We start from the raw sequence: 137,724 nt of genomic DNA, 5'->3' as shown, positions 1-137,724 counted from the left end.
TCCGAAATCACTTCTGCGACAGACGTTAGGCTTGGCAGATGGTCACTGCACCATCTATTAGCAAATGTCAAAATTCATCCCAAACATAACCCATATTGAAAAATATGATTTTTTTTCAGTTAAAGGTTGGAACGACCAAGATTTGGTCAACCTCAATTTGATGATCTAAGTTCCCCAAAAATAATAAGTTTTGCTGAAAAAGCGGAATTTAACTCACCACTAGACTATCGACCAGGACATACACGTCAAGGAATGTATGGAGAATCGTCTGCTGCCTTTCCTAAACAAACCCGTTTTGTTTTGGCCAGATTTGGCATCCTTCCATTATGGACAGTAAATGAAGATAAGCTATGCCGAGAATACCGAGAGTAAACAAGATGATTGGTAAAATGGTTTTTTATTTTCTTTACCAAGCAAGGTACACGCATTTTTCTTCGACCAAATGAAATTTATTTAACTTTTCGTTAAAAACTATCAAACAAATTGAAAAACAAAATTTATTGAAATAAAATAATTTTGGAAATACAATATTTTTTTATTAAAAGCATGTTTTTTTTATATTCTGATTAAAAATTATATGAATAGCCCGCACAATTACCAACAAGTTACTCATATATCGGAAGACGGACACTACTACAAGGGAAAAGTTTTCCTAGAAACAAATTTTTCACGTTTTCTTTGAAAAATTACTAGTAATTTTTAGCTCGTAACATTGTTATGTGTGAATTATCGCGAATCTTCTTTCTATTTAGAAAGGACATGACAACGCGAGAATTTACATACACAGATGCTAAGAGTAAAACATTATTTTGAATAAAATTAGGATTAGTTGTTGTTTTCAAAAAAAAACATGAAAAAGTTATTGTTAGAAAAACCTTTTCCTTTGTAAAAGTGCCCATCTTCCGATGTATGGGTGACTAATTGGAAATTCAACACATTTTTTTTGAGAGTTAAATAAAAAGTTTTCGAGAAAAAAATTTTTAAAATGTTTGGTATTTTTTTTATGAAAATGTAAATGATTTCTTACACTTTGTTCTTTGCCCAGAAAGTATTAAATATTATAATTTTTGAGTTATGATTTTTTGTAAAAAATAAAGAAAAAAATGTTGGCTTTATTAAACAAATAGTCTATTTTTCGAAAATTTCAAGTATGCAAAGTTGCTTAACACTCCTATACTGCCGTTCTACGCATATTTGTCCCATGTTACTTTTTGACAACTTTCACTTTTCTCCAGAAAACTATGTTTTTATGCCTAGTCTTACGAAAAAACACAAAAAAGTTATAGTTTGTTCCCAGCTTTTAAAAAAACAACATCAAGCTCAATTGTCCCATGTTGATATTCTATTCATAACTGTCCCACCATTTATTTTTTGTAGATCCATATCATATAAATCGGTTTGAATATAAGAATTTTATGTCACGCTTTCAGCCGGGCTAATGTACTCATTTTTGGTTTGGAAAAACAAACTGATTCTCAAACAAATAAAAGAAAGTTTAACATAACACGTGTACACCTTCTAAGCGAATACCTAATAACAACGAGATTTATATTCTGCAAAGTATTGCAGATCACTCCTTTCTTCAAAAAACGATGTTTTCATGCATAATCTTTGGGAAAACACAAAAAAAACTTTTTGTTTGTTCTCAGTATTTCAAAAAACAACATCAACTTCAATTGTCCCATGTTGATATTCTACGCATAACTGTCCCATCATGAATTTTTAAGCCTGTAACCAAGATTGATCGATTCAAATGAGAGGATCCTTTCAAAGTTCATTAAACAATAGTTCTCTGCTTATAAAAACCCACTGTATCGCTAAACCGGAATGCTTAAAGCTTCTGGTAGACAAATATGCTCGAAAACTTTGAGTGCGTTTTTCTCAGTTGCTGATTTTGGAACATGGGACAACTATGCGTAGAACGGCAGTATACTCGCGCGCGAGTATAGGAAGGTTAAATGGCCAATGTCTTTACTCCCACAACGTTTCACTGCTATCTGAGCTGGTGCTGCCAACTCCTAAGACAAATTGACATGAAATCCGTCTATTGCGTTACTCCGAAAGAAGGATGACTCCACTGAGTCTTCATCTTCCAAACTTACAGTTCATTTACTTGAATTACTTTGTGTTTTATTAATGAAAAAAACATAAAATACAAAATGAAACAAATATAAAACGGAATATGGGCGCAATACAATTATTTGCTTGTTTTTTTTAATAAAAAATAAATAAATAATAAATAAAAAAAATAGAAGAATGTCCACGTGGTTAACAGGGGGAAGGGTACAGCAGTTGTCCACGCTTCTCCATTGAGGGGGAAGGAGAATCGAAACCGTGCTTTTTTGTCCACGTGGAATATGGACAGCCCCGGAGAGCGCAGAATCAATGGAAAATGTATGAAATACATTACGTAGCTGTCGAATAGAAAGTGTTCAAACAGGAAATGTAACTTCCCTGGATTTCGGGTGACGAACTTATACAATAGCTTAAGATCATATAATAAACGATATATAAACACGTTAAGCCCCGACCGACCTAGGGGATAATGTACTCGTACTTTCTGTCTGACCCACGTCGGTTCCTGTGGCAGGTTTATCATATCTACAGAATAATCTGTATTTCTACAGGTTTTTCGGACTTTTTAGAACCAAGATTTGTAGATACAGATTACAGATATTTTTTGGGTTTCATACAGAATTTGCGGATTTTTCAAAATAACGTTCCAATATTACTTATGGCTTAAGGTCAATGATATTTTCCTCCGTCTCTCCTGTTTCATTCATATAGCATTTTGATTTGATCAGCCGTAATGGGAGTCATCTGTTTTTTGCATTCATATGTAACGTGCCCTTTTTTGCAGTCCTTCGGTAAGATTTTGAGGGTATCACTAAAATTGTACAATTTTAGCTATTTGTTCAGTTGGCTGGATTTACGAGGTTTTTGCTCCAACCGATTTAGATAATCTCTAACAATTTATTGCAATATTTTTTTTTATTGGTAATATTTGTAAGCAACTTTGTAACGTGTAACTGTGCTACATGCATACATCAACATGCTCGTGATAAAGCTAAAATGCTTCAAAATTGAACTAAAAAATTAATACAGATATCTATACGGATTTCCTGAGCAAAAACTAAGATGAGAACATTTTTTCAGACCAAAATACAGATTTTACTATGGCAACCCTGCCCCGTGGATTGATAGTGAACTTTAAAAAAAATCATTTTCTAACTTTGTCGCTGGAAAGCTGTTGTTCCCAGTTCCGATACTCTTCAAAGTAAAAGTCCACCGTCGATCCAGTGAGACCGGGCGAAGAATGCGCTCGATATAAAATATTTAAACAATCATCTTATTTTCTCTCATTTCTTCATACATTCCTTGAGGTATATGTTGTTCTGGATGATGGTTCCGATGGTGATGAAAATATCGCTTCTCAAGTCACACCGGGTATTTTTGAGCTATTAGGATAGTTTCATGGTTTTGGCGATTTTTTAATTTTTAAATTGACCAAATTTTGATCGTTCCACCCATTAACTCAAACAATTGATATGTTCCATTATGTACATTGTACATTTTCCGACAAGAGTTGACCATAACGTCTCTTGTAGGAGTGACTATGGAAACTCTCGTCCAAATTCAGCTTCACGGCTGACAGGGTCGCTTATATTTTACGAAAATTATGTTGCAAAATCATAGGACAATTTTTTTTAGCAATGATGCTCTACAAGTATGGATTGTGGTTCTTGAAGTAAATAAAAAAAAAGATACTGGCATCTAGTAGGGCATCGATTCTAGAAAATACCGCACAACGTTACGTGATTTTGTAAACATTCTATACCTAGAGATCGTTAAAGATAAGATACTTTATACAGAAAATTGAACACATAATCGTCGACAGAAAATTATTCGGCGATGAATCATTACAACTCAGCAAAAAGAAAACGCTAAAATCCCTCCTCAAAATTACGATCATCGCTTACACCTCCGACTAAAACCTGCAACTAAACTCTAACGGAAAGCAAACATCCTCTGTTTGTTTGCGACAGGCCACATTAAACGTCAGCTTCACGCATCCGATACAGCTGCGCAACCTGACGCAATGCGAGAGCTCGGTCATCTTCGAGAAAAAAAATAACAATGTCGGCACGCGATATGACCAATCCGCGCAGTTTCCGATCATGCAGAGGATCTGAGAGTCAATCATCTACTGCGAAAGCGATTTCGACGATTTCAATGTCAGAACGGAGCGCACCTTGAGTTTTGAGTAGTCTGCGAGGGGATATTTCAACAACAGTTCGGTCGCAACAAAGAAGCTCAAACCGGAGAAGATGAATGAGAGAGACCGATTAGATTCACTTGCTCGCGGTGGCATTATCTCACATTACGGTTTGTTTAGTGTTTTGGTGTTTCTTTTCTTCGATTTGCTAACAACATGACGGATGAGTCGATTAACGGTTTCTTCTTCACAGAAAAACGGTTTGGAATGAATCAAAAAGGTGCGAGTTCTATTGGCAAGGTCGCCGCGACAGCGGAGTTTTTGGAGATGATGCATATGGCTGATAAAGTGAGCGTTAGATGGCATTTATATCAATCTGTTCGAGGTTAAGGTGAGCTGGTAGAAACATTTTTCCCTCTTATTGGGTAGTATTGAAGATTTCAAAAACACATATTCAATATACCTTTTAGATCCTAGAGATTGTGAATCTGTCGAGATGCTCAGGATAACGTTGTTTGAACCAAAATAATGCAATTACTTTAGGGTATGCCAAAGTCATTGGATTTATCATCTTTTTCGATCATCATATAAACACCCAAAACCATAGAATACTAAGTACTGTAGTTTGTAGCTTATTGTTGCATTTGAAAAGATCTCGAGCGGTTGCACTGGATACGAGATCTTAAGAAAATTTGGTCTTGTGAACTCGTACATAATGTTCCATACGAATTCGTAAGCAGGGGTGAAACTCCTTTAAGTTCTGCAAGAAGTTAGCTCAGACAAAACAAACGGTCAAAGGCTTTTTGAATTCACTTGCACGAGGTCGTCGTCGTAATCTGTGGGATACAAGTTTACCTTACAGTATATTAGCCCTTACTGGATTACCGGAGAGCCAGTGGATCGTTATTTTCCCAGCGACCGTGGGATGTCAATGAGTATAAAAAACAATAAATATCTAAAGACAACATTTCGCCGAAGAAAAGAGATGGATTCGACCCATGCAAGAATGCGTAGAGATCCGTTTTTCGGGAACACCTTCCTGGTTATAGAGGCTAGAAATGGTGGAAGATTTCCTCAGAACTCCCTTGTTCTAGGTAAGTCACTTCACAGGTTCCTCCAGCCGACCAGTGCGCTATATGCAAACGTTTCCTTTGCAAAAGCAACGAAATTCGAGTCAGTTAAAACAAAGGCAACGTCGTATGCGTCTGTCTTACAGTTCAAAAATTCTATTGCCACACATACATCCACCAGTAATTCTCCCGATAAGGCCAAACATTTAGGGGACCTCAGAAAAAGAATCTCATAGCTGGAGAAGTTCGTTAACGAACTTACCAGCAAACTGTCAGAGGATAGATTTCCTCCAACAAAGGACTATTAAGCCACATGTAAAGACACACCTACCAAGGTACCCGCTGCAAAGAAGGGGGCTACTACAAGGACAGCAGCCAGGAAACCCTCTCCAAGCGTAACATCCGCCACTAAAGTAGGGGTCCCAACGACTTACGACTCCCCACTCGAAGGTTCTCCCCGATAATGGTCCTGCTACAAGAGACACTTATTCCGAATGCTACCTTTCTTTAGAAAAGCATCCTAGAATATAGTTGGATCTATAAAGAGGGACATCCTACCCCTAGTAGAGATTTTATCGCCATTGGTACCCGTAAGCCTTTTTCTTGAGCTCCTCTGGGAATCAAACAGTTCAAACGGTAGAAGTTTGGCGATGATTGAGCTAGTCAATAATATTGATCTACTCTGGTGTGTCTTTACCATCATTTAATAACCTTCTTAAATGATGGTACACCAGAGTAGATCATATGACAGGCTAAACCATTGCGATTGCCGTGACCCCGAGTCCCCCCTACATAAAGCGGCACGCTTAAATGGTCTACTTCTGATGATCCCTCTCGGCAGTGACCATTTACCTATAATTATTACCCTTGATAGGTACAAACCAGCTTGACCCGCTAAATGAACTTATGTTCAATGTTGCTTTAAACATTCCCCCCATAAGCGGGTTGTCCGGCAGATAGAGCACTTTAGAGCACTTAAACGGTTGAAAGACAACGATCCTAAGAAGAGGGAAGCTTTAACATCCGTCCTTGCGGCTTAGCATGTTGCTGTGTATAAAAGGCAAAGAAAGATAGCTAGTGAAATTTGGCTGATAATTTTACTGAAATGTCTACCACGAATGTTATATGTTGTTGTTATGATTCCTCAAGTGTGGAGAACTTGCATCGTCATGCCCATTCCTAAATCCGGAGAGAAAACATAAAGTGTCAGTGGCTAAAGGCCCATAAGGCCATTCACGATCTCTTGAGAGAAATCAACTATTCTTTCGTTCGATTAGCGGACGAACATCTTCATTCCTGATGGGACCTGATCGATAAGAAATTCGAAACTGGTCAAGAGAATGTTAATGGATCACTTGAACGGAAAAAAGGAAAAAAAGTAAGGCTCAAAGAATTCCTCTGGACAACCTTTTGTGTTTTAAAAGTTGGATAGTCCCTAGGCTTATAAAAGGCATACCCCAACCATTTTTATGTTTACCTTGTTTTAATGAAATCTATTTTGAAAAGAAAAATCCAATTTTTACCGTCATTATCATATTTTATACTGCCAGCCACCGGCGATCTGAACGAAAAGCTCGGTGTTAGTCACTGGTGACTGATGTGTTCAGACTTTTACCCGAAATATGTGTGCTTCCGTGTGAGATGGTGTACTTGCAGAGGAAGGTTCTTGCACTGATTGAATAGCAGAAAAGCCCAGTTAATCGTTCGCTTGATACCCCTCTCAGGGTATGGTCTAAGCAGTGCCAACAAACCTTCACTGGCGACGCGATACCTTGTCCGTTGTGCTTGAGCCATTGCTCTTCTAGGGCTCGATATACCATACCTTCAAGTATTGCTTGGAGAATTAAATGGTAAAGTAGGCCTGGGGATAACCCTCTGGAAGACAAGGTGGTGGTGAATAAGGTCATACGTTCGGACTTTACTAAGAAGCGCGTTGTCTATACAGATGGGTTCTCAGCTATTGAGGGTACCGGTGATGTTAAAACTAGCATCTGAGGAACTTACAGATGTAATTTGTTTTAGTTCGCAAAGAGTTCTCTCAGCTGTAGAGGGTGGTTGAATCAAACAAAAAATTGAAGAGTACATTATGGATTCAAGAACACACCGGTATCTTAGTGAATAAGGGACTTGCCAATAAAGAACGGAGAAATGCCATTACCAGTATGGGTATACCTGGTAAGTACCCATTAGAAGGATAAACCATTTCATTTCATTCGCTGGAGCTGAGTGGAATAGAGAAAGGAATATGTAGCTTCGAAGAATCGAAGCCTCAACCTTTAAATGGAATGACAAAGCCCACATCCATGGACAAAGAATATTCTCCCGTCTCCATTTTGGACACACGATGCTGACCCATAACATCCTCGTGAAAAAACTGGAACTGTTGTGATACTTGCTTGATATTGGATGCTTGCGATCTGCAGACCTTCGTGTATATGCCTTACGGCTTACGGATAATTCATCCCCAAATATAATTCTCACTATATTTGGTTGAAAAAAATAAATACATATCACATCCACCATCATGTAGTGATTCTAATAAACTGCCGTGTCGAAAACAACATACAGTGACCGGCACAAATAAAATTAAACCATCGCTGAACAAACAAATTCGAGGGGCTGTATCCGAGACACGACCGCAAAGGATGTAGGACTACGGATTTTTTTTTAATTTGTTGGTTTATCATTTCGGATATTATTTGCGAATACGTCGAAATTTCATAAATAACTCTTTAGTAAAAAGTTCCAGGGATCCTGAAAAGGTTCAATGGATTGCGTGGTTTCACGCAACGAAAACAAGAAACACACACAAAGCCAAACACTGATGGCTAGAAGCGGCCTATAATCATTTGCACTCTTCTCTTTTTTCGCCTACATTGCCATGGCTTGGATGTTTGTGTTAATTGCAATGCCAGATGCACTTCAAGTGAAATATTCGCTTTCACAGCGCGAGGGGAAACATAAAACACAAAACGAACAGAATAAGCGACCTTTGTTGTTTCGGGTACAGAAAGATCCTGAGAATTTTCCTCAGAGGAGATGCAATACTTATACGCTAGCGACAGCTTACTTACTACGCAAGGGTGGAGTTAGATTCGCAAATATTCTCTTTCCGCTATCCCCCTTCTTTGTTTCTATTCTAGCGGCTGTATAAGTTGCCTGTTATTGACAGCTCTATTCGGGAAAGCACACAAATGGTCAGAACAAATGTATGGGGAAATGGGAATGCTTCCAATTTTCATTAATTTAAACCATATACGGACTATAGGATTATAATGTATAGCATATCAAACAAATCTTAGAAAATTTCCGATTCGATTGGTATGCAAATCGATAAAAACCGTTCACAGAAAAAATAGTTATTATCGTTAACTTTATTTCATCAAAACATCACCTGCTTTTTGATTTGGCACCCTTAATGTGAGACGTAGTCCTACGTCAAAAAAAGTTTTCAAGTTGGGAACTTGACTTAAATCTATGGCATAATTACTGCAGATAAGTAAGTATGAAGTGGACTCTTTCATGATATACCAGCCAAACTATATTCTAGCTTGATAGCTGAAACCAATTTTTTTTTAAATTGAATACATATCATATTCTCCATTATGTAGTAATCCTAATAAACAGGCTATATCCAAGCTTATTCGGACCCGATATTTCACCTTTATGTTTGTTCATTGGTTCAGCTTATGTAGGGTTAGTATAAATTATTTGATTCAGTGACGTTAATTTTGTTTTGTTTCACTCTAGACAGCGATCAACCTGCACCATATGCTGAGATTGAGACTGAGACTGATTATCAAGATCTGTTTCTGAAAGTCACGATAATGTTGTTGTAATAACATCATAACAACATCTGGACCGCCGCAAAATTCTATTGAATAGCTATTACTACATTTCATTCCTTCCTAATATAATATCCAAAGTGATAAACAGACGAATTGAATGCAATAACTACGTAGTCCTACGTTAATTATGTGGTCTTGTCTTGGACACCACCTGCCTAATTTTGTTGGCCTTGCTGATGAATGGTAACTTTCGAGTCTTCTGAACCGAGTCTTATTTCTTATTTTTCAACTAGTCTGCGTTCAAATTCGTTTATTTGAAGATCAAGCACGGTGATGTTTCGGATCCTAATGAAAAATACCGTTCCAAATGTTATGTACGCACCAAAAATGTGGAACTAAAGTATTTTTTTTTAATACTTGAGTATGAAATCTGACAAATAGTACTAGCGAAAACTTAAATGATATATTAGAAATTGATTTGGTATGATGTCTGGATATTTGTAGGTATTAAACATGAGCATGAATCTTTTTATTTTGTACAAATTATAAAAAATATCAACTAATACAAATGTTTAATACATTTGGGATGTGTTTTCCGATATCGATATCTCTATGACGTAATAATAAAGACGATACAAGAATGAATTATACGCATACCTTTTGGAGGAATGAATTTTGGGGATTGCAAGAACTCCTAAAAGTCTCCTCTCATATTAAAAAGTTATCTGATTGAATAGACAAAATATAAAAGAAAGTATTTCCACTCACTCATTTTATTGGCACTCTCATCTTATAGACAAACACAAATTCACACAGAAGCACATAAAGCTCACATTGTTCACGAATTATACGCTTACCCTAATCAATATACACACGATGAGTCCATCAAGAAGATTAACACTTTTAAGCCGTTAATCTCGTCAATTGTGGTAATAAACTCATCGTTATTCTTTTTCGGTAAACTGAGCAATTGGTTCCTTAACTTATCGCGTCTATTTTGACACCTTAAATGATATAGGACAATATACAATTGTTTTTTTTTTTGTTGTTGCTATCACAGAGGAATCCCCTTAACATTTCTAATAGTCTCATCCTGCGCTGGGAACAACAGGGTCAACGGATCCACAGCTACCGCCGCCCCTTCAAGGTCTAGCCGTGGTAGTTACGTTGGTAGCGTTCCTTGGTGGGAAGGCGGAATTCTGCAGTTCTCGTTTGTAGAAGTCAACATTGTATCTGGTTTGCTGTGAATCCGCGAGAAAGAAAACACAAGAGGAAAAATACGTTAATGGTGGCGCCTGATCGGCAATGGGCACGACCTACATTCCACGCATCATTCCACTCCAACCGGAACAGTTTCTGAAGTCCCCGATAGTTTCGGTTCAGGATTCGACCCAACTCGGCTCGGGAGATCCGGTACTTGGCCGTAGTACTCGATGTGGGTCCGGGTGTTGTGGTGGAGGTCAGGGGCTGCAATCAAAAGAGACAAACTAACTTCTAACGATCAAGGAAGGTTACATTTTTCGTCAGGTCCCTTTAGATACTATCGCATGTTTTTTTTGGTTTCATATCATGGGGAACCTCGTGTGATACCCATTATTTACATTGGGAGTTGTGGTAGTGAACGTATCGGTGAACTCGTTGCTCAGGACGTCGTAAACGTTCTTCAGCGTCCAGGTGGTATCGTTGTACTGCTGGTAGATTAGTCGGCCCATGGTAGCGATCTTCTGGAAGAAGCCAAGCGCACGTGTGTGCCGAACATGCTGGACAGAGGATAGCGTAGCAGGGAAAGGAACGAAAACAACGAAAGGAGAAGGAGAAAGAGAGAAAGAGAAAAAACACAGCACAACACACGAGCAAATATTAGTACCGATTCTCCACGTTACGTTGGGTTGTTCAGCGATTTGGATATACATAATGTGCATGGCGATATCGAGGACTGAGAGGGAAATTGTGGTCTCATTCTGGGAACTAAGTATGTAATGACTCTTATTCATAATTAGGACAGGAGTTATCAATACCCCTTCAGCTCTCGATGTTTGTGGTGGAGTGATAAATATCTCAAACAAATTCGCACACGAAATCGTCAATTCAGTAGCTTACCGGTTTTTGTGATGCTTCGGAGACGGTACGATCTACGTTGGCTTGCGTGCAGGTGGCCACCAGTAGGAAAACCACCAGTGCGATCTTCCACGGCGTGTCTATTAGTGGTAACATCCTAATCTGTGGAATTGAGAAGGGAAGATCACAATATCTTGAGAACGTTGAACAAAAGTTCCAATTGAATGTCATGCGTTTGAATGATCAAGTTTATCAGAAAGTTATTCTATCCAGGATTGTTTTGGGAACCACATGTCAATCGCTCATTATTATCTGATATTTTTCTCAACTGTATTGACAGTTTCTTGTATTCCCCATATTGTACAAAGACTTATAGACTGTTAACACAAACGCGAATCGACACCGAATATGGTTAAGATGGTAATTCCGACTCTTATATTACTAAAGTTAGCATAACTAGCTCGTGATGCATAGATTATAACATAGAGCGATCAAGATAAAAATACGATGTGTTTAATGGAGTTCATGGAGTATCATGTTCCTCGAAATCCGGAAGTTTTTCTGAGATTCTTAAAATTATATTATAATTACTAGCTGACCCGGCAAACGTTGTTCTGCCATAAACATTGTTTGGTTAAAAATTATGTTTGCCGTTTTTAAGATAGACAGCCAAATTTATAACTTCATAAATTGAAAAATCGAAGATACACCAGACAACTTCAGTGGAGCTGATGCACCGACCAATTTGGCAGCAAATTATTCCGTCGTTGTCATTCAATTAAGGAGTATTCATGTTGGTAATCTGAATTTGAAAAAAATAACCATATTGATTCATTCATTTACGGACTTGCAATTGTATTAATTGCTCTTCGTCGATCTGCAGAGCCCAACATTAATATGAGCATGGAATGTTTCGCTCAGCCGAGGTATTATGGTATGGAATATGGTTTTACTCAACGGTTTTCAATGTCAGTGTCTACATTGTTGATATTTGTGAATGGTTGTCCGCCATTATCAGTATTTCTTCGTTGATATATTGGACATCCGCATACGCTTGCGATCGTGACTTGGTGAAATCTTTACTCGATGTACACACTATAGAGATATAGTCCTGGCCCTAACTCAATCATTTCTCTATAAACCTTCTTTTATTTCGGCCAAAACTCTATACTTAATTTAAAACGTGATGGCAATAGCAAAGGCTGTGTCAGCATTGCTCATGATAGACTCTCGCAAGAGAATGCATTCTTCCTCACGCCGCTTCTGTTGATTGTATCGTAGGAATAGCAGTCGTTCGCTCTCTACCCCTCTCTACCGTTCGCAAGTAATTCTACGTTCAGACGGCGAACGTTAGGAACTTTAGGAACGTTAGTATCATTGAAGAAGTAGATGTGTGTCAACGATGAACTCCAGATTATTTTTACTTCTTCGAATCACAATTTTTCCAGTCGCCATGATTCCATGCAATGTCTTCAACAACATGCGCATCCACACACGTGTGCTCCAGTTGTTCCATCAGAATTGATGATTGCTTGTTTGAATCCGAGCATGCATGATATGAAAAATTTCAATAATTTATTGTGACTTTATTGACTTTGCCGGCGATGCACCCGGTTTTAGTCGAATTGAGGTTACTGGTGCACGTGTGGATAAATGTTCTAAGAAGCGAATGTAGTGCAATCTGTCATTTAACAACGTGAATAAATTTATTCGATGGGTCAATTGTTTGGATATTATTTTTACCAAGATATTAAAATCACGATTTAATATAGATTATAGCAGTGCAAAATTGAGGATTACGTGTTGTTTTATGCCAAATTTAGGGAAAAAAATACAAAAAAAAATTCAGAAACATTTTTTTTTCCTGCATAGGACCACCCTAATCGGTATTAAACATACGGTAATCGGAATCCTAGTGATATCGTATATAGTTTACGACATATTCTCATACCTACCAAGTTTTTTTTAGCATAATTTCATAAATGTCGGTCGAGCCGTTTCGGAGGAGTTCGATCACGAACATCGTGACACGAGATTTTTATATATATACTAGCTGACCCGGCAAACTGTGCGGGACGAACAAAATTTATTTTTCTTTATCACATCAACATTTTCTTACTAAGCGCAGTTCATGGGTCCAATCGCAGATTTGTTCATTGATTGATCTTCTAATCTACCCTTTAAAATTACCTTTTACTACAACATTCCTAGTACTTCTATCAAAACTCGACATTATAATATCAGATTATTTTCAGACACAATTCTCGTTCAAGATGTTTCAACCACTTGCAAATAACATGTTTCTCCGTTACATGGAATAAATGTTTGATACAGAAAATATGATAGAATAAATACAGCCCTAAATCGGAAAATTCCTCTCTCGAATTTTACTTTTATCAACACATTCGGCGATCCATTTTTATTTATATAGATAGAAGACGATATGGGAGTGCGTTTTATCAAATTAAAATCCATTTCCATTTTCGAGCAAAGATCAATTTCGTTAGCACAAATATCAAATGGACTATATTCGCTTGTCAATATGTAATTGTAGAACATATTCGAATTGAATTTTCCGAATTTTCCGAAAATTTTCAATTGTCATGTTTGGTTGAAATATGTGTATTAGTTTCATGGGACCCCCGCTCCATCCCAAAGGAGGGAGGGGTGTCATACTAAAATTTCTCGTACATAAGAACCCTCACATCCGAAATTTGGCTCCATTTGCTTGATCGGTTCTCGAGTTATGCAGAAGTTTGTGTTTCATTTGTATGGCAACTCCCCCTAGAGAGGGGGGGGGGGGTGGAGTGTCTAACCACCGTAAAAAACATCTATTGCACTTTAAACCTCCACCTGCCAAATTTGGTTTCATTTGCTCGATTAATTCTCAAGTAATGCAGAAATTTGTGTTTCATTTGTATGGTAGCTCCCCCCCTTAGAGAGGGGGAGGGGTCTCAAACTATCATAAGGACCCTCCCCGGCCCCAAAAACCCCTACATACCAATTCTCACGTCGATCGATTCAGTAGTTTCCGAGTCCATAAGAATCAGACAGACAGATAGACAGCAATCCATTTTTATAGATATAGATAGAGAAGAGAAGAGATAGTTTCACAGAATGACAGAGGATGCGGTGTATGGAGATATCCGATATTGAAGGCGGGTGACTTCCCATTTTGTATGAAAAAATGAACAGGGGAAGCATTCAAACGCGACCCTACACTGGAAGAAGTTTCTTCCGGGGACGGGTCAATTCATCCTACAAAGCCCTTTTCGAAAAAACCGAAAGCCTCCACTGCAACGCTCCAATACTCCCACTCTCTCTCTCCCGCCCTCAAAGACAAGTCCCATCGGTGATGTTAGCTTACCTCAAATTGTCTCCTGTAAGCTTGCCTAATAGATCGAGTGCAGCAGACGAGCTAAATTAAATTACTCCTGATTTCCGTGGGAATAGTTCACCTTTGAAGGACCCAGAACTTCGAAAACCTACTAAGTTCGCAGTCCGGTTTCAGTTAGTATCGCCCATCGCTACCGAAAAATTGGAAAAATTTCACCTTGCAAAAAGTCTAGTTCAGATACTTGGGTTCCACAGAGGCTAGGAGACGAATGATTGTCTTGCGCTGCTTTCTTCAGAAATTCATATGATTTACTCCCGAAAGAAGCAAAGAAGCTTCAGTCTTGTTGGACATATAGGACTTTTGATTCAGTGTGAATAGATGTCTCTTGAGATTTGCCACCTTTATTAAGTAACATGTTGTATAACTAATCTAGTGAGAATCTTTTGAATTATTTCTATGAATATTCGTCGAATATAGGGTCCTCACAAGTTATTTTATACAATTTTTCAACCTGGTCCTGGCTATGGAGAATCTTGGCCGAAATGTTCTATGCAAACGGATGACAATTTGACAACATTTCCAGTCTCAAGGCAGTAATTCAGGAGTGTTGGGCTATAATCAATATGGCAACACTTTAAAAGCTGTCTGACTCGATGCCAAATCGAGTTTTCAAAGTGATCCGAAATGGAGGTGGACATACTAAATATTAGCTACCGATTGGACTCGAAATTTGCCGCACAATTTTTCTTTTATTGAAATTTTAGGATGCGGCTAAACGAATGTCCACCCTGATTCCACATATTTGAATTACTTAGAAAACAAAAAGTGAATTTATACTTTTTTTTAGAATGAATTCGATGAAAATAAACAATAATCGTCTTTTATGAGCAAAACTGTACAAAGAATTGACTTATTTTTAAAAATATTGAGGAAAAATTGGGTGCGGCTAAACGAATGTCTACCACTGTATTGAGAATTTTCCTTAAGTGATTTGGGTTCAATAGAAACTAGAGTCGTTTGCAATTTTGGCAGCATACACAAAAACACACTGGGGTCTATTAACACTGCAATTTTGATTTAGCCTTTTTTTTCTCAGCATGTGCATATTTTTTTAATCCGACAAATCACAAATACAACAAAAATACTACAACCATTTAGTATATTTATATTCCACTTATAATCCTCATTGCGTTCACAACAGGCTCAATTTCCGCACAAAAAAATGATCTCGTTTCATCCAAATTATATCATTATCATGCAAAAAAGCAAATAATGTTTTAATGCTTCATCAATATTAGCACTCAATGATATCCATCTATTCAAGGATTTCGCTTCGCTTTAGTTCACAATTTTCGCAGCCACCGTTCACGGTCAGTTTCAGGAAGTACTGGAAACCGGTTACCTTCGAGAACCAGAACAAGTCTAAACTCATCACCGCACTTTTTTCGTCTGTCGAACCAACTCCAAGGAGGTCGACTAAAGTATGCACATTCCACTCTAGAAAAATAAGCAATCGACACTTGTTCACCACTATCCATCCGACAGCTCGTATCCTTGCTCAATATCACTTTGTCGCTAACTGGTGCCGGTGGCAATTTCCTGAACGCCTTCTTTTTATGGCTATAATCTTGTTTCCATCATCCGCTTGTGCGTAAAATACAGCATTAATTTAACCACTTCACAAAACCATGTTTTTTGTTCGGTTTGCTCACCAACCGCGTCTCTGCACAATTAAATCTGTGTCGCTAGTCACCTTGAATTTCGGTTTTTGTGTTTTCGCGGATCACCAACCTTTGCGCTGACCACACGACGAAACGAAACCACTCGGGAACTTGTTATGGGTCACTGGTTGTTCCGAAATAAAAACCAAAGATATAGCACTGGAAACACAGAGACAAACAATCCAAAAAGGCATTCGCATGCCATTCAAAATAACGATCACGTTTTGGTTTGTTTGTTTGCATCATTCTCATTTCAAAACAAGAAACACCCCTAAATTAAGCTTCCACATCCTTCCTGTGGTACGCTCTGGTGCCACTACCTGCAATTTTTGGAACCGCTCGGTCGAATGCGCTGCAGATCGGTCAACGGTCCGGATTGTGACTAAAATTCAGCGCGCGAGATGGATCCCCCTTCACCGCAACTGCTCGACGAGTGCGTGCCTTCGATTGTGGGGTTCGATGTCAGCAGCAGCGCCAATCTGAGCGGGCGGGCGCGTGCTTGCAAGCCATAGCAATCGCTCTTAGAAGCATAATGTTGCTTGTACACACATACTTGGGACACAGAGAGTGGAATGCGGCGGTGGTGGTCCGTCAGGAAGCGAATAACAATCGGAGGCGGTGGGTTTGAGTGGCTGATCAATCTACACACAATCGATCGGTATCACGGTTGCGAAGCTTTGAATTGGCGGTGGTATTTTGTGTGAGACACGAAACGACGGGTCCGCCGATGCTGCCTCAACGATGACTGTAGCTAATTTTATTAGGCGTACCGGTAAGTTTCTTCGATTTTACAACAGATGGCGTAACATGATTATTAGTGAATCATTTTTCCAGACATTCGTTGGAAAGCACCTGTCATTGCACGTCTTTTTCAGTATATGTCAAAAAGTTGAAGCGTAAACAACATAGTTTTGTGTCACTTCGAATATGTCGAATTTCGTACCAACGATAGTGTTTTTGCGGGGAGTGTTACTTCATTACATCAATATTGAGAAAACAGTTGCGGACAATCATCGCATTTTGGTGGAAATTTATGGTGACCATACTCCAACTGAGCGAACGTGTCAGACATGGTTTGCAAGGTTTAATAGTGGTAATTTTGACTTGGAAGACGAAGAACGTTCCGGACCGCCAAAAAAGTTTGAAGATGAAGAATTGGAGGCCTTACTCGAAGTTCCGTCGCAAACGCAACAAGAACTTGCAGATACACTTGGAGTAGCTCAGCAAACCATATCCGATTGTTTAAAAGCAATGAGAATGATCCGAAAGATAGGACATTGGGTGCCGTATGTATTGAAGCCACGAGACGTCGAACGCCGTTTTTTCACGTGCGAACAACTGCTCCAACGGCATAAAAAACTGTCATTTGCATCGTTACTGGCGATGAAAAGTGGGTCCATCACGACAATCCTAAACGCCGGGCAACGTATGGATACCCCGTTCATGTATTAACATCGACGACCGCGCGGAATATTCGTGGCCAGAAGGTTATGGAACCAGCTGTGTGTGGTGTACTGCTAAAACCGAATGAAACCATTACGGGGGACCTCTACCGACGACAATTGATGCGTTCGAGCCCGTACACTGAAGGAAAAACGGCCACAATACGAGCAAAGACCCGATAAAGTTATTTTACAGCACGACAATGCTCGACCGCATGTCGCGAAATCGGTCAAAACATAATTGAAAACGCTGAAATGGGAGGTCCTATCCCACCAGCCGTATTCTCCAGACATTGCTCCGTCCGATTAACACATTTTTCAATCGATGCAACGTGGCCAGGTTGACCAGCACTTCTTCAATTTTGTAAAGTCAAAAATTCGATCGATTCGTGGTTAGCCGACAAACCGGCCGATTATTTCCGCAAAAGGATCCGTGAATTGCCAGAAAGATGGGAAAAAGTTGTGACTAGCGATGGGCAATACTTTGAATATTGAATTTGTAATCTCATGTCTCATGTCTTTAACAAGTTCGATGAGGGTTGGCAACAGGATCAGAATGAAGCTAGTTAATATTCGTTGTGTAACATTGAGGTCGATCTTTCAAAAAATTCAAGATATTCGGTAGTGTCCTCTAGACTGTCAAGCACGAATATATGTGGGAATTTTACGCGTTAGTTCACTAATATCTCATGGATAAAACAACCCTTATATTCGCATATCGGAAGAATTTCAGGTATACACGTTCCATATTTATAGCAAGAGTTGTTTGATATGGCGGAAACTGCGGACCAATAAACAGAGGAGCGCTTTCAGAGTATAGACCACATTATAGCTGGATATTAGTCGCCGGATGAACGCGACTACATAAAAGCAGAAGGCATGGATTGAAACTTGATGTAGGACTTTGATTATTGGGAATAATTGCTTTGGGCCTTGTAAAACGCGTTAATTGTATGAAATGAACTGAACATCAAACAGATTGTAAGAGTTGTAGCTTGAGTTTGAGCTTGAGCTTGGGTAGACTGTACAATTCGTAGTTGCTCTCCGTGATTGACCTGAACCAACCAAATTGCACAAAGAACACACAAAATGACGCTTGTTACTAGCAAATCATGCAAATTATGCAATTTTCGGTGATTCGAGCTTTAAATGGTCAACAACGACGCCGGCCACGTCCTTACAGTCACCAGGGAAAGGGACGGAATGTTAGTATGATATTCGCCACTCGAAGGCCAGAAGGGTCGCCTCTATAGCCTGGTTCCCTAGTTCCGTTTATCATGGAAGGGATAGTTGTTAGTGGGAATGGTTAAGAAAAATCTGGATTCACTGAGGTAAGTGATGTGATTCTAAAAACGTGAGCTCTCAACTATTCGGCGAAATAAGTTTTGAATGAAATATACATTCTTATCGGACCGGTCATGCATTTTGTTATTTATCGTGCGTGAGATCAAGAATTTTTTTTCCTGATCTGAGAAGGTCATAATAAAATCCTTTAAAAACTCTCGATCTATATATTTTTATTCAATCGCGGAGACCAAGGTTATTTTTGGCAACCTAAGAAGGTCTCTAAGAAACCCTTTTAGTATTCCTCTAATCGACGATATATTCTTAACCTGAGAAGGTCACCGAGGAAATTCTTTTAACTCGCTAAAACTGACTATGTATTTCGATGTTCGTCACTTGTATTATCTTTCAAAAAAAGAAAAATGAAAAATGAGAGAATTGAAGAATTGAAGAATTTATGAATTTATTAAGGGGGTATTCTAATGTAGAGACACGAATTTCGGACATTTCTCTGAGCTCCGTAAAAATAAAAGAAAGAATATTTTTACTATCCATTATATCATTATTTGTTCATCTATCTTTTAACAAAAAAAACAAAAATTGTACGGAGAAAAAATACTCATAACGAGAACAGTTATGAGCTGATGAAGTGAGAGGGTCAGTTATGAGTTGTGCCATGGCGTACATGATTCCAGCCTTTCTGAAATTATCTGAAACGAAAGAATCGAAGAGATTCTGAATCAGTGAAGATGCCGCTCTCGCATGTACCTCGGACAAGTCAAAAACATATTTTTTTGATAAAATGGCGGCCGTTTGAAAAACAAAATGCAGTTTAAAACGTTTTTTCTTACGTTTCCAAATTTTTAAAAAAATAGTCATATTTAAAAAATTTCTAAACTACAGAAATATGAAGAAAAAAAAATGATTTTTTTCAAATTTCTAGGCTAGAATACTCTCTTAAATTATGATTTTTTAGAATTTATGATTTTATGAATCTATGAATCAAAGAATCCATGAATCCATGAATCCACAAATCCATGAATCCACGAACCCACGAACCCACGAATCCACAAACCACGAATTTATGGATTTATTTTATTTCTTTATTTTTATCTAACTTTTTCACGTTTTTCGTTTATATATTAGGCTGTCAAAAAAGTCCTGCGGTATTTCCGCGAGGTGTCGTTGTAAGCGCGTAGTTCAAGTTGTATTCATTGTATCGAGTCATACTATAGCTTGTTGGAAAGGTATTTTTGCGCGCTAGAATATACATATCCTTGACAGTGTTTTGTTTGGTTAAGTCGTTCGTGAGTTATAGTGTCCCAAATATGGAGCAAAATAAAGAGAAAATCCGACATATTTTACAGTACTACTATGACAAAGGCAAAAATGCATCTCAAGCTTTTATTTGTACAGTTTATGGACCCGATACAGTTTCCATTTCCACCGCACAACGATGGTTTCAACGTTTTCGTTCTGGTGTAGAGGTCGTCGAAGATGTGCCACGCTCCGGAAGGCCTATCGTCGCAAATTTCGACAAAATCGCTGAATTAGCCGAGAAAGACCGGCATAGTAGCAGCCGTAGCATCGGCCAAGAGCTGGGGATAAGTCATCAAACCGTTATTAACCATTTGAAGAAGCTTGGATTCACAAAGAAGCTCGATGTATGGGTGCCACACACGTTGACGCAAAAAAAAAACATCTTTGACCGTATCGACGCATGTGAATCGCTGCTGAATCGCAACAAAATCGACCCGTTTCTGAAGCGGATGGTGACTGGCGATGAAAAGTGGGTCACTTACGACAACGTGAAGCGCAAACGATCGTGGTCGAAGCCCGCTGAAGCGGCCCAGACGGTGGCCTAGGCCTCATTAACGGCCAGGAAGGTTCTGCTGTGTGTTTGGTGGGATTGTCAAGGAATAATCTATTATGAGCTGCTTCCCTATGGTCAAACGCTCATATCGGACCTGTACTGCCAACAACTGGACCGCTTGAAGGTAGCACTCATGAAGAAGAGGCCATCTTTGATAAACAGAGGCCGCATTGTCTTCCATCAGGACAACGCCAGGCCACACACTTCTTCGGTGACGCGCCAGAAGCTCCGGAAGCTCGGATGGGAGGTTCTTTTGCATCCGCCGTATAGTCCGGACCTTGCACCAAGTGACTACCACCTGTTTTTGTCCATGGCGAACGAGCTAGGTAGTCAGAAGTTAGCCACAAAAGAGGCCTGTGAAAATTGGCTATCCGAGTTTTTTGCCAATAAGGAAGCGAGCTTCTATAACAGGTGTATTATGAAGTTGGCATCTCGTTGGGAACAAGTCACCGAACAAAACGGCGCATATTTGACTTAAAACAGATGATTGTAACTAATTTTATGCAAAATGAAAATTCAAAAAAAATACCGCAGGACTTTTTTGACAGCCTAATATTTGCACAAATTATGCTTTTTGTGTTATCACTATGGAACGTATTGACTTAAGCTATGCTTCATGTATTATAAATTTTAAACAAGAACATTCACACGTAATTCAAATCGAACATGATTAAAAATGACGCCATTTTGTAATAACGGAGGAAATTTTCACACAAACTCTTCACTAGATCAAAAACGTTTCGCGACATCACTTTTCCTCTTTTTTCACCAGCTTCAGCGAGTTTCGCGATTTTTGGCCCAATAGAAAATTCTAACAAATTGTGTCCATCGATTATCAGATTGAACCAAAACACGTTTAGACATGTATGACGACGGATAATGAACCAAACGAGAAGCGAATGAAAACACCTCCTCACCCGACGACTGCTCGATCGAAACTCCTCAAACAGATTGTAAGAGTTGCAGTGATAGAAACTCCGGAACTTTCTATTATTAATTTTCGATGGTGAACTGTTCGAAGAAATTAATATAGATATTCCAAAATCAACATTGCGTTCGATGTCAAATGATGTCAACGGCGATCAAACCAAATATTTTTTAAGAGTTAAAAGGAGAGCATAAATGTAAATTTATTACTTTCTCGATCTGGGCTGTGTATGTGGCAAAGTATGCGAAAAGAGCTTATGCGTGCTTATTTGCAATGTGTCTTTTGTTTCGCTCGCTCATATTGCTCTTATAGTGGAATGGGGGAATAGTGCATTTCCTGTTATTTTTAGGCTCATTTAATGTAATAAATCGGGATGCCTAAACATGTGCTAACATTAATTTTGGGCGTAGTAAACCTATGAACAAACCATTGCATCAGAACACCCCTCGTCCATTAATATTCCGAAGTCCAATCATATGGCATGAGAGTTATTTTTTTTTCTCTCTTCTTCTCATCACGTTCGTTCACCATCCAGCCAACGACCTTTCAGAACCGATCAGCGCACCTGAGTTTATGATGGAGTGCTACGAAGGCGACGGAGGGATCGAAACAAATACCCACGATTATGATTTCAAAACTGACACGGAGCACCTCCCGACCAGTTATTTTTTTTTTGTCGTATGTTGTCCACTGAAAAAGGTGTGAAGATTAATACAATAATGATTGATATTTATGAGTCTGTTTGTAGACTAATCAACCGTTCTCCGTGTTGAATGGCAGCCACTTTTGCAAACGAGATTTCGTGTTTTACCCCTTCATCCTATAGGTGAATAAAGGCTTTTGTTGATTTTCTGAAGGAAAACCAGTTGCAACATAAACCCGAGTCTTGTTAAAATAACCTTATCTGCTTAGCTTAGCCCGTGTTTGCAGATCTCGAAACCACTTTCAATCGCTGCCCGAGAGCTACTGGGAAAGTTGCTGCAGAAAAGGATTCCTTACTATCGGTGCAAATTTAGTTCGCTCACTGTTCTTGTGAAACCTGATTTGCACAATCCACATGGTGATGATTGTGATGCAAAACACTCAAGGAGATCAAGTATCTCGCACACATGGCTGAGCTGTCGTTGATGACATTGCTCATTGACTGCAGGGCGGTGGAAACCTGTTCACGGACAGCGAAGCCTCAGCGAACCCAAAATCCGTTCGCAGCACGTTTCCCACCGGAAATGGAATGTAGGAATGTAAAGAAGCTTTTTAATGTGGGGGCTCACAGGTGTGATTCACAACACGCGGCACGTAGCATCGATGCGTTGCGCTGATGATTGTGGCGTGGGCTTGCTATCGCAGAATGTCTAATTGCTGAGTGATTAGGTTCCCACCGCTCGACGTCTAATCATATGATTAGTATCACTGCAAAACAGAGAGTGCTTTCAGTGTAGACCAGCGGCGACTAACGGGACGCCGGATTGAACGCCGGATTGACGTACGCATCGCCGTCATCGCGACGCGCTTCTCGTGGATTGGCAGGGCGCTGTTATAATTATGATCGATCGGAACCGCGAGGGGAAGTCAAGTCCAACATGTACTTCGGAGCGATCTGATCGTCGAAAGCGGCAAAGTCAGAGTCATGGCGAACGACTTGTTTGGTTCGCCGGCACCTGCTCGATGTTTCTAATTAACACGCGAGAATTGCGTAAGTGTTATTGTACAGCATGAATTATAGTTATCGGTGTGTCGTTGGTGTTCAGCAAAATTGAGATTGACTGGTTTGGCAAATACTTTGCTAACTGATATCGAATGAATCAGTAGCTTATTCTTACACTAATGAATCGGTGATCGTTGTGTAATCGTTGGAGAGATTACTCTGTAGAACAAATCACGAAGTGGTATTGAATAATGCAGGTAATGAAAGTTCGTGATAATGCTTGAGAATGAAATTGAGTGATTGTTTGTGTGATGTACGCGATAGCAATGTCAGATTGCTGGGTTTATTGGGGCTATTTAAAGACACGTGTCACATACAGAAATAGTAACGAATAATCTTCGAAAATAAGAGATATTGTCTACCCCAATCCACTCATTGATCGCGTCATAGTATAAAAAGTATAATAGTAATACTATTTCGTTTATATTCTCTCAATCCTCAAAATTTTATTTGTTCAAAAAATGTTTTCGTGTTATTTTTGAATATACAAGTACGTGAACGTTTCACTTACGTTCAATATGTCACATAAAATCTGTTTATCAAGTCTATAAACCGATATAAAACAATCTAGGATCTTTTTTAAATATACGTTACACTCAGGTACATGCGAGACATTTTACCGCTCTTTGGTACTGCTTGGTTCAGTTGCAAATAGTGTTGCTTCATGGATGGGGGACGGAACTTTGAATATCTCTAAATGCAGTCCTCTTTGCAGGTTTCTCCTCCGAATTCCGTAGGTTTGTTACGGCTGGTGGATACTTGAGAGTCGTTTTATTTTTTTGGGAACGTCCCTGTCAATAAAGTAGCTTGAACAACGGCATTGACGTCGTTCTTGTCCAAAATGGCGCTCCATTCATTTTCCGAGAACGTATCATTTATGTTAATTAAATCGCTAGGTTAAATAGTTTAAAATCATTGTACACGCAAAAAACTGTTCCCAGAGATTTACGGTGTAAAATAGCGTGGAACACGATGAGGCACTAACCTCACCTGAGGTCCACTCACAAAGTAAAGGTCGAGGATGCGGCCGTTTTTCATAACTAGCCAAAATAATTTGCAGGAGAACAGTGGGAAAATTGCATCCGTTAAGTAAGGAGTCTGCAACCGGCTTGGAATGTCGACAGGTTGGATTGGCGAACGAACATTTTCCGTTTCTTGCGTTTTTAACAATCTATATCTTCAGACGTTTTTCAGACGGCGATGAAAAGCAAAATCATTTTTTTCTCTTTTTTTCCAACAGGACTTTTTAAAAAAATTCATAACGTTTTAAGCACCGGACCAATTCAGATGATCAATATAACGAATTAAAACCAATGTAGATGCCAGGAGATTAAATAAAAAATCTAACTTAAATAACTAAATCTAACTATCTCTATAGATAGAGGTAAACATAGTTCGACAATGTTGTAGTTCCAGTTATTTAAAACATCTTTGTATAACAAGGTTTATTTCTATCTCTCGATATAACCGATATAGCGCCTTTTTCCTAATTTGCGTTGGGGTCACCATTGAAAAAACAGTTTTTCTGCTCTAACTTTTATATTTCAAATTTACATACAATCTGTCTTCGAAAAACTTTTAGATCATACTGATACAAACATTTTGCGATGCAGAACTTGTCAATATCTCAATTTCACTCAAAGCTATTGATATTTCTTCCCAATAAATACGCTCTCTTCAATTGCTTGCCATTTTTCTCTGGGGCAAACATAAAAAATGTTTGTTGACGGAATTTGAAAGAACAAATTTCACTCTATATAATATGCGATTTTTAAAGATATGTAATTTTGTGTATTTGAGTAGATTAAAATTGAAATCATGACTTTTTGAGTGAAAACCCATCAATAATTTTGAGCGGATTAAGATATTGACGAATTCTGCATCGCAAAATATTGGTATTGATAAGCTCTAAAAGTCGTACGAAGACAACTTTGATGTAGAATTTTAAATATAAAAGTTAGAGTGAAATAGCTGGTTTTTTCATGGTTATCCTTATGCAACTTAGTTAAAAAACAACTTTGTGGGAGATATTTATTCTTTAGACAAAAACTGTTGTTACATATGATAGAGCGCTCATTTTTATGTTATCGAAAATAGGGTGACCAAAATTGTCGATGAATGTCTCTATCTTATCTTTATAGATAGAGATAAACATAGTTCGACAATATTGTAGCCCCAATTATTTTAATTAACTTTGTAGGACAAAACTTTTTTCTATCTTTTAATATAATCGATTTAGCCCTTTTTCCCAAGTTGCATTACGGTGACCATGAAAAAGCAGCTTTTTTTTTGCTCTAACTTTTATATTTCGTATTCTACTTCAAAACTGTCTTCGTACCCCTTTCAAAGCATATCAAGACCAACATTTTGCGGTGCAGAACTTGTCAATATCTTAATCCTACTCAAAGTTATTGATGATTTCAATGTTAATTTACTCAAACACGAAAAATAACAAAGTTTTCAAAATCACACATTATGTAGAATGTACTCTGTTCTCTCAAATGCCGCCAATCAACTTTGTTTATGTTTGCCCCAGAAAAAATGGCAAGTAATTCAAGAGAGCGTATTTTTTGGGAAGAAATATCAATAACTTTGAGTCAAATTGAGATATTGACAAGTTCTGCATCGCAAAATGTTCGTATCAGTATGTTCTTAAAGTCTTTCGAAGACAGTTTGTATGTAGAATTTGAAAAATAAAAGTTAGAGCAAAAAATAGTTTTTTTAATGATGACCCCAATACAATTTAGAAAAAATGCGCTGTATCGGTTATTTCAAGCGATACAAAAAAACCTTGTTCTACAAAAATGTTTTAAATAATTGGGACTACAACATTGTCGAACTATGTTTACCTCTATCTATAGAGATAAGAAAGTTAAATTTTTTTATTTAATCGAAAATGTTGGTCACCCTATTTTTGGCATCATTAAAATGAGCGCTCTATCATGCGTAATAACTTTGTCGAAGACGGCGCCAGTGGTTGTGTGGTTAGCGTAACAACCTCACAATCCGATCGGCCTGGGTTCAAACCCAGCTGGCGTCGTTGGTTTTTTTTGAGGCGAAAAATCTCTGGTTACGTCTTCCTTCGGAGGGGAAGTAAAAGGAGTTGGCCTGGCTTATGAGTTGTTGAGTCTGATAGGTAGGAACAGGTGGAGTCGCCTCCCTGATGTCGGTGATTGGCACTGAAGTGGCGGAAATAGGCCGACGAAAAATAAGCGAAGATAAAAATAAAAAACTTTGTCGAAGACAGTTTTTGTCTAGAGAAAAACTGTCGAGCTCTAAATGCTAATTTCCACTTAAATGCATCTCCTGGACCATTGTGCAATGCACTAGTATTCTTTGAAGTTAAATTTGTAAAAAATGGATTTTGTTCTCGTAATTATTAATCGTATTTGATTTTAATCGTTTACATGGAGTCGAGACCAAGGGTGCTATATTTTCTATATTTTTTTTCTTGAAAGCTGAGGTTTTTTCGCATAACGTATCCGAAAATCAGAGAGATTTTTGTTTTCGTGTTCAACCGATGGTCCGAAAAATAAATTTATCCAAAATTAACATTTTTCAAAAATTCATAACATTTGAACTACTTGATCAAAAATGATCCAAATTGAAAACTTATGAGCTATTGAAAACTTATGAGCTATTCTTCTTCAGAAATAATATTACGCTTCCAAAACAATTGGATTTTCGTTGTCTTCGTAAATATTTGATTGTATTTGTTTCTAGTTTACATGGGTTCGGGACCAAGGGCACTATGCTTTTTAATATTTTTTTCTTGAAAGCTGAAGTTTTTTAACATAACATATCAAAAAATCAGAGAGGTGTTTTTTTCGCTTTTGAATTATGATTTTCAAAGTTAACATGTATTCAGTCTTCGTTCTATATTCCTATGCGACGGGAATCCGATTTTTTCGCAAGTGTAATCTTTTTCAAGAAAGCTCATTGGCTTCGATTTAATATATTGATCACATGTATCGGTTCAGTAATTCAATAGTTATGATTTTTTACAAAAAAAATCATTTTTGGAAAAAAAGGAAAAATGATGTTTTGGCTCGAGCGAGAACGAAGACTGCCTTTCTTAAGAGTAGAGACGAATGCGCTATACAATTTAAGTCTCTATAATACAAAAACCGAGACCGAACACAATTTGAATATGTGTATAATTTTTTTTACAAAAAAAAGTAAATTGCAATACAGGATGTACTCGATCATATGCAGTTTCATTCACTGTATATAATCGAATCAAAGAGAAAAAAATAATTGTGGTTACACGTTTATCATTTGTTTTTTTTTTTTCAATATAAAAAAAGAATTTAATTTTAAATTTCTTAAAGTCAAAAAACATCTTCCTCACATAAAAAATCAGATATCCGGAATCCTTCAGGAGGTGATAGAAGATCATATTTGATGAAAAAAGTCTTTCTACGTATATGGTCGGGTTACAACAATGACGGAGTTATTGAACTTTTTGACGTAGGACTACGTCTTTCATTTCTATACCGGGGTGTAAAATCAAAGTTTCGAAAACGAAAGCGTTACGCCGGAGACCGAGATTTTAAGTGTTAATAGCTCCTACACAACTGAACGATATGGTATGATAAACACTTCATTCGAAAGATAAAATGTCTACGCGTTCTATACTTGTTACTTTCTGATCCAAAAACTTGTTTCAATAGTCTTAAATTTGCTTTCAAAATAGGCTATTGAAATCACCAATCGGTATATAAGCGAGCGCCCCTCGGAAATCCACTCAGTTCTAATTGAACAGCGATTGGAGCATGTTGTCGCTGTTGTGGTGAAGCTCTTCATTTATCATGAAAGCGCGGATGAACGGTGTCACCAAGAGCCTGTTTGTGCACCTTAGGCCAGAAGGGAATCCATCAGGAGGAGAGTGATGCTACAAACGGTTCCCCGGGAAGATCTCGAAGCAGCCACTACACACACACATACACGCACGGAATTCTTTCCGTTTGGATCGAGAAAGATCCGGAAAATAATCTGCCAGTTCCTCTAGGAATTTAAAAATACATTCATGTGAAAGAGTTTATTTTAATGTTTTCTATCCATGTAACACTGTGACCAAATACATTAGGTTTTGTGATTTTTCAATCAATCGCAATCAACAGGATAGCTTCTGAAGATTATTCTTCCCCATCAGTAGGATATTTCCGTATCCAATATTGGATGCATAAAACCTTGTGCCTCCAACGTAACGCTCTCGTTTTCGAAGTTCTCCAAGTTCTCATTCATTCAGAATGAATTCAGATTCAACTTCATACAAATGATCTCTAAATCAACGATAGTCCTACGTCACCCTTGCGGTTATACCATAGATATAACCCACTTCCTGTTTTTTTGTTGTTTCGGGTTCTGTTTGTCTTAAACTGTTTCTAATTACTGTCCTGGGCTGCGTAAGACGATGCTGTTGCTTGCATTTGAAAGATGAGAAAATTCAATACAGAATACAGTTGTCAAACATCTAAATAAGTGAATTTGAGGAAAAGTAAGTGTTTTTTGTGTTATTTTTGATTTTATCTAAAAAAAAAATGCATAATAAACTTGATTGTTTCTGTTACCAAATTAAAGTTTGTAACCGTTCGAAGACCCGACACACGAGTTTAGTTAAATCAGGTAGCTTAAGAGCTACTCCCAGAAGGGAGACCACCTGTCGTGTTAATTTGCCCAACTAAATATTCGAATTCCTCTCAGGGTCAAGCTAGCCTCGAACGTGGTCGATTTAGGGAAAAGGTCACAAAACCTACGTTAATTTCTTTGCAGAAAAACGTTGTTCCTCGATACTCGATTTCCGCAAATGTCTGAGTTTTCAGGAAACTTTCCAGTTCGGCAATTGCTTTAGGAGAAGGGATCAACAAGAAAAAATCCCGAACAAAAGTTAATCGAAACGAAACATTATTTCCTTGAAAGAAAAAAAAATCTTTTTTATAATCCTATTTACAATTTATTCTCCTTTTTCCTCTCCCTCTACTTCATCTTTTTTCGTATTTCAAATTCTATGCTCTCTATAAAAGCACTCTCTTCCCAACACTGTTCGTGATACGCGAAATAGGTGTTACGTAACGTTTCCTACACGTTTCCTACATTTTTTTATCCTATTTTTTATTTATTTAGGCTCATTAGCATTTCATCTGTAACAGAGCCGGATTTTTAATGGTGTACATTTTTGATGTAAAGCCAGTTTGAGGCAACAGAGTCCGAAACAAAAAAAAAGTTCTATAACTCTGTCATTGTTGAAATTCAAACATATGTGTGGAAAGATTTGTTCATCAAATATGATCGTCTATCACCTCCCGAAAGATTTTGGATAAAAATAATTTTGTTTTTTAATGTGAGAAGGGTGTTTTCCGACTTCGAGGGGATGAATCGAAACTCAAATTCGTCTTTTATTTATTAAATCCGAGACTGTTTATAATCAAGTCCGCCCTGTATTTGAAACAGTTGTTGTGTTTTAATTCTACTTGTTAGTGTTTTGATTGCGCAACACGAGAAATAGTTGAAAGGTTGTATGAAGGATAAATAAATAAAAAAGTAAATTCCGCTACGATTCGTGTAAATCCACATATCTTGAAATGGTTTTCATTGAAACTGCTCAACATAGATTTTTACCATAATGGTGTATTTGTAAAAGTTATTGGAAATTATATACAATTTAATTAAATTTTATGGACGCGATGGTATAATACCACAAACTTATGAAAAGGTATATTAGTTAATTCACCAGTCCAGTCCAGCCATCAACGGACCACCCGCGAAGGGATAATTTATTATCAACAAATTTCGGGCCACTCAGCCATCACACATCAAACGATCCAGAATCTAAACAATCCCACGATCCGAGATGAGAATAAACTTTCCATTCATTTATTGCCCACATGCAGAATTGAGCTATAGGGATAGAATCAGCAAGATTATATATAGACGTATTTTATAATTCGATCTTTAGTTATTAACCTTCTACAGCCCAAGCCCGCCTTTAGACGGGCTTCGCGGATTCTCTTTTCAAATTATTCAAACATTATTTTCAATGTTCGCCCCCACTAGAACGACTTTAGAATATTTTCATCTATCACACATACACATTGTTTCTATGTTGGCAGCTTTCTGCTAGGAGTATTTTATGTTGAAAGTCGAAAATTCGAGTTAAAAGTGGAGTAGGTTTTTTTAGATAAATAAAAAATTTGGGCGGTAGAGGGTTAAGCAAGAGTGAATAAAGACTCATTGGTGTCCAAAATTATTTTTTTAGGTAAAAAAAAAAAAAAAAAAAAAAAAAAAAAAAAAAAAAAAGTTGGTTCTCAAATGGGGATCAACATAGGGTAGGAGCCTGCCTGTTGGTCTCAAATGTTCCTATCTCACGCCTCCACGAAGATCATATGACGACATTTTTAGATCGGGCGTGAACTGGAAACACACACCTGGTCTTGGCTCCGAGAACGGGTGTCGAAAGTGGCTAAGTGAGGGGGTGCGAGCGAGTCAGAGCGCTATATCTCTCCCGGGGAAGGCCTCCCGGGTCATGGAGGCCTTGCCAACCCGCTGTCTCCCGGGCAAAGGAGATACACCCAATAAAATGGAGCTACGATCACGAAGAATAATTAGAATGCGATCACCCGAGGAGGGTCCCCGAACTGGAGCTGGTCCTGGAACGGGCGTAAGAGCGAGCGGCCAGCGGCTGGAGGGCGATGTGCAAGAGCGGGCCACCAGCCGGGTTCAACCCGAAGAGCTACCGCCACACGGAAACAGCAGCCATCGACATCACCCAAGAAACGCTGCGCCTACGAGGCGTGTTGTGACTGCCAGACGGCAGTCGTCCACACTCGTGGGTACCACTAGGCGCCGGATCATGTGGACACACGAAATGAATGAATTCGTGATCCGCGCCTATTACATCTGCACTGCTTTGGAGACGGACATGAGTGGTCGCCCTCGAATACTAACAATGTTCGAGGAAGCGTATCCAGAGTTCGTTGGGAGGCTTGATCAGAACGCGATGAACGCGAGGCGTAGAGCGATAGTACGCAACAACATGCTCTCCCAAACGCAAATCGACGAGATCAAGCAGCAGGTGCAGAGAGAAATAAGCTCCAGGAACAACAGAGCAAGCGATGTGTCGAGACGAAGTTCAGTACGGCTGAGCAATTCATTCGCGAGTGGGGCACGCGAATCAGCACCAGTGGAGGCCACAGTACAACAACCCCCTGAGCCGGAAGACCCACAGCCAGATCAACAACTACTACGCGATCTGGTCTTCCACTACGACGAGGCGATCTCACAGTTCCGCGACACAGACCCATTGTCGCGCCCCAGGATCCCGAAGTTGCAGCATTCCCGCAGGCTGACAAGTGCAGTAAAGCTCATGAACGAGCACGTTCTTCCGCTGCACTTGGTTGATGCTGAGAACATGGAGGAGCTGCAACTGAAAGTTTACTGCGCTGCTGTGGCGACCGCCAAAAGTTTAGGATACCGTATTAGGCCAAGAGGCGGACTGCTCCAACATCTCCGTGAAAGGCGTGAGCCTCCATGGCGAAGGAGATTGGAGCAACGGATCCTAAACAAGCGCGCCGCAATTGGAAGACTGATGGCGTACAAAAGAGGCAGCAGATCGGTGAAATTATGTCGCCAAGTTGCTGTGATCGTGCGGCCTACTGAACTTCGCCAGCTGGGAGCTCACCAGCTGACGGAAAAACTCGACACACTGGTACAGCAATTGAGCGTCCTTACAAAACGGCTGAAACGTTACTCTGACTCTGCAAAGCGCCAGGAACAAAATCGGATGTTCAGAGATAACGAGAAAGCGTTCTACGACCACATTAGCGACGAGAAGCCCGACTACCGCGAAGGTTTGCCAGATATTAGCGATGTGACGAACTTCTGGGCTGGTATTTGGGAGACCCCAGTAGAACATCGCGACGGGCAAATGTGGTTAAGACGGGAGGAGGAGAGTTGTGGTGAAATTGGAGAGATGCCAGCTATCATCGTCGGAGAGAACGATGTCCGCGAAGCCTCGCGGTACCTGAGGAACTGGGCAGCACCGGGCCCCGATGGTGTTCAGAACTTCTGGCACAAGAAGCTGACCGTCGCACATCCAAAGATAGCTGAGTGCTTCAACAAGGTGCTACGTGACCCACACAACCTTCCTGAATTCGCCACCCGTGGCGTCACCTTCCTCCTCCCGAAAGACAGCAACACATTGAACCCATCAAAGTACAGACCGATAACGTGCCTATCGAGTCTGTACAAAATACTGAGCAGCATAATTACCGCCAAAGTTTCTGCACACTGCGAACAGCATCACATCATCGCAGAAGAGCAGAAAGGATGCAGGAAAAATACGCATGGCTGCAAAGACCAGGCCATCATCGACGCAGCCATAGTCGGCCAGGCGGTTTATAACCAGCGGAACCTAAGCATGGCCTATATCGATTACAGGAAGGCTTATGACTCCATACCTCACTCGTTTCTCGTCCGGGTATTGGAGCTCTACAAAATTGATCCCTTCGTCGTTAGGTTCCTGCAGCATGCGATGAGGCAGTGGAGTACGTCTCTGCACCTCAGTGATGGGGAAAATGTGTTGCAGTCTAGAACGCTGCAGATAAAGAGGGGGATATTCCAAGGCGACTCTTTCAGCCCGCTTTGGTTTTGTCTGGCACTGAACCCCCTCAGTAGGACGCTCAATAGAAACGGTCATGGCTATAAAATAAGGTATGGCGACGGCGCCCACGAAGAAGTGACCCATACCTTCTACATGGATGATCTCAAGGTCTACGCTGATTCACGTCAGCGTCTAGGTGTAGCTATCCGGGTTGTCGAAGACATAAGCAGGGACATTTGCATGGAGTTCGGCCTCGACAAGTGCCGCTGTGTCCATCTGCTGAAAGGGCAGCTTACCGAATCCGGAGGTTACGAGGTCTATGACGGCGAGTTCATAAGAGACATGGTTCGTGGCGAATCCTATAAATATCTTGGATTCCGACAGCTCACCGGGATTCGCCACTCCGACATCAAGACGGAGCTGCGAGACAAGTTCTTGAGTCGAGTGAACTGTGTCCTGAGGACTTTCCTCAACGCGGGGAACAAGGTACGCGCGATCAACACATTCGCGGTTCCCCTGCTGACCTTCAGTTTTGGTGTAGTCAAATGGAGCAAAACTGACCTAGAGGACCTTGAGAGGAGGATGAGGAAAGCATTTAAAGAGGCCGGAATGCACCATCCTCAATCGGCACTGGAGAGAGTTTCACTGCCACGCAAAGAAGGGGGACTTGGAATAGTCGACATATCTGCACTGTGTGTTGCCCAGGTACGACAACTGCGCGAGTACTTCGCAGAACGCGCCAACCAAAACGCGCTATACCGGGCTGTCTGCGCCGCCGACAGAGGATACAGCGCTCTGCACTTGGCGCAAGCGGAGTACCAACTCAACTGCAATCTGCAGACAGTGGAGGAGAAGATTGCAGCTTGGAAGCAGAAGGCAGTGCATGGTGCCCACCCCCATCAACTGGACCGGCCACACGTCGACAAGGCCGCATCTAATCTGTGGCTAACGCGTGGTGAACTCTCTTCAGTAGTAGAAGCCGACATGATAGCCATCCAGGACAGGATAATGCCGACGAGAAACTGCAGGCGGTACGTCTGGCATCAAGACGTTGATGACATTTGCCGGATGTGTCATCAACCAGGTGAAAACATAGAGCACATTATGGGAGGCTGTCCCGTTTTGGCCAACGCAGCCTACACCGAGCGCCACAACAACGTGGCCCGTATTGTTCATCGACAACTGGCGCTCCAATGTGCTCTACTGGAAGACAACGTACCAAACTACCGGTACCTGCCTGCACCTGTCCTGGAAAATGACCGTTTCAAGCTGTACTGGGATCGCACTGTTCTGACCGACCTCTCGATCCACCACAACCGGCCAGATATAATGGTTTACGACAAGAGCGACCGCAAAGTCACCATCATCGATGTCGCTATTCCACTGAACCAGAATCTGGAGGAGACCCACGGTCGCAAAATCTGCAAGTACCGACCATTGGCCGTGGAGCTCAAGGAACTGTGGGGGCTAAGGGAGGTCCCAAGAATTGTTCCAGTCGTTCTCTCTGGAACTGGAATTGTCCCGAAGACACTTCTGGAAGCGCTAAAGGTGTTGAATATGGAGAAGGAATTGGCCGGCATCCAAAAGTCGGTCATCCTTAGCACCTGCGCGATTGTCCGACAATTTCTCGGTCAGGACTGAAACAGCACGAGCATGCAGATACGTGCATTCCGCAGAGCCTAGTCCCCCTTTGGCATTCAGAAGCCCGGGGGCAGGTGAAAATTCTGGCTAGGTTCGCCTAGTTAAGAAGTGAGATAAGTCTGCCAAAGATTGGTTCTCAAATGGGGATCAACACTAGGGTAGGAGCCTACCTGTTGGTCTCAAATGTTCCTATCTCACGCCTCCACGAAGATCATATGACGACATTTTTAGATCGGGCGTGAACTGGAAACACACACCTGGTCTTGGCTCCGAGAACGGGTGTCGAAAGTGGCTAAGTGAGGGGGTGCGAGCGAGTCAGAGCGCTATATCTCTCCCGGGGAAGGCCTCCCGGGTCATGGAGGCCTTGCCAACCCGCTGTCTCCCGGGCAAAGGAGATACACCCAGACAATGGAGCTAAGGTCAAGACGAATACTACGAATGCGATCACCCGAGGAGGGTCCCCGAACTGGAGCTGGTCCTGGAACGGGCGTAAGAGCGAGCGGCCAGCGGCTGGAGGGCGATGTGCAAGAGCGGGCCACCAGCCGGGTTCAACCCGAAGAGCTACCGCCACACGGAAACAGCAGCCATCGACATCACCAACGAAACGCTGCGCCTACGAGGCGTGTTGCGACTGTCAGACGACAGTCGTCCACACTTGTGGGTACTACTAGGCGACGGATCATGTGGACACACGAAATGAATGAATTCGTGATCCGCGCCTATTACATCTGCACTGCTTTGGAGACGGACATGAGCGGTCGCCCTCGAATACTCGCAATGTTCGAGGAAGCGTATCCAGAGTTCGTCGGGAGGCTTGACCAAAACGCGATGAACGCGAGGCGTAGAGCGATTGTACGCAACAATATGCTCTCCCAAACGCAAGTCGACGAGATCAAGCAGCAGGTGCAGAGAGAACTAAGCTCCAGAACAAGCAGAGCAAGCGATGTGTCGAGACGAAGTTCAGTACGGCTGAGCAATTCATTCGCGAGTGGGGCACGCGAATCAGCACCAGTGGAGGCCACAGTACAACAACCCTCTGAGCCGGAAGATCCACAGCCAGATCAACAACTACTACGCGATCTGGTCTTCCATTACGACGAGGCGATCTCACAGTTCCGCGACACGGACCCTTTGTCGCGCTCCAGGATCCCGAAGTTGCAGCATTCCCGCAGGCTGACAAGTGCAGTAAAGCTCATGAACGAGCACGTTCTTCCGCTGCACTTGGTTGATGCTGAGAACATGGAGGAGCTGCAACTGAAAGTTTACTGTGCTGCTGTGGCGACCGCCAAAAGTTTAGGATACCGTATTAGGCCAAGAGGCGGACTGCTCCAACATCTCCGTGAAAGGCGTGAGCCTCCATGGCGAAGGAGATTGGAGCAACGGATCCTAAACAAGCGCGCCGCAATTGGAAGACTGATGGCGTACAAAAGAGGCAGCAGATCGGTGAAATTATGTCGCCAAGTTGCTGTGATCGTGCGGCCTACTGAACTTCGCCAGCTGGGAGCTCACCAGCTGACGGAAAAACTCGACACACTGGTACAGCAATTGAGCGTCCTAACTAAACGGCTGAAACGTTACTCTGACTCTGCAAAGCGCCAGGAACAAAATCGGATGTTCAGAGATAACGAGAAAGCGTTCTACGACCACATTAGCGACGAGAAGCCCGACTACCGCGAAGGTTTGCCAGATATTAGCGATGTGACGAACTTCTGGGCTGGTATTTGGGAGACCCCAGTAGAACATCGCGACGGGCAAATGTGGTTAAGACGGGAGGAGGAGAGTTGTGGTGAAATTGGAGAGATGCCAGCTATCATCGTCGGAGAGAACGATGTCCGCGAAGCCTCGCGGTACCTGAGGAACTGGGCAGCACCGGGCCCCGATGGTGTCCAGAACTTTTGGCACAAGAAGCTGACCGTCGCACATCCAAAGATAGCTGAGTGCTTCAACAAGGTGCTACGTGACCCACACAACCTTCCTGAATTCGCCACCCGTGGCGTCACCTTCCTCCTCCCGAAAGACAGCAACACATTGAACCCATCAAAGTACAGACCGATAACGTGCCTATCGAGTCTGTACAAAATACTGAGCAGCATAATTACCGCCAAAGTTTCTGCTCACTGCGAACAGCATCACATCATCGCAGAAGAGCAGAAAGGATGCAGGAAAAATACGCATGGCTGCAAAGACCAGGCCATCATCGACGCAGCCATAGTCGGCCAGGCGGTATATAACCAGCGGAACCTAAGTATGGCCTACATCGATTACAGGAAGGCTTATGACTCCATACCTCACTCGTTTCTCGTCCGGGTATTGGAGCTCTACAAAATTGATCCCGTCGTCGTTAGGTTCCTGCAGCATGTGATGAGGCAGTGGAGTACGTCTCTGCACCTCAGTGATGGGGAAAATGTGTTGCAGTCTAGAACGCTGCAGATAAAGAGGGGGATATTCCAAGGCGACTCTTTCAGCCCGCTTTGGTTTTGTCTGGCACTGAACCCCCTCAGTAGGACGCTCAATAGAAACGGTCATGGCTATAAAATAAGGTATGGCGACGGCGCCCACGAAGAAGTGACCCATACCTTTTACATGGACGATCTCAAGGTCTACGCTGATTCACGTCAGCGTCTAGGTGTAGCTATCCGGGTTGTCGAAGACATAAGCAGGGACATCTGTATGGAGTTCGGCCTCGACAAGTGTCGCTGTGTCCACCTGCTGAAAGGACAACTTACCGAATCCGGAGGCTACGAGGTCTATGACGGCGAGTTTATAAGAGACATGGTTCGTGGCGAATCCTATAAATATCTTGGATTCCGACAGCTCACCGGGATTCGCCACTCCGACATCAAGACGGAGCTGCGAGACAAGTTCTTGAGTCGAGTGAACTGTGTCCTGAGGACTTTCCTCAACGCGGGGAACAAGGTACGCGCGATCAACACATTCGCGGTTCCCCTGCTGACCTTCAGTTTTGGTGTAGTCAAATGGAGCAAAACTAACCTAGAGGACCTTGAGAGGAGGATGAGGAAAGCATTCAAAGAGGCCGGAATGCACCATCCTCAATCGGCACTGGAGAGAGTTTCACTACCACGCAAAGAAGGGGGACTTGGAATCGTCGACATTTCTGCACTGTGTGTTGCCCAGGTACGACAACTGCGCGAATACTTCGCAGAACGCGCCAACCAAAACGCGCTATACCGGGCTGTCTGCGCCGCCGACAGAGGATACAGCGCTCTGCACTTGGCGCAAGCGGAGTACCAACTCAACTGCAATCTGCAGACAGTGGAGGAGAAGATTGCAGCTTGGAAGCAGAAGGCAGTGCATGGTGCCCACCCCCATCAACTGGACCGGCCACACGTCGACAAGGCCGCATCTAATCTGTGGCTAACGCGTGGTGAACTCTCTTCAGTAGTAGAAGCCGACATGATAGCCATCCAGGACAGGATAATGCCGACGAGAAACTGCAGGCGGTACGTCTGGCATCAAGACGTTGATGACATTTGCCGGATGTGCCATCAACCAGGTGAAAACATAGAGCACATTATGGGAGGCTGTCCCGTTTTGGCCAACGCAGCCTACACCGAGCGCCACAACAACGTGGCCCGTATTGTTCATCGACAACTGGCGCTCCAATGTGCTCTACTGGAAGACAACGTACCAAACTACCGGTACCTGCCTGCACCTGTCCTGGAAAATGACCGTTTCAAGCTGTACTGGGATCGCACTGTTCTGACCGACCTCTCGATCCACCACAACCGCCCAGATATAATGGTTTACGACAAGAGCGACCGCAAAGTCACCATCATCGATGTCGCTATTCCACTGAACCAGAATCTGGAGGAGACCCACGGTCGCAAAATCTGCAAGTACCGACCATTGGCCGTGGAGCTCAAGGAACTGTGGGGGCTAAGGGAGGTCCCAAGAATTGTTCCAGTCGTTCTCTCTGGAACTGGAATTATCCCGAAGACACTTCTGGAAGCGCTAAAGGTGTTGAACATCGAGAAGGAATTGGCCGGCATCCAAAAGTCGGTCATCCTTAGCACCTGCGCGATTGTCCGACAATTCCTCGGTCAGGACTAAAACAGCACGAGCATGCAGATACGTGCATTCCGCAGAGCCTAGTCCCCCTTTGGCATTCAGAAGCCCGGGGGCAGGTGAAAATTCTGGCTAGGTTCGCCTAGTTAAGAAGTGAGATAAGTCTGCCAAAGAAAAAAGTCTTAACTTATTTACTACAAAAAAGACAATAAATTAGTAACATTTTTTTTAATATCTCGAGAATGACTGCGTTTAGAAGGATGTTGACCATGAGCATTTTTGTTTTAAATTACATCAGAAATTATGATTTGTGACCAAAACGCATTCTATGTTTAAAAAGTTCATTAAAATTCGTTCCACTGTTGGAGTAATACAAAGTTCATCAACAGTGATTTTACCATGCTACATTATTTCAATACTTCCTAAATGACTTCTAATTTTCAGGGATTTTTTTTTCGAAGAAATTGAAAACTATGTGTTTGAGTAATTGCATTTTTTTCGTGAATACAATTACTATTAACTATTTTTTTCTCAGTATATATTTTCACCACATTTCAACATCGATTTTCTACAACTTTATCTAAGACACCATTTCGGTACGACTCATAGTTTTTGAGATAGAATTGTTCGATACACCCTTCTGAAAAGTTCTTGAGTCAAAATGGTCTCAATTCCTGTGGAAAACTCATATTTCCCCTAGTCTGAAGCAAATACAAACTATCATTCAACTCAAAAAGACTCTTTGTTGTTTGTCATTTGTCGATTTGATTTGGATGTGTTCTATAATGAAAAAAAAATCTTTATAGTGAGTTCGCTGCAGACGATCCAAGAATGTACTAATTTTTAAATGCTATCGCTCAACCTTCCAAATTATCGACCACGAAAGCCAAAATATTACAAATACAAAAATTCCTCATTTTTTGACAAACACGACGACCTTGCGGAGAACCCTTGCCGCTTCCAGTCACTGGCCGGAGACGATGAAAGCCAACCACAAGCACAAACAAAAAAAAACATCCTCTCGCGTGGACGAACAATCACATGGCGCCGCGGCCTTGACTCTCTTTTCGCTCTCACTCTCACACCTGTGTCCACCGGGCGGGGGGAGAAAGAAAGCAAAAGCGATATCTTGAAAAGTTCAACCGAAGTATTACAACATATTGTTTTTCGTCACCTCCTGCTTCCCTTTGCAAGAGACCGCCGCGTTGATCGCGTTGAGCTTCCTTAACCGGTTCGGCTAGTTTTCGTCTCATTCATCCAGTGGCTGCCTTTATTTACATTCACTTCTTCGATCTCTGAAGGTCGTCCTGAGGTGGTGAGGCGGACGGGCGGATTGGTTGGCTCGAAGCTCCGGTGCGCGATGAGATGTAATGTGTGAGAAACAAAACAAATGTGGCAATAAAAAAAAGTTCATTTATCGCGCTCTCCGGTATTTTATCGCTTCATATTCCGAGGTTGAATTAAAACGGTATGGTTCTTTTTTTCTGACTAATTCGTTGTATTCGTCATTCGAAAGGTGTCTGTGAGGTTTTTAGGATCGATTTGAGTTGTACTGGAAGCGGATATTTGTTTTAAATTATCTCAATTACGGCTGTTGAAAAATTGGATGAGTCATCAAAGATGATTTAGAACAGCCATACTCTACTGGCTGCCCCAAGAAAACTTAAGAAATCATCATGATATGAGATGAGAATAATTAAGTTTGACACATTACACATTATTGCTCATTACACAATTACACAATAGTTAATTGTCTAGTTTACTGGTGTTAGTAGATCAAATATCTATCAACTATATTGATTCCGAGCAATAAGGCTAATCCTGTTTATGTTAGTGAATAAAAATGAAAATATGAATATTACCTATTTTTAAACAGTTTTATGACATAAGACTTCATCGTTCAGTAATAGTATCAAATCGGATACGTTAATTAATTAACGTCAACGTTAATTTTAACTCTGAATTGCATTCTCTATTTTTTTTTTTTTTTTTTTTGATGCGTAATATTTTACGGTTCTATCCCTATCCCACAAATTATTTAAATCAACGAAAATTGGAAGAATACAAATTTTCCAATCGTGTTGCCGTGGCCGAGTGTGTATCAACGAGGTACCGAGGGTATTTAAATATCACTTCAAATCAGACTAGCTTAAATTGGTCGCTTGGAAAGCGGATTGCTATCTAAGCTCCGCCGTATTATATTCACTGAATGTAAACAAGCAATTCATAATTTCAAAAAACATTATTACCAATCACAATCACATCAGTCATCATCATCAATCTCATCTGTCTAGTTTAGCACCTAGACCGGAAGGGCGAGTGTTTAGTTTAGCTTTCCAAATTGATCTTTTTCAAGGCAAGAGCGAATGAACCGATGAATTTTAAAGCCTCTATAATCCAGAACATCACCATTATCATCATCATCATAATCCTAATTTTGTTTAAAGTCAAAATAGCGATATAGTGTATTCGACAAAATTTTAGATCTTATTAAAATATGAACTTTTGTCGAAGACGTCAACATTCTTTTTTTTTTATCTTCGCTTATTTTTCGTCGGCCTATTTCCGCCACTTTAGTGCCAATCACCGACATCAGGGAGGCGACTCCACCTGTTCCTACCTATCAGACTCAACAACTCATGAGCCGGGCCAACTTCTTTTACTTCCGCTTCAACATTCTATCTGTTATAGTTTTTCAGAATATAAGTCATTTTTGTATGAAGACTCCTGACAAAAATAATGTTTTGCTCGTAACATTTTTGTGTGTAAATTCTCACGTTTGACATGTTCTTGACATGTTTCTAAGTAGAGAAAAATTAGCAGATCATGCAAATTGCGATAATTTATACATAAAAATGTAACGAATAGAACATTAATAGCACTTTTTCAAAGAAAAACATGAAAAAGATGTTGTTCAAAAAAAAAATTCCATTTAAATGTGACCATCGTACAATGTATGGAAAGCTTGTTGGAAATTGTATGGGCTATTTATATCTATTTTTTTCAGAATTTTAAAAGCATATTTTTTTGAGAAAAATGAATTTCAATTTCCAAAAATGCTTTTTTCAATGAAATTTTTTTCCAAAAAATTCTTCGATAATTTTTAATGAAAACCTAAGTAATTTCCTAGATTGCATTTTCTGACAAACTTTTTGTAGATCTTATAGTTTTTAAATTAAGATTTTTCGAAAAAAGTTGGAAAAACTCAAAATTTAAAAAGAAATCTACAAAAAAAAAATTATCAGACCTACAAAATTTTAGTCAAAGAATGGAATGTAGGAAATTATTTTGGTTTTCATTAAAAATTACGAAAGAATTTTTTGGAAAAAAATTTCATTGCAAAAAAAATATTTTGAAAATTAATATTCATTTTTCTCGAAAACATAAGCGTTTCAAATTCTGAAAAAAAAGTTGATATAAATAGCCCTTAAAATTTACAACAAGATTTCCATACATCGGACGATGGGCACATTTACATGGACAAAGTTTTTCGAACAACAACTTTTTTCAAGTTTTTATATCAGAGATGGTGCTGCCATCTCCTAAGACGAGTTGGCATGAAATTCGTCAAGTCTTACTGACGTCCGGACGCTAGCTGGATGACTGCTAAATCGTAGATTACTTATTTGTGATTTTTTCGTGATTTCAATTAATGTTTCCGGATTGACAGTGACGCTAGGTTTTTTTTTGTATTTTTCGGTGGAAAACTGAAGGTAAAAATTTGTTTCGATGCTATTGCTTTCGCCTCCGCCGCCATTCCACAATACATTCGGTTCGGGTTTTTTGTTGCCATTTTACTTCTTCTGAGAAGTTTAGTTCTGCGTTGGAAATGCAATTTTGCTAAGAGATATCGAAAAACTACATAGATATTCACGAAGTTCAGTATTTCAGTGATAGTCGCTGTGTAGAGCGAGCAATCAACAGTACATGTTAATGCTTATAATTAATTCAGCAATTGCTTTGCGAAACGTTCACGCTCCTCACTCAGTGAAAACATACAATTTATCGGCCCTTCTAATTGCTATCAAATATCTGTATCAAAGAGTTTTATCATCAAATTTCTTTGATCTTTGATCTCGCATTTTCGTGGTTCTATGTTGTATGGGAAAGTCACCCATATTCATGTCTATTTTTTCCGAAAAAAAAATATTTTCATAAAAATGAATTTTAATTTTTAAAAGATTTTTTCTCAATGAAATCTAAAAAAAATGTTTAAACTTTTTAATGAGAACTTAAATAATTTCCTACATTTTATTCACTGACTATCATTTTGTAGGTCTTATCGTTTTCGAGTGAAAATTTAAGTTTGATGTTTTGAGTTTTTTCACCTTTTTTCCAAAAATTTGAACTCAAAAAACTCTAAGATCAACAAAATATTGGTTAGAGAATGAAATGTAGGAAATTATTTATGTTTTCATTTAAAGATATCAAACAAAATTTCAAACAATATTTTTAAAATTAAAATTCATTTTTATTGAAAATATGTTTTTTTTTTTAACTCATAGAAGATATGATATAAATGAAAAGAATAGATATGAATAGCCTTACATTTTCCAACAAGTCACCCATATATCGCAAGATGGACACTCTTACAGGGAAAGAGTTTTTCCAACAACGACTTTTTCATGTTTCGCTTAAAAAAATACAAATATTTCATCCTTTTGGTTATCCTAAACAAAAAATAAATCGAACAGATTGCTTTTTTGCTGGTTTTTTTCATGACTTATATTTTTTTTCGAAAATAGTGAAATTGAAAAATAGTAGTTTTTCATTGGTTCATGTCATAGAGAAATGTGTAAAAATTAAAGCTCACTAAAATGGCTGTGACTCTGTAAATAATTCGAAAAGTCGTTTCTAGAGTATGTTCTTGAATGTATAAACTTCAGAAATAAGAAAAACATGTTTTTTTTTTCATTTTTCTAGAATACCCCCGTAAGAGGATAAAGATCCATTACCTGTCAGTCTTAACAATCTGTATGAATAAACATTTGTTTTGAAAATGTTGTCAATGAAAACAAAATTTCAATATAAGGTAAAAGATTTTGGTTTGTCCAGTCGAAAATATGGTCATGGTTTGTCCACTTTTTTGGAATGCTCTTATTCAGCGCACCTGTGTCAAATCAGGTATTCGAATGTTTCAAAATGTATAAATAAAATTGTCTTTTTCATGATTTACAGTAGTTTTATAGTATATTACGGATTCACATGTTTAAAAGGCTTAAAATATCCACCTTCTATTGATGCCCATGCCCCCTCATTTGAGCTAACTTTAAATCAATCACCAGATGATTATTTGGCATGTATTCAGACCTTCTCTGGATTATAACATTTACAAATATTGTAAAAATCATGCTTGCAACCCATTTTTATTCGATTTCCATAGCTAAACCATGTAATTGACACATTTTGATGACCTCAATTCTGATCATGAGTTGTCCAATTCACTAATGTTGTTTTGTCTACATGATTTCTATGGCAACCGCTTGGCGCGCTGCAGTTTGTTTTGAAATGCCCAAGAAAAGGCAATATTCTGAAGAAAGCCTAAAGGATGCATGGATCAATATGATGACAGTAAACTCAAGCAATAAAAAAATGCAACATCTACTTGAAAATTCGAATTTTTTCATTTTAAAAATGGTGATTTCTAAAACCGGACAAACCATGATCATTTTTTGGACAAACCATGATCAGAGATGAACAAACCTTGATCATAATTTCTCTCTGAGGAAAATCGTTAAAAAACATTCAACGCTTTGAGGTAGTATTAGCAACTAGAGTCTTGGGGCTTTTCAACAAACCCAAATTCGTATTGATTATATGTGATTTTCATGAAGAACAATCGATTTGCATTAACTAGTTGCGTGAAAACATCCTAAATCGGACAAACCAAGATCATTTACCGTAATATAAATTAATTTACCAATCAATAACAACTGAATGTATTTCAAACTTCTTGGAATTGAGTTCAGATAAAAATGTCAGAAAAGAGTTATCGATCGGATTCAATAATAAAAGCAAATTAAATTTAAAAATAACCTTGTATCGATTGCACTTATCTATTGTTACATAAAATAGGATCTTCATATTCCAAACACCTCCGGTTTAAATTCAAATTTCTAAAATTTTTGCTTACTCAACCAACAAATGAATTTCACGTCCAACAGTGTCATAATCGTACACAACATTTTGACAACGCGATCACGTTGCTATTGTGTATCGAAAATTCCTTCCCGAAAACCTGCAAAAAATACAACGTATTCAGGTCACGCACTAGTCGCATATGTGACAGTCGTGTGATCGAGCAAATGGTAAATAATTATACGTTTCATTACTACTGGGAGTCGCCATACTGTTCGCTTTGGTGGCCATAGCACGAGCCATCTTAACTCCATCTCCCCTTGTTTGCTATCTATGATCAAGTGAAAATACCACTTGAATGAGACATTTATTTTCCCGCCTCTTGACGTGGGGCGAAGGACTCCATCAATATTCACCAACCCGCTTTACTTCTCGCCAAAACGGGTTCTGTTTACGCGCTCCTTATTAATCGGCATGCAGTGTACCAGATACTCTCGAGCTGAGCCGAGAGATACCGGTACTGGCGGACACTTGTCCTTTCCTCCGATTGCTAGTGGGGACATGACTTTCGATATCAGACTCACTCTCTCGGGTTGACCCGAGGGTCGAACAAAACCGACCCATTCGGCTAGAACTGATTGCAGTACCAGCAGAGACTCGAGTTAGTACAGTTGTTTACAATGTGTTCAAAGTGGGTGTTGTTGTTTGGTGCGGTGGCGATCCTGATAGGGACGCTCGTGGTCACCAGTGAAGGCGCTGTCCGGAAGGAAAAATCTACCACCACACCTAGCGGTGCAGTTGCCAACGTTGATTCTACCAGCAGTAGTACCACCGCCAGACCTACAAAATTCAGACTTCGACTCAAGGAGCGCGCAGGAGGAGTAGTCGAGAAGGTGAAAACCAAATCCCGCGAACTGCGGATGGAGAGTGAGAAGAAGCGAGTGGATCGGAAACTGATTAGGGACCAGAAGAAACTCGAGAAGGAGCTGGCCAAAATGGAACCGAAAAATCCGCACAATCTAAAAATGCCTGACTGCAGCACGGAAGGAATGGTTTACAACGGCAGGCGATGCGTTCCGCCCAGCAAGATGAGGGCGTGAAAGGTGTTCCGCGCGATTCGTTATTCATCAGCTAGTTATGCTAGTGCCTAAGATTGATCGATAAGTCAGTTAGTGTCTAAGGAAGCAGTCAGTTTTATTATATGTTATTGAACTTTACATGAATAAAAATACACTTGTTTACCATTAACATTTGGTTCACTATGGCACACATTGAGCAGTGTGTAAGCAAGGAGAATCCGTCTGTTGTGTGTTGCAGTTGGAGTCGAGTCGAACCAGGTGTTTGCGTATTCAATCAGGTTGGGTGTATGTCCATAAATACGAGGAATTCATTTTAACTACTGATCAACGCTAGATGAATGATATTATTCAATCCAATAAACATGTGTTCAATGTCCGAAGTTGTATTTTACACAGAGGAATTATAGGGCAACTATAACTGCTTTTATGTGTAGAACAGATTTACAAAAAGAAAGCCTTGGGGATTCCCAACGATGTTTCACGTCCAGACCTGTTCCATCACATTTTATATTATTCACGCTATTCATGTTATATTTATATATTTGTATTAGGTATACCGGTAAATTTCTTCGGTTTTTCAACAGATTAACATGATTATTATTCCAGTGATTCAAATTTCCAGACATTCGTTGGGAAGCTATTGTCATTGCGCGTCTTTTTCAGTATATGGCATAAAAGAAAAGGTTTTTTGCATCGAATAGTTACTGGCGATGAGAAATGGGTCCATTACGACGATCCTAAAAGTCGGTCAACGGCCATGCATCAACATCGACGCAGCGCGGAATATTCACGGCCAGAAGGTTATGCTGTCTATTTGGTGGGACCAGCTGGGTGTGGTGTACTATGAGCTACTAAAACCGAATGAAACATTACGGGAGACCTCTACCGACGACAATTGATGCGTTTGAGCCGTGCACTGAAGGAAAAACGGCCATAATACGAGCAAAGACACGATAAAGTTATTTTGCAGCACGACAATGCTCGACCGCATGCCACGAAACCGGTCAAAACATACTTGGAAACGTTGAAATGGGAGGTCCTATCCCATACGCCGTATTCTCCAGACATGGCTCCGTCCGATTACTACCTTTTTCGATCGATGCAACATGGTTGACCAGCACTTCTCCAATTTTGATGAAGTCAAAAATTGGATCGATTCGTGGTTAGCCGACAAACCGGTCGATTATTTTCGCAAAGGGATCCGTGAATTGCCAGAAAGATGAGAAAAAGTTGTGACCAACGATGGGCAATACTTTGAATATTAATTTTGTAACCATTTTTGCAGAATAAAGCAATAATTTTTGGAAAACACGAAGAAACTTACCGGTACTCCTTTTAGTTTGGCATTGCGTTGACCCCAAAACATTTTACCAATCATCAACTCAAATCCGTTTTGCTTGGAAAACTTAGGGCGTCTCATTTACCATAAACCGAGGATGCGTTTCCATTAACCTGTTGAATCAAAGACCAGCAAGGTCGAATAGTGCTGTATTTACTGCAAGATTGTTAATTTATAGATAGAAGTGGATTCTGGGAGCTTCTGAGAATAACTAGATATACTTTCGAATTTCATTGGGATATTTATACATATGGAAGGTTTCTTATCATCGTTTTTCCTTTCTATTTCATTTTCACCCAACGAGAATTTCATCCTGCTATAAACTTGTCTCGTTGTGTGATTTATGTTCAGTGACAAAAAAAACTTTTTAAGCTAAACGGTTCATTGTGATTAACCATAATAATACAGATAATGTATAAAAACTGAAAATAATTAGGCAAGTAGCAGTTGGTAGTTATCACATCCCTTCCTTCAACAATCTAGGGCATTGATGAGACTAAAATATAATCGTGGGGCATATGATGAAACAACTAAAGGGTGTGTCACATCAAATTGCATCACGGAAAAAACGCTGTAGAAATTCGCCCAGTAGACCGATCCTTTTGAAAATTTTAGACAGTAAAATAAAAACTATTAAAAAACTTTTGGCATTTTCTTTTTAATCATACTTCGAGCCCAAGCCCGTATGCTCGCACCTTCCTCTTTACCCCGTCCATAAGGTTCTGTACAACGTCAGGTTGTAGTTTTTTTTTGAACAGAAATCCATTTTCTCTTGAAGTCCGCCTCCGATTTGACAACTTTTGGGTTCTTCCGGAGGGCCTGCTTCATAATCGCCCAATATTTCTCTATTGGGTGAAGCTCCGGCGCGTTGGGCGGGTTCATTTCCTTTAGCACGAAGGTGACCCCGTTGGCTTCGTACCACTCCAACACGTCCTTTGAACAGTGGCACGAAGCGAGATCCGGCTAGAAGATGGTCGGGCCCTCGTACTGCTTCAATAGTGGTAGTAAGCGCTTCTGTAGGCACTCCTTAAGGTAAACCTGCCCGTTTACCGTGCCGGTCATCACGAAGAGGGCGCTCCGCTTTCCGCAAGAGCAGATCGCTTACCACACCATGTACTTTTTGGCAAACTTGGATAGTTTCTGCTTGCGAATCTCCTCCGGAACGCTGAATTTGTCCTCTGCGGAGAAGAACAACAGGCCCGGCAGCTGACGAAAGTCCACTTTGACGTAGGTTTCGTCGTCCATTACCAGGCAATGCGGCTTCGTCAGCATTTCGGTGTACAGATTCCGGGCTCGCGTCTTCCCCACCATGTTTTGCCTTTCGTCGCGGTTAGGAGCCTTCTGAACCTTGTATGTACGCAGGCCCTCCCGCTGCTTGGTCCGCTGGACGAATGAACTTGACAAATTCAGCTTATTGGCGACATCCCGGACCGAACTTCTCGGATCACGTCTAAACTGCTTAACTACGCGCTTGTAATCTTTTTCACTGACGGAGCATCCATTTTTGCCGTTCTTCACCTTCCGGTCGATGGTTAGGTTCTCGAAGTATCGTTTTAGTACTCTGCTGACCGTGGATTGGACGATTCCCAGCATCTTACCGATGTCCCGATGTGACAACTCCGGATTCTCGAAATGAGTGTACAAGATTAACGACGACGCTCTTTTTCGTTCGACGACATTTTTCCAAATTTACGAAAAATTGACAGTGAAGCATGGCCAACGTGATCTATACACTCTTATCTGATTATAAAACCAAAGCTGAAGATATAATTACTAAAAATTAAATTTCTACAGCGTTTTTTCCGTGATGCAATTTGATGTGACACACCCTTTAATTGTGGATGATGGAATTCCGACGTGGCCTGTGAGGTTTTCATTGATTGAAACCGATTCATAGACGATAGTTGTAGGTCTAATTCATTGAGTTGAGTGCTAAGTGGATAGTGTTACGCGAAACTTTCGCAAATGCTTCCACTCGAAAACCCACTGAAAACCCACATTGAGAAAAAAAAATGATTTTTTGAAATATTCATCTAACATACCCTAAGAACAGACCAGCATATGTCCTCAAAGCTTAGAAACACGATTATTCCATATTTGGGGGTGTATCAATTATCTAGTATTCAAACCAAAACCAGACTTCATGAGTGACCGTTTTCAACTGATTTTATTGTTCAATTTATTTCTTCGCGCACCCATGGTTAGCGATCGTTGCTTATCTTAGTAAGCTAAACAAAAGATAGCATGCTAACGCGGATTCCGCATTTGTTATTGTTACAGATCGTATTTCGATCTCGGTCTGACCGTTCTATTGCGGATGTTTGTAATGCTTTTATGTTAGCTACCGTAGGGTGGCGTTATATTGATATTCGGTACATTATAATTTGTAAATACAAATCTAAAGATGTATGTGTGTGATATACAGTGTAGGGATTCATATGTATGTGTAATCTATAGGTGTGTGGGTGTGTGTTCTAACTTATCGTCAACACCCGATGACGGAGGATAATTCAACTGAAAGAAACAGTATGCATCAATTGGATATGATGATGGATTTTTAGACATTTTCAGAATAAATGTCAAAATAATATTCGGGTATAAAATTGACATTGATAGAATTAGCAAGGACCTAAGGAGAGCGTTTTCTGCAGATGGTAAAAACCCGAGAGAGAGGAGCCAGCTGAATGACAGATAGTTTGTTTTCTTCTTATTCTTTTTACGCATTCTCATCAAGAAAATTCCAATCTGACAATTTCAATCAAGCAAGTTGTTGTCATTCATTTATGAGAAAAGTGTTCAAACTTGACGTGAACCTTTGTTTGTGAGTACATTGGGGCGTTTTTATCTCCGATTTGATTTTTCACGTAGAACTGCACCTAACAGGAATATATGGGGGAGGGCTGAAAAAATTGAACACTGATCATGTAGGAAATAATAAAAGATGTACCAGGTCAGCCCACATCATGACTTCCAGCAGCATCGGCCTAATCAAAAAATTTTTTTTCACTTTTGATAATTTCGATACAGTTGTCCTAAAGCATTCTTTCGATGATTTCTAAAACAATATCTGAAATAAGAAGCAAACTGACTTTTATGATTTGTTTGTCGGTGGAGATCTTGTGTGAATTTATGGGTGTTTTGGGCTCATTTGTGACATTTTCCGATCGTTCATTCAGTTTTCGCGAATTCTTTCATTCTTTCATTCATCCTCTCACTGGTTCCAGGTTGATCCATTGCTGCAAGCTCAGTGAATCGATTTTTGCAATGTGGGCGATGATTGTATATCCTCCGATGCAATTTGAATATGCAGCGTATGTGGAATATATAAAATAAGTGCTTATCTTCCAATGAAAAGAGCCAACATTGATTTCTCTCAGGTGCATTTTTAGGGGATTTTGTTTGTGTCCAATGGAAATAATACTAGGTTGACTAAAAAGATGCTGTGTCTGCATTTTTAACAGGCAGTGATCACGATTCGGATGAAGATGTAAATTTTCCTACCAGTCTCTCGCCATCTTTACCATGATATTCCTGCCCATCACTGATGGCCCATTCATATGCAAATTTTAAATTTGACATGCAGGTTTAAGTAAGGCAATAGTATCACTGAAGATCCAATCGAATTGACCGATAGTGAAAGTGAACCAATTAGTGTTGTCCACAAAACTAAAAGGGTCAAGATTCTTTCCCCCCTTTATGTGTGATATAATTTGTATACCATTTCCCATAGACAACATATCTGTCGCTTCCAATCAGTCTACATAATTGTTGCGCTCACTCTGCCTTCCCTCACAACACCCACTTTTCGTTTGTGACATTGATGAATGAACATTTTTTGTGCGAGTGTCGAGCAGGAATGAATTGTCATTCTCAAGATTCATTGTACCCCTAATAAGTGCTCGAAAGATGTAATCTTACGTTGATCACACTTGATCGCAGAAGTTACAAAAAGAATGTATTTGACCGCAGTATTTGATAAACTCTTTCTGAAAAGAACTGGATTTGATTTGCTGAAAACACTATCTTGTTTTCTCTCGTGTTGTGCGTTATGTGTAGCGATGGTAGTTTTTTTTTTCGAAGCTGCTGCTGATTTCTATGGGTTCGGCGTTTTTGCTGGTCGCCTTCTTCACAGCAGTAAATTTACAGTTTTCAGTAACTGTTCCAAAATGATCCAACCGCTGTACAATTATAATTGAGGGTATTTCCGAGCAGGCACCTGCTTATATACAGATTTTATTGATTTCAAGAGCTTGCTTTCAAAGCAATTTTTGAGCTATTGAAAGAAGTTTTTGGATCAATAAGTAACACACATATAACGCGTAGACATTTTATCTTTCGAATGAAGCGGTTATCATACCATTTCTTTCAACCGGCGAAGAGGTTTTATTGCACAAAATCCTGTTTCTCCAATGTAACACTCTCGTTCTCGAAGCATTGAACTTACACACCAGTAGAGAAATGAAAGACGTAGTCCGATGTCAACATAATTTTCACATAAAATGTCTTGCAAAAAAAAATCTTTTTCCGAATATTTCTTTCTCATTCGGGATTTTTTATAGTCGGATAAATGTTCTAACATTTGCATTAAAAGATAACACTTAGATAGATAATTGAGTTTGATAAATTTCCCACGTAAGGTAGTTATATTAGTTTACTTGCAGAAAAATTCTACACCCTTGCGAGCGGCCCTCCGGCAGTTAACCGGAGCATTCGCCATGGCGGACGAAAACATGCGTGTGGGCATATTTTTGAGTTATTTCTTCGTTTTATTTATCAATTCCTTCTCAGTTTTCGCGACAAAATTGTTGGAGTAGATCTTACGCTTAAGGTTTGCCCAGAAAATTTCGATAGGACTCAGCTGGGGGACGTTGGGCGGGTTCGCCGACTTGGGTACCACATCGATATGGCAAAAATCAAAGCAATTATTTGTGTTTCACATACCCATGTCCGGAATAATAAGCACATTCATAAGATGATTTTAAATCCGGACGACGGATCAAAGTAAACAATAAAATTTCTTTTTGAAGGTGTTGCCAGGTGAGTGTCCAGAATTAAAAAAGCAAAAGTGTCCAGAATTGAAATCATGAATAGAAAAGTGTTCGGATTTAAAATCACGGCACAATGAAGAATTTCACAAATTTTGAACAACTACAACATTATTTTGCGGAATTCTGCTGTTCATAACTTACATGAAAGCCTTCTAATTCTATAGAAACGGTAATTTTTCATGCTATGATATGGCAATATTTTTCTAGTAGTTGAAGTTATCATCGTAAGCGCTTACGTGTCCATATTTCGACGCACTACGATAAAGTGAATGTAAAATAACGTGGCAGGTTACTGTAGGCTGGACATTTAGCCAGATTGTCTGTCGAAAGAGTTACCAAAATTATTTCCAGCAGAGAATCAGGAACAGAACGTCAAATCAGGGTACGTTCATGACAAGGTAACCTGGACTCGAAGTGTGTAGGACACGATTCACTTATACACTCAACTATGACATCTTAGCTTTGACGAAAAATAGCGACCGCAAAGCAATTCTCAACAAGTGTTTTTTTTTTGTTGCGACTATTACGTGTTTTGCTACTTTTTTTTTTAATTCTTCAACAATACGTGAGAAAGAGTAGTTAGTGAACCATTAACGCGAAAGGCTTTTCGGAATTCGTACCCTGGATGTGTTGTCTCTGTGCTGCTTTTTGAAACTGGTCTTATACGGTGGTTCGACTGCGAAAGAATATATTTATATATAAAATATTTCCATTTTCAGACAACTCTACAACTCTACAACTCGATGTGTGGCACCCGGATGCGTTTGTGTTCGGTCATTATTGCCCGGGCTCGAGTCCAACTCGAATTATGAAAACATATCCCACAAATTATCATTTCTTCGATTCCCGAGGGATGTGTCCATTCGGATGAAATGGTTTTGACCTAAACAGCAATACTAAAAACATGTACATTTGCTCGCTTCACTTCAACTTCAATATCGTCGAAAACTGATACCAACAGGTAAATTTAAACGTATCCAGTTTATTTGAAGCTGTTCCTACTATCAGAAAGGCCAACGATTCTCATGCCTCTGGAAATCAAAACCGGACGGCTCGCTGAAAGGTCTTTATTGACATCAAGCAAGAGTTGAATTCAGTAAAAGCATCCGTAAGATCCACGGAATCGGTCCAGCTTCCTCATGGGACTAAACACGACTATCCCGAGAGAGATATTCCATCAAAGGAAATTGGGAGCAGCATCATCAACACCTCTAATGAAAAACCTATCGATTCGGGTGGTTCTGATGGCTTAATTCAAGCACTGTGGAAGGAGGTATCGAAGAGCTACAGAGAGCTTCAGAAAGCTAAAATCCGAATTACCGAACCACAATTTCCCTTATGTTTTGATTCGGTTTTGAATCTAAATAGACTATCTTTACGCTACAATAAATAAATATATACATTATGCTAAAATACAATAGATATTTTTTATAGAACTTATTTAGACAAATTTATTATACCGCTCCATGATACTTGCAAAGCTAACACGTCACAGGCTCACTACTATTGATGCACTATTCAGTCCAGACTACCTTTCCATATACGTTCCCTGGCGTCAAATATATTCGAATAAAATCAGTTGTCATTCTGGCAGACAATGTTCAAAATCGAAATCGATATTTCTCGCGTAACTTTTGAAAAGGTCCAATGTAACATTTTCGCCAACTCGAGAAAAACGTAGTTGAAGACCCGAACATTATTTCGCGAATTGTCTTAAAAGCTATCAATCTTTATCACTGTTTTCACCACTAGCTGTCAAGAATAACTTCGTAAAACCAATCGTAACTATTGTTCCGTGATTTGAGATTAAGGTTGAAGCGAAAAATGTTACATTGGACGTTTTGACTGCCCGCGTTTGCACATTGGACATATTACGTTGCACTATAAAAATTTGAAACTAACTAATAAACAACAATCCAAATATCAGCATTTCGTTCTAAAGACTGATTATTATTTGTTATCACTCGTTGAATTGCACTGAAATCGATAACAACATCTGTAAGAAACAAATTCCAAAACGACCGAAGTACGACTGCGAGTTGTTTTGACTGCTTTGTTACTTCGGACGTTTCGGCCGTCGGAGGAAAGTGGCGTCCGAAGTAACAGCCGGGTGCTTAAAATTCGAATCTGTACATTGGATATTTTTTGTATCGGCGACAAAAAGATGAAGAAGATAGATACGTGAACGATTGTTTTTGTAATACATTCAATGATTGAAAACTAATAGCGTGCATCCATTAACTCGATTTGTTTACATTTGTTACATAGGACCTTTTCAAAAGTTACGCGAGATTTATTTTTCTCAATAGTATAGAAAAGATCGATTTTCGATAGCCTCATTGTTTAACCTCATTGTCATAATGAGTTCACTTTGAAGAGCAGAATCAACGAAGGATAGGTTAGAATTATGACTCGCCACATAGATCAAGAAAACAGAGTTCATTGAACGTTTGAGCAGAAGTTTTACTTTACCAGTACAAATAAGCTGACTATGCATGCACAGAAACCGTGTTCGATGTCGATGTCTTTTCTCATATTCATCCATTATTTGCATGCTTATTATCCGCGGTAATTAACCTATGGCGCTATTTAATGCCAAAAGTTTCACACCTCTTGGCAGGTTGTATCAATTAGCATGAACCATGCATTGAATGCTTGATAAACGACGAAAATAGTGGGTAGGCGCGGGCATGTTTTTCGAATTATAATGAAGAATTTTCCGCGCGGCACCATTTTGTTCAGTACATTGGGCGGCCCAATGCCGCAGACAATGGTTCTTAGGTTTATAACCACGAACAAGTGTACTCATCGATGTTTGAAATGTAAATAATGTTTGGTTAGGAAAACATAAATGTTTGTTTTTTGCCGCATGGTTTTTTTAGCCCTTTTGATTGGGTTTAACGGTGAACGTATGTTTTGCCGAAGGTTTGTTATCAAATCGCTTCGTTTCAGAAGTGCGTAATCGACGAATGTTTGCATTGCAAAACCTACAATATTTTGCTTGGTACGCAAATACTAGATAAACGACCTTACCAAGAGCGCCACGAAGTTCATTGCGATCGAATTTGCTGCTCGAAACAAGTAGACACATTGTTAATCAGTCATATCAATAGAATTCAAGATCTTTCATCTTTCACACATCAAGAGCTAACCCGCAGAATTTTGCAACCGTAACCTTTCAATCCTCAAGTGCATCTTGAAATTGACTTTCATCACAGCGCGTGTTTTGTGTGATTGCCGCATGCGAATAGGCCTTCTTGATTAAGAGCTGCGAGATCGCGAGATCATTGACCTACAAAGATCGACCCACCGCAGGCAGTGGCTGTCGGGTCCCCACAAGACCAACTCTTCTGCTCCTCGTCGATATTGGTTGAATGGATTCGCAAAATAGGTGCCCTGAGTGGTAGTAGCAGCAGCATGAATCTTTTTTTGCCACAAGAGGCTTCTGCAGGAATCTTTGATTAGCGTTTCCCAACTGCTTGGCGCGAATCGCAAAGGCGAACGAGGACAAAAAAAACACTAAACACCACTGCCATTGCATTCATTCACGCGGTTCCATCCCCGACACGCCGGTAGGATTACATCAGCAGTGTTTATGTTTTTGAAATAAACATAAACGCTATACTAAATGGTTTCGTTGGTGGAGCGGCATTCTCATAGACATCGGTGTCAGAATAGGATCATAGTTGAAGTGCAATCATCACACGTGTGGTCATTCAGTGTTTTTTTTTTGCTGGGCAACATGTTAACTGTTTAGATGGAGGTACTTCACAACTGGGTTAAGCAGGTTATTTAGATCATACAGTTGGGAAATTAACTGCTCAAATGTGTGTAGAGTTTTTACTTAGTTCGGTTCAAACCCTTGCTGCTCCAAATCCTACGTGTAATGAAATATACATAGCATAGATTATTTTCCGATGAAATATGTTCTTTCAACTTCGTTCTTTTCAACATGCAGTTCTTCTGTTGCTAACCGAATGCTTTGCATGGGTGATAACAGCGAACGTTCCGATTTAATTTTCAAAAGAGCAGGACGTAGAGTAGTATGGAAGTATCAAAAACTCAGAGAATATGCTTTTATTTGTTTACCATCATCGACCGCCTCGTACAGATTCATAAAAGCGAAATTGGTCTAAATTTCTAATTCTAACATTGAGCTCACTTCTGGATAAGGTAAAATCAAGTTTCACGCTCACACTTACCCTTTCTTTTTGGAAGGATTTCTTCATATCATTTTACTCACTTTACTTTTTTGCATTTTTCGAGAATGGTTGTTTGACAGTTACATTCCATTATCGTTTGAACTTATTCTCGTCGCTTGCAGTTCCACCCTTCTTAACACTTTTCGGACCGCTCACGAGATTTCTCGTTTTAGCGTTCCTTCTTTACGGACTTGTGTGAAATTAGCCGATGAAAGTTTTGTTGTGTGCAAGTTTCTGTTCAACGTCTTGCTGGATTTAATGAATAATGAATTATTTCAGTTGAAATAAATTGATTGTTTATCAAGTAACAACTTTCAAAATCATGCTCATTAGATAGAGAATTGAATCATTCATCTTTCCACATAATTCATTTATTTCTTGATCGTGACAGAGGAAAGTTATAGACTGAAACATGAGCATGGGTCAATATAGGAAAATACACAGTTTTTTGAATATCAAAAAAAAGTTGTTCGAATAGAGTTATCGAAGTTATTCGATAGGAAAATCTTTTACCCATCTTCCAGCTACAATTTTATTAATCGAAAAAGGGTATTAGAAAAGTTATAGGTCCAAGTCGTGTGGAAGAAATTAATTATTTTAAACAAAATTGAAAAAAAGTTATTTGAAAGGTCCCGAAACACATTCTCGAAATAGTACTTATTCGATATAGAATATTTTTTTCTATCTTCAGCAAAATTTCCATTGGTCGGAATAGCGTCCAAGAAAAGTTATAGCCCAAAACCTATACAACTTCAGAGATGAACCAGCCTTCGGCTGAAAATCTCTTTAATAAAGAAAGAAAAAAAACTATACAACTTGTTTGTGTTTTGGGTCCTTTCAAATAACTTTTTCAATGTTCTTTGAATTTAATAATTTCTCCCATATAAGTTATATAGGTTTTGGCCTAAAACTTTTCTTAGACCCTTTTCGACCAATAAAAATTTGAATAAAAATAAATGAAAATATTCTTTATCGAATGAGTGCTATCTCGAGAGTGTGTTTTCGGTCCTTTCAAATAACTTTTTTTCAATTTTCTTTAAAATAATTAATTTCTTCTATACAACTGGACTATAACTTTCCTCAGACCTTTTTCCGATTAATAAAATTGTAGCTGGAAGATAGGTCAAATATTTGTTTATCGAATATCTTCGATAACTCTATTCGAACAATTTTTTTTGATTTTCAAAATTTTGTTTAGTTTCTTATATTGACCGCCCACGTTTCACTCTATAACTTTCCGCTGTCAATTCTCTATCTAATGAGCATGATTTTAAAGGTTGTTACTTGATAAACAATCAATTTATTTCAAGTGAAATAATCCATTATTCATTAAATCCAGCAAGACGTTGAACAGAAACTTGCACGCAACGAAAACTTTTATCCGCTGAACTTTCATTCGATAACTTCTCACATAAAGCCGACTGAACTGCAAACTTTAAAGCCTCTTAAAAACATGCAAGCAAAGCAAGCAACTTTACACAAGTCAAAGCGTGCGGTCCCAGGCATATGTCTTACAGATTTCTTCCCGGTCCTTAAAGTGTTAATCAGTTCAAACACAATCGACCGAATTCAACTCGTTGAGAACCACAACGACGCCATAGTTGAAGCGTTGTAGCACTGTTTGGTCGAATTCGAATAGTAGCAGCTTGTCAAAATTTGACCAGAAAATGCAGCCACGTCTTTTGAAGGTATTCCGGATAATTGGAAAAATCAGCCAACTCCCGAGCGGATAGTCCGAGATTTTCATTCAGCAAATATTTTTTCATATAGTAATTAAAAGACATAATGTTTGGTGCATCCGTTTTTATTATTTTTTTTGGTATTCAGTCTGTACTACTCAAGTTATGATTTTATTATGATTGTCATGATTGATTATGATTGGAAATTACTCGCGTGAGCTCTTCAAAACAAGCTGCAACATTGTCACAATTGCCACAATAGATGGTATAGAAAGTACCTTTTGTACATTCTTGGAATTGAGATTTTTCCTATATCGAATTAATTTTCAAATGGCTCGGTATTCTCAATTAGTAATAAACCGTGTTTAGGGATAGAGAAAATCTTCTGACCGTAGAACAACGCATTTGTTCTTTCTCAAAAGAATATAAGAACCCTTTAGTATTTTAAAAACACATGACAATACTAGAATATAAAACAGCAACAATTATTCATTATAAAGAACTCTCAAAGCCTTCTTGTTCTAGAATTTACAGGAATTAAACAGGAGAACTAATATTGAAAATTTTGAATTGTTACAATTTTTCATTACACCCAAAATAAATATCAGGCAAATTTTTCGACATCCTCATACATTCCATTAAATGAGCTTGAAAGCTTCATTAAATGTGCTATCCACCCATGCTGGTACAGCGTTTATTCATGCGAGAGGCGAGTTTGTGTATAATATATGTGTCATATCAATATAAGAGAGCAAAATAAGAGACACTTTGCAAATAAGCATGCATCAAAGGTAACAAAACTTCTGAGCCAATGTAAAATGTTTATAAAGATTTATCACCAACCTTTTTTAAAAGTGTCCGAGACACGACCGTATAATTGACGTAGGATTCCGTTAGGCTATCTGTTGATTTTGGATATGTTTGAAGAATTATATCGTTAAACTTTTTAATGATGATTTGGTGGCCCTGAAAAGGGCCGATTTGTTTGGTTTTTGGGTATTGTTTGTTCACTCCACCAGTGTTTACCGAGTGATGATGACAGACGGATGGTAAACAGTCGTTGGATGGTGCGTATAAATGATACCGAAGTGGAACGAAATATGAGGAAAACGGCCCTCTGTAATCCTAGTCCAGATGCCTCCTGTGTTATGTATGAATGAAATAATGAATAAAAAAACTCACCAATGTAATATAAGATAATTACCAATACCGAACACAATTATCAATTTTTCTCATCAGTAAAACCATGTTACTTTAATGTAGAGAAAACATATTTGAGATGGAAAAGGTAAATTTATTTATAATTTTTACTTTCTGTGTGTTTATTCAACCCAGTGCGAATTTTAATTGGATTAACAACAATTAATACTATATGTAGAGCATATGGGAAATCACTTTTTCTAATATTGCTATAATTATTGCACCTTTTCAATTTTTCCCGCCGTATAAACCTTCCTTGGGTGAAAATGAACACAACAAAACAGACAGCTTAAACCAAACGACCCGTTCTCGAGTGGGAACACACCTTGGTTTTCATTTATGAAAATTGAAATAAATCGTTTCATATATCAAGTCATTTTTAACACAACTGCTACCATATACAATTTTACACTTTCGGTAGGAACAAAAGTTCCCCCTACTTCCATGTATTTGCAATGCCGATTTCCCCCAGGCAGCTTGGTTTTGATGTCTCTGTTGGGGACCCGCCGCATGTGTCGTCAATTCGACCAATCAGAAGTGAGTATTTCCGTTAGGATAGGGGTTGAGGTTTTTCAATTGTTCGATAGTTAGTTTCATGACATATATTATTTTCTTCAATATAAAAAAGTGTTATGAAATACCGAAATCGATTGACGCAAAAATTTAATCAGTCCATCATAAAATGACTGAGCAATAAGCGTTTGAAATTGAACAGTTTTCACGATGTATTCGATTTTCGATTTTCAATTTGTATCCCAATATGTTCCCGAAAGACGTAATCCTACGTCGAAAAATCACATGATTCCGTTAGGCTATCTGTTGATGCTCAATTTGGATATGTTTTTTATACCCACCGTTTCCCCCACACCAAAGAGCTCGTCTGTACAGCAAAAAAAAACAAAATGCATTAAAATAAAGCTAATATACTAATAAAAATAATCTGAGAAAATAAAACTAAAAGTCTAAAAAAATATATATGTGACAGCTAAAGTCATTCAATTGAAATCGGTGTGAAGTCCCAGTGGAATAAAATTTCCTTTAACACGTAGAGCCCTAAATTGTTCTTGATACGCTTGTCATTCAGCCATTCATTAATTTTTCCATTTGTATCCCCAATATTTTCCTGAAAGACTTAATAAACCAATGAAAACCTAAAGCTTTTCAAAACAATATGTTATCCGATCAAGAACATCAGCACATGTTCTGCACCGAATAATAACCATATACACTCGTGTTCCCTTTCGGGCGGGACGACAACGTGTATGTTAATCGACTTCGATTCACATAAATGAAATAATCAATTTCAATGCCACCTGCGCGACGACAGCTCTGTCCCGCACCGAGACTCCTAATCATCAAGAAATGACGGTCACTCATTGAGCAGCAAATGCCGTTCCCACAAATCATTTATTTTTATACCCATGCCGTATCTACTCGCGATCAGCAAAATTGTGTCTCATTCACTCAAATCTAACCTTGAACAAATAATAAATACAAATCGTCGCTTTCTACCTCAACGACGGCACGCGCAATTTCCCGAGGAAAGCAAGACAGTAATCCGCCTGCGAATCAGCTACTCCAGTGAGGTCGCTAGAGAAGCATAATAAAAACAATCATAAAATCGTCGAGGTAAACGTGGTTCACCCTTCGACACCGATCGGTATGACTTACTGTGGGTGGGCTCTCAGGCCATTCATTATCTAGGGTCACGTTCACGGCAGGAGCGTTTCGTTCAGTTGCAATCCTTCTCACACCACAACGGCAATATAGACATTGGCACAAGTGATCCACACTCTCACTGATCGGATCAACCCCACACCACAGATTATTCGCTCGTCGAGATTAACACAGCAGATCTCTTCAACCACAGAAAAGTAGGAAAAAAACGCGCGACGATCTTTCGCACATAGAACACAACCACCTGGCCGAGACTCGAACGCCATCAAATACCTCGAAGAACTGAAACGGTTAGAACTTGCACCAAGGAGTTCAACTCACGACCGAGCCCACGCTGCTCTTATCGAACGCAAACCGATCACGACGAGCGCTTCAACAATTGCAGGTAATGAATTGGATCCAATGGCATGCGATCCGAAGGCGGGCGCCTATGTAGAGGGTGGCTCGAGATACTCGGTAGGGTGCAGGTGGTGACTAGAAAAGGAGAGCGAGAGTGGGGTACTACCGATACTAAAATGTACAAATGTAACGAGCATTCTGTTGCATCACACGAATTACCATCATCACTTGTGGGTAATTTCATGATCCATGTATAACACGCGCAAACCTATCGCTCCGATCGGTTGGAGCTCTGTCGGATAGAAAAAAAGAGCTTTAAGCTTTTTTTTTTTGAGTGGTGAACTTTGATAGGAACTTTGGGGTGGATTTTTTCGTTGTTTTGGCTTTTTTCTCAGACACAGCGCATCGTGTGTTAGGAGGAAATATTTCTGTATGAGAAAATGTACCCATACAGGGTGATCAAACTCATCTATGACATGACATTTATGGCTTGAAATATTTCATTCAATTTTAATTCTAGCTCCTTCAAGATGAAAACAGACGTGATGTATATTGTCTCTGCTTCTCAATTATAAAGTCTTGTCCAGTTAGAATCCGTACGGAAGAAATCATTTATATCTCGGAGATAGAATGACATACAAAAAAGAGTGATCAACCAAAAGAAAGATATATTCTTGCACTTTTACAAAAAAATGTCCTTAAAATTATTTTTCTTAATTTCTGATGAAATTTCTCACTTTTCTGGTGATTCCTCCCATCAAACGTTGCACAGCGGCAGTGTCGACCTCTGTGGCCAGTTTTTTCCAGAATCTGGTCATCCCTGCAGCGTCCCGAGCCATTTTTCCGGTCTTCTTTAGCTTCCGCTTCATAATCGCCCAATATTTTTCAATTGGGCGGAATTGGGGGCAGTTTGGTGGGTTGAACTCCTTCTCGATAAAATCCACCCCGTTGTCGCGGTACCACTGGAGAACCTCCCGGCTATAGTGGCAACTCGCTAAGTCAGGCCAAAACTTAACGGGACCATTGTGTGCCTTTATGAAAGGCAACACACGCTCCTTCAGGCACTCTTCCTTGTACAATTTCGAATCCATGGTCTTTGTAGTGATGAAAACCGGCGTCTTCGCACCACAGGTGCATATACCCTGCCAGATCATCATCTTCTTGGCAAATTTGTCCATGAACATGAACTTGAATTTGGCGGGGACATCGCCTCGTGCCGTGGAAAGATAAAATTTTTGTCCCGGAAGTTGGCCGAAGTCCATTTTTACATAAGTTTCGTCATCCTGGAGCAGGCATCCATGGTACTTCGTTAGTACCTGATAATACAACTTACGAGCGCGAGTTTTCGTCACTAGACTCTGCTTCATCGTCCTATTTGGTTGCTTGATTGCTTTGTAGGAATGAAGTCCAGCTCGGTGAATGATTCGTCGAACGGTACTACGAGCGGCACCGTATTTCTGAGCGATATCATGTTCGGACAGTCCAGGGTTTGCTCTGACGGTTCTAAACACCTTCCAATTCAGCTGACGATCGTAGGTTCCGCTTCGACGCTTCTTTTGAACCGCCCGGTCCACGCTGTTCCGCTCGCGGAATCGTCTGAGCACATCACATACGGTAGTTTTAGCGATATCCAACTGTTTCGCGATCTTCGCACCCGACCACGTTGGATTGTCAACGTGGGTGTGCAAGATTAATTTTCTTCTTCTGTCTTCCATGTGGAATAACTCCGGACTTACGGCACGAAAAAATTTGAAACTTTTACCACCAGAAGAGGAAACATTTGTAAACAAACCGCTGTAAAAACTTTCTTGCAGCGGCCACTGACTGTGCCGCTGTAAAATGTGCAACGCGTACGGATTCTAACTGGACAAGACTTTACATGATAAATAATTGTAAATTTGTAAATTTTTCCACATCCTATTGTATTAATGAAAATGCGACACAGAAGTATTTGATCACAAACACAAACAAAATTTGGTCGATATACCCATTAGTGGCCAAATAATCATATATAAAACACAATTTGCATTAACTTTTGTTTCTGAGAATACTCTTTTCGAAGCGAATACCGCGTTTACTCTCCGTACATCGTAAGTAATATGTCATCGGTGATTCAGGGCAGGTATTGTAACCCACGGTTCGTGAATTTAAGAGCTCAATTCATTCTTATTTCTGCTTTGCTTCAAAAACAACGTCGATAACTGACAAGATTCATTCTGTTTTTATCGCTTTTTTGTATTGTGAAGAAAATCTCGCTCTGCTTCACAAAATTGTGGTATTAAAAAAGGTGTATGATTTCATGCAACTTTGGTTCTTCTGGTTCATCATCATCACCGCAAAGATATCAAATTACCGGTTGAGTTTCAATAACAAAATGTTAATTTTTTATTAATATTTTATTTATACTAGCTGACCCGGCGAACTTCGTCCCGTCCAAACTTTTTTTTTTATATGAATTCTTGCAAACATTTCCGTTTTTTAGTTCGTGGGTTCAATCGCAGAGCTCTCTATTGATTGATCATTACAATTTCCATTTGGCTCTTCACAATTTCCATTTACTATAAATTTACTATTTCTTCTACTAAAAATCGCCATTATAATATAAATTGGTTTTTAGCCACAATTTTCGTTCAAGATTCTTGATTTATTTGCAAATAACATGTTTCTTCATTACATGGTATACATGTTTGATACAGAAAAGTAATTTTTCATTTTTATTTTTTTTTGTTTTGATACAGAAAAGTAATTTTTTATTTTCTCTTTACACTAACGGAACACGAAGCTTAATTCCGCAAACGCGAAATCCAATTGGACTAACAACAATATCATTGTGGAACATATGAGAATTATTTTTTTGAACTTACTATCGAAGCTTTCCGAAAATTCTAAAACTTTTTCTCACCATGGCATTGATCTATACATCAATATAAAGACGGCTCAAATCGGATCATTTCTTCTTCGGGTTTTGCGCATAGCAACACATTTGGCCTTCCATTTTTATTTATATAGATTACTTTTTATAGTTTAATATACCGTGGGGTAAATCGCCCTTAAGATGGTGATAGAAATGGATAGCTTACTTACTTACAGTGTTTATCAATCCATATAAATCAAAATATAAATTCACTATTGAAAAGTTTCCAGAGAACTGAAGACGCTGCAGTCATCAACAGTGGGAGTCTCATTTCACAGCGATCTGAACTTTATAAAAACTAGCAAAGAGAAAAACTCTGTTTTTAACAGTTTCACTTCAATGGGGGCAAACGCTAGGCTGACCAAACGTATAGTTTCAAACGGGTTAATACCGTTTTCGCAACCATTTTTGGCAGTCCCTTCTTTTTACCAATATGTTCCGTATTTCTGATCAGAATCTGATTCAAATTTCGTAGAGACAGAGTTTGTTGTGTGTTCATGTGAAACAATTGGAGAGTTTTATGTAATTTCCTCGGTGAACGCTATACTAAATTGCTTCAACATTGTAACACTTGGTTTCTTTCTCTTGGACTTCTATCGAGAGAGGTCTTATTTGTTTTGACGGATTACCTTCATATTTACTTCCACAAGGAAAATGTCTTGCTGTACCACGCGATATATCTGAAAACCCGTGACTCAATATATGGTTGCTTTTTACCAGAAATCGGTTAGTGAACGTTCAAAAATTTATCGGCCTTACAAATAAATGAATTGAAAAAATTATAGGAGGTTGTGTCCAAGATACGACCGCATTGTTGACTTAGAACTACGCTGTTATTTTATATATGTCGCTTGTTTATACCTTCGGATATTATTCTATAATGCTGTGAAATTTTCGAAACAACTGCTTAGTAGAATAATCTCTGAAATAGTTTATTCATTGTAGAATCAGTTGACGATAGTTGATTGATGATTCATTCTTGCCCTCGTAAAACAATATACTAGCTGATCGTATGTCGCAATTTATTTCATGTCAATGCATTTCAAATTTATCTCGAACGCTATTCCAGTGGCCTTTTTCGCAATTGACATAGACTCGGATACAGTCGATTATATACATGTTACACCAGCACCATTATTCCACATCTCATAACTACATCAATATATCTTTGGCTCCGCATGGAAACAACAACAATGACAACACTTGCAAGTGTCAAATATCATGCTACATGTTATTTAGTATTGCCTCAAAGGGATCGCACCTCTAGGCATCGTTCGTAAAACGTAAACCAAGCGCCAAACAAGCGTTTGCCGTAGCATACATACAAAGCCATACATTGGTGTCTGGAAACTACTAGGAATATAAACACTTCTCATCATTTTGCGCTATTCTAAAAAAAACGCTTCTGTTAATATTACTGGCCTCAAAAAAAGTTGCATTACTTTCTCATGCTCGAGAGAAGCGCAGCTGTAACCCTTAGTGGAGAAAGTTTCGCTACTAGCTAGCGAAACCTAATCACATACAAAATTCCAGAACGACATTTACTTTGTTGGTGACTAATCAAGCGAAATAAACTCTTTTTGTTAATATCAACAACCTCGAAAAAATTTGACTAAGAACATACAAACTGTTAATACAGAAGTCAAATTAATTAATCTGAAATACAGAAGGCTGAATTTCTTGAAAACTGTGGAAAATTTTTACGATATTGCGCTGGAGTACATCGAAAAATGAAAGGGTAGTCTAGGAGAAACACAACTCAATAAATTGGATAAAATCTGGAATGAGGCAAATTTTACTAGCTGACCCGGCCCCACTCAAAATGGATGTTTGTTATGAGTTAAGCTTTTAAAGTTTTTAAAAAATTTAAAAGTCTTTCCCATCATAACATTGATCTACGGGTAGAGACGAATACAACAAAATAAAGACTCAAATCGAACGGTTCTATCCTCGGGTCTCGCGCTTAACAACACATTCGACGTCCCATTTTTATTCATATAGATAGAATATATGAAGCGCGTTATTTCACCTGAAAATCCATTTCCACTTTCAAACAAAAATCAATTTCGTTAGCGCAAACATCGAATGGTTGACAACTTATCACGATGTAATTGTAAAACATATGGGAATTCATTTTCCGAATATTCCGACTTACCTTCAGAGTTTTCAGAAAATTTTTCGATTTTTCTCTACATAACATTGATCTTCTGGGCGGAGACAAATACGAAAAAATAAAGACAGCTCAAACCTAACGTTTTTTCCTCGGGTTTCACGGTTAGCAACACATTTTGATTAATATGGATTCAAAAAATCCAAAAATAGTCCCCCTCGCAAAGTCACTTTATCATCTAACTGGTCATTCATCGTAGCAGGGCGATCTAAATATGTTTGATTGTTTGGTTTTATTCTTAGTTTCACATGTCACTTAATAAAATCTTCCAAAACAATATTAGAATACAAGTCGGACACGATTAGGCATAATTTTGGACTTCGTTATATACAGCAGAAAATAGTGTTTTTATAATTCAAATATGACTTATTTTAAGAAAAAAATATCGAGGGGTTGTTTCCGAGACACGACCGTTTAGAACGTAGGACTACGCAATATTTTTTATTGAAATTTGTCGGTTCATCATTTCGGATATTATTTGCGAATACGTCGAAATTTCATAAATAACTCTTTAGCAAAAAGTTCCGGGGACCCTGAAAATGTTTAATGGCTTGCGTGTTTTTTGTAGAATCAGTTCGAGCAGCAACGATTCTTTCTTGTCTTTGCGACAGCAATATACTAATTAGTCATATGTCGCAATTTGTTTCTTTATATCAATGCACGCATTGCACTGAGCACTCAACGAGAGGCATTCTCTTTTCGGTATCCCCTTTCGTTGTTTCTATTCTATCGGCTGCATAAGTTGCTCGTTATTGACAGCTCTGTTCGGGAAAGCACACAAATGGACAGAGCAAATGTATGGGGAAATGGGAATGCTTTCAATTTTCATCAATTTAAACCATATACAGACTATGGAATTGTAATGTATAGCATATCAAACAAATCTTAAAAAACTCCCGATTCAATTGGTATGCAAATCGTTAAAATCCGTTCGCAGCAAAAATAGTTATTAACGTTAACTTTATTTCATAAAAACGTAACCTGTTTTCTGATTTGGCACCCTTAATGTAAGACGTAGTCCTACGTCAAAAATTAATATTTGATTATTAGGTAAAAAAAAGAGACTGCATATAATCGGGTTCGCCGCATCTCCGTGTTCCGTTTTCATTTCTAAACTATTTCACCAGCCTAGCAATCGCGCAAGTCAGGTGTCAGCAAATGTAAATAAAGCTCCACTAATTTAGAATCGGTACGCTTTTCTGTTTAGTACAGCACTCTCAGTGGTCGGTTCTGGAATCTTTGACAGCAGTTTGTTTACAAAGTTTTTCTCTTGAAATTCTGTTTATTGTTTCGCGAGGCATGAGAATTAATTCGGCACAAAAGTTATGAACATTCGACATGGTATGGTACGAGGATAACAAATGAGTTGAAAAGGAGCAAAACCAGTATGTGCTGTACTAGAACGTTTCAAGGAACGTTTGAATGTTTCCCGGAAGGTTGAATCAACGCACCGAAGCGGTACAGTGGACCGGAAATTGATTCAAAACCAATTTAAAGCGAATCCAGGATTTTCGGACCTGAAAATGACCAACAACCACGATGCTGTTCGCAGTACAGTTCGAATTATACGCATTCGAGATTCATTTGAGGTTAAGTATCAAGTTTAAGATAAAAGTTATGAATGAAAATTTACAATTTACAAATAATCGAATGGAAAATGTTTCTAATAATGATTTTATGTTATAGTGATGAGATTTAATGGAAATATAAAAAAATGTATAGACAATTTAGTAAGGTTAGCACTGTGATTTTTAAGTAATTAAATAGCAAGAGAAAAAAATGTTCATTCAAATTTTTACAATTTGAAACTGCATTCGAGAGTGGCTTAACCGACAGAAATATTATTTGCCTCGCTAAATCAATAGCGCCACCAGTCGTCGGGTTTGTACATTTGTAACCCCGCCGATTAGTTTGACAGGTTTAACAATGACAGCAAGATTTACAGTACATTCTTGACACACGAATCATATCGTCTGGCCTAAGGGATAAAAGAAAGAGTAAGCATTGTACAAGTGCGGACCGGAGAGATTTTTTTATGTAGGCTATTATGAAAGTCAGAATTTCTAACCAGCAAAACTTTTGGCCTCCTAGTAGATCACTAGTTATTTTTTCTAATGAAGTTAAAAGTACAAAAATCTGGATAATTTCAGTAAAATCTGGCCAAAATGGGTGTTCGTCAGGAACAAAAACAAAACGCTTCTTATTACATCCAAATTGTGATTCAACCACCGGATATCATTGTTACTGTTGGTAATTTATCTACTTTTGCGAATTTGTTTCATCAAAAACTTCAATTATTCAAATATAGCCATGGTGAAATTGTTGCCACTGCCGGTATCGAAGTTATGAAAGATCACATTGACACCTAAAGTGCTACCACACAAACAAGAAAATTTTTAAGTGTTTCGCATGACTATTGACATTTCAGTATTGCAGTTTATTGCAGTTTACCATTTTTTCAAAGTTCAATAAATTTATATAAATAAAAATGATTTGGTGTCCGTTCATCACGATTTAACTCGAGAACGGAACAACGAATTCGAGTTATTATTTAAAACAATAATAAAAAATCAACGTTATGCAAATCAAAGAAGAAGTATTGAATTCAAGTATTTTGTTCAATTACTAATTGGAATTAGAGTGGTGTTCTCTATTATCAATTGTGAATATCGCGTTCAGCAAAACCATTTCAGGGAGAAACATGAGTTTTCCAAATTGTTTTATCCAAAATATCAATCGTGGGCGGGACGAAGTTATTTTGTTGCTAAGATATCGGTAAACAGTCGAGTGATTTATAGGTTAGAAAATTTTAAAAATAGGCATTTCAGATAAAATCGGCAAGAAAGTAGGCCATCTAGTCGATGCCAAACAAGAAGTGAATCTAGTTTCCTGTTTTCTATTAATTTAATGAATGTTAGAAAAATATATTGAAGTACAATTTAGCTGCTGTCCCCTTTGACATGACATGTTTTGCTAGAACGGTCTTCAATGGAACCGAATTTATTTTGGGTGTGATGGGAACATGTTTTAATTTATAATTTTCACCTTACTGATATCTACTAATCCCCATCGCATGAAGTGATATTAGGTTTAACAAATGTGGTCGAAATATTTACCTTGATGAATTGATCCAATCCAATCCAAGTCCAATAAAGAAGAATGATAGATTTGAAGGGTTTGTTTAGAGGAATAAACAAAACAAATTCTATAAATAAAGTTTATTTTAAACTGGATATTCAAGTCATCTATCATCTACCTCAGGGGTTTTCAAACGGTGCTCCGCGGGAAATTTGTGCTCCGAGAAGTTATAGCAAATGCTCCCACTTGAAAACCCACCTTGAAAAAAAATAATCTTCAATTCAATTTCACTAGGAATATAGTGATTTATTTTGTTTTCTCTGGGTTAGAAGTCGTGTGACTGATACGCGTAACCAAAATAGAGTTGTCCTAAGTTGAGTAATGTCAATACAGATAGAATTTGTTTTATTGATGAAAACATGCCGGTGCTCCATCATATATTTTTGCTATAAAAAGTGCTCTGCCATAAAAAAAATCTGAAAACCCCTGATCTACCTCATAATTAAAATGGATAAAAGAATATTAACTAGATGAACTCTGGCACAGCAACTAGTAAGGCATCGGCGGATTACTTAAAAAGCGTACAATTTTTCAATGTACTGAAAATATTCCTGAAAATATTATTTTTCACAACTCAAGTATGAAAAAAGTATCTTCAACTATCTTCATTCAAAATACTGACCATCTGAACTTTATTGTTGTGTTCAGGCGCAAAACATTAAAAAAAAAATTCCAGTGTTTCATAACTATAGTAAAATCTGTTTTTGTGCGGTTTTTTTTTTGTGCGATTTTCTGTTCTTGTGCGGTTTTTTTGTGCGATTTTTTTTGTGTGGTGTATGAAAAGAAGCATATTCGACGAAGTTATCGTCCATTTAGTTTTTTTCGATGGTTTATATGCGTTCCAGTGCATATTTGCGTCTCAATTATCCACTTCTAAAATCATTCGCCTCCTCTCATCAAATGCTCTAAGTTTTTCTAAGTTTTTGCATGACATGATTTCTAACAGTAACACGTTTCGACATGCAACTAAAGGCACAAAACAGCTACGCGCAACCGAAAAGGTAAAGTGTCCCATCGCAAAGCAGGAAACACAAGGAAATTGAACGGTGAATGGCGTGGATTTGGATTATTTTCTTGGGGGAAACTTTTTTTATGCGGTCCCTATCTACCGCACAAAAACTTTTTTTTTTCAAAATGTGTACCGAACTCGATTTTTTAAAGCTGCTGGTGAAGTTTTGCACGATTTTTTCTTATGCGATTTTTTTGTGCGGTCCCTATCCCCCGAATAAAAAAAGGATTGCCTGTATATAACCAGATGGAAAAACTCTCACTCCTTAGTAAAGGACGTCAATTTCACATGAATTACATTAAATTTCTAATTCATAGATCATCTTCAGCTCCCAATCAGTTCAAATAACCCATTCGGGGTGGTTTTGACCAAACTGCGCCATGGTGTAGGGTGTACCTCGTTCTACGCAGAAGATACTGCTCGTTTAAGCTCTTCAAATCACTCATACTGCTTGTAGGCTGCATCTACTATTCGTACAATCACTCCTCATAATTTCTTGACAGGGTTTTGATCCGAAAAACAAGCTGACCAGTCCAGAATCTTAAGCTCCTATTTAATAAATCATGCCTTGACTTTCCGGATTTTATGAATTGATGCTAAATTACCAAATTATCACGGTGTTTTCGATGCAAAAACCAAAGTAAATGATTCTGTAGTACTTCATTACCCTTCTGACTGTACATTAGCATTGATGAAAAGCTATCTGAACAAGGCTGCTTTGAAAATATTTTCCTCGAACCATCAAACTACCGCCTGCAAAATTACGAGTTGAAAAAGTACATGACAGTTCCGTAAGTCCTACTAATATGAAGAAATTCTATTGTAGTTGAATTTCTTTTTATCATGGCTGTTCTCCTAAAATAGTGAAACCCATAGGATTTGCTTTCACATTAGTTTTTGAACCCGCAGCTTTGGAGATGAGATCTTTATGGTTTAGGGAAAATATTCTCAAAAGGCCTGGTTTAGGCAGGTTACCATCAACACGAATGAACGGTTAGAAGTGCAAAGAATTCATAATTATTTACTGCTGTTTTTACATCAAAAACAATGTGGTTATTGGGTAATTTGGCATCTTGGTTCAATAAATAGAGGCTTCAGATTCTGGACTGGTCTATTTTTTTACCAGATCAAAACACAATCAAGAGCTTATGAGGAGTGATCGTTCGAATAGTAGATGGAGCTTCCAAGCAGTATGAGTGATTTGAAGAGCTTAAACGAGCAGTATCTTCTGCGTAGAACGAGGTACACCCTACACCATGGCGCAGTTTGGTCAAAACCACCCCGAATGGGTTATTTGAACTGATTGGGAACTGGAGATGGTCTATGAATTAGAAACTTAATGTTATTCATGTGAAATTGACGTTAATTTAGTAATGGAGTGAGAGTTTTTCCATCTGGTTCTATAGTTATGAAACACTGGAATTTTTGTTTTCTGAATGTTTCGCGCCTGAACACAACAATAAAGTTCAAATGGCCAGTATTTTAAATGAAGATAGTTGTTATGTTCTACACTATATATTTCAATTCAACCGACTTCTTACATATCTCTGGAAACTCAGAAAAAATGAGTAGTTCTATAGTTGTGAAACGCAGTGTATTATCATTGCATATAAAGTGAATCCAACACTCTAGTGAACAATAAGTTTGAAGGTGTCAATCCAATCCTCAATATAAGCAATTGGTATTGTTCCATTTCTTATCCGTCCATGCCTCATATAGGTATTATATAAATAACCTTCCCGTCATTATTAAAGAAACATACAAACGTGCTTGAATTTCCTGCCAGTGGTCTTAAATACGTTTCTTTTTTATTGAAATGCAGTTCGCACTGATGGGAACCAATTCATTCATATCCCAAACATAGAGACTAGTCGGCGATGAAGTGATTATTATCAGTTCATGTAAGGTAATTCCTTTTCACTTTTCTTCGCATAACATCGGTACAGTTTCTCGCCCCTACACAATAACAAAAGTCACGGGAGTGTGCCAACCTGCTTATCATGAGTTAATTTTTCTACAATGCATCAGCATGTGAGCACATTCGAGCGGCTGGAAAACATTTGAACTATGCTCCCACAACGGTGATAAGCAATGAAAAAACTCAGGTCGTTTGTGATTCTATGTATATTTTGAACAACTTGATTGTTTGGAGTACATTTTTCATACAATGGTATAAAACGTTTCCGCATCCAAAGATACTAAAACGTACAATCCAGAGCAAATTCTGCTTCAACATTCGCCCTGTATGGTAACAGCTAAGATCACGTGAAACGTATCCATTGGTTTTTTGTTCCGTTAAAACGATAAAAGCACCTCGTGCGTCATGTAAGAAACCCATTAAACAAATCTACTTTCATTTAAACTCTCTGTTGCCAAAACTGCCACAACTGTTGACACAGATGATACATTGTTTCTTCTCAAGCCGTCGTGACACCTCGGGACCTGAAATGCAGCGCGGAATTCGAAGGTATTACTTACAAATATAGGGGTCGTGTCCGGCCAAAACCAAAAAACAAAAAAAGCCATTTGCGCGTTTTCTTAAGTGACGGACAAACAAGGCTTGGAAGTTATGAACTTATTTGGAAACGCTGTCCGCAGATTCGACCAATGTTGTTGACCTAGGTAATGGGTTGGGATGGAGCGGCGTGCGAAGGCGGTGGGTAGATGCGAGCACGTGATAATTGAGCAGCCACAAAGAGAGAAATGTGCCTCCAATTGACATGTCACACGCGTGTCAACCTTTTGATTCTGTAACCTTCGCTTATCATATTGGTCACACCAAACCAGGTGTTACTTTTTGTTCGATTACGACCAGCAGTCTGCGGTGTTCGGTTGTTGATGTTCAGTGTTTCTTTTTCCTTCATATTCAGTTTTTGTGTTGTTTAATGTATGGTTCCGATTCAATACGAACGAAAGTGAACTGCAAACATATTTGTTATCCATCGTTACAGCCAGCACTGGATTTTGTAAACTGTATCGTGGAGCGGGTATGAAAAAGAAACAGGTTCACAATACAAAAAACGGGGAGATACATATACAGTAGGGTGCCAATGAAAATGGTCATCTCGAATTTCAAAAAGTTACCACATAAAAAATGTTCACCACCTCGAAAATACACCCTATGCAAAATATCAGCTCAATCGGACTTAAGGGAGAGTAGTGCAAAGAGATTAAAGAGTTTTTTGAAAATCGAAAAATCACCCAAGGGGGGAGGGGGTTTTCGAAAAAAAATGTTGGATGCCAAATGTCTCAAAATTGCATAAAACGTCGAGATCTAGTGTCATCCCGAAAGAAATTTTTTTGTCAAAAATCGGCATTCTGGGACTGAAAAAAATTTCGAGATAACTGTAAATCTCGACGTGTCATGTTATTTTAAGACATTTGGCATAAATTTTTTTTAAACCCTTATTTCCAATGATTTTTCGGTTTTCAAAAAACTCAAATTTTAACGTCTGCGACACCAGTAAATGACGCCCGAATGAGTTAATATTTTGCATAGGGTATATTATCGTGTAAATCAACGTTTCGTAGCAAGCTCCGAATGAAAAATCGAGATAACTATTTTTATTATCGCAGAACATTTGACCCAGTTATTTTTTTATTAGGGTGCCCATTTCCATTTTAGGGTGGTTCGAAAAATCATTTTTTTCCACTCTTTCCAAAAAATGATTTGTTTCGAAAAAATGAAAGAAATCACAACTCCGATTTTTGGATATGTTATGTAAAACATCCTCAGCTTTCAAGATATGAAGAATGTATAGCCCTCTAGTCCAAAACCATGAAAACAAAAAAAAACAAATACAATCAATGATTACAAAAACAAAATCCAAAGCGTCATATTTTTACAAAAAAAATACTAAGTAATTGGCTTTAATTTGATATATCGATCATCTGAATCGGTCTAGTAGTTCAAACGTTGTTAATTTTCAAAAACAGTGAAAAAAGACGTAAAATGGATTTTTCTACTCTAAAATGGAAATAAACACCCCAATGAACAAATAATAAAACATGGTCCCATATTTTGCAATATAGACTGTTCTTCGCCGCACAAGTCTCACAGGTTTGATGGAGGAAGAAAGGAACAGAAACTTTCAAAGTTTGACAAGAAATACATGATTTGGCAAGCAATCTGCTGATGTGCGCCGTTCGTGACTACGTAAATTGGATGTTCCACAAAGTTCGTCAAAAATAGTTTCACCACCTTGGGCCCATTTTTTGAAATTTCTACATGACTTTTATTTTGTTTGAAAAAAATAAACAAAAAAATTAAAAAATATGTATTTTGGATATTTCAAATTGATTTTTTATTTTGTAAATAAAAAAAGAGTACTAATTTTTTTTCTCAGTGTAAATTTTTTTAATATTCAACCATCAATACTCTATAACTCATTCTAAGACACTATTTCGGTACGACTCATAGTTTTTGAGATATAAATTATCAAAGATTTCTCTTACTAAAATCGATACGCCCTTTTCAAAAGTTACGCTTGAGTCAAAAAATTCCCAATTGCTGTGAAAAACTCATATTTCCTCCAACCCAAACGGAATACACACTTTCATTGGAATCAAAAATACAAATTTTTAAAATCTGCATTTTTAGGACGATTTCATTTGGAAATGCTGTATTAATAAACGACCTAAATAGAACGTAATAAAAGCTGCGGTTTCGACAATATTTCAACGGACACTGTCAAAAGTAACTGCATTGTTTTCTTTCGAATTCTGCCAGAATCCTTCAATAAAATGTTGCGTGTGATCCTAGAAATTAATTAAATTATATAGAATTAATTTTATTTTATTTTATTTATTTCTTTGATTTCTTTTATTTGAATCATAAATTAGTTGAAAGATTACTTATTAATAGAATCACATCTTTTAGTACATCTTTTTCATACATTTTAGTACATCTCCCGCAACTGCTGAATTGTTGGATAACGTTGTGAATGGAATTGATTCTACGCAATTAGTTGGTGCGCTTTTTAGATTTGCGTAAAGCATTCGACACTTTGAACCACTCCATTCTGCTGGAGAAACTTGATAGCTGTGGAATCAGGGGTGTTGCAAACGACGTGATTCGCAGCTATTTGTCGGGAAGAAAACAGTTTGCAGCAATAGGTATGTCTAGAAGTTCAACGAAGCCTATTGGAGTGGGTGTACCCCAAGGGAGTAACATAGGTCCGTTATTGTTTCTTTTTTACGTTATCGACTTGTATAGGCTCCATTTGAAGGGAACCTCTCGTCTATTTGCAAACGACACCGCTCTTTTCTATCCACAAACTAATATTGAGCAAATAGTCTGCAACATGAATGATGATCTAAAGATTCTTTTGAAATACTTTGCAGCCAATATTCTTTCTCTGAACGCTTCCAAAACTAAATGCATGTTATTCCATTCTTCAAAAAAGTCTGTCCCACAACACGGCAGTGTTATGCTAAACTCTTGTGTAATCGAAGAAGTCAAATCATTCAAATTTGGATTCAACACTCTCTTGGTTTGATCACATCGAATATGTTGAGAAGAAAGTTTCATCTCATTGTGGGATAATCCGTAGGGTAAGTCATTTCGTATCACGCAGTATTCTATTAAAATTTTATTTTACTCACGTGCACTCGTGCTTAAACTACCTTGTTATAGCCTGGTTTCGAGCTTGAAAATCTCACCTGAGAAAACATCAAACTTTGCAAAATAGATGCTTGAAAACAACATTTAAAAAACCAGCATTGTTCCCTACTCTGTCATCATATTCAGATAATTTCCATAATATTCTTCCAATATCCAGTCTTTGCGACATGTAAACAATTAATTTTGTGCACAACACTAATAATTTCCATCACTCTATCCAACTACCTTCCACTAGCCATAGCTATCCGACCAGGAATTCAAACAATTTAAGGTTATTATGAGCACACACACAGCTTGGTCAAAAGAGGATTTCAATCGTTGGTCCAAAAAATTGTAATCAATTGCCTACTGAATTAAAACAAATTAGCATTCGCATCATATTTAAAATGAAACTGTAAAATTTTCTTAAGGAAAATTTTCACGGCATTCTTGGTTTAGTAGCATTAGTATGATCCACCAGAAACCTTAACAAGTTAAAGATCATTTTTCTGTCAAATATATATATATATATATATATATATATATATATATATATATATATATATATATATATATATATATATATATATATATATATATATATTATACTTTTTGTTTTTTTTTTGTTGTACTGTTCGAAGTGAGATAGTTGCGTCTAGGGGGCTCCTTCGAGCTTTTTGGTGTAGGGGTTAGCGGTGGTTAAAAAAAAATAAAATAGAATAAAATTGAGTTCGTGAATTCATTTAATTTATAATATGTAAAGTATAAATATAATTCGATGGTTGATATAATTCATGAGATTTTTTTTCATGAGCTATCCTAATTTTTCATTTCATGAGCTATCCTAAAAGACATGTATTGGTTGCCAACTAAATGTCTGTTAAAGTCCAATAAATTAAATTTTCAACATGAACCACACAGAAAATGATCGTATCCTCCGATATCCGTTTAAAAATCGCAATCCCCCTACTGAAGGAGCATTTCCATCGCGGTAATGTAGTTTTCACATTTTGCCGGTATGCGCATCCGCTGGGCGAGGCGAGCAGAGAAATTGGCGAGTGCTGTAATAATGGTAGAAGACACCCTCATCCAATCATGTCTTCACGGATCATGGCCCCGCCGGTGGACGAACTGTGTGGGGTGCTGTTGGTGCCTCCGTGCGTGTTGCTCCAAAGTATGCGTGATAAACACTGAGGTAATAATCAGAGGTCTCAGTCTCAGCCCCGAATGTGGGCTCATTTGTGGCAAAATAACTGAACCGTGCGCATCTCGTCGTGGCGATCCCGTGAGCGCGCGTGCCTCCGGCGAATTCTGAATTTTCGCGTTCTTCCAAGACTTATCAAGTTGGCTGCTGGACGGTTCATTGCGGCCTAGAACGGCCGACCTTATCGGGCATTGCAGCGCTGAAGTGGTTTTGTCCATAGTGGCAATGTGGCTTCTGCGAGCAGTTTTGGTGGCGATTTTTATCGCAGGAAGCGAAGTGCTGGCGATGCCAACGGTCAATTGCTGCAACGATCGGGATCTGGATTTGGATCAAATAGATCCGCTCAAATCGGAGGTTAGCTTTGATTTTTCAGTGAATGTTTTACGGTGAATCTTGGTTCGGAAAATGAGTACTAATTTTTGTGTAGTTTCTCACTATGCTAAGGAATTTCAGTTGCGAAGATCTATTCCTTGTTACGCGTAGAATTCATGAATTCTTCTCTGATTAAAACTCTCATTCACCTCAAGTGAAAGAAGAACTCATCTTATAACAAACCCACTGTTGCATTATGTGTCCCGCAACCTCTAAGAAGTGATTCGCAGAACCGTTAATAAAATCTGAACAAGTATCATAAGGTCAACCTTGGTCTTTGACGTGCTAATTTGTGTACTGTGTCGTTTGTGATCTTCAATTATAATACAACACTCGCGCATTGAAGAAGCCGCAGTGGATGCGTACATGCTAAGAAGATGTTTGGCCAGTAATTAAATTTTACTTTTCGGCCAAACCTGAAATGCAACCATTGTGGTTAGATATGTGGTAATAACTTTACTGAGCAATGTTTTCGTTTTGTTGCGACTAATTAGGGTACCATGTGTTAATACTAAATACACCCAGGTTTTTTTTACGCGGGGGATACGTACCTGGAAAAACCGCGTTAATTGGAAAATCCGTGTAAAAAAACCATGTCACCTAATGATAGATATCAAATGAGACTATCTCTACGTATAACGGAAGTAAAAAGTTGATTGTTGCTCGCTTCCGAAAACCCGCAGTTTTTTCCTGCAATTTCGTTGGTTACTGGTAGCTATAGTTCGGTTTTCCTCACAAATGAGATCATCTGTTGTTGCTAGAAGATTCCCTTGTGATTTGTACACTCTACACTCTACTGCCCGTGAAACCCCCGTCCAGTTGTACCGCCCGGTGAGCTCCCCGTTACCCAACACCTAAAATCCACGTAAGAATCGTGATTAGGTGCGGCACTAATTTCCTTCATAAGCGCTAAGCTCCGTTACAAGCACTAATTACCGTAATATGCTCTGAGGGAACATAAGAGAAAAATGTCAGCTGAGGGAAAAATTTGATATTGTACTGGTTTTTTTTTACGCGGTACCGCGTAAAAACCGCGTTAATTGGAAAATCCGCAAAAAAAACCGCGCAAAAAACCGCGTAAAGAACCTGGGTGTAGCTACTTTGAACTCGCAAATCAGTAAATGTCCTTTAATGTCTCAATGCACAATGGTCCAGGAGGTGCATTTAAGTGGAGATTAGCATTAAGAGCTCGACAGTTATTCTCTAGACAAAAACTGTGTTCGACAAAGTTGTTATAGGAGAAGTGTGTAATACGCACCCCGTAAGCGAGAATGGATTTATCTTGACCGCGCTCTTATAAATTAAGGTAACAACTACATCAGTACGTAGATTAGTTAACGCTCAGTCATCTGTAATTCTGTATTTTAGATACTGAATAACAAAAGTGCTATGATTTTTTTTTGTAAGGCGCCCAAATTCTATATTTTCTAATCATAAGACGCGTCCACATTACGCCAATCGGCCTTGGCCGCCCGGTAAAGCCGACTAAATGTGGACGTACCGCCCGGGCTTGCCGACGTGCCGAAACCCGACTCAAATCAAACCGAACCCAACCCGAAACAAGTGGGTCCGGTTCGAGAAAGTCGAACCAAAACAAAACGAAGCTAATTAGCGTTGACCACGGCTTACACAGACAAGGCTAGTTCTTCAGCGAGTAAACATTTTTTTTTTATGACGTCATCCGAATTGTCAGTGTAAACAGTCGCCAGTTGTATTTTGTTTTCCGACTTACGCGTAAATGTTCCTGAAATGAAAAATCGAAAATGATTCAATGCGCTGTGAGCGGGTGTATAAATTATGAAAATGACATTATCGGGCCAAAAAAGAGATTCTTTCGCTTTCCGAAAAACCGAGAATTATGTTATTTAAGGTTAAATGTTTTATCAAATTATTCATGGTGTTAAATATAATCAACTATATTATCAACGCACAAACTTACAAAGCACGAAAAATAAAAAATAAGAACACATTGTTTACTTCAACGACTCAGATGACGTCACTAAAAAATGACTGATCCTGAGTAGCTAGCCTTGTCTCTGTAAGCCGTGAGCGTTGACGACATTGTGCTTCGTGTGTTCGTGACGGCTTCGTGCATCCGATGGCGCTTCGGCTTCGTGAACCCGATGGGGCGTCCACACTACATAACGAACCGAATATGCCGCCTGGTACAGGCCGATCGGCCTCATTAGGCATAATGTGGACGCACCTATACGGTGTTATATGGCCCAGCAGAAGTATAATATTCTTATAAGCTGTTTTTCTCAGAGACTATAGAGCTCAGAGAAACAGCTTGTATGAATGAGAGATTCCATCAATCTATTCACTTCATGCCCACCAACGAAGAGAAGAGTTAGCGTGTTCTCCCAGTATTCGTGCATTAATTCTCCAGTCCCCGCTCTTTTCTTCTTACATTCTCTGAGCGCATAATATAGATGCCAGATGTGAAGACATGTGTTCGTGTTGAAGACATTTAATTTTGTGAAAACATACTGAGGTCATTTCAAACTATGTGAAAACAATTGTTTGTGTGATTTATCGAACATGATTTAGAAATATCGTGATCGTTTGCTCATTTTCGTTCATTGTGATTACATTTGAAGACATTTAATCGTGTCATGCAGAGATATTTGAAAAAATCATCTGGCATCCCTCAAATACAAGCTATTTCTCTCGTAAGAATGTTATGCGGCCGAAAGTGAGTAAATTGCCCCGATCGAGGGTATGCCGTACTGCCCGATGGTAAGCTGATGCGGAAAGTATCAAACTGAGAAGGAAATGAATCCTTTCTTACCGTTTTATTCATCTGCGATATTCACTGGGAACTCGACTCAATAAATCTGACTCACAGTTATCGCCTCTGAATCGGTTTCAAGCAACAAAAACCTTATATAAATGATGTAGAAAATTACATCGAAAATCGCTTCCAAAGAAAATAATTTTTATAATTTTTTCATTATTTCATTATTTTTTTTCATATAAATTATAAAATTATTTTCATTATTTTTTCATTATATTTATTTCAATTACTAATCTTTACGCGAAAATAAACCTATTTTTTGATTGTATGACAAAGTGTTTTGATTTTCCAAGTGTTATTTTCCAGTGCAAGCCACACTCCAAACGGTCTTTTAGAGACTAAATTCCTGAGTACCTGAGCCTGAGCTGACATTGAGACCTCCTCAGCCGAAGGATCCGTTGTTCCCATCCATGGTCAGAGCCACCAATGTCACTAAATTCCTTTATCTTTGCTGTCATTTTTCAACGTCGTATTCCATGGTCATGAACATCCGAATTGGCGGCCGCTACAAATTGGCGGCCTGCATATTTTCTCAAAACCCCATCAATACGGGGCTTGAATAATAGAACATGATCCCAAATCCAAATCCACAATTTCATTTTAGTCTCATCAATGCACAATGGTCTAGGAGATGTATTTAAGTGGAAATTAGCATTTAGAGCTCGACAGTTATTCTCTAGACAAAAGCTGTCCTCGACAAATTTGGTAAATATGATAGAGCGTTCTTTTTTATGTAATCAAAAATAGGGTGACCAAAATTGTCGATGAAATAAAAAATCTAACTTTCTTATCTTTATGTTGTAGCCCCAATCATTTTAAACAACTTTCTAGAACAAAGCTTTTCTCTATCTTTTACACTGGAGTCGCTTTTTACGGGGGCGATACGTGCCGCGTGAACGAAAACCGCGTGAATTCCAAAATCCTCGTAAATTCCAAAATCCGCGTAAAAAACCGCTAACGAACAGTGGCATTAGTTTAAAATGCAACCCTTATTCTAACAATTGATTAACTGTTTTTTTTTTGCATGCTACAATCATGATATCTGTATCTCCTTTTATTTCTCAGCTACTAACGGGTGTTAAATAAAAAAAATGAGAATTTTTTCAATACCTTTCAGTAACTCAAATAAAGAGCGTAAAATTTTCTTTCTCCAAGAAAATTGCTCTTTGGGCTCCCTAGAAACAGTAGGCGTGTTTGGTTTTGCTAGTTTGAATTTAATCAAAGCAAAGATGGCGTCGAAAAAGCACGTGCTCCGCGAACGCATTGTATGGTTCTACGAAACGCATTTCAAGCAAGGAAAAAAGTTCACGGTGGCACATTTTAAGGAAGAAAATGTACCTGTCAGTACGGTATATCGTATCCTGGGTTCCCTGAACGTAGAGCGGAAGGTCGGAAGTGGTCGTCCGGTGACGATAATGACGAAGCAGAGGATGACATCGTTAAAGAAGCTGTTTGACAATAAGGACGCAACCAGCCTGCGTGACGCCGGTCGGAAATATGGCTGCTCCCACGTATTGATCCATCGGACCCTCAAGATGGAAGGAATCGTCTGCAGGAAGAAGACGAGGTCGCCGGAGTACACGGAGGAGCAGATTGAGACGGTTAAATCACAGTGTCGGTGGATGACCAAAAAATACCGCGGGACGTCTTTCGTTCTGGACGACGAAAGCTATTTTCCGCTGTCCAAAACGCATATTCCAGGAAATGATAATTACTACTCCAGCGACAAGTCATCCACACCGCCTGAAGTGAAATACAAGTTCAAGCACAAGTTTGAAAAAAAGGTTATGTTGTACATCGCCATTTCCGACCGGGGCATTTCAAGGCCTTGGTTTAAGCCGAGCGGTCTGGCAATCAACCAACAAATCTATCGAGAAGAGTGCCTCGAGAAAATCCTGCTGCCGTTCCTGAACGAGCATCACGCGGATGGGAAGTACGTCTTCTGGCCGGACAAGGCGTCTTCCCATTACGCCAAGAAGACGCTGGCGTATCTTGAGGAGAAAAAGATACCGTTCGTGCCGAAAGATCGTAATCCAACAAACTTGCCCCAGTGCCGCCCAATAGAGGATTTCTTTGGCTCACTCAGTGCCCTAGTGTATAAAAACAATTGGAGGGCCAAGGACACGAAGCAACTGACTACAAAAATCCGGAATTGTATCCGGAAAATGGACGTAAGTGCCGTGCAACGTTCTTATGAGAGCATCGCGACAAAGTTGCGTCGAACAGCAGACCACGGCGCTTATTCAAACATTTACTGACATTTTTTTGAAGAAAATACATTTTGTTATTAATAAAAAATATTGAAATCGATGAAAAAAAAAATATTTTTTTTTTATATGTCATTGAAAAAATTCTCATTTTTTATTTAACACCCGTTATTCTAGTCTAGAGATTTGAAAAAATCAAATTATTATTCCTTCAAATTTCTGTAGCTTAGGCATTCAACAATATACCTTAGAAAGAACTTATCGAAAATCCTATTATTTACCGGGTTAGAGCCATTTTAGTTATGCGGTATCTAACCTGGTACGGCCATAACAATAAACATCAAACGTGTTTTTCTCGAAACTAGTTTTTTTCAAACTAGCGTACACGATATCTCAAGTTCTGCTGAACCGATTCATGACGAATTCATGTGAATACAATCTGCATAGGGGAATGGGGGGTATGCCCGACCCCCTAAGGAAAAGTATTGTTTTGTGAGATCTGCGGGCACATATTGATATGTTTCCTCCACAGAATCATTGTCTAGTTTATTTGCCATGAGAAATAAGGAATATCAGTACATTTAAACGGTAATTTTCTCAAGTAATAGTCAATTAAAAAAACTGCCATAAAAATGAAGCTCATCAACCAGTGCGGGTGAAACCGGCACCCCATGGGGGTAACACCGGTACCCTATGGGGTAAGACCGTCATCTGAATTTCTCAATATATATACTTGGCAACAGATGAACCAGTTTGAATGTGACAGTCGGCAAATAGAAGGTATTCTAATTCTAAATGTCGCTGTCGAGTATAGTTCGAATCGCTCAACCGACTCCGGAGATATGGTCGGAACAAGTTCCAATGAACATGGAATATGGAGAAAAAATCACCAAACCACATCACAATTCATTTACAAGTTTAATGGAATCTAGGGCCACATTGAACACTTACCGGTGGTCAGTTTTTCTTCTTACTTGAATCAATATCCGTCATACGACGCTTTTAATCACACTAGGATTCGCCTTGAAATCACAGAGAAGAATGAGTTCATGACTGTAGGTAATTTTTTTCAGGTTTTTGTGATTATGATGGCAATAAAACTAATTAAATTATGTTTAGTTGTAATTAGTTTATTATTTTCGTGAGACCATACAGCCATTATTTTTCGTTCAATGATGAAGTTCATTCGAACAGCTTAAATCCAACAGTAAATTTACATCAGTAGTTCAAAAGTCGTGGAAGCACGTTTCATAGAAACTCCACTAACAATAGCCTCTTTTGCAAGGGTGAGGTTCTCCTGGGACCAACTCCCTCAATTCGTTTTCCTTTGGTAGCTGCGAGGCATCTGAAATTGATGGAAAATATGTCTTAGAAACCTTCAACTAAACGCAAACCATGCCGGGATCCCCCACTGAAAGGGTGACGGACTTACCCCGACAGCACACATTTTTTAAGAAGACTATTTCTATTAACTTATTGCTTTAACTTACCTTTAACTTACTCGAATCCCAGTGATTGCTAACAATCCAGGGGACAAACTGTAGAGCAACGGAAAAAAAATTGAAACCGCGTTCAACAATAAAAGCTTAAACTTCACTGACGGAAAATTACATCCGGCTACATATCATCGGCACTCGTGTTTGTTTTGATTTATATTTTGACAATTGACGGATCACGGTGGGTTCGATGTGATTGAAAACGTCTAAAATAATAAATACTAACATGTACAGTATCCAAAAACGTAGTTAATCAGAGTTTTCTAGTAAAACTCAGGGGGTGCCGGTCTTATCCTCAGTGGCGGGCTTGCCCTCCCTTCCCCTACATCTATCTATCACATGAACCTCTAAAACATAAAATTTTCAAATTTTACTATTTTTAAAAAATCGGGGAACGTAATAAAAAACGTTTTAAGCCACATTAAGTTTTTCAAACAGCCACCATTTTGTCAAAAAAGATGTTTTCGACGCGTCCGAGGTTAATGCGATAGCGATTACTGATTCAGAATGAGTTCGATTTTTTTGTTTCAGAAGGGCTGGAATCGCGTACGCCATGGCACAACATTTTTTGGAACCCGCTCACTTCATCCGTTCAATTTTTCTTTTATTATTAAAAGATAGATGAACAGATAATGATATAATGGATCGCAAAATTACTCTTTGTCTTATACTTACGGACCTCGAAAAACCATTCGAAATTCTTGTCTCTACACTAGAATACCCTCTTAATAAATCATTACATTTTTCGTAGAGTGACCCCCCTATATAGAAATCAAATACTATAGTTCTATGTCAAAAGTGCATGGGCTTTTCGGATAGCAAATTAAACAAAAGATTGTTTGAATTTAGTGAGAATCCTTGGCTATGAAGTTTGTCGGATGAAATTCTAACAGATACTAAGTAAAACGCCCTGTTAATGTCTAAGAAAACAAAAGCCATGTGTTTTTTTATCACCAAAGGTCATCTGAATTTCGGAAGCAAGTCACGCGAGACAAACATTTTTCCTTTTGTCCTTGCAAAATCCGAACTGTGTATCTGACAAAAACCTATTCGTTTTGACCCATTCGTCTTAACGTGGGAGGATAATATATTAAAATAACTTCCACGAAATATAGTATGGTAATTGGTCTGTACGAGTTATGATGAGGAGTAAGTTCATTGGGTTTTTGAATGGCTATCACTCTCACTAGTCTCCATTCGCTAGGGACAATATTTTGTCTAATAAACTTATTTAACAGAAGACTATAAGAAGACGAAAGAGGAGCAAATATCCAATGAAGTACTTTCCTTTTCAATCTTTACCCTTTGTCCCATCCAAACCTCTCCCTTTCTTCTTTAATGCAATTTGTGATACATGACACAATTACCCCGACGTACAAATATAAGATGAACGAAACACGCTGATTCCTATCAATAGAATATTTCCACTTAAATTCCATCTGTTGGATGTTTAGTCAATTCCATTGTTACCGTTCTGAATCACATTTCGGACACTCTGTTCTAATATCTTGAAATGTTTAATGCACTGATGATATAACTATAAAATTAATATCACATTTGCTTCTTCAGAGTAATCCATTGGTTTCACTATCACTTCATTTGAGAATTACATTTGAATTATTACATAGTAGGAAAAAATCCAACAGCATTACTCATTATCGTTTGTGTTTGAAGTTTGCTTTGCGTGAGCACGTAGAATTTACCCCTTCATCAATATTTAAATTTCTCTCGTGTTTCATCAGTTCTCATCATCGTTATCAGGTTACTGTGATTGCTTGGCAAGTGTTTCGCAGTTGACTATAAAATATAATCAAGTGTAATGTAATTTTCGTTCAAAAAATTACAGAATAAAGTGTTTGAAATTTGATTTTTTTTATAAATAGTGTCCGAAGTTTGATTCTTATTCGCTTCATTTGAAAAGCATTTTATTCGATGATAATTTATGGTTTATAGGGGGTCTCCGTAGCCACATTGGTTGCGCGTTCGCTTAGTAAGCGATCGATCGTGAGTTCAAAACTCAGTGCCCTCATTGACCATCTTTGTGTTGTTACAGAATAGCTACGTCCACGCAACAATCATCAGCGATGGAGATCGATTCACGGTCGAAATAAGATCGATTCATCCATACAACTGCTCTGCTCTGCCAGACACATCGGGCTACTGTTCTATAAATAACTCAACAATGATCAAACAACTGTCTCCGCTGTCCGGTGGTCCAACTGGATAATGGAAGAACAGAAAGAATACCCTTACGCCTAAATGGCTACTGCGTGAATGTACCATATGTAATGGTATAGAAGGAATACTGGCGAATGGCAACTGTGTAATGTGCTAATTATAGATATGATAACCATGTGACATGTACACGATTAAAATTCGGCTCTGTTACAGCTAAAATGCTAATGAGCCTTAAATAAATAAATGGGATAAAAAAAAAATTATGGTTTCAATCAAATAGGTACCAAAGTAGAAAGCTTAAAAGCATATTGAACTAATTTATTAGAAATATCAACCAAATCATACCTGTGCATACAGTTGAGATCTGTTTTCTGCATCATATGCCTTAAGTGTCCGAAATATGATTCTGAACGGTATTTCCATTAGCAATCTTTACGCGAAAATAAATCTGTTTTCTTATTGTATGACAAAGTATTTTGATTTTCCAAGTGTTATTTTCCAGTGCAAGCCACACTCCAAACGGTCTTTTTGAGTTCCTGAGCCTGAGCTTACATTGAGACCTCCCTCAGCCGAAGGATTCGTTGTTCTCATCCATGGTCAGAGCCACCAATGTCACTACATTCCTTTATCTTTGCTGTCATTTTTCAACGTCGTATTCCATGGTTATGAACATCCGAATTGACGGCCGCTACAAATTGGCGGGCTACATATTTTCTCAAAACCCCATCAATAATAGAACACAGTAGAACATGAAAAATCCAAATCCACAATTTTATTTTAGTTTCATCAATGTCCTAGATTAATGAAGGAAGGGGTATTTTTTATCTTTTAGTACATGATCTGTATTATTATTATGTTTAATCACAATGAAACCGTTTAACTTAAAAAGTTTCTTTTTTATTTTACTTTTTTTTTTCATATTTTTGTTCCTGTTCAGTATTTCTATAACGTACAATAATGATTTCTGTAATATTGCATCCATTTCACAAAACCTAATTGATACTTTCCGTTCCAGGACTCCTACAGTGCGGATGTCAGACGAATGAAGCGAAAGCAGCGAGCCGAACATCTAATTGCCACAAACTCAATCTACTTCCAAGATCCTCTCCATTCACGCACGACGAAACCACGCACCAGCGAGAAGAAAGCACGCCAAGCTTCCGACGACGAAGCGTTGAGCGAGAATGCTGTTAGCTTCGACCCAGAGGACAAGATTATGCTAAAACTACCGGGGAAACTGTTCGGAAGTGCATCGTCACTGGTGCTGACGGTGGCGAGAATGGTCGGCGATCTGATAATGGTACCTTTTTGAAGCTAAAGTGTGTATTAGTCGATAATTGCGGGTGGTTTGTTTGTGTGCTTTCAGAACAGCGCGATCCGGTCGGCACGCTTCCTGCAGCTTTTCCAGCCTCTATTCGGACAATCTTTGTACATACAAATTCCGACGCCGACCCCAGTGGAAACGAATGAGATTTGAGATTATTGTGGGTTTGGGTGCTATTGTATCGTAAGAACTATTTGTTAACTAGTTCTAGAAAGTAAGATTTGTTTTACATATTTTACACGTTGTCGATGTAAGTCTCGTTTTATTAAGATATTTAATAAATATGTTGAACTGTGCTAAATAAATGTACTAATCTAGATCTTTTGGAATCTTAATCTCTAAATTCCCGCCGAAAAGTGGCTGGATAAAACGTGTCACCTGAGCCAAACGAGCTACAGATCTCTGAAATTACCGGAGAGTTACAATTAGAAAACGTGCATAGTGATGTTTCTAAACTACGGTGAGTGTGATATTCATAGTTGATTACTATGGATTTTTTTCTATACTAGGTGTGCGAGTTGAAATCATCCTTTTTTTCATGAAAAAAACACATATTTTTCAAAAGAACAGAATAATATTTTTATTCAAAGTATCATAATAGAAGAAGTGACAAACTTCTTCCACAAATATCAATGTTCAACAGTTGATAAATTGTTAATACTCCACGAAATTGTAGTTATTCGTATTCGTTAATCGTATCGTAGAAAATTACCAAATTATGCAACTTCGATGGTTACCTACCATTATAAACGGTCCGATGACTTCACTTAGCCGCAAGCTTAAGATTCCTGTTGAGGAGAACAACTCGTCTGGAATGGCCAATGTCACACGCTCTCCGTCTTGCAACGAAACAGTGTCCGTTGCAGTCTTTTGCGTGCTGTCCTCCGTCGTGGTCCCAACAGAGAACTCTTCGGGTGTAGTTCCAGCACTGATTTCATTTCCAATCGCCTTAGATTCAACGTTGACTTGCAACGTAATCACATTTATCAGACACACAGCCAAGAATGAAATCCTTGCGATCATCTCTCTGTGATCCTACACCTCACAACCCGTATCACCGCTGGCAACTGATCGTGGATTGTGATTGTCAGCAAATCCACATCAGTCCGTGAGAAGATGATGAGAACGCGGTTGTTCTAAAGTGCAGCCCAACTGCACTAGATAATCCGGTGTTACGGTTGACATTGAACATGAACTATGTATGGAATTCGAACGAGGAATTGCAGCAGCTAAGCTGCAGCCACACATGAAAGCTGAAATGCGCTGAACTTCGTGGTTCGAAGGTTGTTTGGAATTAATTCAATTTTATTTGAAAAAAAAACTCTAAAACTAAGAATGTATGTTTATAGACGCTTTTTTTGAACTTTATTTGTATTTCAACTGTGAAGCTCCTAACTGTGGCAGTGTATTGAATATCAAAAATTATGATGAATAAAAAGATAATAAATAATTGATTCACCTTCTGTATACCCGTAACCTAACATGGATAGGAACTGATAGTCCTGAATACATCTGAGCGATACATAGATTCGTAGTCTTCTGTGTAATAAACGATGCGGAGGATATAATTTTTTTTGTAATTTACACATTCGGATCACTAGATCACGGCACCTCCATTTCATCAAATTTCATTGGACAACAGAGAACCGGAGCTGCTTCTGGCCGTTGTGGTCGCTCTGGACGTCGTAGTCCTAGGGGTGGTGGTCGTTGTGGTCGTAGTGGGAAGCTCGATCCGCAAGTTGTTCCCGACCAGGGGCTGGAAAATCCACAGAAACTCGCCCGCGCGGCGAGCGGAGCTCTAAAACACAAAATCATCAAAAGTTACTAATGCCGGTACGAGTAATTGCGCACAGATGGCGCCCAGCAATGGGAAGCTACAAGTTGCGATCGAGAGCTTTCGCCTCTCACTCACCATGATCAGGTTGCCGATCCGTGTGGAGATGTTCGTTACGAGAGTGAACGAACTGCCGAAGAGGGCGTCCGGCACTTGGAGGGAGACTTTCGTGCGGTCGAAGTCCGGCGTGTCGTCCGTTGTGGAGGTTAGAGGGGGTCGCGTTGGGTTGATAGCATCCTTCACCGCTTGGCCGGATTGTTGGCTCGCCTGAAATGAATAAGAAAGGAGACAGTGAGTTTAAGGCGATGGATTTGGAAAAAAGGTTATTTATCGCAAAAAAGATGTAGAATATATGCATTCTTCATCAGATTTCATAAAAACGGAATCCATCAATCTTCGAATCACCTGCAATAATTATGAGCACGTGAACACGAAGGATTTTCAATCTCTTTTTATTCATCGGAAATGTGTGTGTGCTACAATTTCATTTAATTTTCAATATTGGTGAAGTTACAACTATATATTGCATCTGATCGCGTGAATCGGTAAATCAAATCAAACTTTAATCGCGTGTTCTCGGAACAATGCTCTGAAAATGATCGACACTATTGCGCTAAAAATATTTAATTTTAGCATTATTAAAAAAACATGTCAAGATCACGTGTTATTGTCTATCAACTGAAGCATGATATATTTTCCTTTAGTAATTAAGCGATTAATAATTAGAACACTAATTTTATGTTAGAACGTATGATACATTTCAACTTTCTTTGAAGATTAGTTTCATTCTGTAGCAGTCGATAGCGAAACAGCAATTTTTTCGCTTTAATCCGCTTTAAAATACGCAAACCCGCACTCGTCCTAAATTTTTAAATCAATTTAAATTTCGAGACGCATGTGAGTAGCAATGAAATGGTAAAAGAGATCAAGATCGGGTAGGGAAGTAAAAAGTGCCCAAACCAAAACACCTATGGAAAATATTGTATAGGGTACTAAATAAGAAATTTTTAAACCCCTATGAGGTTAGGATCTATGGTGAAATAGTACTTTTCAATGTTTTTCACGCTATTCTTGATAGATTCAGTAAAAAAATGAAAATAAAAAAAGTAGAAAAAACCTTTTAAGTTAAACGGTTTGGTGTACTAAAAGCTAGAAAATAATAAGACAAGTAGCAGTTGGTAGTTATCACCTCCCTTCCTATATTAATTTAGGGCAATGATTAGACTAAAATAAAATCGTGGGGCACATCGGATTTCCATTATCCACAGTTAGTTGTTGCATCATGTGCCCACGGTTTTATTTTATTCTTATCATTGCCCTAGATTAATGAAGGAAAGGATGTGATAACTACCAACTGCTACTTGCCTTATTATTTTCTCGCTTTTAGTACATTAAACCGTTTAACTTAAAAAGTTTTTTTTTACTTTTTTTATATAGATTTTTTATAGAAAACTAGCTGACCCGGCAATCTTCGTCCCGCCCAAAATTAGTTTTTTTGTTATCAATACCTTCAAACATTCACGTTTCCATACTATGAGCAAGTTCATGGGTCGAATCGCAGAACTGTTCATTGATTGATCTTCTATTCGCCCCGTTGAATTTACCTTTTACTATAAAATTCCTAGTATTTCTAACAAAACTCATCATTTTAATATCAGATTATTTTCAGACACAATTCTCGTTCAAGATTTTTCAACCACTTGCAAATGACATGTTTCTCCGTTACTTGGAATAAATAAATGTTTTATACAGAAAATATGAATAAAGACAGCGCTAAATCGAACAATTCCTTTCTCGAGTTCTGCTCTTATCAACACATCCGGCTATCATTTTTTTTGTTATAGATAGAAGAAGATATAGGAGTGATCACATTTGAATCCATTTCCAGTTTCGAACAAAGATCAATTTCGCTAGCGCAAACATCAAATGGACTAACAGCATTTGTCACTATGTAATTGTAGAACATATGGGAATTTAATTTCCCGAATTTTCCCTTATTCCTTAAGAGTTTTTTGAAAATTTTCAATTGTCATGGTTGGTTGAAATATGTGTAATAATTTTATGGGACCCCCTCTCCATTCCAGAGGAGGGAGGGGTGTCATACCATTATAGAAAAAATGCTCATACCCAAAAACAGGATGTGGGTTATATCTATGGTATAACCGCAAGGGCGACGTAGGACTATCGTTGATTTAGAGATCATTTGTTTGAAGTTGGATCAAAATCCATTCTGAATGAATGAATAAATGAATATTTGGGGGACTTCGAAAACGAGAGCGTTACGTTGGAGGCACAAGGTTTTATGCATCCAATATAGGATACGAAAAACCTTGCTCTGAAGAATAATCTTCAGAAGCTTTCCTGCTAACTGCACTTGATTGACAAATCACAAAACCAAATGTATTATATGGATATTTTATGGATGGAAAACATTAAAATAAACTCTTTCGCTTGAATGTAATTTTCAATTCCAATGGGAACTGGCAGATTATTTTCCAGCAACGATTAGATATTTCCACATTTTCCTCGATGCTGGAAGCCCACCAGTGGTTAATACTAACTCGATAACCACCTGTTAATAGCACTTGATTGAAAAATATTTGGTCACAGTGTTACATGGATAGAAAACATTAAAATAAACTCTTTCACATGAATGTGTTTTTAAATTCCCAGAGGAACTGGCAGATTATTTTCCAGCAATGATTAGATCTTTCCGGAACTTTCTGGATGCTGAATGGCATCAAAACGGAAAGAATTCTGCGCGTGTATGTGTCGATCCTTCACCGTCCACCTCCTCCAGCACGTTAGGCAACGATGTTGTCTTGTCAATGTCCTCGCGAAAAATGAATACGTCTCACCACCAGAATATCGCTTAAGTATGCTTTTTGTGCGAAACTGAATCGAGAGAAGGTGTGGTTTACGATGGCAATTTGGAAGGCAAACTAGAGGGGAATGAACTCTCTGAGCTCGAATCTTTCGGCGACTGAGCAATAATCGATTGCGTGCGCATACAATATTGGATACGGAAATATCCTACTGATGGGGAAGAATAATCTTCAGAAGCTTTCCTGCTAATTACACTTGGTTGAAAAATTACAAAATCAAATGAATTTGATCGCTGTGTTACATGGTTAGAAAACATTAAAATAAACTCTTTCACATGAATGTATTTTTAAATTCCCAGAGGAACTGGCAGATTATTTTCCAGAAATGATTAGATCTTTCCGGAACTTTCTCGATGCTGAATGGCATCCAAACGGAAAAAAAATCCGCGCGTGTATGTGTGTGTAGCGATTTCTTCCCGGGGAACCGTTTGTGGCATCACTCTCCTCCTGATGGATTCCCTTCTGGCCTAGGGTGCACAAACAGGCTCTTGGTAACACCGTTCATCCGCGCTTTCATGATAAACGAAGAGCTTCACCACAACAGCGACAACATGCTCCAATCGCTGTTCAATTTGAACTGAGTGGATTTCCGAGCGACGCTCGCTTATATACCGATTGGTGATTTCAATAGCCTGTTTTGAAAGCAATTTTAAGACTATTGAAACAAGTTTTTGGATCAGAAAGTAACAAGTATAGAACGCGTAGACATTTTATCTTTTGAATGAAGTGTTTATCATACCATTTCGTTCAGTTGTTCAGTTGTTGTATCAACGCTCAAAATCTCGGTCTCCGGCGTAACGCTTTCGGTTTCGAAACTTTGATTTTACACCCCGGTATAAAAATGAAAGACGTAGTCCTACGTCAAAACCCTCATATCCCAAATTGTGCTTGATAAGCTTACGAGTTATGCAAAAATTTCTGTTTCATTTGTATGGAATTTTTCGCTTTGCGTGGTCCGTACGATCCTGCTGTTTCATGATGCATGGAGAGGTCGATATGCATATGTTAGAGGCAAAGAAGAAAATAAGCTTTCTGACCAAAAGCGTATATGATAGCTTTGCTTGCATGCTGGTGTGCAATAAGTGCGATCCGATGCTGAGTTGTCTCGTTCTTTTTGGTGTCGTGATTTGCAACACATAACAACCAGTGTCTTAGAAAATCAACAAATATTCACGAGAAACGAATATGATTTTGTTCCAGTGTAAATGACTTTTTTTCAGCTTGAAACACACTGCCCTCGTTATATCGATGACAATAACAAACGAGTTCATTTTGTTCATATCGCTGTTGCATGAGCAAATTTGCTATAATGAACGAATGCGACATTGAGTGGGGTTCATAACTTCGCTTTTATTTATACTTTGGATATCAAAAGCAACAAATTGATATTCATCACATCCGAAACGATATTCGTTCTGGCAGTGAATTTAAGTTCAAAATAAATTTTATTTGGCGAGACGGTAGCAACGGCATATGCAGAATGGATACAACGAGTGGTTTCAGCTACCGTCAAGTCATTTGCGACATCGGGAATTTCATAAGGTATTTCCGATTACGGCATCCGGCAACTGCAAAACCCAACCGCACACAGCAGCCTCGGGTTAGAAGTTGACAACAGCTGATATTCATTTGGCTGAAATGAAATTCAGTTCTGACGTTTCTGATAATCAAGATGAAATTGACACTGGGTGGAAAAAATAAACATCAAAACATATTGAAGGACAAAAGTTCATTTGCTCATATTCAATGGTTGCCTGGATCTGTAATTTTAATTTTCGTTTGGAATATATAGGTTTTCGATGCAACCTAGCCCGAAAATCTATGCATTTGATCTTAGCGAAGATGATTTTTTCCAACACTGATAACAACAAAAGAATACCGCTGGGGGAAATGTTTCCTGAAAGATCATATTTGTGTATGACATGTTTCTACCGAACCTAAACACAAGTTCTTCAGTTTGAAGATATCATTTTTTAAGGTACAATTAAATTCTAAGTTTATGCTCAATGTTTCACATGTTCTGTTGCATACCTTTTCCAGGTCCAGTGCTATCATTTTACAATCAAGCCTTTGTCCTAGTTTTCACGAGAAATTCAATTTTGTTGCAGAATCAGGATTATTTTCAGTGTATTATGTTTTTGAGTGAAACAAAAAAAGTGTTATTCCTTCTCAGGCCTTAATGTGGTGTTGTTTTTTCTCCATTTCTTCTTCTCGTGTTTCCGAAGGATTTTCTCCACAAAACATCTCTCGTACCCATTCAGCTCTGCAGCATGGTAGATTCTATTCTTCTCCGCTATGTAATCATCTCTCTTGGCTGCTTGTTTTTGTGCGCCGAAGTGATTAGAGTCGGAAGTTATATATCTATCCGTAGACGTTGGTTTACGGTATATCCCAAACTTTAGCCGATTATCTTCCTTCCGGGTAATATACAGGTCCAGAAAAGGAAGTGTACCGTCTTGGGAATGGGAATCAATGTACATCTCAACCAGCGATTCCCCACTTATGAATGAAGATGATGCACCAATATCATCTCAACTCTTCCATCTGACGAAGCTGATAACTCAGCAAAATATATCTTCGACAAGTACTGATAACCGTATGAATATGTGTTAGTGCTCCATCGTAACCAGTCGGACACCGTCCAGTAGATGGGCAACATCGAGCCCGAAACCGGTTGACGAAAAAGGTAATTTTAACCCCTTTTAATGTTTGTAAGGATTATAAGTGTTGTGTCCTAGTTCCGTGTCGCGTTTCGTGAGTGAATAGTGAATCACAATTGTTTGGTCATAATCGTAAATGTGACAGGTGTCCTGATTTTCAACTCCGACCAGATGGTATCCCTAGCCTACTCCCAAAAAATAATATTAAAATCTTTCAAAACCTTTGAGTAACCCCTTCTTTTGACATGTTATGACAGCTAGGGCCAGAGATGCCAACTCTCCTAATTTTTCAGGATTTCCCAGACATTTTGGCACGTTCTTTGATTTCCTGATATACACTCAATTTTGCCTGGTTTTTGTACTTTTCACTTGATCTGAATGCAAATCCTCCGTAATAGATATACAGGCAAACCTTTTTTTGTGCAGTAGATAGGGACCGCATAAAAAAGTTTTCCCCAAGAAAATAACTCAAATCCACGCCATTCACGCCACCGTTCAATTTCCTTCTGTTTCCCTGCTTTGCGATGGGACAATTTGCCTTTTCGGTTGCGCGTGGCAGTTTTGTGCTTTTAGTTGTATGTCGAGACGTGTTGCTGTTAGAAATCATGTCATGCAAAAACTTAGAAACACTTAGAGCATTTGATGAGAGGAGAGGGCTGATTTACGAAGTGGATAATTGAGACGCAAATATTCTTTTTTCGCACTGAAATGCATATCAACCATCGACAAAAACTAAATGGACGATAACTTCGTCAAATATGCTTCTTTTCATACACCGCACAAAAAAAACCGCACAAGAACAGAAATCGCACAAAAAAAATCGTACAAAAAACCGCACAAAAACAGGATGATACACTGTCGAGTTAGTTAAAAAGTAAAATTTTAAGCAAATTAGAGTAAAATTTCAATAATTTGAGACACCTGGCTCGCATTTTCGCTGTTATTGATAAACTGTTATTTCCATTTTTAACAACTCAATTTTTGAAGAAAACTCAATCAAATAAACAGCAGAATAAGATTGTGGAAATGCGGAATTTACAATGAACTTAAAACATAAATTATTTAATCGATGCTTACGGGACAACGACCACACCATCCATCAACCGAAGCATAATAAATATTTACTACAATCTAATACATTTGGTTCATCGCTGGTCACTTTTTTCCATCCACTTTTGAACAGCATGAGAATTTCGAAAAAAATTATTATCTCATAAGAGAATTTGCGAATTAGTTAAATTTTTAACTTTTTCACAACGAGTGATAGATAAATGGAGCTATGGAAGTACGGTGGATGAAGCACAACTTTTTGGTGACCGGGTGGCTGGAAATTCATCATAGTTTTCTACATTAGGAATATCTAGAAGCACTCATTTGGTTCACCAAAAATTCAAATATTCATTCCACCTTCGCCTTTTAAGTGATTGTGTAGAAGGAACACTATTTATTTTAATATTTTAATTCGGTAGGTAGTGCTATTTCTGAGATCGCCCATCATTATTACTACTCTTACTAGCTGACCCGGCAAACTTCGTCCCGCCCAAAATTTATATTTCGTTATCACGACCACGTTATCGTATTAAGCGCACGTTCATGAGTCCAATCGCAAAACTGTTCATTGACTGATCTTCTAATCTACCATTTAAAATTATTTTTTGCTATGAAATTTCAGTACTTCTACCAAAACTCGACATTATTATATCAGATTATTTTCAGACACAATTCTCGTGCAAGATTTTTCATCCACAACATGTGTCTCCGTTACGTGGAAAAAATGTTTGACACAGAAAATATGATAGAATAAAGACAGCCCTAAATCGGACAATTCCTTTCTCAATTTTTGCTCTTATCAACACATTCGGCGACCCTTCTTTATTTATATAGATATAAGACGATATAGGAGTGCGTTTTATCACATTAAAATCCATTTACACTACCGAACGAAGATCAATTTCGTTGGCGCAAACATCAAATGGACTAACAACGCTTGTCAATATGTAATTGTAGAACACATGCGAATTGAATTTTTCGAATTTTCCCATTTTCCTTCAGAGTTTTCCGAAAATTTTCAATTGTCATGTTTGGTTGGGATATGTGTATTATTTTTATGGCACCCCCTCTCCATTCCAGAGAAAGTAGGGGTGTCATACCATCATATAAACATTTATCGTACCCAAAAACTGTCACATCCCAATTTTGTTGTATGGCAGCCTCCCCTTAGAGAGAGATGAAGAATATCTAACCACCGTAGAAACGTTTATCGATCCCTAAAACCTCTATATGCCATGTTTGATTCCATTTGCTTGATTATTTCTCGAGTTATTCATGCAGAAATGTATGCTTCATTTGTATGGCAGTACACCAGACCCCTCCACCCCACTCAGAGAGATGGGAGGAGTGTCTATTCACCATAGAAACGATTCGGGCTCCATTTGCTTGATGCTTTCGAGGAGGAAGAAGAAAATTTTGTTTCATTCAGTGTTTGCCAAATGAACCACTCATTGAAAAAATCGCTTTCGTTCGTTCAAATATGATCTTTCAGGAAACATTTCCCCCAGCGGTATTCTTTTGTTGTTATGTGTTGCAAATCACGACACAAAAGAGAACGAGACAACTCTGCATCGGCTCGCACTTTATTGCACACTAGCATGCAAGCAAAGCTATCATATACGCTTTTGGTCAGAAAGCTTATTTTCTTCTTGGCCTCTAACATATGCATACCGACCTCTCCATGCATCATGAAACAACAGGATCGTACGGACCACGCAAAGCGAAAGATTCATATTCAGCTAATGTAGCAGATCCTGATTTTTAAGTCTCAGAGAGTGCAAACTATATGATTATTTAGCTAGATAGAGGCTAAGGGAGGGTAGTCAGATTATATTTTCCATTTTTAACGCCGCTATCCCTTGAAATATTAGGCTGTCAAAAAAGTCCTGCGGTATTTCCGCGAGGTGTCGTTGTAAGCGCGTAGTTCTAGTTGTATTCATTGTATCGAGTCATACTATAGCTTGTTGGAAAGGTATTTTTGCGCGCTATAATATAGTCCTTGACAGTGTTTTGTTTGGTTAAGTCGTTCGTGAGTTATAGTGTCGCAAATATGGAGCAAAATAAAGAGAAAATCCGACATATTTTACAGTACTACTATGACAAAGGCAAAAATGCATCTCAAGCTGCCAATAAAATTTGTGCAGTTTATGGACCCGATACAGTTTCCATTTCCACCGCACAACGATGGTTCCAACGTTTTCGTTCTGGTGTAAAGGTCGTCGAAGATGCGCCACGCTCCGGAAGGCCTGTCGTCGAAAATTGCGACAAAATCGCTGAATTAGCCGAGAAAGACCGGCATAGTAGCAGCCGTAGCATCGGCCAAGAGCTGGGGATAAGTCATCAAACCGTTATTAACCATTTGAAGAAGCTTGGATTCACAAAGAAGCTCGATGTATGGGCGCCACACACGTTGACGCAGAAAAACATCTTTGACCGTATCGACGCATGTGAATCGCTGCTGAATCGCAACAAAATCGACCCGTTTCTGAAGCGGATGGTGACTGGCGATGAAAAGTGGGTCACTTACGACAACGTGAAGCGCAAACGGTCGTGGTCGAAGCTCGCTGAAGCGGCTCAGACGGTGGCCAAGCCCTCATTAACGGCCAGGAAGGTTCTGCTGTGTGTTTGGTGGGATTGTCAAGGAATAATCTATTATGAGCTGCTTCCCTATGGCCAAACGCTCAATTCGGACCTGTACTGCCAACAACTGGACCGCTTGAAGGTAGCACTCATGAAGAAGAGGCCATCTTTGATAAACAGAGGCCGCATTGTCTTCCATCAGGACAACGCCAGGCCACACACTTCTTTGGTGACGCGCCAGAAGCTCCGGGAGCTCGGATGGGAGGTTCTTTTGCATCCGCCGTATAGTCCGGACCTTGCACCAAGTGACTACCACCTGTTTTTGTCCATTGCGAACGAGCTAGGTAGACAGAAGTTAGCCACAAAAGAGGCCTGTGAAAATTGGCTATCCGAGTTTTTTGCCAATAAGGAAGCGAGCTTCTATAACAGGGGTATTATGAAGTTGGCATCTCGTTGGGAACAAGTCAACGAACAAAACGGCGCATATTTGACTTAAAACAGATGATTGTAACTAATTTTATGAACAAATGAAAATTCAAAAAAAATACCGCAGGACTTTTTTGACAGCCTAATATGTATATTCATATAGACCGCATAGTTTTACTAGCAACACCGCTCCAGTGAGAAGCAAAAACTCTCGCGTTTTATCTCTTTTCCCATTCGCTGCGTAATTTTTCTGACGTAATTTTTCTTGTATCATTTATTGCTTTGCACTTTTCTGTGCAGTGGGTTTCGCTATAGTAAAATGGGACGATATATGTGGTTCAAACTTGTATGCAGGCTTCGAAAATGGTATGCGATGTTTGATACAGATATGCAATCAACAGTCTTCGTTCCTCTCTTAGTTTAATCACTAAATATTACACAAGTGATTACTGACATTCATACAAGTATCTGAATGATCTTCTCATATTTGATTATATGTTCGTGAGAGTTTACTTGCATGACACATTGTGTATCATTCGATTTTGATCGAAATCCAAACACTGGTTTCATTTGAATGGCAGCTCTGCCTTAGAGAGGGGGAGGCCATATACCATAGAAATATTTATTGCATCCTAAAACCTCTATATACCAAATTTGGCTCCATTTACATGATTAGTTTTCGAGTTATGCAAAAATTTGTGTTTCTTTTGTATGACAGACCCCCCCCCCTTAGAGAGGGGGAGAGGGCTCGGTTTTGTGCATTATCGCAAATTATGAGACCCGTATTTTTTATTTTTTTGTTAGGGTGACCAGTTCTATTTTAGGGTGGTCAAAAAAAACATTTTTTCGCATTTTGCCACAAATGACTTTTTTCAAAAATCCACAATTTTTGAACTACTAAACCGATTCAGATGAGCGACATATCAAATTAAAGCTAATCACCTGATCTTTTTTGAAAACAATACTTTACCTGCAGAAAATTTGAATTCTGCTCTCGTTATTATTGATTGTATTTGTTTCCTATTGTTTTCATAGTCTCGGGACAAAAGGCGCCTTAGTTTTTTCATATGTTTTCTGGAAAGCTGAGGATTTTTCACATAACATACCTCGAAACCAGGGAGGCGGTTTTTTGTCGTTTTTGAGTTATTATTTTTCAAAGTTAACCGATGGTTCCTAAAAATCATTTTTCCTTTTTTCCCTAAAATGACTTTCTTCAAAAATTTATTACTTTGAAACTACAGGACCGATTCAGATGATCGACATATCAAATTAAAGTCTACTAGCTAGCTTTTTTGGAAAAAAATAATACATTTGCCAATTAATTGGATTATAATCACATACATCCAGTCTAGTCGCATAGAACGAAAACTGAAAACATGTTAACTTTGAAAAATCATAACTTAAAAACGAAAAATAACACCTCTCTTGTATCCGGATATATTGTATGAAAAAAAAACCTCAGCTTTCAGAAAAAAATATAAAAAAATATGGCGCCCTTGGTCCTGAAACGATGTAAGCTATAAAAAACAAATATAATCATTAATTACAAAAACAAAATACATTTTGTGAGTGTAATATTTTTCAAACAAGACTAGCTCATCGGCTTTAATTTGATATGTCGATCATCTGAATCGGTCCAGTAGATCAAAAGTTATGATTTTTTTTGTAGTGGAAAAAATGGAAAAAAAAATATTTTTTGGACAAAATCATTTTTGGCAAAAATGCGAAAAAATGTTTTTTGACCACCCTAAAATGGAAATGGTCACCCTACCAAAAAAAAGGGTGGGTTATATCTGTGATATAACCGCAAGGTTGACGTGGGCTACCTTAGCTTAGCAATCATTTGTTTGTATTAATTAAATTTTTGATGGAATGAAACAATTCCCGAATTCGATTGAATTCAATATATTTGCTTTGTGAGTAAAAAGATTGTATAATGCCATGTAAGGTCAATTCATGCATTGTGATAGATAATGTCCTCCGTTACAATTAAATGTAATGACAGTCCTTTTACGTTTGGCATGATGCCTAGGACAAAATATGTGAACGGAAGAATTATCAAAAGATTATTCAATTTTACGTTTCCTTCTGAAGTTTGCATCTCTCAAGTGTACGTACTTCTCGAACCGCGAATTTGCTTGATTTTTTATGAACTTCAGGCACTCAGTTTCGATTTTGACATGTACGTCGAACGCATACACCCATACCTCGCTATATGGCTGTTGCATTTCGCTATAACAGCCCTCTTCAATTAAGGCACATTTGGATATTACGGCCTAAAATGATTCGCTAGAGCGGCAAGAATTTTGTTTTCGAAGTCGATATACAGCCATTCCATGCCGAACCAATATAGCGATTCTATATTTTCGTGGAAAGTGTTAGTTTTGATCTTTGGCACCATTATATTGGTTTGACATGGAATTGCTGTATACATACATATTTTATGTAACATGAAGTTGTTTCATTTTTGATTATGGGTTATTGTTGGTTTTTGGAGTCTGTTATTATTTTATGTTCAAATATATGTACTTGTTATGTATGTATTTTTAAAAGAAATGAAAAGATAAACTGTATTTTGAATGATAAACATATTCAAGAAATTTGGAACTAATCGTATTGAATTTGTATGGATTTGTATTAGAATAATTGATTCTTTAAACGACTTTTCGCTTTGCGGCCAAGTTTCGTGGAACGAATCTAGGCCGTAAAGCGAGGTATGGGTGTATTTCTTAATCAAAAGGCGTTATCGCAGCAAATGGTTAACAACATTTTGCCTAATCATCAAATGGTATGCGTAGAAATTCAGTGAGCATGGATAACCGTATAATGGTATGCTTAAATTCAATAATGGATAACCGAGTCAACGCGTTTTGTTCGTACCCGCTTTTGTAATTCGTGTTAGGAAAATACTTGCAGAAGTACCCTCGGCTTGCATGAATCAACAGCTTCAACTTCTACTTTTTATACTATAGAGGCTTTAAACTTGAAAGTTCATTCGTCTCTAGTGTCTGTACGATTTTCCCAGGTTCCTAAGTTTAGGAGACCGTGTTAAGGAAACATATTCTAGTTTGCACAAAGGCAAGCGAGTACAAAAGTACTCGAAGTTTGCATTTATTTGCAGAGCCCAGACATCTTGGTTTTGAAGTCTGTGTTAGGCAAATACATTTTAGTCGGAACAAAAAGGCCCCCGACTTACATGTATTTGGAATGCCAATTTCCCCACGCTCTTGGATTTAAAGTCTGTGTTAGGGAAACACATTTCAGTCGGAAATAAAAATACCCCCGACTTTCATGTATATGCAATGCCGATCTCTGCAACGCTCCTTGGTTTTGAAATCTGTGTTAGGGAACACATTTTGGTGAGAACAAAAGTCCCCATACTTTCATGTATTCGCAATGCCGATTTCCCCCAGGGCTGCTTGATTTTGATGGTTGTGTTAGGGAAACTGTAGATCGGGCCAATCAAAATGAGGCAGTAAGGGCGTTTAGATAACGTTTAACATTTTACAGTTATTCAATTGTTTATCTAATGAAAAATAATATTTTATTAATTGCGATAAAAGCGTAGAAATATCCCTTATCAATTGATGGAAACATCTTTCCGATCCAGTAAGAATTGTTCGAGTTATAAGCATTCGGAATCTTTAATTTTTTCCTGCATGTTCTGTGTTTAGGTTTTCATTTTACCCCCCATATACTCCGGTTAGACGTAGTCCCACGTTAAAATAAAAAAAATAGGGTCTCATTATTTGCGATAAAGAACAAAACTACCACTTTTGACGAAAATCTGAGAACCACTATATCGGTTTGGCATGGAATAGCTGTATATATAGATATAAGATAGATTAAGCTTGTATGGCATGGTATTCTCTTACTTCTTCACATAGCTCACATAATGACTTCATCTCTGTACATTCAAAGAATTTCTCTTTTCCATCCTCGGAATAAAAACTCTGTATGGATTAAATGAGTAAATATTCCGACGATATTTTTGTTTTATTGAATGACTGTAATATTATATTTTTATGTTGCAAAGTATTCGATGGATCTGAACTGTCGATTTCTTAATATTGCAAATTGCAATAACCTTAAACAAATAATAAGTAAAATTCGAAGTCAAACTTCGGTAATCGAGAACAACTTTATGATGGAAACACCAGTTGATCATTGTTTCTATGGTTTCCGTGTACGATGTCTAGTATCTATTCATTTCGATGATCAAACAGCACGAAAAACATTTACCGGAAATGGGCGGAGGCAAGAAAGTTGTAAACCTGGAATATTTTGTTCGACGTTATATCTGTGCGAGTAATACACAACTGCTTCATATTTAAGTGATTTTTAACTCAAGGATTTCGGAAATATTAATACAATGATTTTCACAACGTTGTCTTGAACAATTGTAAATTCGATCATCACAGAAAAATACAAAAAGTTGAATAGTTTTGGAAAAAACACGAGCGCTTAATCGTTCTTAAACTGAGGATTGACCAGAAGAAGTAAACAATCAATACTAATACAAATAGCTCGATTTATCCGAAATTGAATATTAGATTAAGTATGATGTGTTCTGTGTTTTTTTTTTCAGACGCAAGGCATAACTTTCATTTCAGAATGATTATCTGTAAATTTTCGTAATAAAATTAGAATTGAGTGCGTTTAAATTCCAATCAAAATAATAATGTGTGATAAACACGAATTCTCGAAAAGGATGACACTATGATGTAATTCATTTATCGAAATAATTTGTACCAGATATAAAAACTTACCGTTATCGATTGATGTAATCAAGATAATAAACACTAGAAGAACATCCATCGTGCAGTTTTTAAGTTAGAAACAGAAGACAGTCAACCAACGATCATCGGCAACTAGGTCGGATCCACAACTTTCCATAATATTTACAAACTATCAGGGATTAGTACAAAATGTAACAAAAACATTCAAACACAGTGTTAATTAAATTTGTTAAGAATTTTTATTTTTTCAAACATATATTTACAATTGTTTTGATTAGAAACTTGCTATCGTTTCAGATTCTTTTGTTTTTTTTCTCTTGTTGTTTGTTTTCCATTTTTCATCAAACCCTACCTATGTGTGACTCTCTCCTCTCCTCCCCTAACTATCAGCTACTATTGCCTTATAATTTCTTACGTATGAATGATCGCGTAATGAGAATGATTTTCGGTTAATTTCGAGTCACGAATGGTACAAGTACCACATGGAACACAATCATGGAACCCAGTTTTTGTTTAATTTTCCTGTTTTTCCTCGGTGATAAATAACATAATCCAAAACATAATAACATTGTTTCACCCGGTGAGCGATTGATTTACTCGTCGTCATCATCGTGATCGCCCAGCGATACCGAGTTAGAGCCGCCACCGTTCGCACCGGACGATCCGGACAGGATCGGGCCGGAGAGCTTCAGCAGAGAGGACACAACACCCCCTAGGCCGGGTGCAGCGGGGCTTCCGTTGCCATGCTCATCACCACCGTTATCACCACCGCCCGAAGATCCACCCAGGAAGCTTCCGCTCAGCGAACCGATCTTCTGCGTGATGAACTGCACCTTGGGTGTGATCACCGAGGACACTAGCGTCTGGAAGCTGGTGATGGGCTTCGGCGATTCGATGTGGTGCTGCTTGTTCTTCTCGATGTTAACCTGTTCCAGTTTGTCCACCAGGCGGGTCTTGGCGTCGATGATGGAGTTGATTTTCTGTGGGTGGGGATGGAAGGAGGGGCGAGGGGCTTTGAGGATTCGTTCGGTTCGATACCGGTACCGGGCCGGCTCTGTTTGACCCGGAGTCAGTCGGAGATCGTATGTTGTGTGAGATCAGTGCAACCCAACCAAATGTGCGTTTGTGCAGTTAGGATTGTTCAATTGAGGATGTTTTTGAGGTTTGAATCTTCCAAAATTCCTTTGTTACCTCTTGAACATTCCTAGCTTGCGCGGAGTGTTTTAAGCTACCGAGAAACTGCGCCCCAATTAGTTGTCAGTGGAAAACCAGTTTTCTGATCGTTAGTTTCTAGACGCATGGAGTCGGGAGTCAGGAGGAAGGAGTCGTACAGCGGTTATTCTTGATCTATTGATGTCGTCAGATCGCTTGCCCTGCAAGTGGAGTGCAAGTGTGGTGGGAAAAACAACAGAAACGAGTTCTCTTGGAACACAACTTTCGTTTTCTTGAAAAACCAAACGACCTTCACCAAACGAACGTCTCCTCGCCGCATGTACCTCTGTGGCGCAATCGTGAGGTGTGCGGCGGTGTGTTTCAGAGCACAGAATCTGTCAAATGCCAACCAACAGCTGCTGGATCTATCATCTCGGAGCATAAGATAGCCACCACCGATCCGGTTGAGGTGTTGCGATGCGTGACGGTAGCGTTATTTGGATGTGGGAGCTTCATGCGTCCCAGATTTTTATACGAGTATAGATTAATTATTTATGCCGAAAGCTGTTTGTCAAGGATGTTCGGAAGTTACTCAGAGATTAGAACGTTTAAATTAACTGAAGGTCAATGTCAATGTGGACCTGTTTTCGGCTTTAACAGGATTTCGATCTCTGTCTGTCACCAAAAGGATTGTTTTTAATCGATATCAATTTAACTGTATTCGAAGTCATTGTTCACGATATTCTGTTTTTTTTCTTCTAGAGTCTGAGTTTGATGCGATATTGGTAAGGAATATTTCAGTCATCCTGACAGAGGATTTTATTGAAGAATCAGCTTAAAAGTGTTCAATCGCAGAACTAAAATTTTAAAAAAGGTGCTCATGGACGAATGACAGGCGACGGTCCGTTCATAAACCTTTCGCTTGCAAATTCTAGGCAAATCTAATCGAAGTATCCGATTTCACCACAAAATAACTGATGAATTGATTGAAGAAACTTTTGAAGACCGTTCGAATTTAAAGTAGCACTACGATGAGTTCTAGTATTGAACGTTGGTAGAATGAAGAGATAAATTTTAAGTGCATACGTAACGGAATAAAAAGTAAAAATATTAATTATTGAAACCCCCAAACAAAAATCGAGAAAAGTTTGATGTGATGATATAAATGGTTATATAGCAATGGTGTTAGTAAAACCAATAAAAGAAGAAAATTTGTCGAAGTTGAACTAAAATTTAACATGCAAAAAAGGACTATTGAAGAAATATTCTAAAACTTCAACTGTTGATCAAACGATGAACGATTCACTGACAAGAAAAGAATCGAATATATTATTGTATAAACAGAAACTTTTCTTGGTTCTCACGAAGAGTATTAGCGAAAAATAAATTCACCTGGAAGAAAAATTCTGGTTCACCTGGAGCTAAATGCTTCCTAACATTGGGAAAATCTTGAGCAAAACTATTTTCTTAAATAAAAAACAGGAGTAATCAGGGAATATTCTCCCGCAAAATATCAACTGGAAAAAATCCCTTCGGAATTCGAATAAAATGTCGCAACTGCAATCAAAACTTCATATCGATTGAATGCGCAATGGCTAAATTATTAGATGCGCTACAATGTTCCCGTTATATGTCATTTCCGATAAATCGAAAACACCATGAACCAAGCTTAAACAAATAATCTTCATTTGCGGGAAGAGTTGATTATCTTCTTTCATTCGAAAAACTATGACTGGGGTGCAACAAAAGTCCCAAAGCACAATTTCTATGAGATGACATGGCTTGGGAATGATTCAAAAGCAAGAAATTTAGGTGTCTTATGTTTTGAAGCCAAGGGAAAAGACAAGTTGAACGTCATCGCATCATTACGGATATTGAAAAATGGCTCAATTGAGCAACTCAAAAAAATGAGAGCTCGTGGAGACTGTTCGGTCATGCAGGACCGCTCGATCGAATCGGGACGGTGTTATTTATTACGAGCTGTTGGAACCGCACGAAACTATCATTGGGGAACGGTATTCAAATGAATTGATGTGATTGAACCGAGAGTTGTGCGAAAACGACCACAATATGAGCAAGCGCGAGAACGTGAAGTATGACAACGTCAGACTTCACTCTGTCAAACCCTTTAAAACCTACTTGGAAATATTCAAATGAAAAGTCCCGCCATATTCCCCTGATATTTCTTCATACAATCTGATCAGCAGTTGCACTCATATGAAGACTCCAAAAAATGGCACAACTGAAATAGCTTGATTAGACGAACATACCGGTATTCAAGCTCTATCGGACAGTATCGACCACTTTGAGAATCCCTGGTGTAGATGATATTTCACCATATCGAAGAAACCACATTGATGGAAGTAGCAGTTATAAAATCATTTGTCTGCGGATGCCCCATTGGATCGTCATTGGAAAGGGGGGTATTATTTGTGCTGAATATTTCCAAGGAGGAATCCATTCCTTCTTGGAACGTTAATTGTTCTGTTCCGGCTCAACGAAATGGTATGGTTATCATTTTATATGGTTTTGGTTTTATACTTGTTAATTATTGAGCTGACAACTTGTTTCAATGGCTTAAGAATTGCTTTGAAAACAGGCTACTGAAATGACACAAATCTGTATATAAGCTGGCGCCCGCTCGGAAATACATTTCGTTGTAATTGCGATGTGACATGGGGATGGTCTCGCTCACACGCCAATGCATCACACTCTTTTCTCCAAATCACATTTCTTTTCTGCTGCCGGACTGAACTGAAATAAAAGCACCTAGGGAAATCGTCATAGCAGATAGATGAAAGCTGTGAGTACTTTTTCACTCGCTTGCATTTTTGCTGAACGGAATATGTGTTCCAGAGCACGGGCGCATATTCAAGGCGCCTCGGTTCTAGTCAGGTTCTATTCCATATTTATACTCATCCCTCACACACAAACAAACAAAAATTCGGCGTTCTTTCAAAATATTCATTCATTGAAAATTAAGGGACGAATGACCTTCAAGTTATTCTTCTTCTTGAATGGCACTAACGTTCCTAGAGGAACTTCCCCGTCTCTTACGTTATTTTTGTTTCATTTAATACTTAGTTGAGATTTCTATGCCAAATAACACTCCTTGAATGTATTTTGAGTGGCCGACCAGAACGGGAATCGAACCCGGCATGTTAGGTATGACGCTAACCACTCCGGAGCACTGACCTTCGAGTTGAAGTCCCTTAGAACAAGAAAAGCTGTACCCGATCTTCGGTTGATAAAAGAAATCGAAGAATCTTTATCCAATTTTGCGTAAAAAACCCAACTAAAGTGTAACGAAGTGTGTGAAATGTTGACAAAGATTGATGGTGAGTTGGTTATGAATAAAACAAATTCACGTGAATTTTTAGCCAATAACAATACTATAACTTCACATTGGCATCTATATTCGACAGAAATGGCCCCGTTTGACTTTTCCTGGATGAAAAGAACCTGGAAGGGCCGTTGTTTTACAAGCAAAAATGACAATAAAAGCGCATTGTTGAAAACGCTACAGGCTATTCCAAAGATATAATTTGAGAAGTGTTTCGATGATTAGAAGTAGCGGTAGCACGAGTGCACAATATCATTCCGAAACTGTTTTGAGGCTACAACTTTAATGGGTTGAATGATCAAAATTTATTTAAACAGTAGTTTGACGAGTTTCTTTTAAATGGGCGTTTAAAAAATCTGAACACCCTTCATCTTATAAATGTGTGTGTATAGAATTATTCCTCGTTTTATTGTAATAATTGTTCTTCAATTCACAAACTGATGGCCAAGCAAGAGTAGCAATGCTTGAAAAAAAAACAAAACTTTCTGCACACGAAGTAATAAAAAAACACGCATGAAATACTTCGTTGAAAAGTGAGAGGTTTCTCAGAATCGCTAGTGTCATTGAAGAAAAATACTAAGTAGAATATTAAAAAATGAATGGGAGTAAATAGAATATGAAAAATAGAGAAAGAAACAAAGAACATTTGTTTGCGAAAAATAGGAAGAATAAAAGATAATCGGAAGAAAAAGAAGATAGAGAAAAGACAAATAGGAATAAACATTATGTAAAGAAAAAAATTTAGACAAAAATAATAGGAAAAACAGAATGGGAAGAAGAAGTGTGTAAATAAAAAGAAACTGAAGAGAAATAAAAATAGAAAACGAAGAAAAGTAATAGAAAAAAAAACTAAGAAGGAAAATAATAGACAGAAAACTAATAGAATGAACATCGATGAAAGAAAAAACAGATAGAAAACGAGAAGAAAAAACTGAATATGATAGAAGAAAGTAATAGGAAGAAAACGAATAAAAAGAAAAAGAATAATAGGAATAGGAATAGGAAAAGGAATAAGAAGAACAAAAATGAGAAGACGGAAAAGAGTAGGAGACACAATAATAATAAATAATAATTCAATAAGAAGGAAAAAATGAAAAGAAAAAGAATAGAAAGCCATAATCTCAATTACAGATTTTGGAGGAATAATTCATTAAATGACGAATTAAATCGAGGGAAAACAGTAGCTGATAGTAGAAAATCCACAAATATGTTTGATATTTTTCTTTAAGTATGGTTCATAGAAACGTACCTCTTTTAAACCATTTTTTTCTCGAAGACATGAAGGCGGGTATTTCAGAATGACACTAATGCCAGTGTCATTAAAGAAAAATACTATAAAGAAAATGAATAGGAAGAAGAATGGGAGTAACTATAATATGAAAAAAAAAGAAAGGAAGAAAACCAATTGGAAGAAAACGAATAGAACCGAGAACGGGAGTAAAACATGTGGAGAAAAAGAATGGAAGAAAAATTATTAGAATGGAAAAGAAAAAGAACAAAAACAATAAAAAGAAAAAAATGGAAAGAAAATATATTCAAAGCATAAAACACACAGGAGTAAAAAATGGGATCAATGAAAAATACTGTGACGAGAAAAAACATAGAGAAACACGAATAGAAAGAAAAACAAAATTAAAAAAATATATGCGTAAGAAGAATAATTAAAAGGAGAAAAATGATAATAAAAACAATACGAGTAAAGTGAATAGAAGTAAAAAAGAAAAAAGAAGAACAGGAATAGAAAAAAGAGGAAAAAATAGACAGAAACAAATAGGACGAAAATTATTAAAAGGAAAAAAATAAGGATAAGCGAAGAAGAAAAAACGAATAGTAGGTCTTCTCCTGTTCTAGAATAGGAAGAAAGGGAGTAGGAAGAAGAATGGGAGCAAAAAGAAAAGAAAGTGCTCCAAATTCACGAGTCGGGTCTCTCCTTAACCCTCTACAGCCCAAGCCCGCCTTTAGCAGGCTTCGCGGATTGTCTATTCAAATTTTTCAGGCATTATTTTCAATGTTCACTCCCATTAGAACGTCTTTAGAATATTTTCATCTATCATACACATACACACATTGTTTTTATGCTGGCAGCTTTCTACTAGATGTATTTTATGTTGTAAGTCGGAAATTCGAGATCAAAGTGGAGTAGGTGTTTTTAGATAAATAAAAAAGTAGAGGGTAGCGGTAGAGGGTTAAAATGCGTGAAGGTGAGTAATAGAATAAAATTAAATCATTAAACAATCATATAACTCTTGGACATTTTGTCTTCCGAATGAAGTGATTCTCATACCACTCTGTTCAGCCGGCAAAGAGTTATGAACGTTCAAAACCTTGCTCTCTAAGCATCACAGTTTCGTTTTCGGAACTTCAAACTTACACCGCGGTACAGAAATGAAAGACATAGTCCTACGTTAAAATGAAAAAAATAGTATGTTTAGGAAATTATTCATATTATTTAATCTCTCTTGAGTGATCTTCGGAGAAAATAAATACATTGGCAAGGAATATTTTTACCAAAATTTATACGAATAAAGTGATTATTATTTTGCGACTTTGAATTTAGTATCGATGGAAAAACTGAATGATATGTATTATTATAGCATGAGAATTAAAAGTAAAATCGATCAATAAGGTAATGGCGGTTTGGATGAGCACAACAAAATGAACAGAGGAACCATCATCAAAAAAGAAATATGTTTTGTCAAAATACAATAGGGACCGCTTCAAACTCGTTAAACTCGAGGGAGAAGAAGCAACCCGGGAGTAGACGGCAGTTACGGACTGTTACCATTACCTGGTATCAGAGCTGAATCAATTGATAAAACACAGCAGACTCTATGGCGTGATGCGGAACAGACAGGACGGAGAGGGGCACAAGCGATTACGGAAACATAGGATACTTAAAATAAATTAGAAATGTTCACTAGGGAATTAAACAGAAAATGGAATAGAAAAAATTGATAAAAATAATAGAAAGAAAAAGAATAAGATAATCGAAAGAAAAAGAAGAACCAACCAAACATAGATGTTCACCTTATAAAATGAACATCCCAGAGGTAAGTTTTCATGATTCGAATGCTATATGTGAATATGAAGAAAAATAATATGAAGAAAAAAATAGAAGCAAAAATAATAGGAAAGAAAGAAGAAGTATGGACAAAAAACTAGGAAGAAAAAGAATAGACAGAAAACTAATAAAAAAAAAATGTTGAAAGAAAAAAAATAGATAGAAAAAAAAGAAAGAAAACGAAAAGAAAAATACTGAATAAGATAGAATAAATTGATAGGAAGAAAATGAATAAAAAGAAAAAGAATAAGAAAGAATAGGAATAGGAAAAAGAATAAGAAGAACAAAGATGAGAAGACGGAAAAGAATAGGTGGCACAATCATGATAAAAAAAATCAGAAGAAAAAAATAGAAAGAAAATAATAGGAATGTATATGGAATGGAAAAAAGAGAAAGAACAGGGCGCAAAAGAATAGAGTGATAAAAAATAGGAAGTAAAACAATATGAAGGAGCACCCAAAAGAACAAAGAGTAGGGAATTTCTAGTCGTGATCTTAATTCCAGATTTTGGAGGAATAATTCATTTAATGACGAAGAAAATCGAGTGAAAACAGTAGCTGATAGTAGAAAATTCACAAATATATTCGATCGATTGGGTGTTTCAGAATGACACTACCGGATGATAACTACATTCATGCCAATTTAGTTAAAAAAGAACGACTACACATACAAATCACGAGAGAAATATCATAAACGAATGTGAAATCAAAACGAAATCCATCTCAAGACAAACTAGAAAGAGATGCCAATTGCAGTCCAGCGGGAACTTTATTTGATTTTAAAAATGGCAGCAACAATGTTCACGACAAATTCTTGCGTTTCACAAGTTCTCTTTTGCAGCACACATTATAGCTGGTTATAGCGAAAAAAGTAAGAGAGATCCAAAAGTCCCGCTACTACAGCATGAAGCGTACTCAACATAGAAATATCTTGACGCTAATGACGCTCTAGTCATACCCACTGTTGCACTGGTCAAAAGCGTCTGATACTTTCTGGAGATTTCTTTTATATCGGAACTTATAAGTACTCGTCAAATGCGTAGATGATGCAACTTACAAATAATGAATGAATGTTATTTTGATCCGTTAAAAATTTAATAATCGAAAAATATACTAGTTCTGTTTGAATCTCAGAAAAAGTATGTTGCTATGGGCTCTCTCTTACTCTTAGTGCGAGGGAGCACTTAGTGAAGATGCAACGGTAACCTTTTGTGAGAATAATGGTTACATTACCGCTGCAAACCAAATCACACTCACACTCACTCAAAATATTGTCCATTGAGGATCTGTGCTTTTCTCGATTGTCCAGAAGAATCCTCTTTGTGACAATCGCAAAACGTAAAAGCATACAATTCGAAAATCAGGAAAGTACGAAGAGAATTTTAGAAGAACTGTTCTTTTTATCAATTGCACACTTGTTCTTCGATGGTTCAGAATTAAAACTCGGAAAATGTAATTTAAAAAGAAACATTATGTTTCAGAATGAATATGCAAGAAATGCAGTTGCGAGGAGCTTTCAAAGAAAAAATCGCAGACTGTGGCGTTCAAATTTATGAATAAGGTTGAGGAAACGTGTGTGTGCAGAAAGGGACTAGTAGAATTGGAAGAAGTAGGTTGAAGCGTTGTACCTATTTTTATCAAATTGAAGCTATTCTGTTTGTGATATTGCAAAAAAAAATGTTTTAATCCACATGGACCCGTCTAAATGTACAATAGTACAAGCCAAGCTCACGTACTTGCTAAGGAAAAAACGGGTTCCCACCAAAAATAGATGTCCACTTTATGAAATGAACATCTCTGAGGTAAGTTTTCATGATTCGAATGCTATATGTGAATAATAATATTGATAAAACTTTATTTTTAGTATATGAAATAAGTGAATGAGTAATGAGTAATGAACAGATGAGATAGTATATCATCAGCGAAAAAAATTAAGATAGTTGAATATAAACTATCAAACATGTAATGTGGTGTTAAGAAATAAAAAATGAAAAAAAACTAATTAGACAAACATGTAAAATGATATTGTTTTTTTTTTTTTTTTATCTGTATTATAGTGACTTTCAACTCATTTGGCTGGTTCGTCACTTTTACTTCCATTTTTGGAAGAATGTCGGGAGTGAGAATTGAACTCGTGACCTTTAGCGTGAGAGGCATGGATGTTACCACTACGCCAGATCGCCTCCACATGATATTGTTCTCAATGAAATCTCACTTTAAAATAGCGTACAAAAAGACTAAAATATGAAACGAAAGAGCAAAAAATTCACGACGAAAAAATGAATGTTTCTACTAAAATGTTTAATGATTCAAAGATATCGTTTAAAGTGATTAAATGAACGCATTCGTGATGTATTGCATCGAAGAACGATATTATTGATGAAAATGGATAGAGACATATGATACAAATTTGTTGAATGATAAGAAATTTGGAACAAAAATCATCTAAGGAGTAGCAAGTTTAAGAAAAAATTAGGTAACTTAGAAGAAACAGAATAAATGGAACAATGGATAATCGAGTATACCGTCAAGAACAAGCACTGTTTTGGTAAAGAAATTTCAACCAATAAACATAAACTGAACTTGAATGATTCAGGAAACAGGTCATCAAAACATTGAAGTAATACAAAATTTGATTCAAATTTGGATTGTCGAATTTCAAAGGCAGATCGAAACGATTACTAACTTGTTCAAATCAGGTTACACATTGGTGTGATCCGCCGAAACTACCCATAACTGGTATTCTGTTGATATTACTAAACTCTCGCGCAATCATATTGTTTCGGGCTAGGTCAGAGCCTAGTCCAAACACTTTTGTTTTTCGTCTATCTGTCTGTGTTTTTTTTTTTTGTTTTGCATCATCCGAAACCATCCTCCACCAATCAACACCACAAACAAACAGATTCACCAACATATTAATTAGCATAGTAAGTGATGTGTTAGTTCATCAAACGGATAGAGTCGATGGGTCGTGGCAGCTGTCATGTTGAATTGGTACTTTTAGTCGGTGTTAGCAATGGTTCCCCGTTACCCATATCCAAGTCCGCTAATTCTGTCGGTTGTTTCAATTCTTGCTCAGGGCCAGTTATCTCTCTTTTTTTGTTATGTTTTTGGTTTTCTTTTCTTTGAATACTCACTCCGAACACAAATCCGAGGATGGCGTTTTTCGCTTCGAACTTGTGATCAGCCGGAATTTTTCGCTTGTCACGGTCGAGGTCATTGATTGAGGCGTCCTACAAAAAGAGATAAGAGAGAATGCATAGAGATAAAGAGAGATAGCGATAAATGGAATTTTTGAAAGGGGGTGGTGAGTTTTTGCTAGCGATTAATGGGAAAATTTGAAATTATTACCTACTCGTTAGTAAACTTTCGCGCGTTTGTGTGCATTCCCTTGTGCGGATTCACTTGCCATATCGAAGTTAATAAATCAGTTAGTTGCTAAAATGCCCACTTTTGTGGTTGTTGTTGTTGTTCGTCTGACAGGCTCGTCGGTTGCCAAGATAGGATTGCAATCAATGATACACCAATCCTCCATCCAAAGGCGCGCTTTATGGCCCCGTTTATTGTGGTCTTCGGCAGAGCCGTTGCAACGCTGCGTCGATTACGCGTCTTCACGCCTGTTTCGAGGTATCTTACGCCAGCGATTGCATAAATTCGCATAAAGCACGCAGCTTTATGGTAAATTATCGAATACCATCGGGGAAAAATTTATCGACTGTATGATATCGCAGTTGTTTTGCGGATAACAATTCCCGGTATTGTTGATCTGCCGAACCGTCAAATCCAAATAATTGCGACCCAATCGTAAGATTTCCCACAATTATGCATCGTCTTCGGCTTTCCAATCTGTTTGTCAGGCGAATGCCACTCGCAAAACGGAGCCAACGCAAGTCGACAAATCTTCTTGTCTTTATTTATTTACGTACTTCGTGATGAAAAGGAAAGGCTCAGCGCATCCATCACGAGATGCTCGGTCTCATCTCAGCACAGATTATGAAAGAGGTGACTTTGATGTGTCGTTTGCGTCGTCAACTTGATTTCAAGTTACAGACCACTTAGTCAATTAGCCGAAGCGTTTCAGCTGGGGTCTAACCAAGCATCATAATACGCTCAAAGTGAGTTGATGGCGATCGTAAAAATTGACACAGAAAAAGAGGAACTAGCGTGAGTCTTTGAAGAGACAAGGTTATTTGGAACAGTTTCCGAGTGGTATGTAGTTCTGGGACTAAGATGAAGGATCCAGGATCTTCAATCAACGTGCACGTGATGATGGTACTATTCATGCACCAGAAGTAACAGCACGCAACCGTGTTAGTCATGTATTTGATCTTTGTGTGTTGCAATCACCATCGTAAAGCATAAATATTAAACATGGGCTAAATCAACGGTTAGTTTCGTAGAGGATGTGACTTCATGCAAACTGTCGTAAGCTAAAAGCGAATTATCATTTCGTCATGTCATCACGTGGTATTCACCTAACAATGTTTCATCATTGTAGTACTAGGTGAACAACTATGCTTCTGTCGCATTCCTCTACATAGCTTGAGATCATGTACGTCCTACATTAAATAGGATAGAAGTGAGAATTTGAATCCTGTTTACCCGAATAAAATTCACCGGAGTTGAAAGATAGCGGTGCACATATAATTAAATAAATGTATGTCTACCTATAAAAAATGTTTTGGTTTTTTTTATCTTAGAAAATTGCATGAACTTTCCGAACAAACATATGATTCATTGAAATTGCGTCGAGCAAGTATATTTTTGACAACATTATTTTTCAATATTTAATAATAGTTTTTTTTTGCATTATATAATGTTTCGACTTTTTATAAAAAAAAGTAACTTTTGCACCATTTTGCGTAGGCTTTTTTTGAAAATCTGACCGTTTTCTACGGCAATGGGGCAGTAGTTTGGTTACTTATTTATTTTTCACGAATAGGTAAAGGCTATCAATTTCACATTGTCAACCATATTGTAAAGTATGTTTGATTGCTTCATCTAGGCACAAAAAGGGGGTGAAACTTTCATAATATAAATTATTTACGGAAATATATTATAGTTCCAAGAACTAATCAGAGAAAATGTTTCAATAATGTTAACAAGGGAGAGATATCCTACGTACAAACTGCAAGATAAATACAATGTAATCGAGAAGTTGTATATCTCAAGTTGGAAAAATAACATTAAGAGAAATTACCATCGAAATATTTTCACAGAAGCGAAAGAGGCGTTATTTGCGGAACATCTCTATACCTTGTGCGAGTAATAAGGAACCGATGATCTTCGAGAAGTTGTTTGGAGCAGGAGCGATTTGTTTTTCAACTCTTGTACAAAAAAACCTGCACGAGTGTGGTGATACGGCTGCACCACGAACGCCAAGAACTGAGCACACGTTAGGCCTAACTGACCAATAATAAATACTATATGGCCAGCTGAAATAAATCTCTCGAGAGAAATCATCATGCTTCCCGTATTTTCAATAACGATGAGAAAAATCTCTCGGATGATCTGAGTGAAAAAAGTAAGTCATCTTCAAGCTAAAAGTGTGAAAATTGTCCCCATCGAGTGCAGACAATCAATCAAAGAATTAATCAATATATGAACAATATTTTCGTTTCTTAATGAATACAGCTCATATTATTCATATCATATACACACATATACACACTCTTCTCTATTAAGTATACAGCCATTCCATGCCAAATCGATACAAGGGTTCTCAGATTTTCGTAAAGAGTGGTAATGTTATTCTTCATCGCAAAATATGTGACACGTGTTTTTTTTTACTTTTTCACTAGGGTGCCCATTTCCATATTAGGATGGTTCAAAAATAAATTGTTCCCACCTTTTTTTTTTCTTTCCAAAAATGACTTTAAAAAAAAACAAAACTTTTGAACTACTGTTGAACTACTGGAACAATATAAATAATCGACACATCAAATTGAAGCTAATGAGCTAGTAATTTTTGAAAAATATATTACACTTGCCAACAAATTGGATTTTCTATGTTCATATTTTCTGTCCATTTAGCTATCGCAACCAAAATATTCAAACTTTGAAAAATCATGACTCAAAAATAGAAAAAAATTCACCTATTTCTCGAGTGTGTTATCTAAACAAAACTTCAACCTTCAAGAATAAATATAAAAAATATATAGTGACCGTGGTCCTGAAACCATAGAGACTACAAAAAAAACAAATACTATTCATAATTATGAAAACAAAATCCAATTCCAAAAAAAAAAACAAGTGAAATCTTTTTTTATATGTCGATCATCTGAATCGGTAGTATTTCAAAAGTTAAGAATCCTTCAATACGGAAAAAAGGGGAAAATTGATTTTTTGAACCATCGGTTACGTTTGAAAAAACATAACTTCAAAACGAAAAAAAACACCTCTTTGATTTTTGGATATGTTATGTAAAAAATCCTCAGCTTTCAAGAAAAAAATATTTAAAAAATATAGTGCTCTTGGCCCCGAGTCCATGTAAACTATAAAAAACAAATACAATCAATAATTATGAAAACGAAATTCAATTGTTTTGCAAGCGTAATATTTTTTCAAAAAAGAATAGTTCATTGCCTTTAATTCGATATGTCGATCATTTGAATCGGTTCAGTAGTTCGATAGTTATAAATTTTTGGAAAAAAGGGAAAAATGATATTTCGGACCACAAAATTACCACTTTTCACGAAAATATTTGAACCACTACATCGGTTTGACATGGAATGGCTGTATGTGTAGAAATATTCGGAATCCACCAATTTCACACGCTCGTTATATTTCGCTAAATACAATCACGAATTGTTTGAGAAATGTGTTTTGTGCATCACTAGCTGACCGCCTCCTCTCCCCCTAGAAAAGGGGGCAGACGTATCTAGCCACCATAGAATCATTTATTGCACCCTAAAACCTCAACATGCCAAATTTCGTTTCATTTGCTTGAATAATTCTCGCGTAATGCAGAAATTTGTGTTTCGTTTGTATGGCAGCCCCCCCAACGAGAGGGGGAAGAGTGCCTATCCACCATAGAAACATTTATTGCATCCTAAAACCTTCTTCTTCTTCTTGAATGGCGTTAACGTTCTCTGTGGAACTTTTGCCGTCTCAACGAATGCATTAACTAGCGTCATTTATTAATACTTAGTTGAGATTTCTTAAGCCAAATAACACGCCTTCAATGTATTCCGAGGGGCAAGCTCTAGAATACGCGTGACCACAGTGCAAATCGAAGGAAATTTCTCTGACGAAAAATCCTCCGGCCAGAACGGGAATCTAACCCGAACACCCGGCATGATAATGTGAGACGCTAACCACTCGGCCACGGGTGCACTGACATCCTAAAACCTCCATATGCTTAATTTGGTTTCATTTGTATGATTAAATTTGTATGAGTAATGCTGAAATTTGTGTTTCATTTGTATGGCAGTCCCCCCTAAGAGAGGGGGAGGAGTATCTATTTATCATAGAAACGTTTCTTGCCCCCTAAAACCTCAACATGCCAAATTTCGTTTCATTTGCTTGAATAATTCTCGAGTAATGCAAAAATTTGTGTTTTATTTGTATGGCAGACCCCCTCCCCCTTGGAGAGGGGGGAGGGGTCTCGAACTATCATAAGAACCTTCCCCGACCCCAAAAACCCCTACATACCAATTTTCATGTCGAACGGTTCAGTAGTTTCTGAAGGAAAAACGGCAACAATGCGAGCAAAGACACGATAAAGTTATTTTGCAGCATGACAATGCTGGGCCGCATGTCGCTAAACCGGTCAAAACATACTTGGAAACGTTGAAATGGGAGGTTCTATCCCACCCACCGTATTCTCCAGATATTGCTCCGTCCGATTACTACCTTTTTCGATCGATACAACATGGCCTGGTTGGCCAGGCCAATTTTGATGAAGTCAAACATTGGATCGATTCGTGGTTAGCCGACAAACGATGAACTTTCGATATTACTTTCTGTAATGGTGCGAAATGAGGAAAACATGTCATGTTTTTTATGAATTATGATAACGTTAATTACTATTAACTACACTGCGAACGAAATTCGATGATCGATTTTTTTATAATTTTTTTGTGCTTTTCTGTGTTTACCTATCCATGTCGTCAATAACTAGCAACTAATGTACAAACTATAATAACAACATTCAAGATTCATAAAATGATTCAAAAAACGAGGCTACGAGCAAGCTACGAAAAACTCAAGCATTAGGGCCACCAACAAATTGTACTAAAGAGTTAATCATTATATTTCATTCCTTCCTACGATAACATCGAAAATGTTTAATACAGACATCGAAATTCTCGCTCGGCTGCGCGATAAGTAGGGTAGGGCGGGGCTAGTTGGTCATAGGGGTAAGTTGGTCAGTGACGATATCTCAGAATCTGAGCGTCCAAAAAAAAAGCGATCTATGGATGAAAAAAGCGAATTGCTGTTGCAATAAAATTAGCAAATCGAAAAAACTTTTTATTAATTAGGTTAAAAAATATGAACATGATGCCGGATTTTCCAAAAATCATTCAGGATTTGCGCATTATAAAATTTGTTCTGAAAATGGTAAATAATCATGAAAAAAATCGATTCCATGGTAAAACAAAAGTTTATTGTATGTATTAGTTTCAAATGTTATACGAAATCGCTTTTGAAATTATTTTCATTGAATTTTCATGAATATTCTCCTTCATATATAGAGGGGCTAGTTGGTTACACAAATTGTCCGTTTGAGAGCAACGCATATAACATTTTTCAGGTATGCCGCGTTTCATTACGCTATGAACAAATAAACAAATATTGCGCGTTTCATTACGCTATAAACAAATATAGAAAGCATATGTTTTACTGCTAATCCCAGTGCATTTGAAACAATACAACCTGATACCAACCACCGCTCGAACCACTTACAATATAATTATGAAATTTATATGTTTTGCTGTTAAATTTTCATTAAAAATAATAAACGCTCACATAGAATTTCAGAACTCACAATAATGCATCAAGTAATGTAGCATACCTGGAGGTTATTTCTATATACTTTGGGGCGAACGGTACAGATGTCATCAAAACAAATGCAAGCAAGAAACCGGTTGTGTGCCGCAGGGATGCCAGGTGATTTTTTTCAAAAGTCATGACATGGTACATGGTATACATGGTAGACATGGTATAATATCGGAGGAAAGTCCTTCAAACAAAAACGAAACTGTGATAACTCTATTTGTTTATTTCTGCTTTGAAGTATTGGTTGTAACTCAAACCATATCCATGAAACTAATTGTAGAAAAGGTATGTAACCGGAAAACCTTTGATTTGTGAAGTGATCGTTTGAAAGATCTAGGTTAATCTATTGTATAGTATAGGCCCAAAATAATAGAAATGCAATTCGAATTTTCGAGCGCAAATGAACTGATGTCTTCTAGAGACAACATGCATTCAGACTGCTTCGTTCGTTGAGACTAAAGCCCTACTTTTTTTTGAAGACATTTTCGGCCAATAGTTAGAATTTCATGGAAATAATATCTTTTTAAAAATCCACGTACGCTATCATACTGAAATGTCTTCAAATATTTCATAATGTGTTCACGAAATCAAATGTCTTCAAACCTGGCATCTCTGGTGCGTCACAAAGTGGAAGAAAGACGAAATCGCTAGAAAAGATTGCTTGACTAACTTCCAACAACGATGATAATTTGAAATTTTCATTAATTTGTTGTTTTACTTGACATGATATTTGTTAACTGTATTTGTTTTTATTTAATTAATTAATTTATATTGAAGGAAACTTAATCTATTGTATGGAAAAACGCTGCTCAAAAAGAACATGGCTATTATTGACCAAGTTACCCCGTGTGTGGGGTTAGTTGGTCAATTTATTCTGAAATATAAAGACGTTAAATAAAGGTAAAATGATTCTCTGGTTATTTTTCATTGAAAGGGTAAAAGGTAAGCTTCATTGTGGTACATAACATTCTAACGCAAAACTTCATACTACAAAGTTATAGCCAAATTTATTCAAAAATGACCAACTAGCCCCGCCCTACCCTATTCAGTCAATCAATCTAGTTTTCGATGAACCGTGTATTGTTGAAATTTTCCTCTCTTCCCTTTCACCGAAAATTCTTTTTCAGAGAGAAAGAGATGAGGAAAATCTCTATCTCTGAAATTCAACGAGAATGCTTTTTCGTCTCTCATTTCGTACTGAAAATATGGAGCGAAAAATCAAAGCTAACTTTACCAACGTTAGCCTGTTTGGACAGCGTCCAAACGATCTGCACTTGGACAGCGTCTGAATTGTACAACTATTAATCCATCCCTCGTTCACTTCACGATGAAACCCAATGTTGCCGCATGTTTTCATGCAATGTTTTCAGCTGTACTGAAGACGTGAAAAGCCATTATTGGCATCAAGGAGTCCCTAAAAACGAAACCATTTTTCGGCAATCATAACTCAACGAAAAATAAAAATCGGCATTGAATTTCTCGCGAGAATCGAAGTGAGCATATAACATTCTCTCGTCCCCTATATTCTTAGTTATTTTTCCCCTGGGGTGAAAACGGATGTTTTTCCTCTCAGATCGGCGAACATTTCGATCTCTGGTTTAATATTCGAATTAAATCCAGCTGTTTCGTAGTCCTACAATAACAATGCGACCATGTATTGGATACAACCGTTCTATTTTTTTTTTTTTTTTTTTTTTACAGGCTCAGTTACATAGGTTTAAAGGAGCCGAACTCTTAGCTATACTTTTATTAGTATATATCAACATGTTTCCTTAAATCTAGGGTTAATAAAGTAGGAAACCGATTACTCGCGGTCGACTCGAGATTAGAAGGGTGACATAGTTTCTTTTGGAAAAGGAGGGGATATAAGGATATTGTACAATGTTCACACTCGCATTCACACTCACGCTCATCATACTCAATTCTTAAATCTATTATTATATCTATTATGTATATACATTTCAGCTTATTCTATAGTTAGTCAGAAGGGAAACAGTCGCTCGCGAAGGAAAAAAAAGGAGAGGATAAGGGTGTACGGACAATCACACACGAAGATCGATAGTTTTAAGGAAAACATATATTAGGAACATGTAATCGAGGTCTAACCGAGCCAACACATCTCTCACCGGTACATTGGGCTGTCTACCTCGGGTCCGAAGGGAGTTTTCTAAATTCGATCTGGCAACAAGATACACCTCGCACGACCAAACAACGTGCTCGATGTCGTGGTAACCTTGGCCACAAACACAGAGATTGCTGCTGGCAAGATTGAAACGAAAGAGAAGCGCATCTAACGAACAGTGATTGGACATGAGTCGGGAGAAGGTGCGAATAAAGTCCCGACTCAAGTACAGACTTTTGAACCACGGTTTGAGGCTAACCTTAGGGGAAATTGAGTGAAACCACCGGCCCAATTCATCTTCATTCCATTTGCGTTGCCAATTAGCGATGGTATTTTTACGGACCAAAGAATAAAATTCATTGAAGGCGATTTGACGCTGATAAATGTCGCCCTCAATCGCACCTACCTTTGCTAATGAGTCAGCCCTCTCATTACCCGGAATTGAGCAATGTGAAGGGACCCAGACAAAGGTAATGACATAACAGCGTCTGGATAAAGCACTCAAAATTTTTCGTATTCTCTCAAGGAAGTACGGCGAGTGCTTTTCCGGCCTCACTGAACGGATAGCTTCGACAGAGCTAAGACTATCCGTTACAATGTAATAGTGTTCAACAGGTCGTGAGGCGACGCTGTCCAGCGCCCAATGAATTGCTGCCAATTCAGCAATATACACTGAGCAAGGATTCTGAAGACTGTGTGAGGTGCTAAAAAATTCGTTGAACACTCCAAATCCTGTGGACTCGTTTATAGTGGACCCATCAGTAAAGTACATATTATCACAATTGATACCCCCATACTTTTCATCGAAGATCGTTGGAGCGATCCTCGATCGTTGGTAATCTGAATATCCATGGATATCTTGCTTCATGGACAGATCAAAATGCACAGAGGAATTGATGTAGTCAGGGAAACAAACACGGTTGGGAATATACGAAGAAGGATCAACCTGCATGGAGATGAATTCATGATATGAACTCATGAATCCGGAGTGAAAATTTAGCTCGATCAGCTGCTCAAAATTTCCGATCACCAATGGGTTCATAACCTTACACCGGATGAAAAACCAAAGAGATAATAAATTGAAGCGATCTTTTAGTGGGAGTATGCCTGCCAAAACCTCGAGACTCATGGTATGCGTTGAGGGCATACATCCCAACGCGATACGGAGACAAAGATACTGAATTCGCTCGAGTTTAATGAAGTGTGTTTTGGCAGCTGATTGAAAACAGAAACTGCCATACTCCATCACTGAGAGAATAGTTGTTCTCTCAGTGTTGTTATAAGATCTTCGGGATGGGCTCCCCACCAGGTGCCGGTAATTGTACGGAGAAAGTTTATTCTTTGTTGGCATTTTTTACTCAGATACCTAATATGGGCCCCCCAAGTACATTTGGAGTCGAACCAGACCCCAAGATACTTGAATGACATAGCATGAGTGATCGGTTTACCCAAAAGTTGAAGCTTTGGTTTTGCTGGTCTATGCTTCCTAGAAAAAACCACCATCTCTGTTTTCTCCGTGGAGAATTCGATCCCTAGCCCAATGGCCCAGGTTGAAAAATTGTTCAAAGTATCTTGTAAGGGTCCTTGCAAGTCGGATTCGTTAGATCCTACGACAGACACCACTCCATCATCTGCAAGTTGTCTTAGGCTGCAATTTTGTGTAAGGCAATTGTCGATGTCGCTTACATAGAAGTTGTACAAAAGGGGGCTTAAACATGAGCCCTGGGGGAGGCCCATGTAAGAGAACCGACTTACTGCCGAATCTCCGTGAGGAAAGTTCAAATGTTTCTCACAAAGCAAGTTATATAACATATTATTCAATAGAGGCGGCAGACCCCGAGAGTGTAATTTGTCTGACAAAACCTCTATTGAAACAGAATCAAAGGCCCCCTCAACAACCGTTCTAGTTTGTATACATTCTTCGGCATTTGATGCGTTATATTTCGGTGTTCATTTGTAATAATGTTATGCAACTTTCTCTTGATAAAATGAGATATAAAGAGAGTATAATATCCACAAATCAACGAAATCTTGAATAGTGTCTAGACCAAATTTTACTCTATAGCACATATGCAATATAAATAGCAAGAAAAGATTGTAGCTTGGGTTTCTGCGTAACTTCCAATTGTTCTTGTATAATTGTTGGAAACGTATTTAAATAAACGGATTGAAAACGATTATAGAGACTGTATATCCAAAAAAAAAATAACTATACTCTGTCAAGTTCCTATAATTTCAGTATTTTTTTCCCACCTTTCCTCAGATGAGATGAAGCTGATGTGTATGGGTTTCGTATGTGCCTTTGCAACCGCGCAATGTAAACAAATGTATTCTCTTTTTCGCATTCTACATTTGTGGGAGTTAAAAAGTTGGAATAAGTTAAAGAACTCGTCAAATTGGTCCATTCCATCAAATAGTACACACTTACTCAGCAAACTCCGAAGGATGCGGAAACACTATAACGATTCCACGTAAATCGAAGCTCTTCAATGGATATCAAAGGGAAATAAAAAACATTGACGCCAATCAGACAGTATTTGAAGCTAAACGATTCTTGTGAGACATTTGCAAAACAAGTATTTTCAATCTTTCGAACTGAGTGGATTTTAATTGTTTTTTTTTTTTATAAATTTCAATGTGTTGAAAAAAAAACCACACCAAGGACTATTTATGGGCACCATACGGACCTTCTTTGTTATTTTGATTTTCATGCTTAGTGAAGCTTTCAAGAATAGAACGTTTTTTATCACATAATTTCGAAGCAATTTACTTTATTTATGTATTTTGCATCTCGTCAACCACAATGCCTAGGTGATGCCGAGAACGAATCATTACATTTCAAGTTACTAGTGAATGACTAGGAAACGTTAATCCCGACAAACTATTGAGAATAGCACGATTCCAATTAAACGATCAGTTCCACCACCTTTGTTTCGCCCCTTCTGAAATGAATGCTACACACGATCTCATGAACGATCGGCTACACAAAACTACTTTTCAATTCCATGCAAACCGCAGCCACAGCGAAACCAAAACACAAAAAAAGAACAAACGGAGAGATATTTTTTCCATTCATATTCTCATGGTCAGGAAAAGGATACACACAAAGCATGATCATGCTCAAAAAAAAAAAAAAGAACGGCTTGACAATCAGAAAGTCGTCCAAAAACCGATCTTGAAGGACGACCACCGCCAAGGAGAATTAGTTTCTGTGTGTTCTGCGGTGTCTGTTGTCCGGTTGTGGTAGCGTTGGGCGTGTAAGCCCTGTCTGTGTCCCAAAGTCAACGAAATTCGCAATCGAGGCACATCGGAAAAGCCAAACAATCAAAATAACAACAACAAAAAATCGATCGCCGGTCGCCAATTGGTTGCGCGCAAACATGCTCAACAACGGGCTGTAAGGTGGTGTCGAGGATTACGCCGTCGACAACTGTTTTTTAGCCAAAGCCGGAGATGTTTGCACAAAACCCAAAAAGCGATTAGTCGATTGGCTTGCATGCTTATGAATATATGAATATATGGATATGATACGACTTGGTTACTGATCCGGGCTTAAAAGGAGAGGGTAGGCGAAGGTAGTGACTGGTTGCGAATTGGCAGCAATGGGCAATCAGATGCACCCACTCATTGGGTGGCAAGAGAGCGTTGTTGTGCATTAAACATGTGTTTTATTTTGCGTTAGCTGTGTGTTGCTTGAATGTAATACCAACATGGCAGTTATTCGCTCAAAACGGCACACTGTTAGAGCATCGAGGACTGTACCGAGCATAACAGAACAAGTTTCTAGAAGAAAAAAAATCGATTTCGAACAGGTATTGTGGGTGAGTAACATACGGTGTTAATGGATATCTGGTTTTTAGAGTCAAACAAATCGTTAAGGTTTGTGTTAAGGCGATTTTCGAAAAAAAACAGCAATTTAATCTCAAAATGCAATTCAAATGCATTTCGCTTTGAACCGATGAATAGAAATGGATCAATCCGAAACCACGCCAACACCCGCACCGAACAATCGATTAGCATAACATAGCATTTCAATCAGCCCAATTTATTTTTGAGATCAATGCTATGCAAGCACGGGCCAGCACACACGACAAATGATGATTTCTGTCGCTGAATATTAATGCACGCGTGCGATCCTCTATGCTGCAATACATAACCTCAAAATGCAAGGTCAATGATCGCGCGCATGAATAAGAAGAAGCGTACAAAACAAACCAAACAAAATAGAAGACAAAAAACACCAATTCAGGCAACACACGTTTATGACACAAGACAACACGCAACTCATCGATGAATGGTTTCACTGTCACACTAATACTGACACTTGGCACTGGGGCGCTGCGCTCTGTTCCGCAGATAAACGGTTGCAAAACAAAACCCGCCGAGAATAGAAATCTGATCTTGATTCAGCGATGAAATATCCGGGGCTTTATAGCGGAAAATTTGAAGGAAATTAGCCCGTAATGGAGGCATCGTACTTCCACCCTAAATTGTGCGTTCACTATGTGCTTCCCGTATAATTCGAGAAGTGTGAACGAATTTCTCAATTACTGCCTCAACACCGGAGGGTTGTTTCATAGATGTTTCAATGACCTTTTTCGATAAGTTTTCTGCTCGTTGAGATTCAGATCACTGTACGCAGTCTTGTGTAGCGGAAATTTTATGCAAAAGTTGGTGAAAGGAGGTATTTGATGAAAAAGACAATAACTGTCATCACCGAAATAAATTTCAATCGTTCCATTCGAAACTAAGTTGGTATGATTTCGAGGGCGAATAGAGAAGCACCTGTCGAAGCAACAGATCAAATTATTCTAAAATCATATTCTCAAACTGCTCTTCGATTCGTTATTTGGCGCTAAACTACTATCTTTTTTACTTTTAATTGAAATTATTAAACCACTAGCCTCGTTGTTTTTTTATTCAAATTGTGAATAATGTTATACAATTTTACACACAGAATACTGTGAGGATCTGTTTCGATGGAGCATTCGAAGCGTAGAATTACTATAATGCGAAATAGTATAGTTTTTCAGTAAGAACGAGTTAAAGGCTAAGCTAAAATAGAAGAAAAAATCCATAATCCTGAAGTGACTGAGATTGGATCATATGCGTGGAAGGTTATCTTTTAATCAAATATCCAATTCCACTCCTAAGCGATTCTCAATAGGCAAAATAAGGGGAATCAATGATTTTGCAGAAAGGGCCTGGCCGGGTAAGGGAGTAAAAAGTGCCCCCAAACCAAATCACCAGCTGTATGGCAAATATTGTATAGGATATTGAATACGATTTATTTGTTTTTTATTTGTTTATTTGAACCCCTATGTGGTTTAACATAGGATCTATAGTGAAAACGTACTTTTTCGTTTATTTCACGCCATTTCTCAAAATATTTTTTTTCTGATAGAACAATGAATTATCTGTATTGTAATGCTAAAACAAGTTTTGTACCTTCAGTCAATCTCGAAATACAGCTGGTTTTGTGATTCCAGATTCTAAATAAATCAAGTTTCAATCAACAGTACGAAGGGAAACATCATGAGAAAGGCTGGCTTCGTCTTCTGATTGAATTTATTCATTAACTTGACTAAAACAGCAACACAATAATGTATTATAGACTACGTTTGTGAGTACTTCATTATGCTTCGATATAACGTACAATTCGATACAACGTACAATTTTGAAAGTGAAATGTACGTTATATCGAAGTTTACCTGTATCAAGAAAAGTTATCAAAAAAAAATTTAAGTACTAAAAAAATATTGAAATTTTGTATTTTTTTATTAAGATATTCAGTACTACTCCAATTCATATTTAAATGTGTTCCTATGACTGTTCCAGATATGTGTGATTTTTTTCTGTGTTGCGCGGTACAAAATTTTTTTTTTCTATTTCCAAAGGGTCTGGCTGTGAAAGGGAGTAAACAGTCCCCCCAAACCAAATCACCAACTATATGGAAAATATTGTATAGGGTACTAAATAAAACATTTTGGCAGTAGTACCATATATTTGAGTCCTTATAGGTACACCATAGAATCTATGGTGAAAAATGCACCTTTTTGTTTTTTTCATGCCAATCTTAATAGCTTTGAGATAAAAATAAGAAAAAATGCTGAAGCACATCTTACCAAGGTGTATCGATAAATATCTTCAAACAATTTTGTTATCAAAAGATCTAATAATAATAAAAAATTAAATACGCGGTACAAACAAATTTATTTATTTTCTGGTATTTCGTGATTTTGGAAAAAAATATAACTATGAGACCCACTTCAGCTCTAATTTTTATTTATGCGTTCGTATGTGTCTTTTTTTCTACATGTGGCGTAACTTTTCCTGAATTTATAAGAGCATTTTTATTTTCTTTAAATCGATTGTTTTATTGTATTCGTGGTTTCCAATTGTAAGATTGAAATAAAAAAAATTAAAATAATTCGGATTTTTTTCAAGTGTTCTTCTCATTAATCCGAATGATCTTTCCACAAGGACTTTTTTTCTCACAGAGCTCTATCGTACTGCTGGCTCCTATGACCATCTCCTAAACCATCTAAATCCAACGTAAAGAAAATCAGCCCTATTCTGTATTCCGACGGATTTTCATTTCTTTCGGAACCGTTATTTCGTTCGAGTTATAACTTCGTATTCCCTATTTCTGTCTGTCTGTCTGTCTGTCTGATTCTTATGGACTCGGAAACTACTGAACCGATCGACGTAAAAATTTGTATGTAGGGGTTTTCGAAACACAAATTTCTTTATAACTCGAGAAATAATCAAGCAAATGAACCCAAATTCGGCGTTTGGACGTTTTAGGGTGCAATAAATGTTTCTATGGTGGTTAGACACACCTCCCCCTTCTCAAAGGGGGGCTGCCATACAAATGAAACACAAATTTCTGTATAACTGGAGAATTAATCAAGCAAACGAACCCAAATTTAATCAAGCAAACGGAATCAAATTTGGCATGTGGAGATTTTTGGAGGACACGAAATGTTTCTATGGTGGTTTGACACGCTGCCATATAAATGAAACACAATCTTCTGTATAACTCGAGAACTAATCAAGCAAATGGAGCCTAATTTGGAATGTGAGAGTTTTTGGGTACGAGAAATGTTTCTATTATGGTATGACACCCCTCCCTCCACTGGAATGGAGGGGGAGTCGCATAAAAATATTACACATATTTCAACCAAACATGATAATTGAAAATTTTCGAAAAACTCTAAAGAGAAATGGGAAAATTCGGAAAATACAATTCTCATATGTTCTATAATTACATAGTTACAAGCATTGTTGATCCATTCGATGTTTGCGCCAACGAAATTGATTTTTGTTCGAAAGTGGAAATGGATTTTAATGTGATAAAACGCACTCCTATATCTTCTTCTATCTATATAAATAAAAATGAATCGCCAAATGTGTTGATGAGAGCAAAACTCGAAGAAGGAATTATCTGATTTAGGGCTATCTTCATTCTATCAGATTTTCTGTATCAAACATTTATTCGATGTAACGGAGAAACATGTTATTTGCAAGTCATTGAAAAATCTTGAACGATAATTGTGTCTGAAAATATCTGATATTATAATGACGTGTTTTGGTAGAAGTCCTAGGAAATTTATATTAGAAGTAAATTGTAAAGGGTCAATTAAAAGATGAACCAATTAACAGTTCTACGATTGGATCCATGATCGTAACTAAGAAAACGTGAATGTTTGGAGGTATTGATAACAAAAAATATATTTTGGGCGGGTTATTTCTCTAAATATATCGACAAAATTTAGACACATGAAAAACAAAATTTAAATAAATATTAAAGCAGTACTGGGTCTCTAAATTCGAAATAAATTAAAAATGGCCAAAGTCCAAAAAAATTTTTTTTTCAAGCAATCCTCTTAAAAATTTAAGATAAAATTTCGCTACATGTGGAAAAAAAATACACATACGAACGTATTTAAATAAAAATTAGATCAAAAGTGAGTCTCAAAGTAATATTTTTTTTCAAAATTTCGAAATGCCTGAAAATATATATCAAATATCCAGATTCTCTCAGGAGGTGATAGACATCATATTTGATGAAACAAAATCCTCCTACGTATATGTTCGAATTTCAACAATGACAGAGTTATAGAACTTTTTTCTGTTCCGGACTCTGTTGCGTCAAACTGGCTATAAAAAGTACGCTACGGAAGACGATTCTGATGCTTTCATTTAAAAGATGAGAAAATTTAGTATAGGATATAGAGTGGAACAACTAAATTAGTGGATTTTAATAACATTTTGGATGTGAAAATCTTAAAAGTTAATACATTTTAATGTGTTATTATTAATTTTATCCTGAAAATTTATATTAAACTACATTTATATTAAACTACAAACTACATTAGAGTTGTGCAAATGTGTCAACCTTGCGACGCAACAACATTGGACTCCGTGTTTCATTTCCGTGAAGCAAAAATGCAAAATGGATATTCGGGAGGAATAACAAGCTTTTAACCAAATTTTTTTTTATGAAAATTAATTCTACATATAGGGTTGGGGAAAAAGAAATGTGGTATGTGGATCAAAATTTGAGGCCCTATTTAACATACTTAAAATTATCCAATTTAAGGCAAATATGTGCCGTTTTGTTCGCAAATTTGTTGCCATTTAGAAGGCAACTTCATGAAACGAAACGACTGAAATAACGATTTTCCCAGGCTTCTCGGTTTAAAAGTACGTTTTAGGAAAACATATTCCGGTGTACACAACGACAAGCGAGTACAAAAGTACTGAACACCAAAAAATGCAACCGACTTGCATGCATTTACAAAGCGGATTCCCCCAGTCACATTATTTTTGAAGTCCGTGTTAGGGAAACACAGCTCGGTGGCAACAAAAATACCCCCGACTTCCATGTATATTTGCAAAGCGGATTTCCACAGGTACATCGCTTTTGAAGTCTGTGTTGGGGAAACTGTAAATCGTGCCAATCAAAACTTGGCAGTTGGAGCGTTTAGATAACGCTTGACATTTTACAATTATTCAATTGTTCATCTCATGAAAAATAACTTTTTATTAATTGTGATAGACGCGGAGAAATATTTCCTATCAATTGATGCAAACATCTTTCCGATCTGTTAAGAAATGTTCGAGTTATAGGCATTTGATATACGGATAGGGTTAGCACACAAATCGACAGGACAAATGTATGGGAAAAAGGAAGTTGTTCCAGTTTTCACGAATTTAAACCGTTAAGAGATTAACGAATTGTAATGTATAGCATATCAAACAAATGCTAGAGAATTTCCGATTCGATTGGTATGCAAAACATGAGAATTCGTTCAAGGTGAAAATAGTTATTACCGTTAACTTTATCTCATAAAAACGTGACCCGTTCTATGAAATATACTATCAACGTAGTATTCTTATTCAGGCTCTGAATTTTGACTCAGTTATCTTTTATTTTTGATTCCATAAAGTGAAAATTGTGCATTTAAAAGCAGTGTCAAATTTCCTTTTAGCTTTATATCCGTTGATCTAAAATTTATATGTTGTTATTTTCGTTGTTTTCGGAAAACAAGGTTTTTAGGAGGAATAGGTTTTCATTCTAGAATTTTTCTTAAAATATAAGTTTTGTGTGGTTATTAACCCTTTCCCGTACAACATCGAGTCTCACTCGAGGGTACTTGAATAACATAGGGCGCTAGAACACTCAGCAGGCTGGTGGAATCACTTGATGTGTGACGTATTAAATAACACGGAAAGGGGTTAAGAGCATTTTAGAAGCTCAAAGTCGAAAGGGTTTCAGATCGTACTGGATTTAGACAATTACGGGCCTTTCACAATGTTAGGATTTTTTCTCAACTAAGCAATGCTCAATCGCACCGCGTATCTAGAAACGAAAAGTCCTATCTGAATGATCAGTGACCAGGATTGCTAAATGAATGTTGATGGGCTTAGCTTGATACATGGAATCTACAGTTGTTCAACTTGTCCTGATTGAAGTATGTACAAGAATAGAAGCATCAATATGCATATACTTTCAGGGATAACGAGATCAGAATATTTTCTGTGCACTCAAATCATATGCAAATTAATGCATTGGGTATTACCAATCAGCCTTGCCAGTCGCCTTTACGGACTATATTCGAATCGAAGCAAGAAAATGGGTTCATTAGAATTAGAATTCATTCTTTAATCACGTAGGACTAAGAACGAGGTTTGAAAAAAAAATATATATATATATATTATATATATATATAGAAGCCGTGTAACTTAAAAAGTTTTTTTTACTTATTTTATTTTCTAGCTTTTAGTAAATTATCCGTATCATTAGTATACTTCTCTACATTAAAACCATTCAAAAAAATTTTTTTTTTAATTTTTATTTCTCACCTAACTTTCTTCGGATTATTTTGATGATATACTGTATTTTATTAGTCAAATCATTTCATTTGCTACCAATATTGAGGAGATCGCGAAAATACATGCTCGACCATTTTGTGGCGGCGACCTTTTCGAATTTATGTTGTTCATAGTGTAGTGTATTCTCCAAGTCAAGCCAATCAGCCATTTTTTAGCGGCGGTCAAATTGAATTTTTCCAAATCATGGAATACGCAGTTTTATAATGAGAGTAAAATTCAATGTATGTTCCAAATTTCAGATCAATCAGTCAACAGGAACGGGGTCAATTTTCCATAAATGTGGGACAACCCTACAAACACTCAAGCATACATACAAACAGGTCAAGCTGAATGGAACCATTAAAAAGTAATTGTTTATTTGGGAACTGCGGTCATCTTGGATATGGATTTTTCATGATCTACTGTGTTCTAACAGTCAAGCCCTTTCATTTAATATCTGTATTGATGAGGCTGTGAAAAAAATATATATGGCGCCATCTTGTGGTGGCGGTCATTTTGGATTTGCATTTTTCTTAAATAACTGTGTTCTACAAGTCAAGCCCTTTCATTTGATACCCATATTGATGGAGTTCAGAGAAAATATGAAATCCGCCATTTTGTAGTGGCCGCCGTCTTGGATTTGAATTTTTCATGAATAACTGTATTCTACTAGTCAAGTCCTTTCATTTGATATCCATATTGATGGGGCTGTGAAAAAGTATATATGGCGCTATCTTTTGGTGGCGGTCATTTTGGATTTGCTTTTTTCATAAATAACTGTGTTCTGCTAGCCAAGTATTTTCATTTGATACCCATATTAGCTATTCAATATGGTATTATTATACAAATTATACAAAATTTCCGTAAATCAAAAATAAAATACTCCGGATAATCGAATCCCGGATAATCGAGTCCGACCTGTACTGCAAAAACATAATTGTGGAAAAAAATCCATGGGCAGTTTTGAAAATTTGATTAAATTCTGTAAAAAATCGCAACAGTTTTGGTGAAAAAAATTTTAAAAAAATCTTCAAATTTTAGAAAATAGATTTTTTTTTGATGTGCTGCAATTCTGCAAATATTGGAGCAAGCACTTTTGTCAACGGATGATTTTTTTAGGAAGAAGATGTTAGGAAGCTTACGCATACGATCGAATCTCAACCATTTAAATGTTAATTATGTAGGGTTTCCAATTCGCGTTAGAAGTGAGTGTCTAAATTGAGGCCATTGTCCACAAGACCTGATATTATGTGCGCAGCTGTTTTGCGTCAAATTATAAATTGTAGAGCAGTTAAGGATGCTCAATTTGGTTGATGAAAAGAATAAGGTAATTATGAGTTTTTGGGAGGAAAATAATGAAAATCTCTCGGATAGAAATTTTCCTCCTAAGAAATTTTCAATGATCCCATTTTTTGACGTGCATCGACGAACGATCGTGAATTCAAATCTCACGATCCCTAGTTGACCATCTTTGCCGTATTGTTTAAGAATAATTCAACAATAATCAGTGATGGAGATTCCTCCGTCCACACACATTCTGCTATTTGCATCAAGAAACATTGGATTATTAGTGTTACTAATAACACAACAATGGAAAGTTCGTATGAACTATCCCGCTGTATAACCCTCCTGACCGGTGGAACAAAACGAAATTCTCCTACGCTCAACGGTGGCAGGTGTTTTTTACCATATGTATCTGTATGTCATCATTTACACTATTCTGTTCGGCTCTGTTATTGTTGAATATGCTAGCGAGCCTCAAATCAAATAAACGAAAGGAATAATGAATAAGAACAGCTAATAAGCATCGGGATTTCAATGTTGAACTGTCCAACAATTTCTATGCAAAACTCTACATCAACAATGTTTCATAATCATCAGAGCCAATAAGCTGTATCTGCGCATCAGCGCAGCATTCATCACTCAAAATACCGGCGCGGGTGGCATGCTTCAACTGCCAACTCATTACCACCAACTAATTACGATTGAACTTGAATTCGGTGATCATTGGCAAGCGGTAATTGGCATGCACCACGTGTCGGACGGTCGGAGTTCTCTCACCATAAACAACAGTAAGAGGTTCAACATTTTCCCACGCGAACAATTGGTGATGATGGCGGTACTTCCACGAGATTAGCACCATTTATGCACGACGCATATACACCCCCTCACACACATGCTTGACCTTGTTTAGCCGATGATCGTTTGGCATATGATAGCAGCAGCAGCATCACCCCACCCCCACCCCCACACACACACACACAAACGGACTCATCCTTTCACTCACTCAAATTACGTGTATCACTCTGCAGATGGACGGTTGATGGTTTCAAAATCACTAACCTCGGAGACGGCAGCAACTGGATTCACACCCGCTGCTTCGGCACTCAGCTCGTTCTCTCGTTTCACCCGGGTGCTGGGGGCCGCCATGGTGGTCCCAAGGCATAGCGCCGCCACCAACACCACGAGCGTCGTACTCCAACTGATGGGTGTCATTTTATGTTGCTTTTTTCAATTCACTTTTCGGAAGTTTGCTGGGAGGTTCCTATGCAGTTCGCTGATCCTGGAGATTCGTCTGGCACTTGGACCTGTCCGGGGCGGAAGGAAACCGAAAAAACGATCAATATATTAGACAGCGTTGGGGAAATAGTGACTATCGATTTTTTTCAAATAGGTCGGCGGTAATAACCAGAGCGTGAAGGAGCGACAACTGAAAGCAACCACACAAACAATCTTTCGACTACGGCATAAGCGAGGTGTGCCTCAAACAAAACCAAACGCTGTAATGATCACGAACCTTTAGCTGGGGCTGCCTTTTGCCGAGAAGCCAGCAACTGCAAGTCAGCCTCGCAATCACACACTGGCCGCGATCGATTTGGCATTTTTTGCCGTTGTTACCTTCGCCGCTTGCTCTTCATGTTTTCTCGAGCTTCTATCGGAAAGCTCCGCTCACGTTCACGAGAAGAAGAAAAAACGTCCAGGCAGCTTTTCCGACAGCCCCGCAGAAAACGAAAGTGACCGAAAACTCCCACCACCCACTCTCACCACAGGCGGCTGAAAGCTCACTCTCACGAGGGCGCTACCCGCTCTCTCTTTCTCTGTCTTGTTCGGTTAACTTTGAGAGAGAACTTTTAATCCGATCAACCCCCTCTCACTTTCATCTCGAGTTGAATCTGCGAACTGAGCTTTAATTGGCGATCGAGTGGTGAAAAACTTGTGGTGAACATTGTTATTACTTTTTTTTTTCTTTACTTCTTCTTCTAATATTCGGGCGACCCAAGAGATCTCATATGTTTTGAGCAATCACCACAAATTACCTGCGGGTTGCAATCGCGTTTGCTGAGGGAAAACAGGTTTTCTTTCCGATTCTGTGATATGTGTGTATACTGTGCTCTGTATGATAAACAACAACTCACCCTTGCGACTCACCGTTCGGGTTTGGTGGAGGACTACACGGTTTCGGTGTTTAATGGTAGAATGAGTGATTGAATAAAGTTGTCAGCGTATTTCTAGTCGAATCTTGCTCACAACTGGGTCAGGCAGGAAAGGAATCGTCGGCACGAGACAACGCAGAGCCACGCTCGCCTCTAATCGATGCTCGTTTTCGGATTTTCGCGCGATTCGCGATGTTTGTTTGATGCCTTTTTACCCCATAATTGCTCACTAGAATCGCTTAACAAAAACCTGCCCCACAATGGAAGGCTTCCGAAAATTGGTTTGATCGCAAGTGCTTCCTTTGATCAATTCCGATAATGGTACGAATTGGGGAGATTGGGAGAATTAAGTGAGATGATAGGTGTTATGTGTTGATTATCTTCATTGATGAACAAGGCGAGGATTTACCATTGGATTTTTGAGGCTGTTCTCAATACAGCGCGGACTCGATTATATACAGTTTCTAATTTCTTTTCACTATATATAATCGAATCCTGTATATAATCGAATAAAAAATAAAAATTTTTATTCGTTTTTTTTGCATGTATTTTTCTTTTTTTTTTTTTAATATAAAAGAGGAATTTGATTTTTGATTCATCCCCTTAAAGTCAGAAAATACCTTTCTCACATGAAAAAAAATTATTCAGATTCTCTCAGAGGGTGATAGACGATCATATTTGATGGAAAAAATCCTTCTACGCATATGTTCGAATTTCAACAATGACAGAGTTATAGAACTTTTTTTTTTGTTTCGGACTTTGTTGCCTCGAACTGGCTCTACATTACAAAGTACGATACGGAAGACGATTCTGTTGCTTTCATTTGAAAGCTGTGAAAATTTGATACAGGATATAGTAGTGGAATATCTAAATTAATGGATTTTAATAACATTTTGGAAGTGAAAAACTTAAAAATTAGTAATTGTTAACGTATTATTATTAATGCCATCCTGATTTTTTTTATTAAACTGGATTGTTTCTATCAATCAAATTGAAGCTCTCTAACCGTTCTACAATTTGTTCTTTGACACACAACTTCTATCTATCTTAATTTGGCTGCAATATCGATATAATTATTTCTTGGTGAAAATTCAAGCAAAATCTTCAAAAATCACGATTTTTACCCCACTGTATATGAATTAGTCACTTAAATTACACCTTAACGTTGAAAGGTTACATTTCTTCTTGAAATAAGTCATATTTGAAACATAAAAAAAATATTTTTTTTTTCAAACTGTAGATAATCGTGTCCAAAATTGTATATAATCGAATCACATATAATCGAGTCTGTATATAATCGAGTCCGACCTGTAATCA

The 137,724-nt window shown here is 38.1% G+C and overlaps 4 protein-coding genes across 15 annotated transcripts; 1 reads left to right on the top strand and 3 right to left on the bottom strand.

Moving 5' to 3' along the window:
- Positions 1 to 9,831: 9,831 nt before the first annotated feature.
- LOC129768096 (uncharacterized) lies at positions 9,832 to 61,361 on the bottom strand. 7 transcript variants are annotated; one of them, XM_055769569.1, is made up of 5 exons: positions 60,987 to 61,361; positions 11,175 to 11,294; positions 10,676 to 10,798; positions 10,395 to 10,541; positions 9,832 to 10,315 (listed from the first exon to the last, which is right to left on the bottom strand). In XM_055769569.1, exons 2-5 carry the CDS (start codon positions 11,286 to 11,288, stop codon positions 10,217 to 10,219), a joined length of 483 nt encoding a protein of 160 aa, XP_055625544.1. In that variant the 5' UTR covers positions 11,289 to 11,294; positions 60,987 to 61,361; the 3' UTR covers positions 9,832 to 10,216. The 7 variants fall into 7 exon arrangements, with proteins under 7 accessions (XP_055625544.1, XP_055625501.1, XP_055625510.1 ...); XM_055769526.1 differs by having other exon boundaries at positions 10,676 to 10,834; positions 60,987 to 61,358; XM_055769535.1 differs by lacking the exon at positions 60,987 to 61,361 and adding an exon at positions 16,511 to 16,658 and having other exon boundaries at positions 10,676 to 10,834.
- Positions 61,362 to 77,417: 16,056 nt separating this feature from the next.
- On the top strand, positions 77,418 to 88,033 carry LOC129768137 (uncharacterized). Its single transcript, XM_055769580.1, has 3 exons — positions 77,418 to 77,722; positions 87,434 to 87,718; positions 87,785 to 88,033. Exons 1-3 carry the CDS (start codon positions 77,594 to 77,596, stop codon positions 87,893 to 87,895), a joined length of 525 nt encoding a protein of 174 aa, XP_055625555.1. The 5' UTR covers positions 77,418 to 77,593; the 3' UTR covers positions 87,896 to 88,033.
- On the bottom strand, positions 87,355 to 88,814 carry LOC129768146 (uncharacterized). The gene is made up of 2 exons (XM_055769592.1): positions 88,484 to 88,814; positions 87,355 to 88,144 (listed from the first exon to the last, which is right to left on the bottom strand). Exons 1-2 carry the CDS (start codon positions 88,763 to 88,765, stop codon positions 88,052 to 88,054), a joined length of 375 nt encoding a protein of 124 aa, XP_055625567.1. The 5' UTR covers positions 88,766 to 88,814; the 3' UTR covers positions 87,355 to 88,051.
- Positions 88,815 to 89,200: 386 nt separating this feature from the next.
- Positions 89,201 to 136,460, bottom strand: LOC129762354 (uncharacterized). Of its 6 annotated transcripts, none has more exons than XM_055760565.1 (4): positions 135,663 to 135,795; positions 135,317 to 135,561; positions 89,655 to 89,843; positions 89,201 to 89,540 (listed from the first exon to the last, which is right to left on the bottom strand). In XM_055760565.1, exons 2-4 carry the CDS (start codon positions 135,467 to 135,469, stop codon positions 89,364 to 89,366), a joined length of 519 nt encoding a protein of 172 aa, XP_055616540.1. In that variant the 5' UTR covers positions 135,470 to 135,561; positions 135,663 to 135,795; the 3' UTR covers positions 89,201 to 89,363. The 6 variants fall into 6 exon arrangements, with proteins under 6 accessions (XP_055616540.1, XP_055616539.1, XP_055616538.1 ...); XM_055760564.1 differs by lacking the exons at positions 89,201 to 89,540; positions 89,655 to 89,843; positions 135,663 to 135,795 and adding exons at positions 104,186 to 104,896; positions 114,609 to 114,704; positions 136,390 to 136,460; XM_055760563.1 differs by lacking the exons at positions 89,201 to 89,540; positions 89,655 to 89,843; positions 135,663 to 135,795 and adding exons at positions 104,186 to 104,896; positions 114,609 to 114,704; positions 136,403 to 136,446.
- Between the last annotated feature and the right edge of the window lie 1,264 nt (positions 136,461 to 137,724).

This window comes from Toxorhynchites rutilus, chromosome 1 (assembly GCF_029784135.1).
Source record: "Toxorhynchites rutilus septentrionalis strain SRP chromosome 1, ASM2978413v1, whole genome shotgun sequence".
In the NCBI taxonomy this organism is placed as follows: Eukaryota; Metazoa; Arthropoda; class Insecta; order Diptera; family Culicidae; genus Toxorhynchites; species Toxorhynchites rutilus.
Note: the sequence above shows the minus strand (reverse complement) of the source record. Positions and strands in the feature narration are given on the sequence as shown.

What these genes read in the sequence shown, in the direction of transcription:
- LOC129768096 (XM_055769519.1), bottom strand. Translation starts at nt 15,901, where the DNA reads ATGAGTTTAGACTTGTTCTGGTTCTCGAAG. An exon ending in ACTTGTTCTGGTTCTCGAAG is followed by an intron (nt 11,295 to 15,871) that starts GTAACCGGTTTC and finishes TCAATTCCACAG; the next exon opens with ATTAGGATGTTACCACTAAT. An exon ending in TCACTACCACAACTCCCAAT is followed by an intron (nt 10,542 to 10,675) that starts GTAAATAATGGG and finishes TTTTGATTGCAG; the next exon opens with CCCCTGACCTCCACCACAAC.
- LOC129768146 (XM_055769592.1), bottom strand. Translation starts at nt 88,765, where the DNA reads ATGATCGCAAGGATTTCATTCTTGGCTGTGTGTCTGATAAATGTGATT. An exon ending in TCATCGGACCGTTTATAATG is followed by an intron (nt 88,145 to 88,483) that starts GTAGGTAACCAT and finishes CGGTAATTTCAG; the next exon opens with AGATCTGTAGCTCGTTTGGC.
- LOC129768137 (XM_055769580.1), top strand. Translation starts at nt 77,594, where the DNA reads ATGTGGCTTCTGCGAGCAGTTTTGGTGGCGATTTTTATCGCAGGAAGC. An exon ending in TAGATCCGCTCAAATCGGAG is followed by an intron (nt 77,723 to 87,433) that starts GTTAGCTTTGAT and finishes TTTCCGTTCCAG; the next exon opens with GACTCCTACAGTGCGGATGT. An exon ending in TGGTCGGCGATCTGATAATG is followed by an intron (nt 87,719 to 87,784) that starts GTACCTTTTTGA and finishes GTGTGCTTTCAG; the next exon opens with AACAGCGCGATCCGGTCGGC.
- LOC129762354 (XM_055760564.1), bottom strand. Translation starts at nt 135,469, where the DNA reads ATGACACCCATCAGTTGGAGTACGACGCTCGTGGTGTTGGTGGCGGCG. An exon ending in CAGTTGCTGCCGTCTCCGAG is followed by an intron (nt 114,705 to 135,316) that starts GTTAGTGATTTT and finishes CTCTTTTTGTAG; the next exon opens with GACGCCTCAATCAATGACCT. An exon ending in TCCTCGGATTTGTGTTCGGA is followed by an intron (nt 104,897 to 114,608) that starts GTGAGTATTCAA and finishes CCCCACCCACAG; the next exon opens with AAAATCAACTCCATCATCGA.